We start from the raw sequence: 105,794 nt of genomic DNA on the forward strand, positions 1-105,794 counted from the left end.
CTAATTGCATATTCGAAAATCGTGATTCGTCCCTACTAAATACAGACAGCACATTACATGTCCCACCAGAGACAGTAATATACAGGACCACTATTACACCACTATAAAGGATGCATATCACTCTGTCCCATTGGCAGCTTTGGGGCTCTCTGATAGCTGTTTGGTTTATCTTATACCGACCTACAGGCAGAAACTGAAATCAGCTAAACCATAAGGACTGTTAAAAGATGGACTATTGAAGCAGAGCAGGATTTACAAGCCTGCTTCGAGTGCACTGACTGGACTGTTTTTGAGGCTGTAACATCATATATCAATTAGGGTTGGGCGATGTCTACCAAATTGCCATCACATGATGTCTACAGTAAGCTCAACTTCCATTGGAATTAATTAAAAAAGCTTGCTCTGCTCCACTGTTTTGACGCACTGCTCACTTCAACTAGAAACAGTAAAATGGTGCTACCATTCTGTCTCGCGGTCCGGACGGACACATGCTGCCGTCAGACGGAAACATGCCAGGGTCCGGATGCGGACTGTAGTCTGCCATTTGAATATCAGTAGTTTAGTTCGTGTAAAACATCTAGTGGCCTATAATTCGTTTTGGTGTTTGGACGATGGGCGATGGCATCGTCTATCGGCCCAACCCTAATATCAGTTTCTGTGAGAATGTGCATTCCTACCAGAACTTATTTAACAAACAAAAATGACAAATTGTGTTCACTGCAAAACTCAGACAACTTCGTCAAGCCAAAGAAAATGACTACAGGAATACACACTGACAAAGGAGATAGGAGTGGCTAAACGAAACTATTCTGGAAAGCTCAGGAACTATCTTGCAGCCAATGAGTGTGGAAAGGCCTGAAAGTCATCACAAACTACAAGACCCCATCCCCCAGCACTGTGCTGAATCACACAACTGGCCTCTGAGTTGAATGAGTTTTACTGCAGGTTTGAAAAACCCTGTCTCACACCCATTCTGACACTCTCTCCATACACCCATCAACATCTGGGCTCTACACTGCGACCATTTCGGTCGCATTTGCAACTGAAAATAACTGCTCGACTGTGAAAATATTTAGGTGCACCGGTGCGAATGACCCGATCGATTCTCATGAATAGATCTATAATACAATCAGAATAAAAAGTACAACTCCCAAAATGCATCTACTGTACACTGAGCAATGGTTTGTTTCACACTGCGATCGGCTGCTTTTCATGCCTTCATTCAAAGACTTTGCTTCAGTCAGCAGAGCAAGTGCAAAAGACGTGTGCGACGGACTACACTTCAAAGATTGTTTACAAGGTGAAATGGGTATGAAGCAGCCATGCGCACTTAAGCTACCAGACCATCTCATGCTGCTGATGTTTCTTTGCAGCCAAATTAATTGGAAATACTACATTTGGATTATCATAAGCAAGGTCGGAAATTAAAGGGGGCTTGGGGCAAAAAAAGGCACCAAAAAAAACATGCACCATTATGAATGCACGTGCGGCCGTGCGCATTTTACTTTCGCTTTAAAAGTAGCGGCAATTTGAAGGCGGCAATTGCTTGATTGGAGGGTTCATTATAATTCTTAATGAAAAACACAACAACAAAACAGTACAATAACAAACTCGCCTAAATAGGTGCTTTTACATTTCGCTTTGAAACCAAATCTTCATCCATATTCTTGTCAGTCAAGAGTGAGGCGAAGTGAGGTGAAATCTGACTCCTGCTGCGACTCTCGTTCGGCTCATGCTGAATTGAGCAGACGCGTTCAGTCTTTAATTGTAGTGTCTGTTCTCTAACTGAACTAATTGATTTTTATTACTATAAAAAAAATCTAAATGATGGTGGGAGTGGTGCCACGCTGGGCAAGTGATGTAACCGGTGTTGCAGCAAGCCTAATATATAGTAGGCTAGTCGAAGTTAAGCAATACCACACGAGTAGACTCCTGTTTCTCTGATATTGGCATGATTGCAAATGTGATATTAAGTGACTACTTAACATTTTAGCCACAATACTGTCTTTGCTCTATTTCATGAAAATAGTTTCAGACAAAGCCACACCAGAACTGTTGTGCATCTCCAAGCAAAAATGAATCTGCGTTTTGAACGATTGAATGAATGACTCGCACATTAAGACTTGCCGCCCGGCACCGACTGGCGGATTAATTTTCATATTTTGGGCCCGAGTACCGATGGTGTGAGGACCCTATTGTAATTGCTCGGTCAATTATTCTTCTCTGAAATTAATCGCATTTTTGAGGGCCTAAACATATTCGAAAACTCATGAAACTTTGCACACGCGTCAGAAGTGGTGAAAATTTACGTCTGATATGGGTTTCAGAATTAGGTGTGGCAAAATGGCTCGATAGCGCCACCTACAAAATTTCAATTAAGCGCCCTTCACGCTAGGTTTCACGTATGAAACCTAGAAGTATGAAATTCGGTACACACGTGTAACAGCCCAATACCTACAAAAAGTCCCTGGGTGCAACATCTGAAAACCCAACAGGAAGTGAGATATTTTTAATTTTCTCTGCAAAAATTTTGCAGTTTTTGTCATTTCCGGACATTGTACTTTAACGAACTCCTCCTAGAACCTTAATCAGATCAACATCATATTTGGTCAGACTAATCTAAAGGCCTTTGCGATGTTAAATTGCGAAGATCTTGAGTTTTCACTGAAGGGCGTGTCTTTGGCGGCCTGACAAATTTCGATGTTTCGCCATGAAACAGGAAGTTGTTATAAGTCAGGCATACAATGTCAGATCTGCCCCAAACTTCACGTTTTATTAGAGTCCTGGCCTGAAGACTTCTACATGCAAATATTCAGTTAGTCATAGTGCCACCTGTTGGCAACAGGAAATGGCATTCTTTACACTGTAATTCACCCCCTGAAACACATTTCAATATGCCATTGAAGTACCAAACATGCCAGAAACACGTTAAATCATGCAACACTTGGCTAAGTGCTAATATATATAACGAAACAGGAAGTTGTTGTAACTCAGGCATACAATATCGAATCCAGTCTGCCCCAAACTTCACATGTTTGAGAAGAATCCTGCCCTGAACACATCTACATGACAATATTCAGTTATAGTAATAGCACCACCCATTGGCAAAAGGAAGTGATGTGTTTAACACTGTGATGCACTACTAGCAACATACTAATATGCAATTGAGTGCTAAACATGCTACAAACATTCTAAAACATGCCAGCAACTGAGTGCTAAAGCATGCTATTATCGTCATGAAACAGGAAGTTGTAACTCAAGCATAAGTACCCTGGCCTGAAGACATACATGCCAAAATTTAGTTTAATAATAATAAACTCCTTACATTTATAGTCATATCGCCATCAGCTGGTACCAGGAAGTGTGGCAAATACAAATGACTGGTGGTGTTCTCCTATATTTATATACTTAAATGAATATTGCCCACGTGCTCTGTCTTCCACGTGTGCGAGGACCCTTTTATCGCTGCTTGCAGCTTTAATTACATTTATTTTCATATTTACACTTAACATAGACTGTTTCTATTTAAAATATCAAACTTTAAAGTTAAATTTTTACATATTTCTAAATTCAAAAAATTATATTTAAAACATTCATACTGTGCCACTTTTTTTTTTTTATGCTTTCATTTGATTGGTAGTAGTCTGATTGGGTCTTATTGTTCTAACTGAATTTACTGTCACCAGTCTGTCTAAAAACCTGTGCTGTCCAACTGGCCACTATCTTCACACAGATAGAGGTATGGCCTTCTCTTGGGCATGGTCCAGTAGAATCTCTATCGCAGATATCTCGCCGTCCACTTTCATCAGATCCCTGCCCTTCAAGCATGAGTGTTGTCAGTCTAAATGCTTGTGTACTGTGTAGTCAGGCCCCGACCTCAGTCTGGGCCTCTCCTTGTGCAGCTGATCGTGGGGCCCTCAAACGACCGCCCCCAAGCTGTCGGCTAGCAGAGCGACTTCCGTTCTGTGCTTGTAGCACGGCGCTTTGGGATTAAGTTCCCCATAGCGTCAGATAAAACTCACGCAATGCGAGTGACCCGTATCAAAAAGGAATGTTTATGGTTACTCACTTAACATTGGTTCCATGAGAAAACGGGAACGAGCATTGTGTAGCTGGCCGTGCTACTACACTGCACACTACACATTAATATGAGTAATTCTAAACTAAATGAATCAATATTTCAAAGCAACAGGTTGAAAACATTGAGATATAATGTGTATAGCAACAACAGCTATAACTATAGCCCTCACATTCTCACAATAAGAAAAAAACACATGGTTATAGGAAAGATTGATTTGTTCAGTATTTCAGCACCATGTAGAAAGGATGGTGTAGGGTGTTATTGCTAGCTAAACATGTCATGGCTCCACGGAGGTTAAAAAAAGACTTACAGTTTAAAACTGAGGAGAAGTGTATGTTAAAGCACAGCAGGAGACATCAGGGCTGCTTGGAAAATATGAATACACATGCAAGTGTGGAAATGTTTCTAGCAGAAAGTAAACTTCCATTGCTCTCTGCTGGGGTCATAAAGAGGCCATCACACAATAAACACACACAGCAGCACTTACACACACTTTGTAACATCTATTCCTAGAATCATACAGAGACAGATCCGCTATAACATACTAACCAAATATAGACACAATCACAACTGAATATTATGAATACAAACAAACTCGGCTGCTTTTACATACGTACATAAAACACACACTCGCATACACACTTAGATACTGAAGTCTACACACACACACTGTTCACACTGTAGCTGGTCTGTCAAATCATTTAGCTCTTTTATGAGAAGAGGCAGAGTTTTGGCTAAGCACAGCATCTTTCTGGGTCATTCCCAAGATCTCAGCATACATATCATAATGTTCCAACTCAAACCTTAGTCTAGCCTTGCCTTTCAGCTTGTGCCTTTTTATAATACTAAATAACATGATCATAAAAGTGTCAATGTCTTATTATGGAGAAAAAAACTAATGCCAGTTAAACTTTTCTCAGTTTACATTATGTCATTTTATGACTTTGTGTGACATTTAAGATTTAATTTCAGCTTCAATATAATATAATATAATATAATATAATATAATATAATATAATGTGGTTTGCTGAAGGCATGTTTTAAGATTGGAATAACTCAAACTAATTAAAATAGCTTGATAATGGCACACACTTTGATAGTGTTACATTGAAACATGTTCCATCAAGCTGGCAATGAACACTGCTGCCTATAAAACACATTTAAATAGATGCACTAAACATCCACACATACATTTACACACCAGCTCAAGAGTAACCATCCCTTAACAGTCAACAGTAACATGACTACAACTCAGTTTACATTGATGTGGCATGCTGAAGCAGGCAGTGGGCAGCTCCAATCTGACGTGTATCAGTGTTAATTATCAGCGTACATATATAGGTCGCAGCTGCACAGAAACTTTCTCCGATTACACACCGGCTTCCCCAGAGTGATTCAGCGCTTTGAATAAGGGGAGAGGCAGCTGACGGAATAAGAGAGGGATTCACTGTACCTTTCTAAGGATAAGTTCACTGCCACATATAGGTTTTGTCTTTGGTCTCTCTCTCCCCCACCTATTTTGTTGCCTTATACGTCTCTTATAGTGCTAAAGGCTTAGAGAAGAAGGAATATAGTGGGAACCGAGGCTAGAGACGAGTAATTTTGCCCTACATGGTATGGAATGTCAGGATACCTCACACACTCTTCAGGGGTACATTAAGAGCAAACAGAAAGATGGCTTCTTTAAGCTCAACTGTGCTTGATAGATCAAAAAAAAAAAAAAATTCATCCAGCTAAAAAAATGTAAAGGGGAATATTGTGCAAATTTAATTATAAAAGATTACTTCATAACAAAATATTTCTACTAGGCCAAACATTTCATACTATTTAGACTACATAGAACTATGCAGCAGCACCATCTTGTGGTGCGAAAGCACAATAACCATGTAATACCCGAACTACACAGTAAAATCCCCAGAGTTAAATCAACTCTGCTTAGAGTACATATGGTCCCTCTCTATATATATGTTAAAGCCTTAGATGAAATCAACTGAAAAGACATTAAATCGCTCAAGATCTGATTAAACAACTCCACAAACAGCATTACCAGCTTCACTTATTACAAACCAGATTGACTTTATTTCTGTCATACGTCTACAGAAGTTCTTACTGAGAATTAACAGAGGTTTAGATGTTGATGTTTTATTGGCCAAAAAATGATGCCACCATCATGGTGGTCAGTGTTTGTTTAAGTTGGGCTCTTGACCCTTTTGTGTTTGTAAAATAATTTGCTTTTAAGCATCTGCAATAATGTTTCACCGAAAACACTTACACATTGCTGAATCAAAAGATTAAAGGAGCAGACCAGCTTGAAAAGCCATTTTAAATAAACATCACAAAGAGGTCTCTCAATCTCTTTTTCTTTGGTTTCTTGACTGAGATTTGGCTACTACAGAATTGCAAAACAAAACAAAAAAAACACTTCCATTAAACAAATGCCACCGTAATGATTCAATGCTGAAATGAACAACTGAACGCTTAGGCTTAGACATGAACACTTATCATACAATCCTCAACAGTGGTGACAATAATTATTTATACTTTCAGTTGATTTCATCTAAGGCTGTGGCTGAAGTCAGTTTTTGTCATTGTTTCTCTTTTTTCAGTGATTCTGCTTGTTAACAGCAGGTGTTCATCACTAATGCTTAATCATCATTTAATGAATCACTTAATTATCTCATTAACTTTAACTCTGCTTCACTGTTACTTTAACACTATTTAGAGAGGGACCATATGTACTCTGAGCAGAGTTGATTTAACTCTGGGGATTTTGCTGTGCAGTTAAACTTTAAGTCCATCAGCAGGTGATTTTATAGTTTTTGTTTTTGCTCCAAACACACGATCGGCAACCGGATGGATTTTTGGTCCGGAAGCCTGTTCCATAAGCGTCACCTACTGTACAAGAGTGATTTTGCAGTTTCATTCAGTCTGTCTGCTGGTCTGTGCAGGTATGTTTTATGTAGCATAATTTCACAAAGCTAAAGTCAGACCATTCTGTTTTTGCTTCAAATCTTGAAATTATGCAATCTAATTTAAATAATTATAATTCAAAAACAAATGCTCATGTAACATCTTTGTTTGAATCGTGATTAAAATGTAGTTGTTGCCTCTAATTTCAAATGGCTACTGATATTTTTTGTTGTTGTTTAAGGCCAGTTTGGGCTGCAATAGAGCAAATAAAAAAACAATAAATTTGCCAAATCAAAGAGGGAAAAAAAATCGATAATCGGAATCGGCTATGAAAAATCATGCATCCCAAGAAAAATGTACTTTGAATGAAAACTGTATTATACAAAATGTAGAATTTTTGCCTTTAAAATTGTCGCAGTAAAAAACAAATTAGTAATTGAGTAATTGACATCAACATCCTTGTGTTTCTCACATGAGCAATGTATAAACAGATATATAGTTATATAAATACATGTTTGAACAACAGCAATGAGTAATACTAGAGAAACACACACACAATAATGGTACCTCAGTGAGTAGGCTGGTCAGGTCAGCACTGAGATCACGGTCTTCAGTCAGCTGCTGTGTCAGAGATGCATCATAGGAACCATAAAGGATGTTGTCATTTTCATCTGTCCATTCAGACTCTGTACTCAGAGAAAACAGCAAAAAACAGAGAAAACACCATATATTAGTATGATGATGATGCATATAAAGTATTACACACTTTCCCAGATAAGGTGTAATAGTACCTATCGAGGTGCTGTGACTCTTTAGACTGGGAGTGAAACCACATGCTCCCTTAACTGATGAGACGCAAAAGGAAGGCCTGTCAGGTTTGGTTCCTGGTCTTCTTTTCCAGTTTCCTTGCTTGGAGAATTAATCAATCAATAAATGAATCGATAAAATACTACCACAACAAATGAATGAATCCAAACACAGCCACAGCAGTATCATTACACGTAGAGTCTGGTTCTTGAATAAATCACCCTTGTGAAAAATAAGTACACTTTAACATACTTTAAAAAAAAAATACAGAAATAATATACATTAACAGAATATACTTACATTTATACTAAATGCAATTAGTTGAACTTAAGTAGGACTTAAGTACATCATTATTCGTAATTTCATAACTTCTATTGTCTTTGAAATATGGTACTATAAATATGGTAATATAAGTGTATTGCTGAATGTACTGACAACTTATTTATGGTAAACTAAAATATACTTTAATATAATTTCTTTTGTAAATCATGTATTTAAATATATTTGTAATTGTAAATAATGAAGATGCCATTTAGTGCATTTAAATATAATAATCTTTAAATGTAATATTGAACAACACACTACATTTAAAATTAAAATTATAGTCTGACTCTCTAACCATCAGGCCACAACTGCCATAATGCATGTTATAATCAAGTAGCCTATGTTTTAATATGTTAACTACACTTCCCTTTCAGTCGGTCACGTTCGACGTACGTCAGTAGTGACCGACGAATTGGGATATCGCTAGAGAGCCCTATCAGCTTCGAGTGAACTACAACAGGCCAATGAAGTTGGCGTGCGATATTTGCATAATGCGCACCGCCCCCGCCAGGTGGTATAAATAGGGGAGCAGATGCAATCGCACTCTGTCTTTCGCTTCGGAGCCAACCTGTGTGTTCCTGCTGTTAGTCTGAGAGTGACTTCGCAAGCCTTTGAAGAGCTTTTGTTCTACAGTGCTGGCTTTATGGCACCTTACAGCGAGGCCGCGAGCTTCCCAGAGTGAGCTTCTCGAGCTGTTATACAGCTCTCAACTGCTGTTTTCACAGCATTATTTGCCCCGTTGGTTTGCGATTTGGGCCGGTTCCTCTGTGTGTGTGACTCAGGGAGTGAAAAGTGTACCTGCAGTCACATCGCGGCTGTTCCCTGTGTGCTTCGGCACAAAGAACAAGAGCTTCTAAAAGAGCTTCACAGACAGACACTGCGTCTTTTTCAAGACGTCATTCTGTCTGTGCGTTTCTGGAGGCGGTCGTTTCCTATCCTCACTGACGGCCACAATCACTTTCTCTCATGTCTGCTTAGCGTGCTGAGACTGTGTTTGTGGGTGGTTCATATTCTCTTGTAAAAAAAGAGAGCATGCCCACGTCGGCGCGTTGTTCGTCTTGCCTTTCTCGTAAGGGCTTGAGCGCTCAGCGCGCCGTGTGCCGTCGAGCTGCCGGCTGACAGCGCGCGTTGCCATGGCAACCCAGCGCGTTGTTCGGCGCTCTAGATGCGTGGTCGAGACTCGAGTGCCTCAAACGAGGTGGAGTCCCCTCACCTATTCCCCGATCTAGTTTCTCTTTCTGAATCAGAAAAGTACTACTTTTGGTGAATAAGCCAGGGTGACCAGAGGATCACAGTGGGGCATTACCTGCCGAGCCAATCTCCGTGGGCCCCCCACTCCTCTAGCGCATCGCAAACATGCTGTGACTGTGTTCGTGGGTGGTTTATGTTTGGTAAAAACATGGCCACGTCGGCGCTCAGCGCCGTGTGTCGTTCAGTTAGACGACCACGTTCACTCTCTCACATGGCTGGTAGCTTCTGGGTGGATTGCTGGTCCTTCTCATGGGGGACCTAGCATCTTAGTCAGGGCTCCAGCAGAGGATCAGATGTCGACTGCTACATTGGAGAGAGGGTTGTTGGGCTCTGGACATGAAGATGAGGCTGAGCGTCCCACGGTTGTGATGTGCTCATGCTGAATCAGATTCAGAGTTAACGACCATGCTTTCCCGGGCCCCTGGGGGCGTGGTGTGACGCGTACTCGCCTTGCCCCGCCCCCTGTCTTAGCCTGGACGTGCATGAAAAACTTGGCAGTTTAGAAGCCTTTCTTGGTGCCAAATATGGAACACCAAAAGGGTCATATCTGCATTAAGTTTTTTCTCTCTCACTACCCTCTGTGGTGGGGTGGCAGTGCTACGGGCACACCACCTCTGCCCTGCATGGGTCTTGGCCCCCGGCAAGTCTGTGGAAGGCCAAAGCACTCATTGCATATGGGTAGTTCTGAGTCGGGGTTGAGCTACGCATGATGCAAGTCATAGCGCAGGCCCCTGGCCAGACAATGTCTACCATGGTGGTCCGGAAACACCCCTGGCTAGCCTTGCAGAGGTGTGTCATCGTCTAAGTACGCTTTCTCGATGCTCTCATCTCACAAGCTGGCCTAAAATCCAGCCCGCTCAGCCCGCAGCCAAGCCACTTGGCTAGCGAGAAGCGGTCCTGGAGAAACTGGTGACCTGGAGCTGAGGTAAACAGTTCTTCGGGAGACGATGCCCGCATCGCTCCCTCCCCGGAGGAGGGCCGGGTGGAGAATTTTGGTTTGTTCCGCCGCTGGCTCTCCGGAGACCAGCGGTGCCCACGGAGTAGAACTGTTTTCTGACCCTCCAGGTCCCAAGAGGGCGCGGCTGGCAGTGCGCGAGGCCCCACCTCGCCACTCTCAGCCCCCTCTCACTTCGCCAGCAGGTCCCAGTGTGTTGGTTGAGGCCGCCTCCCATGTGCCGTCTCCCATTCACACTGCCACCTTGCAGAGTCTGACCACACTACGGGCCGCTATGCCGTCCGAGTCGGGTCCAGCACTCTACCTCGCTGCCCCACGCCCGGTACGTCTGTGGTCCATTTGGTCCCGCTGGTTCGGTGTCTGGAAGCCTGGCTAGCGCTTTCCAGCCCGTCCCGCTGGCTCATTTGTACCATCAGACTCGGCTATGCGATTCAGTTCGCCCGGCGTCCCCCGGTGTTCAGGGGTGTCCATTACACTCGTGTGTCCCTGGACAATGCACCTGTTCTCTGGGCGGAGATTGCTGTCCTCCTGGCGAAGGATGCAGTCGAGCCGGTCCCTCCAGCCGATTTGAAGTCAGGGTTCTCCAGCCCCTACTTCATTGTACCCAAGAAGGGCGGTGGGCTACGGCCAATCCTGGATCTGCGTGTCCTGAATCGGTCCCTTCTCAGGCTGCCGTTCAAGATGCTTATGCAGAAGTGCATTTTCAAATGCATCCGTCCCCAGGATTGGTTTGCAGCGATCGACCTGAAGGACGCGTACTTTCATGTCTCGATTCTGCCTCGTCACAGACTCCTACGGTTTGCGTTCGAGGGTCGGGCATATCAGTACAAAGTCCTACCCTTCGGGCTGGCCCTGTCGCCCCGCGTCTTTACGAAGGTTGCGGAGGCGGCCATTGTTCCGCTCAAGGAACAGGGCGTTCGCATCTCAACTACCTCGACGACTGGCTCATCCTGGCCAGCTCGTGGGAGCAGTTGTGCGAACACGGGGACATGGTGTTAGCTCACCTCAGTCGGTTGGGTCTTCGGGTCAACTGGGACAAGAGCAAACTCTCCCCCGGGCAGAGGATCTCTTATCTCAGTAGGGAACTGGATTCGGTCGCCTGGACCGCGCGCCTCTCCGAGGAGCGCGTCCAGTCAGTGTTGACCTGCCTGAGTACGCTCAAGCGCAGGACGGCGGCCCCACTGAAACTCTTTCAGAGGCTCCTGGGGCATATGGCATCCGCAGCCGCAGTCATGCCGCTCGGATTGCTTCATATGAGGCCGCTTCAACACTGGCTCCGCGGCCGGGTCCCGAGATGGGCGTGGCAGCGCGGTACGTTCCGTGTCCCCGTGACACCGAACTGCTGTCGCACCCTCACCAAGTGGTCAGACTCTTCGTTCCTGCGGGCTGGAGTTCCCCTCGAACAAGTGTCCAGGCATGCTGTGGTCCACACAGATGCCTCTGCCACGGTGTGGGGGGCCACGTACAACGGGCATGCAGCATCGGGTCTGTGGACGGGGCCCCAACTGCATTGGCATATCAATTGCCTCGAGTTGCTAGCAGTACGTCTTGCACTGGGCCGCTTCCAGGAGCTGTTGACAGACAAGCACGTACTGGTCCGCTCGGACAACACTGCGGCCGTTGCGTACATCAACCATCAGGGTGGTCTACGCTCCCGCCGTATGTCGCAACTCGCCCGCCATCTCTTGCTATGGAGTCAGAAGCATCTGAGGTCGCTTCGTGCCATTCACGCCCCAGGCGTGCTCAACCGTGCAGCCGACGAGCTCTCACGGCAGCCTCCGCTTCCGGGCGAATGGCGACTCCGTCCCCAGGTGGTCCAGCTGATCTGGCAGCGCTTTGGCGAGGCACAGATAGATCTGTTCGCCTCCCGGAGACTGCCCACTGCCAGTTCTATTCCCTGACCGGCGGCACGCTCGGCATGGATGCCCTGGCAATCAGCTGGCCCCGGGGCCTACGCAAATATGCGTTTCCCCCAGTGAGCCTTCTCGCACAGCTCCTGTGCAAAGTCAGGGAGGACGAGGAGCAGGTCTTGTTAGTGGCTCCATACTGGCCCACTCGGACCTGGTTCTCGGACCTTACGCTCCTCGCGACAGCACCTCCCTGGCCCATTCCTCTGAGGAAGGACCTCCTGACTCAGAGACGGGGCACCCTCTGGCACCCGCGTCCCCACCTGTGGAAACTCCATGTGTGGTCCCTGGACGGGACGCGGAGGTTCTGAGTGATCTCCCGCAAGCGGTCGCAGACACCATCACTTCCGCTAGAGCTCCTTCTACGAGGAACCTCTATGCGCTGAAGTGGAACCTATTCGTCGAATGGTGTTCCTCTCAACCAGAGCGAGAGGACCCCCGATCATGTTCGGTCAGAACCGTGCTTTCCTTTCTGCAAGAGGGCCTGGAGCGAAGGCTGTCTCCCTCCACCCTCAAGGTGTATGTTGCCGCTGTCGCCGCACATCACTATGCAGTTGATGGTAAATCGCTAGGGAAGCACGATCTGATCGTCAGGTTCTTGAGGGGGGCGAGGAGACTAATCCTCCCTGGCCCCCCTCTGTACCCTCTTGGGATCTGACCCTGGTTCTTACATCTCTCCGGGGTCGTCCCTTCGAGCCTTTGCAATCAGTCGAGTTAAAAGTACTGTCCTAAAGACCGTCCTCCTGGTTGCATTGGCCTCGCTCAAGAGGGTAGGGGACCTGCACGCATTTTCGGTTGACGAATCGTGCCTGGAATTCGGGCCCGGTGACTCTCACGTTATCCTGAGACCCCGGCCTGGATATGTGCCCAAGGTTCCTACCACTCCCTTTCGAGATCAGGTAGTGAACCTGCAAGCGCTGCCTTCGGAGGAGGCAGACCCAGCCCTAGCTTTGCTCTCTCCCGTCCACGCTCTGCGCCTGTACGTGGACAGAACGCGAAGCTTTAGGACCTCAGATCAGCTCTTTGTCTGTTACGGAGGCCAGCAGAAGGGAAAGGCTGTCTCCAAGCAGAGGATGGCCCACTGGATAGTGGACGCCATCGCCCTGGCGTATGAGTCCCAGGGCGTGCCTTGCCCGCTCAGGTTGAGAGCCCACTACACCAGAGGAGTGGCCTCTTCCTGGGCACTGGCGCACGGCTCCTCGCTGACAGATATCTGTAGAGCTGCGGGCTGGGCGACACCTAACACGTTCGCTAGATTCTATAGCCTTCGTGTAGAACCGGTATCTTCCCGTGTACTCGCTTCCACCAGCCGGTAGACGCGAAGAGCCCGTTCTAGTGTCGGCTTGCAATGCCACTCCCGCCCCCTGGGCCGGATACGTGCATCCTTTTTACTCCAGTCGAGTTCCCCGCTTGGCGAACCCTGTCGAGTTCCTCCGCCTCCCCCTTCGGCTCGGACATTGCGGAGTGTCTGATGCCAGGCCAAACCTCCGTCACCGACGTTGACGTTTGGCTGGGTTCCACATGTCGTGACCCCTCCACGTGAGCGGTCCCATGTGTGTATTTGTCCACGGTCAACTCCCTACGGCGAGCCCGTGTCTTTCCCTAGCAGAGCCAGCTCTGCTGTCACCTGTCAGATGAGTCTCCCCCCTACCCAGGTGGAGCCATCCCAGGGACTCCATATGCGTACTGCCCACGGCCAGTCCATATGTGTACTCTCCACGTAAATTCCTCCCCTACAGGTGGGTAGTGGTCTCCGCAGCGTCCCCTACGGGTTCGCTTCCCCAGTGTAGTCTAGTTTACTTAGTGGGTATATCGGAACAGCAGTAGACTCTCTCGGCGTAAGCTCGCCCCCTTCCCCGTCCCACTGGTGCGCCGGGTGGCTAGAGCTTGCGCTGGGCACTGGAAGGGGTTCATACTGTGGCGCTTTATTTGGGATCCCAATTCGTCGGTCACTACTGACGTACGTCGAACGTGACCGACTGAAAGGGAACGTCTCGGTTACGGATGTAACCCTCGTTCCCTGAAGGAGGGAACGGAGACGTACGTCCCGTCGCCACAGTTGCTGTACCCTCGCTGTAGTGCAGACTAGGTTGTCTCCTCAGCGAAAAACAGAGTGCGATTGCATCTGCTCCCCTATTTATACCACCTGGCGGGGGCGGTGCGCATTATGCAAATATCGCACGCCAACTTCATTGGCCTGTTGTAGTTCACTCGAAGCTGATAGGGCTCTCTAGCGATATCCCAATTCGTCGGTCACTACTGACGTACGTCTCCGTTCCCTCCTTCAGGGAACGAGGGTTACATCCGTAACCGAGACGTTATTTTGGATGTGTTGATTAAGTGTTAAGAAACATAGTTATGAAAGTGAACTCTATGTAAGTAAACTTACTGTAAGTGGTATTTTATTTCATTTATAATAGCCTATATAATCTGCAAATACATATTTTCTGCACAGGGCAGGCAATGAATAATTCAGTGATGCCTCCTACCTGTTTTGAACAATCAAAGACAAGCTGATTGATACAAAAATTGAAAAGTATTATATTATTTCTTAATTCTCAAGTGCCTTGGCCTTTTTTTTTTTTTTTTATATATACAAGAAAAACTGAAAAGCAATTTGCATCTAATACACTGACATTCATACATTGACTTGTGTGTCCAAACACTTGTGGTCATTAAATATGATTTTAGTCTTTTTAGTATTGATTTGATAAATTTCATTATTTATCTGCCGTTGTTTTTCGGGAGGAAATTGCATGTGGTTCTGCTTATGTTCACCTTATCCAGGTGTTCACAATAGTGCTCCTCAGACTGCAGTTCCTGCCTCAGGGACGGGCTGGTTTCTGTCGTGTCTTCAGGAAGTCTTTTCTGGACACTCATTCCCTTTGTGGATCTGCACACCTCACCTGTTTGTATGTCCAGTTTTGACGGGCTGAAGGTTCTTTTTGCCTCCATCAACTCTGAGAGGGTAACTCCCTAAAATAAGACCATTAAAACTGAGAAAATTGACTATGATTCACGACTATGATTCTGACTGATCAAACACCGCAACACTGAACAGTCAAAATTGTATTGTTGTTGTCAACATCCCGCTGCAGCGCTACTTTTCCGAATTCCATCGTGTTCATATATAAAAGTTCAACTAGCAAATTGGCGCCATCTTGCGATTCGAAATAGTTACTGACTGTGGTAAAAATGGCGGTTAAAAGCACAGGACTCTCATCGAAGAGAAGACGAGAACAGCAAATCGGTAAGAAATACAAGAACTGGATGAGTAAGAACATGTTACATTTTATATATATATATATATATATATATATATATATATATATATATATATATATATTGCCAGGTCAGCCCATATAAAAAATAACTTGAATTGCAAATTAATCATATTTATATTAAAATTTTAACATTGTTGCAGTGTTCATCTTGCTGCTAGGCAATTGTTTTCTGTTTGTTTGTTTTTTACATTGTAATGGATAGAGAAAGCTTTAATTTAAGCTTTGCATTGGGGTCCTGTGTACATTAACCCCTTACATGACATATTTTTAGAGAATATGCAGTCCAGTGTAATGAAAGCATACAGAAGTGTCATATTCTAACAGTGTATATACATCATAGTATGATAACATACCTGTGTAGCTCTTCGAGTCTGTCTGGCCTGCCGTGATTTGGCCTTCCTCTGAGACTCCGCTTCCTCATCCTTCACTGGGATCATGTGTGTCCTGAGACAGGATACATGAAGGACAAAAACAATTCCAAGATAAGAATATATGTATATTTCTCTAAGATACACTGATTTTTGGCCTTAAGAATTAATTGATTATTTGTTTTAAAATTAACTGCATTTATAATTTCTATCCTTTACACTTTGTAATTGCAAACATTAATATCAGTTTGATCAAATATTAGATAAGAGGTCAGCAGACCTCTTGTCAAAATCCAGACCTCTTACTGTCAAATCAAACATGGGATCAGTAATTTTTTTTTTTTTTTTAAAGAAATTATTTTTTTCAGCAAAATCACATTAAATTGATCAAAAATGACAGTAAAGACAATTATAATATTACAAAAGATTTATATTTCAAATAAACGATGTCCGTTTGAACTTCCTGTTCACCAAAGAATGCTGAAAAAATGTTTCCACAAAAATATGAAGCAGCACAACTGTTTTCAACATTGATGATAATCAGAAATGTTTCTTAAGCATCATGAGACACTGAAGACTGGAGTAATGATGCTGAAAATTCAGATTTGATCAGGAATAAATTACATTTTAAAATATATTACATAAACTATATTTTAAATTATATTACATAAACTATATTTTAAATTATAGTATTTCTGTTTTTACTGTATTTTTGATAAAATAAATGCAGCATTGGTGAGCAGAAGACAGACTTCTTTCAAAAACATTAAAAAACTCTTACCAACCCCAAACTTTTGAAAGGTAGTGCATGTACTGTTCCACACAAACACACATGCATAGTGTTTTAGGATGAATCTCACAAAAACATGAGGTCATAAATAAGAAACTATTCTTTGCATAAGCCTACGTAAGCCTTTCAGAGAGACTTTTTTGCATTGTGCCATTATTTCATGACTTAAACATATTTTATCTTCTAATAACACATTTCATTTTCTTTAAGGAAATATAATTTCTTATATCTTTCTTGTGATTTTGGGGTGAAATATGACCCAGACATGTTCTTGACAGGATTTGTGAGATGCACCCAGTGATGTCTGTGCTCTGAACAGGTTGTTTCATGCTGAACAAGAAGATCAATATCTATAAGTATAGAATTTCCCCACTGAAAGCACTAGTGGCCAGATGACATACTGTCCCAAAGAGATGAGTAAGCACTAATGGCAAAATCAGACCACTTAGCACTCTGCATGTTCCCCACCCTTCCCATCCAGTGTTATTGATCGACATGTGGCCATGAGTCTCAACCAGAGAACCAAATCAGAGCATCGTTTTGATTTCATTAAAACAATGTACCTGCCATCTGCTCATTCTCCAAATGCAAGTGTTGGTGATTATAACATGCATCCAATTATAAATTACATAAAAAATTACAAATGCATTTCTGAAAACACACTTCAATTTTAATACATATTTCTGAGTACACTAAAATTTGTTTTTCAAACTGCAATTATTTTTTATGTTATGGCCTGATATTTTATATAATAATTTAAATAATTAATAAATATTAAAATAAATAATATATAATAAATAATAATACGTATTATAATAATAATAATAAATATTGCCCAGTATCATTGATGATATTATATATTGTCACCAATATATTGTGCATCTTATAATGACATTCACACCCTTAAAATAATTATAAATTATTAATTTCATGCAAAATTGACTGTTCAAACTGGTCACATGCAAAGAGAACATGAGATAATGGAGTAATGCATATTTTTAATATTATGAATAACAAGTCCCTCAGAATACCACAAGTCTTCATAAGTTACAAGAGGCTTCATATGTCTTACGACTTAAACTCAGATCAGATAAGTAAAAACATGCTGCTAAACGAAGTGTCCTAACTCCTGGTACAAAAGACAATAGTGATTCCTCAAGGCCACTGATCACACAGTGAACAGCAGCGAGCCGGTCCGGCAGAACATCACAGCAGCAGCAGCACGGATGCTTCAGATCCTGTGATGAAGGAGGGGAATGCAGCTGTTTGAGGGAGATAAGGCAGATGAGAGATTAGCTTGAATACTGTACCTGAGCAGACAGTCTTCCATCGTCCTCTCTGATATTACGAGACTTGTGCTGATGTTGGCGGAGGAAAGACTGCAGCGGTTATGAGAAGAAGGGATAGAGGATGGATGGACAGAGAGGGAGGGAGAGACAGGACACAGGATAGAGTGACTTTCAAGGGAGGAGATTAAATAGCAGTAGGACAGAACTGTAGACTGACACAGGAAGATACAAGTACTCAGACTAGTGACATGATGCTCATTTTGTCTGGTTCTACAAATACATTAACTGTGTGTGTGTGTGTGTGTGTGTGTGTGTGTGTGTGTGTGTGTGTTTGTGTGTGTATTGAGAAAAAAAAAGAAAAGGTTTCACTTTTTGGTCGTAAGCAGTTTAAATCTTTTGCATTTGAAAAGATTTATTGCATTTCAAGGATTATACCAAGTGTAAGGAATATATGGTATTACTTTTTATTTGATGGTTACATATTTTTAGTCTATTAAAAAAAAAAAAAGCCATTTATACAGTCTTATTTTCTTATTTATTTATTTATTTTTACTTTTATTAAAATTCTGTAGATACAGAGTAGATACATGTTGTATCTTGATTAAAGCACAGGAACATGCAGTGAGGTATGTTGACCAGTAGAGGACAGCATTGTCCTCTCCACACACAAAATTGTTGGTAACGTGGCCTTGTGGAAAGATTTGGCTGGTTATTTTAGTCCTCACTACCCATTTAACCAAAATATGTTCTAAGAAAGTTTTGCTAATGTTCCTATTAAGTTTAGAAAACATTATTTTTGAATGTTCTCTGAACGTTCAAATATCCAGTTTATTAAATGTTTTAGAAACAGTTTATCTTGGTTATACAAACATTAAGGGAATTGAATAATTTTATCATTTTGGAAACATTGTGGAATTGTTACTTTTCTAATTATTCTGAAACAAGTAGTAACATTACAAATGAACACCAAAGGTAAAATGTTTCAGGAAAAAAGTTCCCTGAATGATGTAAAAAAATTTGTTCTAATATTTTGAGGACATAATTAAAAACCAGACATTAGATAGATGAAACTCTTTACCGTTTTACTTTTTATTGAGGAAACAGGTTTCAATATATTGAAATATACTACGTTATCATTTTGTGATCAGTTACTGTATTTTTATTCAGCAAGGAAGCATGAAATTGATCAAAAGTGACAGTAAAGATGTTTACATTGTTACAAAAGATTTCTATTTATGATTTTCTAAGTAAATTATGCTCCTTTGAACTTTGTATCAAAGAATCCTGAAAAAAATGCATCAAATTAAAAAAATATTACCAACGCAAAATCTATGAATTGTAATGTATATATGCAACCCCTCCTGTTCTACTCACACCATTTTGAGCGGGATTCGAACCAGCGTTTCCAGCATGGTAGGCGGGTGCGCTAACATGGCCGCTAAAGGCCAAAGCTTTAGCGCACCTCTTGAGGCCAGGGGAGTGAGGTTTACCCACACAGCTCTTTACTAGCTGGCCTTCGTTTACACTCACCTAAACCTCACTCCCATCCAGGTCACGGCACCAATGTAATCCCTCCGGTTCTACTCACCCTGCTCCGAGCGGAATTTGAACCAGCGCTTCTGGCATGAAAGGCAGGCGCACTAACAAGGACCCTAAAGACCATAGCCTCTAGTGACTGTCACTAGTGCGTGGAGTGAGGTTTACCTGCACAGATCTCACTAGCTGGCCTCCATTACATTATGTTCAATATTTTAACCATAGAATGCATGCTGTGGCATTTGAAATATTTTATCAATCAATGAAAACATTTATTTATTCAACCCTCTACAATGCGAATAAATCACACGCATATGCGACCAAATTTCAAGAAAGACAACAAAAAAATGGCTAATGGCTAATAATTTGCACGATTTCACTCGCCTGTAATTCAGTTAGAGGCAAAAAAATAAGTGTAGCGCAGATATAATTTCATTGCCTGCTGAGCTTTATGCTCTGTCACTTGGCTGAGAAAGCCCTCTATCGCTTTCTCTCACACGCGCACTCAACGTGAGAGGCCTACACATGAACTGACCCTGAATTGACGCCTTAGATGTAAATGTAGAGCTCGACAATAAGGACTGCCCAATGGCCAAAAGTTGACAGAACTGTCAGTCAGCCAGTGCTGCATCGTTTATCATTTGCAAGCCTTGCCTTGTTTTTAAGCCTTGCCAATGTACACATTGGTGCAAGATGATGCGAAAGAGAGCTCAATTTGGTACTCATGCGCTGTGTGAGACGTTTTGTGTGTGCACAGATTTCTCGTTCACTTCTTGCACTTGAACAAACAATTTCACACAAAATTATGTCAGCATGCCTGTCTTGGCGAGTATCCTAGTAAACATAGTCGGTTATGTCTTTAATGATCGTAAACAGGCGGAGAGACAAAGCATGTGTACAATATAAGTATATTGGATCCGTGCATTGTGTCTTAAAGTGACAACAGCCTAATATTCCAGCTGCTGACTGTTTTTTTGTTTTTTTAATGTTAATTTTATTTTAGTTAAGGAGTTTTTGTTAAGGATTTATCTATATTTAATTTATTTAGGCTAGTGAAGACTATGCAGTGTTATTTTACATTTGATTACTTTATTCAATTTCTGTACTCTACCTAATCTGTATCTAACTACTGTTAATCTACCTGAAAAGCACTGTTTATTTCATTTCTATTTTTTTGTGTGTGTTTACAGTATTTGTGCTATTGCTTGTAGTTTATTTGTTCTTATTTTATTACAGACTGTTTACTTGTCTTTAATGTTTGAAATTTATATTTTAATATTTATATTTAATGTATGTAGATTTTTTTTTTCATGTTCAATGTCCTTGCATTCCATGTAAAAAGTTTGACGAGTAAAATAAAACATTTACTAGCCAATATCAGCTCAAGCTTCAGTGTCTCCATACAGGGTTATTTGATATTCCATGAATTCTTCTTCAAAAAAAAAAAAAAAAAAAAAAACTTGTTTCTGACCCTTGTCAATTTCATTTTCATATTTTTTCAATCATAAGAAAATTAATTTTTGTATCACTACCCCAAGAAAGCATAAAGGGGGTCAAACTGACCCATATTCATTTCCTATGGAATTTTGACTCAACATAGTATTTTTTGGATATATTTTTGTCAATAATATTTATTTTCTTGAAACGTTATGGATTACTTAAAAATCTGTTTTGATTTTTTTTTTTTTTTTTTTTTGCTCTGAGCCAAGAATTTGCCTCATACACCAACCCCGTGTCTGAATATGCATATCGCCCTACTTTATATAGGTGAAAAGCAGTATGTGAAATGTGTAGTAGCCTATGTCTGAATTCACAGTATTCATAGTTGGCAAAAAAGTACCTGGATGATGTACTTCTGCCAAGTCTCTAAAGTTCACATTAATAGACAAGTTACTATCCATAGGCCATGGGAAAGGAGTCATGAGTGGCAGGAAAAACAACACTACGAAAAACAACACTATTTAGCTCACATGACAATGCTAACATGGTGACAGATGTAGTACATTCAGATTCCATTCATACTACACACATTCATGCTTGATATCACTTTATTCATTTCATACATGCATACTTCAAGTCATAAAGTTCTCAAATGTAGAACCTACTCAGAGAGTATGCAGTTTCAGATATGGTATATGAGTAGAGAAAGGCCACAGGAAAGGACAGCTGAAGGCTCAAAAAAAGTTATGCATAGAAATGTGCAAATCTTATGTGAAATGTTCTGTCTCTGTCTGAAAAGATTTTCACATGTTCTGTGAGAAATGTGGGGAGTAAAGGTTCAGACGAGAATATACTTTACAGTAGATCGTCTCAGGTTACAGATGTAACCCTGGTTCCCTGAGTAGGGAACGAGACGCTGCGTATAACGCATTGGGAACCTTCTGCGTGTTTGCGTCATTGAAGCACTCATGTATCTAACCAATCGCGTAGCGAGACGTCAGAGGCGGGTGACGTCACGGACCAGGAAACTATAAAGCATACCCGGATGCAGAGATCGCTAGCTTCTGGGATAAGTCTGAAGCAAGCACTCGCAAGTATGCTGGGGGTACGGCAGGAGACGCAGCGTCTCGTTCCCTACTCAGGGAACCAGGGTTACATCTGTAACCTGAGACGTTCCCTTTCGTAGGAACTGTCGACGCTGCGTATAACGCATTGGGAACGCAATCCCAGCTGTGCCGTAACTTCACGTACTTGCCAATGTTAGCTTGACAATATAGAAGACCCCGGAGTGGAGCCGACATCCAGGTTGTAAAACCTAATAAATGTGTGCTGGCATGACCATCCAGCTGCATCACATATGTCATCAATGGAAATTCCAGACATCAAGGCTTTTGATGCCGCCATACCCCTAGTAGAATGGGCACGGACATTCAGTGGGGAAGGCTGTCCGGCCGCTTCGTATGCAAGTGAGATGGCCTCGACCACCCACTTGCTCATCCTCTGCTTCGATGCTGGGCCCCCTTTCTTAGGGGACCCATAACAGACAAACAGTTGATCTGATTTTCGCCACAGGGCAGCTCTGTGGACGTACGCATCTAGAGCCCTCACTGGGCAGAGCAGATTCAGCTTTTCCTGATCTGAATTCCCAAAGGGAGGAGGGTAAAAGGCCTGGAGCACAATAGGGCCTGGGACATTGGTGGGGACCTTCGGCACATAGCCAGGTCTAGCATGAAGAAATGCCTTCACCATTCCTGGGGCAAATTCCAGGTAAGATGGAGCAACTGAAAGTGCTTGTAAATCTCCTATCCTTTTCAGGGAAGTGATAGCGAGTAGGAAAATAGTTTTTAGAGTGAGGAATTTTTCTGGAACCTCCTCTAATGGTTCGAAGGGAGCCTCGGCTAACCCTTGCAGTACCACGGCCAAGTCCCAGGCCGGAACCCTTGTGCGCACTGGAGGCCTCAACCTCAGTGTACCACGGAGGAAGCGTGTGACGAGGGGGTCTCGTCCAACCGAGGAATCCCCCTCAAGAGGAGCATGATAGGCTGAGATAGCCGCAACATAGACTTTTAAGGTAGAAGGGGATAAGCCTTCTGAGAATTTTTCTTGAAGGAATCTTAGCACAAAGCTTATGGAAGAGTGGACAGGGTCCGTATCATTTTGTCTACACCAAGTAGAAAATAAATTCCATTTATAGGAATATAGCTTCCTCGTGGAGGGAGCTCTGGAGTTAAGGATGGTCTCCACAACCTCAGTTGGGAGACCAGCATCTATGAACCTGGCCCCCTCAGAGGCCAGGCCCATAGCTTCCACAGTTCTGGGCGAGGATGCGTTATCGTGCCGCCCGCTTGCGACAGGAGATCCTGTCTGAGGGGAAGCTCCATTGGGGAGCCGTCTAGTAGGGACACTAAGTCCGAAAACCATATCCTGGTTGGCCAGAACGGGGCTACCAGTATCAGGCTGGCCCCCTCCTGGCGTACTTTCTCCAGAACCCCCGGGAGCAGAGCGAACGGGGGAAATGCGTACAGACGTAGCCTCGGCCACGTCTGTACCATGGCATCCAGACCCAAAGGTGCTGGATGTGTTAGGGAGTACCAGAGTGGACACTGGGTTGACTCTCCCGATGCAAATAGGTCGACTTCTGCTTGACCGAAATTTCTCCATATGAGGTCCACCACTTCCGGGTGGAGCTTCCACTCCCCGGGCCTCGGCCCCTGTCTCGACAGGGCGTCTGCTCCCACATTTTGATACCCCGGGATGTAAGCTGCCTTTAGCGAGAGCAGCTTCCCTAGGGACCACAGGAGGATCCGACGGGCCAAGTAATATAGTTGGCGAGACCGCAGACCCCCCTGATGGTTTATGTATGAGACCACCGACATGTTGTCCGTGCGGATCAACACATGGTGGTCTCTCAGGTCTGGGAGGAAGTGTTTCAGTGCTAGAAATACCGCCATCATCTCCAGCCGATTTATGTGCCAGGAGAGCTGATGGTCCTCCCATAGACCCTGAGCTGAGCGACCACTCATGATCGCCCCCCAGCCCGTGAGGGAAGCATCTGTCGTAAGCATTACACGACGACCAGAAGTCCCCAGCACAGGTCCCTGGGACAGGAACCAGGGATTTTTCCACATGGCCAGAGCACGAAGGCATCGCCGCGTGACTTTGATCATGCGAAAAGGATTTCCCCTCGGAGAAAACCCCCTGGTCTTGAGCCACCACTGTAAGGGTCTCATGTGCAGAAGGCCAAAAGGTATCACGTTGGACGCAGCTGCCATCAGACCCAACAATTTCTGAAACTGTTTTACAGTGAGTGACTGGCCTAATTTCACCCCTTTCACGGCTGCGAGAATGGAACTCACACGAGCGGGGGACAGATGCGCCCGCATCGTGGTGGAGTCCCAGACTACACCCAGATAATTGGCAGTCTGAGCCGGAACTAGCACACTCTTTTTGGCATTGAGCCTCAGCCCAAGCCTTTTCATGTGGGACAGGACAGCATCTCGATGCTGAGCTGCCAGTTGCTCTGATTGAGCTAGAATCAACCAATCGTCGATATAGTTTAGTACACGGATGCCCTGGAGTCTCAATGGAGCCAGGGCTGCATCCACGCACTTTGTGAATGTGCGGGGTGATAATGACAGGCCGAACGGAAGAACCCTGTACTGGTAGGCTTCGCCCCCGAAAGCAAACCTGAGGAACTTCCTGTGAGAAGGATGGATGGACACATGAAAGTACGCATCTTTCAGGTCTATCGCCACAAACCAGTCCTCGGACCTGATCTGTGGGATAATCTGTTTGAGTGTAAGCATCTTGAATTTTAGCTTTTGTATAGAGCGATTTAGCACACGTAAATCTATGATAGGACGTAGTCCCCCATCCTTCTTTGGAACAATGAAGTAGCGGCTGTAAAAACCTGACAGCTTGCTGGGAGGAGGAACCCTTTCTATAGCTCCTTTTTGCAAAAGTGTCACAACCTCTTGTTCCATCACCAGAGACTGCTCGGGGGTCACCACTGTGGGAAGGACCCCATTGAACCTGGGCGGGCGAGACCCGAACTGAATTCTGTAACCCCTCTCTATAATGAGCAGCACCCATTTCGATATATTCGGTAGAAGTTTCCATTCTGCCATAAAATCTACTAAGGGAACCAGTCTCTCGAGACTGGCCTCTGGTGTTTTTTGAGCACTTGGCTCGGCTCTCTGAAGCGGCGCACCGGCAACAGATAGCCGAATCAAGTGACGGCCGGCCCTCCTCGGAGGGTCGGCGGGGACCGCTGCGCCCTGACGCACACTGGATGGCAGGGTTAGCATAACGGTCCCCTGAGGGCGCCGAAGGGAAGCGGGTGCCAGATATTTTAACACCGGGCTCCCTCCGGAGGGGACCGCCCTCACTGGGTCCTGACCCACAGATGTCAGGACCGCTTCGAAGCCTTCTTGGCAATAATAACGGCCCGCAGGTCCGCTTTACCCCCAGAAGGCTTCTGCTGTGTGGACCGCCCCGACCCCCAGGTTTTCTGCGGAGGGGTACGAGTGGCCACACTAAACTTCTGTTGCGCTCTGTGGTGCGCAGAGGAGCTCGTAGACGGCCGAGGCTGCTCCCGCTCAGCAGCCCCGGGGGGAATTTTTGAGCGGCGGTGGAGGAACCTCTGGAACGCCGCAGATTGTTTTTTAGTCTCCTGGAACCTGTCGACGACTGACGTTACAGCGTCGCCAAACAGGCCCGCAGGAGACAGCGGCGCGTCCATAAGGGCAGTTTTGTCTCTGTCCCTTATGTCCGAGAGGTTCAGCCACAAGTGCCTCTCCGTGGCCACCAAGGCTGCCATAGAGCGACCCACTGACTTGGCCGTCTCTTTGGTGGCACGGAGAGCCAGGTCTGTTGCTTTCCTGAGCTCCTGGATGCACTCAAACGTGGCCTCCCCGCTCTCATCGATTTCCCCCAGCAGGTCAGCTTGATATGCTTGCAGCAGCGACATCGTATGTAAGCACGCTGCTGCCTGGCCTGCTGCCGCATAAGCCTTGCCCACCAAGCCTGATGTTGTCTTTAGGGGCTTAGTGGGCAGCGTCGGGGTTTTTAGGGACGATGCAGATTCGGGCGAGAGATAGCCCGCGAGCGTCTCTTCAACCCGAGGCATCGCCCCATAGCCATGCTGTTTCAGCCCCACTATATTACTATAGATCGATGTTTGGGGGCTGAACACTCTGTATTGAACTGGCCTTCTCCACGATCTCGACACCTCGGTGTGGAGATCGGGGAAGAAAGGCAAACCCCGACGCTGGGGTAGTGACCGGGCAGGGAGAAACCGTTCATCAAGCTTACTTTTCGGTTTCGTCTCAGCTCTCTCTGCTGGCCAGTCGATTTTTAGCTTATCGACAGCCCTAGTCACTACCTCCAAGAGCTCCTCATACGCTGGGGAAGAGGATGGCGGTTCCTCCTCCCCAGCCTCGGCGCTCGCCGCATCAACCTCCTCGGAGGAAGAGAGGTGAAGCGCCGGTGTCTCTCTCCGGGGGGAAGAAACCGCAGCGCGTGCTTCCACCACCAGAGAAGAGACACTGGACCTGGCAGGTGAGGGACGAGATAAGGCTGGGCCCGTCTCCATCCCCTCTGCCAGCTCCATTTTTTCCCGTGTCTTTTTATATATATATATATATATATATGGTGCTTGTGAAAACTCTTGTCCTCAGACAAAGAGATTTTAAACAGGCTACTTTCGTTGGTAGACAAACAACACCAAATAAGACACACAAGATAACATAGAGTGCTTGCTGAAGACAACAGAAGCTAGCGATCTCTGCATCCGGGTATGCTTTATAGTTTCCTGGTCCGTGACGTCACCCGCCTCTGACGTCTCGCTACGCGATTGGTTAGATACATGAGTGCTTCAATGACGCAAACACGCAGAAGGTTCCCAATGCGTTATACGCAGCGTCGACAGTTCCCACGAAAGGGAACTATATTATTTTAGAGTTTGTTAAGAAAAAGTACAAATGCGCTAACAGACCACACAGAACATGTTAGCCATAGTGTAGCAGCACCCCAGAACACCCTAGCACCCTCAAAATATTGAACTTTTATAATCTCATTGGCAGGTGAAAGTCCAGACTTAAAGTTCTCTCCAATTGTAAATTGACTAGAGATTAATAATTGATTGTTAAAATGTTGTTGTTTTAGCCAGGCATGTCCATGTGTGTGTGCGCGCGTCTTTCTTTGGACTTGTAGAGGTCAAGGATCAGTGCTTGAGGTGGAAATAAATACTCACCATTTTTCATTCTCCTCATCAGGGTTGTGAGCGAGCAGGAGACCCATAGGTTTGCAGAAGAGGAGGTCATAAAACAACATGACACCAAGAGGAAGTCCACGTTAGCCGTGCTGAAAGATGACAGTGTTTGCGAGACTGCAATGTTAATGGTTTCTGGGAGTTGACGAGGGGTGCGGGGACAACGTAGAGATTTCCCCTCTTAGTCCCACATTACCACCCCATTAACCTCTGACCCCATCTTGACAAGAGCAGAGGAGGGCTACGGCGGAGAGGTTCAGCGGAGGGCAGAGCGAGCTAGATGAGAGGAAAGAAGAGGCCAAGCTTGTGCCCCTGGCCTCAGAGAAAGAGAAAGTGGGGAGTGTGCCCCGTGACCTCGCGCACACACACATGGTCTGCATTTGGATGTCTGCGGGTGGCACAGAGCTAGCGCTAATCTGAAACAGCCTCTGCTATAAACAGGATGTTGGAGAGTGGACGAGAGGGAGAGAGAGAAAGCAGAAAGAAGGTGAGCGAGAGGAAGAGGCTGTCCTGATTAAGGTGTCGGTTTGGTCTTACAGTTCTCCTGTAACAGCCTCAGTCTGTCCATCTGTCTCTGTTTATTAGTGTTTTCACTCTCTTTCTGTGAAATATAACTATGGAAGCCTGTTTCTGCCTCAGAGTAAAAAACAATAAAAAGGTAACTGTAACTTTAAATCTCACAACTGTGTCTTTTTCATAACTGCGACTTTTCTCGAAATGTGACTTTATTTCTTACAAATGCAGCTTTATTTGTCGCTAATTGCAATAATCATAATTGCAGTATTTTTTTCTTGCAATTGCGACTATATCTCACAATTTCAACTTTGTTTTATTCTTGTGACTTTCTCACAATTGTGAACTTTGTTTCTTGCGATTGCAGTTATCATAATTGTGGTATTTTTACAATTGCGACTTTATATCTCACATTTTTTATTTTTATTTATTTATTTATTTATTTTTTTGCGACTTTCCCACAGTATGACTTTATATCTCATAATTGTGATGTTTGCATCTCACAATGTGACTTTATTTCTCACAATTGAGGTATGTTTTCTTACAATTGTAACTTTATATCTCACAATATTAAATTTATTTTTTATTTTTTGTGACTTTCTCACCGTTACTTTATATAACATATTTTTTAAAATTGCAATTTATTTATTTTTATTATTGAGACTCTCACAATGTGACTTTATAGTTGCGACTGTTTCTCACAATTGCAACTTTGTTTTTTTGTTTTGCTTTGTTTTTTGTAATTGCAATTATAAAAATGTGTAGCGTTATTTCTCATAATTGTGACTTTATATCTCCCAGTGTGGATATATCTCACAGTAATCACTTTTTTCTCACAATTGCGGCTAATTGTAATTGTGGGATATAAAATCACAATTTTATTTTTCATTGTTGTGGCTGTTTCTCACAATGGACTTTATATCTCACATTATGACTTTATATGTGACTATTTTTTTATTATATACAACCTTTTTAACATTTTTAATGAGGCAAAAAGAGGTTTCTTTCCATACATAACTCCTCTCTCACACACATACATAACTTCCTCTCTCACACACACATAAGCAAAAGTGATATTTTTATTATTATAAAATAATATTAAAAATATTTTGTTCTGAATGTATAACATACCTTTTCACCATATATAAACCAATCAACATGTTTTACTGAAAAGTTTGACTTTTTTCAGTTAACATTACAAACTTTTTTCCCCTCACATACTTAGGAATAGTTATTTTTCACAGACAGCACGTGTGCACAATCTGCTGTCGGCACAACTGCTAAAGCAACACCAAAGCACTGCTGGAGCAAGGTTATGGTGACAATATTATGGTAATGCTTCACAAACAGGCATTTGTGATTAGCACAGAAAACATCCTGCATGCAAATGCCACACTTCAGTTCTCACTTTCCCCCATATTTAATTAAATTGTGTTCAAAATGTGTTTACAGACTAAGCATTATTTTTAGGCCGGATTTATGCACAGGCATTCTAGGACCCAGTTACAATTTATTACAAAAAATAATAATAATAAAATATATTATTATAAGACTCTATAAGACAATTAATTTATAAATTAATAAAGTTTAAAATTTTAATATTTTCGCTGTCAGGCAGAAACCTTGTATCTCCATATTTTGTCATTTAAAAAAAAAATCATGAATCATTACTATTAGTCACCCTTTAAGTGTGTGTGTGTCTTTACATCTGTCTGTTTTGCAAATATTTAACCAATGAAAAGTATTAAAAAGAGCTTGTGGCTAAACCTCGTAACTCCATCGGCTCCTCAAACTGTCAGTCAAACCTCATAACTCAACCTGCCTCAAACTTGAAGTGCTGCACTGGTTGTTTAAATAAGTTCAGTGTTTTCTTTACTCAAAAACACACACACTATATATATATATATATATATATACACACCAAGTTCTGTCATTAAACTCTAGATGCCACAGACTGATGGATCCTTAACGCAACCTGCTGACAATCACATTGTTAACTACAAGGCACAAGCTGATTGGTTCCTGTTGCATCTGTAGCCAATGAGCTTGCTGATCAACATTTAAATAGTTGGTCAATGTTTGTGTAGCAGTTTGCAACGTGCTTTCAGAGTTCCTCAGAAACCCTCCACCTTCCCCAGCTCCACCTGTATAGATCTGCTACGGGTAATTTCATACATGCTATTTGTGCAGCAGCATGTCTTACATGCTCACAGCAGCATGTCTATGTATTATATAAAGGCTAATATTTTATGTATTTGAGGAGGGGAGACGTGTGTCTTAGTCTAGCATTTGCCGTCCAGTCGTAGCCAGTACTGTGTTAAACAGCCTTTGCCAAAGCACTTCATCTTTTTATAATATGAGATTTTGGCCAAATGACAGAAGGAAAAAAAAACAAAAAAAACTGAGCACTCACATAAGTACAGTTACAATAAAGGTTATAACCTGTAAGTTGATCTTTATAGTCACAATATGAGGTAAACCCGGCCCTGTTGGTGATATGTTTGTTAGTGTTTCACTTTAGCATTTGTACACCACCTGTTGACCAACTAGAGAGTGAGAAGAAAATGGCAGTAAAAAAGCTCATCCTCATCCTGACTACATTTCCTCATTTCAGTTTATCCAACAGGATTTTATTTGATTCTAAGATTTTTTTAAAAGGATTCTTGTTGATCCTATAAGGGTCAGTGCAAATTATATATGAACAGAAATGCCATTAGCATTCTTTTGGGATTTTTTTGTCAAAGGAAAAAGAGAGCAGAGTAAACTGAGAGATTTTCTGTGTGCGTGTCCTCACGCATGTGGAGGCCGCAGGTCTTGGGGTCACTGCTGGGGTATGAGGTGCTCGCTGTACTGAGAGGACAGCCTGTGTTTATTCAAACTTATTTATTGGGCTGAGCCTGCAGTAAAACACTATCAAAGTCTGGAATGATATCCTCACCTCACATGCTCCTTATAAATGCCCATCTGTGGGGGGAAAAAAGAAGGAGGGAATGTACTGTGCCTTCAACAAAAGGCAAAATAAAATGTCAGGAACCAGGAGAGACATGGAAAGCAGTGGAGGAGTCAACCAAGTAATTATGGCCAGTACATTTTCTTAATTCACTTGTAGCTGGCTTGGCAAAAATGTTAAAACTGTGTATCATTCAAATATTTGTCCTTGTGAAAAAGAAGTACACTTTAGCATACTTAAAAAAAAAAAAAGATTTATTAAGGAAATAATATACTTAAAGGTGCAATATGTAATATTTCTGTCCGCTAGAAGTCGCTAGAGGCCTATTCAAAACAAAGGCATAGCTTGATGACGGCAAGTTTGAGCGCGGAATCTTGGGACATGTGGTCTTCACATCACAGCCGGTGGAAACAATCGGGATAGGACTCAGGAAGAAATCATGTTCATGGATGCGATTATTAACGTTACTGTAGTATGAAGCAGAGCAGGACCGAGTGTTGTGGGAGCTGAACGAGGCCGCTGGAGCGATTGCGCAACACACGCCTCACGAGAAGCGGAACTTTTATTATGCCACAGTCGCTGGCGCCGCTTCCGCTTTTCCGGTCATGAGTATGAGGTAACACAGCTCTGTTTATCATATTCGATACATTTGAGAGTGTTGAAAATGTTATAACATTACTCTGTGCGTTCGCTCGGCGGCTGCTGTGAGACACTGCTGCACACTGCAGTGAGCTAGATCAATTTTAGAATATCATATTAAATGCTAGATGGCTTGTGTTGATAAATGGCATGCAATTCATTTTAAAACGTATTGTATGATGGAGAAAATTCTGTATTATTGTTACTAAAAATAAAGCTGCATCTGATTATGCTATGTTAGCTACTTCACAAAATAGTGTTTTTCTCTGAGGCATGGTAAAGCATGGTACTCGCAAAAAAATCAAGAAAATTAGATTTAAACAATAAGACTAAATGTGTTGAGCTATATAACAACATTTAGTTTTCTGTCTATAAACATAACCAAACAGTTGTTCCCTTGTCTGTTAAAACATGCAATATATTAAAGCGTATTTGGTGTTTCCATGGTTTTTACAAAATAAAACCGGAAACAGAGGGTAACGCGGGTATGACGCAATTGACAGGCGACTCCTTACACATCCCGGAGCCTTGGTTAAAATTGCAATTTTCTCACGATTTACAAATAGTTGGAAACATTTGGGATATTGTAAGTACTCAAGTGAACAAAATATATAACATTGGCCTAGTGGTTTTTGGATATTTTACTGCAAAAATCTTACATATTGCACCTTTAAGTGTGAACTGAATGTGATGTATTCAGACAATTAATTGCATGTTATTTGCAATTAAATGAAAATGTATTATTGTTTAAATTTATATGTTTATTAAATGTAATTAGTTGATCTTAAGAGTGCTTTTTTTGGCCCACTTGAGTAGGATTTAAGAACATTCATAATTATTTCAATTGTCTGTTGAAATATGGTTAAAGTGTACTGCTGAAAGTACTGACAAGCATTTTTATAAACTCAAATATACTTAAATGTCATTTCTAACTTGTATGTCATATATTTAAATATATTTGTAATTAAGTTGCAATTTAATACATTTAAAATACATTAACTGTAGTATCTAATAACACACTACAGTTACAATTTTAATTAAGTACCTTGCATGTGCTTTTGTTAGTCAACAAAAAAGTGTACTTGAAGTACACTACAAGTGCACATTTAATACAATTAATCACACTTCTTTTTCACAAGGGTGAAGAAACTACACTAGCATAGTTTGGCAAATCCATTAATTAATGGTCCATTAATTAATAAAAAAGTCCTTTAAAATATGAAAATTAATGCTAATTGTTGCATACATTACACTGAACTTTATATGGCAGCTGCTAATCCCATTTGTTGGAATTTAATGACATGGAATTATTCAACATTTGTAAAAAGTGTTATGGTCCAAAACAATTTGGGTGAAATGTCTTTTTTAAAACAGTGTGGAGGACACATTAAAAACAGACCAGAAGACAAGGATGTTTAGACTCCATGTTGGAAGACCAGGAAAATAAATACACTTTTGTTTCTTTTGTTGAAAAACTATTTACACAGTAGAAAGCACAAGTATCATATAAAAGTGTGTACATGTGAGCATGTATATGTGTGCATACAAATGTTGGTGTTTGTGTCTTTCCTTTCCTTTTTTTGCCATATTTAAAACATTGTTGTACATATAAGACAATTTTGCACATTGTCCATGGTAAAAGAAATCCTGGAATTGGCCTGAGATCTTCGTATGGTTTTTAGGACGTTGACCTTGAGCACTCTTTTTTTTAATAAGCAAATGAAGAGCAGTCAGATGTGTGACTGTGTGTGTATTGTCTATACTGTATGTGTGTATGTGTGTGTGATAGGACTCTAGTGGCAGCCACACGCTCTGACCACCATGTTGCGGTATTTCTTCAGGATGACATTGGAGCTATCATCAAAATACAGGACGGAGATGGCATGGAGCTGTGTAGGGGCGCAACAGGGTTTTGGAACCGTTTCGGGGTTGATGAAGTGAACCTGGAAAAAAAATACAAAGGTCAAAACAAAAGTACTAGCACATATAGAAGATTACGCATCTTACTAGGTTTTGGAACAGAGTTATTGTATTGTTAGACACAAGGTTCAAAATTTACACTTTGGTTTCATTGAGTCGTTAATTGCCAGTTGGATGGTAGTTTTAGGAGCAGCAACTTTTTATAGTTTTAGGGGATGTTTACAAGACATCGTTTTTTAACTAAAAACAAAACTTTTTATGCGTTTGGCTGTTAATTTACACAACAACAGTGTTTTGGGGGCCGTCATCATCTCTGTGTAAACTACAAAAACGCAAATTTGTGAAAATGGCGACATTATGCGTATTACGTGTTTAGTCTATAAGAGCGTAGTGTTTCTTTACAAAATGACATTGCCATCTACTGGCCTGGCATGAATAATACAGCGTTTTTATTCCTTTTCGTGGATCTGTGTGAACAGGGATTGTTTTGACAGTGTTGTCGTCTGTACGTGAAAAAATGTTTCATGACAGTCTGACTCTCAGTGATGTAAGTGATGTGCATGATTCAAATCAAACTAAAAATCTGTCACAACTATTTTCTTGTTTGTCACTCATATACAAGAAAAAAAAAACAGCTAAATAATCCAAATGTCATAGAGACAAACATACACTACTGTTCAATCGTTTGAGCTCAGTATACGACTTTGTAAAGCTTTTGAAAGAAGTCTGCAAGGCTGCATTTATTTGATCAAAAATACAATATACAGTAGAGCTGCACGATTAATCGTAAAAAGATCGCGATCTCGATTCAAGCACCCACACGATCCTACTTTATTAATGACAACGATTCTCCCGGAACGTTCAAATCTGTGTTCGTGCCGCCAGAGTGAGCCGTTTTGAAATCACACATTAGTTATTTCTGTGTTACAAATATTCACATTATCACAGAAGTACTGAGATATAAGTTTCAAGTCAGTATTTAAACACCGATGTCTACGAGCAATCAAAATAGAGCAAACTACCTTTTGAAACGAACTTGGCACGTCAAATAACGGTTGTATCAATTACATCTAATTCCACTAGGTGGCGACAACTGACTGTTAAAGAATGTATTTGTCATTGAATCGTTCATTCAAAAGATTCGTTCATAAACACTGATTCATCCAGCAATGAAACAAGTATTTATTAATGAGTCATGAATACATTTAAAACCATTTTTTAAATAATTCATTCAAACATTTTCCAGCAATTAGAGTCATCTATTTAAATTTTGTCAAAACCTTTTGTAAATTACATGTTAGTTTGTTTGGTTGTATATTCAGAATCGTGGGAGAATCGTGATCTCTATTTGAAACAAAAGAATCGTGATTCTCATTTTATCCAGAATCGTGCAGCTCTAATATAGAGTAATATTTTCAAATATTATCAAAATTTAAAATGACTGTTCTTTATTTGAATATATTTTAGAATGTTTTTTTTTTTTCTGAGAACAAGGCTGAATCATTACAGTCTTCAGTGTCACATGATCCTTCATAAATTATTCTAATAGCCTATGATTTGATGCTCAAGAAACATTTCTTATTATTATCAATGTTGAAAACAGTTGTGCTGCTTCATATTTTTGTGGAAGCCATGACATTTTGTTTTTTTCTCTGATTATTTGATTAACATAAAAGTTCAAAAGAACAGCATTTATTTGAAACAAAAACCTTTTGTAAAATTATAAATGTCTTTACCTTCACTTTTGATCAATTTAATGCATCCTTGCTGAAAAGTATTAATTTCTTTAATAAGAGATGCAGCATTATAAATATTTATTTCTGGTATTCATCATTGGCAGCTGTGGCAAAAAGTACATTTTGGACCCAGGTTAGATGTATAGATGGTGACAGGCTTACCAATGTCTGTACGATGGCGTGGTTTGTGGCGTTCATGTAGGAATTGAGAGGAAAGGCACATTCTCCCATACAGTAATAAGCAGCGTAACCCTCCGGAGCTATAATCCAATCCTGAGAGATGGACAGAGAACAGATCTGTTAACACAACACCTTCAGTCATAAATCCTGAGCTAGATCTTTCCCAACCAGATGCTCTTCATTTTCATGATGCACGTCAGATCGCTCCGATTGTGATCACAATAAATTGTAATTGTGCCGAAGTATGTGTAAAATGTTATGGTTCAAAAGGGAATTTGGGGGGGTATATAAACCCACATGGTACAGTCGGGGTCTCAGAGTCCTCGGCAGCTGTTCTGAGTGAGTGTTTATGTGCTGTGATCCAGTAGGAGAGACAGATATGCTACAGGTGGCAAGACTATCGGTGTGTAAACAGAAACGAGGCTCTCCTATCTCTGCTTGACTGCTGTGGCTCGTACTCTTGAGCCTAATGGAACGAACGACCTGAGCTACACAGACTCATAAAATGGTTTGAGCCATAAACACAGTATGAGATAAAGTGAAATGTCGAGTGAGAAGGAGAAGGAACAGAGCTGTGAGAGGAAACCTGCTGGAAAAAAAAATCAGGTTAAACACGATTAAGCTGGTTTTTGGAAAATTTTAGCTGGTTTGTTGCTGGTTGCATAGTGGTGGACTATCAGCCGTAACCAGGGGTGCGTTTTCCGAAAGCATCGTTACCCAACTGTGGTCGCAAGTTCCGTCGTTACTAACATAGTTCAATGAGTCGTGTTTCCCGAAACCAAAGTTCCAACAATCATTTGCAAACAGTATCGCAAAGTTGTGTGGTTGGAAGGACAGCTCTCCAACTGTGGTTAGAAGCATAGTTTCTTGTTTGCATGACATGTGGACTTAATAAATCGTTGAGCCAGTTGCATAAAGCACTTAGACTAGTCTTACAAGTTAGTCATGCAATTTTTTTCTTTAAGACAGTTACATAAAAACGCAGATTGGTCTAATTTGATACCGAAAAGTAAGACTGATTGCCCCTAACTAACTGCTAATTGGTCTTAGTTCTTAAGACACAGTCTTAACATAAGCTGCTTTCTCCAGGAACTAGGGACTTTGGAACTCCAGGAACTAAGGTTTAAATGAAGTTCCGGGTAAAAATGTCCCCCTCAGAAAGTCCCTGCTCGCGAGGTAGTACTTTTTCAAAGTTCAGGAACTTTCGGGGGTGGGACTTGGGCACTGAACATGCTGATTGGTTGAGTTTGTGCAGCATTTTTATTGGTTGACTCCACGCAGCATTTTATTTCAATCATAATTTTTTAAAAGTGTGTTGTGGTGTGTGCAGTACGAGTTATTCGAATCAATGATGGAGTTTAAAAATTACGACTGATGGACTGACGATTAGGTTCAGGCTTTATTAATATAAGCTTCTGAAATCCAGCGGGAACTGGAAAGTCGCACGGACTAATCTTCACAGTACTTTAGACCGCGATGGAAACACAGACAGCAACAGATCTGGGGGAAAAAGGTTCCGGGGACAGATTGTTCCAGGTAATTTTGGTGGAAACGAGGCTATAATGGCTATGTTTATGCAACTGGCCGCTTATCTTGAGCAAAATAAGCAAGCTGACATTCAGTACAATCTATATCTTATCTGTATCTGTATACATTTCTTTATATCAAAGAAATGTGGCTGGAACGACAAATTTGCGACAGTATGGTTTTCTGGAAACAGTCATGACTAGCTAGTTGATTTCTTCAGTGATGCATCGTAATATGGTAGTGCAGCAGTGAGTTATGTTGTTGTACAGGAAAAGCACCCCAGATTGAGCAAGATGGTTGACCACATGGTTTACCACAAAAAAAAAAAAAAAATACATATATTGTGGCCACAAATTAAGAATTCGTTCTCTCATTTTAGTAAATCATGGTCACGATCTGCTAATTTGTTTACTCGTTTTAGTTCAATCATGGCCACAAATTAAGGAATTCGTTCCTACGACTTAATCATTCTTTCCCTCGTTTTAATAAATCGTGGCCACAATGAACTAATTTGTTCCCTCGTTTTGATTTAACTAATACAAGGGAACAATCAGAAATGTTTCTTGAGCATTAAATCATCATATCAGAATGATTTCTGAAGGATAATGTGACACTGAAGACTGGAGTAATGATGCTGAAAATTCAGCTTTGTTCACAGAAATAAATTACATTTTACAAAATGTATTACAATAGAAACTATTCTTTCACAATATTATTGTTTTGTTGATTAAATAAATGCAGCCTTGGTGAGAATAAAAGACTTCTTTCAAAAACTTTACAAATCTTACAGACCCCAAACTTTTGAATGGGAGTCAATGTCTATCAGGTCAAAATCAGGTTAACCAACTAGTAGTCCAGCTAATTAACCATACTAGGCCAGCTAGACAATGTGTAATATTGTACAACCTGACTGTATAGTTATATATATATATATATATATATATATATATATATTAAGGATATAAAGAGGGGAAAGATAGAGAAAGCAGAAAATAATAAGAGATGTGGTAAGAAAAAAAAAAAATCACACCTGCCATCCAAGGTCTCGAAAACTAACGTACAGCTCATGTTTCTTACAGGCCTGCTTCTGATCAGCACTGCTGTTCTCTGAAAAGAAAGAGAGACAGGATTGCTGTAGAAACCTTTTACAGAAATGACAATCACTTATGATAATGGTTTGTGTGTTTAAGTCCATGTCTGTTATTTTTAGTCAACGATGCTAAAGCAGTGGTTTTACCAACAATTATTTTACTCCAAAAAACTGACATTTAGCAGATATACGCATTTAAATGTGAACGTTCCCTCCTTCTGTCACAAACTTGCAAGTTGCAGATCATGACTCATGCTGTGACATAAACTAAAGGTTATTTGATATTTTAAAAATATGTGATGTACAGCCCACATGCTGGTGACATGCTGTCGTTGCTGTTAGAAGAATGTTTTACACAAATATTTCTGCTCAAACAGCTGAAAAAAATTCAAATATGGACACTGTCTGATTTCAAATGTGTGATGGGGTGTTGAAACTAAGGCTAAACTGTGAGAGACATGGAGAAATATGAAGGATAGGTCACTGAAGTTTGCCTGAATCACTATAACCCTCATACCTATGCAGTACACTGACCCAGATTCATTTAATATCATTTAATAATACTATAATGCTATTACTGTGCAAAATAACCTGCAGAGAATTACACAGTAATAGGAACCATATGAACACTGACACACACTCTCGCACAAATTTTATCTCTGGTTCTCCTTTGCCTTAAAGGGATAGTTCACCTGAAAATGAAAATTCAGTCATCATTTACTCATTGTCATGTTGTTCCAAACCTGCAAGTTTCTCACACAAAACTTTCATATGGCTCCAGAAGACTTGAAATAAAACACAAGGTGAATATTTTTGGCAGCGGCTATTTACACTAAGTGCAAATAGCAATAGATGCTATTTACAGTAAGTGAAAGTAGCATATTTTCTTAGCGATAGATGCTATTTTACACTAAGTGCAAATAGCTGTAGATGCTATTTAGACTAAATGAAAACAGCAATATATTCTATTTACACTTACAAGTGACAATAGCAGCATTTTCTTAGAGATATGCTGTTTACACTAGGTGAAAATAGCGATAGATCAGTATATACACCATGTAATCAGTTCTTTGCAATAAGAGTAAATAGTAATTAGATGCTGTCTATACTTTATATTGGCAGATACTATTTGCACCTCAGTATTTTTGTACATTAACAGGATGCAATAATATCATTTATTATATTTATTAAAATTATTAAATGGATGCTGCCTTATTGGAAGAATAAAAACCCTCCCTACACCTTCCCCTAACCCTACCCAATAAGCACTTTTAATATTATTAAACACTCGTTCACAGTTTATTTCTACTTTTAGAACATTATTTTTTTATTATTATTAAAAATAAATGCGAGCTTAGCAAAAGGCTGATTCGAACTTTCATTCGAACATTTTCGAATGAAAATGTATTATAGTTTAAGTATATATTAAATGCTATTAGCTTAACTTAAAAGTGCTTTTTGAACCACTTAAGTAGGAATAAAGTACTTCTTTATATGTAATTTCATATTGTATTTATATGGTTAAAGTGTACTGTATTTTAATATACTTGCCATTACACATTTGCAATCTAGTCCATTTAAAATATATTAAATTTAAATGAAATATCGAATAAAATTATAATCAAATACATGTGCTTTAGTATGTTAGTCAACACATCAAAATAAGTGTTTTAAAATGTTCTTTAAAGTAAAACTTTTAATTAGACATTATTACGAAGTGCACTTGTTAAAAGTGTTTGTGTGTTAAAAAACAATCATGAAAGTGTACTCTCTTTAAGTACACTTAAGTGACCTTTAATCTCATTAGCATTATATTATCTGCAAGTATAGTTTTTTTAAAATAAGATTTAAAGCACACACAAGTGCACATTCAATATAATTAAGTGCACTTCATTACCACAAGGGAGTCCTAGGCACTATTTGAGGCACTATTTGAGGGGACAGCCATCTATATGGTGTCCGAAACCATAGCAGACATTATCCAGTGCACCACAATAACGAGTGTACAACTGATGTTTGCTCAACGGCTAGAGAATACCCATAAAGCACTGTAAGGGTCGTACCGAATGAATTCCGGCATCTGACCAGAAGATGCCGCCTACAGCTGATTCATCCATCCATCCATTTTCCAAACGCTGGTCCAGTGTGGCTACAGCGTAATATCATACAGGTATAAATTCCATTTTAATTGATTATTAAATAGTTTAATAAGGTTTATTATACATGCTAGTTTGCATGACAGAGTTCAGGATAAATCTTATCATTATTACAAATGATTATTAAACAGCAAGCACAAACTATGCAAAAGCGGCAGCCCTTCCGGCGCACTCAGTGTCTGAATTCACTCAATGGTCTTCATTTACTCCATCAAGTGATCTATATTAGTGGAGTAATGTAGGGAATAGTGAATGAGGGTATATAGGGGGTGATTTCGGACACAACCGTAGTTTCATCACTAAGTAAAAATGACCATGTTATTTCCATTTCCATTTGGACATGGAACCATAGAAAGTTTACCATGGAAGTACCATATTCTTTTAGATTTCTTTCGGTTTTGTTATTGCTAACTTTACATTTGTCTTTCTTCACTTGCTTTCACACTTCTGTATTCAATATTGAAAACACACACACACACACACACACACACACACACACACACACCTGCAATATTGGCTACACGCAGTGCCTCCTGGCCCTTGGTGGTTTTCGAGCGGTTGGGATTGCGCTGCTTGTTGCCGCCCTGTGCAGAGCGGATGCTCCGGATGTGGACCTCCGTAGCTTTGAAGAAGGCCACCATGAAGGGCTGTTTGCTCTGAGGGCCGCTGCGGCCCACCAGCCCAGCCACCCATGGATTCACACTCTGGCCTGCAGGGGGAGACACAGAGATTTCACCATATACACCATTCATTTACAACCAGCAGAAATCAATTACTAATTTCTTTTCTCTCTAAGATCTGAGAATACATCTTGAAATTGTTAGTAAAAATGTATTACAGGTACAAATCCCAGAAGAGAAGCAGTCACAGCACTGTAAGGTGATACAGGCCCCTTGAAAGATGTTTTTTACCTGCGTAGCAGGAGACAGACTTTTTCTGTGTGTGTTTCTGTGAATCAGTTCTTAAGAGAGACTGTTTAAACACCCCACATATCACTCAATAGGACATTTTAGCAATCCTTTATTTTGTCAGAGCCCTGTGATCTAATAAATCATGTAATATGCATTATATAATAATCAGTTCGACGGTCACAGTCTTATAAATCAAGAGACTTGTGTAAGAAAGTGTGTGTGTTCTCCAAGAATATGCAATTTCTGATGTTTATTTTGTGTAATCTCTCCTGCTCTCAAGAGCGCTTTTAGTTCCCTGTTTACTCAGAGAATTCCTGCACTTACATCTGTTTCTGTCTCTGTGCCATCCTGGACTCCTTTTACCTACACACCGGCTGCTTTAATGTGTGTGTGTGTGTGTGTGTTCCTTACAAAGAGGAAGGAATGCTCTCTCTGTCTGTGCGCTGAGGTAAAGCTGGGTTGCCGGTTGCCTACGGCGACAGGGCAGGCGTCCCGCAAGCATGTCTCGACAAGCTCACTGATCTACACAAGCCCCATAATACACTGCACCTGTTTTCATGCTAACACTTAAAAACAGTAACATCCTGTACACACACACACCTTCCTATCACACAGCTATGGTACAGAACACACTCCCACTGTGGCTGGCTATAAAGAATGTGAGTGAAAATTTAGTGGGTTCAATTCTGCATTACTTAGAACTTATTTAGAACATCCAAACCAAGCAATGGTCTTAGACTAAACTTCACCATTAATAGTGATTTCTGCTGAAGCTCTAGACTGAGCATTAGTGATCAACACAGCTACTTAGAGAGAGTACACTTTCATGACACACTTAAGTACACCTTTAAAATGTTTTAATGTCAAATTACACGTTTTACTTTAAAGTACATGTGTGTGTTTTTGTGTGTGTGTATAAATACAACAGTTCTTTCTGGTTCTCCAATCTGATTGGCTGAGAGCCGTGCGATATTCCCCCAGTAACAGCACTGGAACCGTTTCACCGTTTGTATCACTCCGCTTGCAGCGACTGTTATGGCGGTCGAGCAAATCCACTATATTTTTTAAAAATACTACTGTTGTTATGTCACGGAATGTAGTTTTAAGAGTTTTTTTTAGGCGAAAATGTAGTTATTTACACCTCAAATATGTGACTCATATGTAAACATAGCACCTATTTTACAATTTGTATAGACACTTTCGCAGATGCGAGCTCCAGGCCGTCAGCAGCCATTCAGCGCTCATGTACCCACAGAGAACAGCGTCATCTCGGCCAGTCCTTCGCGAATTTGCTCTTATGTAGAGAGTGGTTAAACATGAGATATAATTAATTTAGGGTATATCAAATGGGCTATCTTTGGTCTTATTAATCTATTACTTGTTCCAGAGTAAAACAATTTGGGTTAAGGGGGAAATGTTTCATTACTTTATATTTAGGCTATATTTAACTTAAATCCAGTACTAGAGAGCTGCCTTTGTACATTTGACTGAACTGTTTGCTTGTGTGTTTTTTTTTTTTATTGTCTTTTAAAATGGCTATTTTGAGAAAGTGTCCGTTAGTGATTTATGATATGGACTTCAGTGAAAGTTACATTAGTACAAGATACTAAGATACTAAGATGGTGGCAAAGACTTTCTTTATGAGTGAGTCAGAACAAGGAAGTTGTTTTAGCACTGTGGGAAATTCCCTTAACTTTTAAAAGGACAAAGACAAAGACATCACTTTCCTCAGCAGACATTCAAACAGATTTTTTATAATGGATATAATATTATGGACATTGACCTGAAGAATGAATGCTATATCAGATGCAGGTAATACACTCGTTTAGTCGATCAATCTCTCATAATACCATAATAATCTACTCTACATAATACAATAAGTTTCAATGAAGCGACTCAACGTTACTTCATTACTAGTTCTAAAGTGACATTTTAGAATTAGTAACGGAGGCTTGGGCTCAAATGTTAAACTGTCAACTTGAGATTTGAATCCATGGCGGAAGGAAGTAGTTCCTCACAAAAGAGGGTTTTCAAAGACACTCCGTTGTTGTTTCTTGTTTATTTACACACTCGTGCCGTCGAACTGTTGTATAAACACAATATCACACTCGTAGCCATGCGATATGGTTGTATATCAGCACGCTGTGATTTTACCGACGGCCGAATCACAGCCGTGCTGACAGCCATATAGCACGGCAACTCGTGTGATATTGCTCATATATATATATATATATATATATATATATATATATATATATACACACTAATATATATTCACAAATATTTATGTTAGATGTGATTAATCACAATTAATTGATTTGACAGAACTACAGTAATTTAAATACATGACATATAAGTTACAATAATTATATTAAAGTATATTTTAGTTTACCATAAATGCTTGTCAGTACATTGAGCAGTACACTTTAACCATATTTCAAAGACAATAGAAATAATTATGAAATTACATGTCCTACTTCTCCTTCTCTAAAAACTGGAATTGCATTTAATATAAATTTAAACTATAATACATTTTCATTTAATTGCAAATAATATGCAATTAAGTGTCCAAACACATTACATTTAGTTCATACTTTTTCACTCGTGGTCTCAAACATTTGGACCCCCACTGTAGATGTTTTTCTTTGAATGGGTTTTAAATGCAATGTAATAAATTGCCCTTCAGAGAGACTGTAAACATTTGCTGAACTGAACTGCACTGAACCTAAATGCCGCACAAAAGCAAAGGCAAAACAAATCGAGTGCTGTGCACTCGTGCTGTGGTCTCAGAAATGGTCCCATTTTTGCAGTCTGTGATGCAACAGAATGTACATGTTTCATATTTTGAATGTGTGACCTGTGGTGTCTGTGCATCCGCTTACCATCCAAACTTTCCAGAGCCAGCTGCAGGCCCAGATTCCGGCCCGGGTTCAGCACCCAGTGGTTACTGGTGGCTGTGATGTCGAACACCAACCAGCCCTCTTCTGCTGCCCAGATCACCCGTGAGTCCAGCAGGAACAAATCTGAATCCCTAATGGAGAGAGCGCATATGACACTTCTAATAAGAACAGTGTATCACACCAAACATATCATGCACTGAGTGATTAAAGCAAGTAAAGTGGGGAAAGATGTGCCAGCCCCTTAATACTCTGTGTAATTTGTCACATGCCCATATTTTATTGATTTATTTATTTTTAGAAAAGGCCCAATAATATACAACTGTGTAAAGTACCATGTATGTTTTAAGTCATTTATATCATATAGGCTGTTGATTTAACACATTAATTTAATTAATTCATCATGGAAAAAAATAGCATCCGCCCCAGACCTACATTGGTCATCTTACATTTCATATAGTTGATTGGTAAAGAACATGAAGCAGGGCAACAACTCACTGTGTGATGGAGCCTACAGTTAAAAAGCCCCTAAAATTAAAGATATCAGTGCAAAAATGCCCCTGTATGAGGTTTTGTCTCATATCATAAGAAATATCACACAAGCAACAACTGCTATATCACAGAAGTGCTATTTTTGTCCCGAATAGCACGAGTGCAAATGTGATATTGATTTTATACAATATTTCAATAAAAAATAAGTTAATATTGTCTTACGTTTTCGACACAATATATTGTCTAGTTTTGCTCAAAGAAAATATTACATATAAATCCACAGCAGAACTGTTGTGCATCTCTGAGTAACACACAGCAGTGTTTCATTTCTGAATGATTCTGCGTTTTGAACGAATCGGGTGAACCAATGATTCAATGGCCCATTCGTAAAGAGAGCCATTTACTTAATTCCTTAATGAATCAGCTGTTTGAACTAATCGGATGAATGAAACTCAATGACTTGCTCATTATGACATTTACCACCACCTACTGGCAGTTTTAGTTTCTTATTTAGAGAATCATTTTATTAAAAAAAAAAAATCCATATTAACAAAAAAAGCCATACTTTTAGTATTTTAGTTCACCCAAAAATGAAAATTCGGTCATCATTTACTCACCCTCATGTAGTTTCAAAACTGTATGATTTTCTTCTTTTATGTTCACCAGAAGAAATAAAATCATGAGGAAGAGTAAATGATGACAGGATTTTTATTTTTGGGTGAACTATCCCTTTAATAATCTGTAATATATCTAAATACAAATTCTGATGCAGTTTATGAAAAAAAAAAAAATCATGGACATTGGTGCCAAAAAATTGTGTACTAAAAAGAGTCAAATAAAATATTTATTTCTAAAGCTACTTTTTGTAATGTCTATTTGATGCTTTCTTATTTAACACAATAATGACTTTATCTTTTGGGGGTGATTTTCCCAGCCAAATTCGATGTACAATTAATTCGATTAATTAATCGGCACATCATGTAATTAATTAAATTAAAATCGCCTATTCTTTTTACTTTCCCCAATTTTTTTTAATTGAAGAACATGCGATTCCAGAATACAGAACATACACTATAATACATGTAATATATTAAATTTATATTATTTAAATGAATTACATCAATCTATTACATACACATTTAATACATTAAATTATTTAGCTACATTAATTAATTCAACATATCAATAAAAACTTTAAAAACAAGAAGCTTTTTCATAATTACAGCAGGAAATATCTGGAAATAATGTAGGCAATATGGAGGATGTGTTTTGAATATTGTGTCAAAAATCAGAGGCAATTAAATGATGTTACTTTGCTTGTTCAACTGTATCCAGCTCATCCCCCAAGGACTTGAACCCCCAAACTTTGTATCTGCCGAACAAACATTCTAACAAATGCCTCTGGGACAATCTGTGGCCAGCTAACTGCTCCACTATGTGTGTGAGATAACACAACCACAGTTGGGGCTGAGAGCGAGAATGATATTTGTATCCAATCAAAGATGTGAAGTTCATGAAAACCTCAGCAAGAGGTCCAGAGATGGAGGGCAACTGGAGTGAACCAAAAGACAAATACATTCAGTGGCATCCTGATTCGAAGAATGGTACATAAATCACCACAGACAAGTGACTACAGAAGAGCAGACATGTACACAGGCAGGCAAAACTGACAACCACATGGCAGCAACTCAATGCATTTAGGCATGTAGACATGGTCAAGACAGTCTGCTGAAGTTCAAACTAAGCATCAGAATGAGGAAGAAAGTTGATTTAAGTGACTATGAACGTGCCATGGTTGTTGGTGCGAGACGGGCTGGTCTGAGTATTTCAGAAACTGCTGATCCACTGGGATTTTCACACACAATCATCTCTAGGGTTTATAGAGAATGGTCTGAAAAAGAGAAAATATCCAGTGAGCAGCAGTTCTGTGGTTGAAAATGCCTTGTTGATGCCAGAGATCAGAGGAGAATGACCAGACTGGTTCAGCTGATAGAAAGACAACAGTAACTCAAATAAGCATTGTTACAACTGAGGTCTACAGAAGAGCAAATCACACGAACTCACCAAAACTGGACAATAGAAGATGTTGAGTCTGGATTTCTGCTGTGACATTCAGACGGAGGGTCAGAATTTGGCTTAAACCACATGAAAGCAGATCCATCCTGTCTTGTATCAGCGGTTCAGGCTGCTGCTGGTGTAATGTTGTGGAGGATATTTTCTTGGCACACTTTGAGCCCCTTAGTACCAATTGAGCATCGTTTAAACACCAGAATCTACCTGAGTATTGTTGCTGACCATGTCCATCCCTTTATGACCACAGTGTATCATCTTCTGATCTACTTCCAGCAGGATAACGCACCATGCCATAAAGCTCAAATCATCTCAAACTGGTTTCTTGAACATGACAGTGAGTTCACTATACTCAAATCTCCACAGTCACCAGATCTCAATCCAATAGAGCAGCTTTAGGGTGTGCTGGAACGGGAGATTCGCATAATGGCAATATGGACCAAAATCTCTGAGGAATGTTTCCAGCACCTTGTTGAATCTATGCAATGAACAACTGAGGCAGTTCTGAAGACAAAAGGGGGTCCAACTTGGTACTGGCAAGGTGTACCTAAGTGGCCGGGGAGCTTTTAGTGGATACGAGTATTAAATTATAATTAACATAATATTTTATATAAACATTGTATCCGCAGGTTCTGCGTCAATGATTTTCAATTGCATGAATTAAAACCTTAAAACTAATCCTTATTATTTAATATTATAATCCATAACCTAACAGCTCTGTTGATTTTTTACAGTAAACCATTGTAAATTGAAAACGGAATTATTTTTCAAAATGGAAAGACCTGATTTGAATGACCCTTACAGTGAAAGACGCAGAAGGTGTCGGATAATGTGAAACAGAGGGGAAAAGTGAAATAAGGGGAGAAATGGGAGAGTGATGAACAGAGCGCTCACTCCAGATGGTAAAGCCCTAGGGAGCACTTCATTTCCTTAATTGACAATAATGGCTTTATAAACGGCTGTTGATCTCACAGTGTGGCTGCCCTGCACTAAATCAAACAGAGGAATTTAGAGCAAGACAAGAAGACAGCGTAAGGGACTGAAAAGCAGTACACAACAAAAGACAAGGGAAAACGCTACAGGGAGAGAAAGACTGGGACTACATGAACACACTTCACAGGTTTCAAAGCCCCAGAGTAGATAGGTGCTCAGTGTGTGTGATCCAAACACCTGTTCTGCTCAACATCTGCTGCCTCAGTCCAATTCAGTCTCAGTTATCACTCCATTTTTGTCTCTTTTCTCTCCCTGATGGGAGCACAATGAGGTGTGTTGTTCCCCACAGACCTGTTAAGGCAACTGAGGCCTTTAGGAGGGGTTGAGCAGCACGTAAGAGGAGCTAGGCGCTCTTGAACCCAATTTACAGTGCAGGTCATGCCAATATTCTAGAAGGTCCTGAACGTGTGGTGAAGGGAAGCCCTGTGGTGCACAACTGATTCTTTGAGAGAGAAGCTGCTGAGTTGGAATAGGAAACATGGTGTGGTGCAACAGTAAAGTTTGCATTGGGATGGTTAAATAAACTGAGCACTGTGTGTGCGGCAAAAAGAAATAGAAGGAAAGGAAACACAAATCAAATGTGTCCAGCGTTTATGCTTCAGAGGGGCTGAGAGCGTTACAGCCCTCAAGAGGAAAGGATTTTCCTTGGAAACCAATTCACAGGCAAGAAACATCCACCATAAAAATTATGCAGGCCCACATGGAATTTGCAGATTTTTTATATTTCTGATGCTGTTTGCTGATGCTTTTTTTTTTTTTTTCAAAAAACGCAAAATGCCAGAAAAGTTTTCTTGTGGAAATGAATACGAATATGATCAACTGATTAAGGGGGCACTGTAGGATTCAGAGTAAAGTAAGTACATTATAGCTTTTCACAAAATTAGTTAACACATACTCGTTTTCACATGATCCGTTTTTGTAACGGTGTCACGTACTGCTGCAGGCAAACAGGCAAGGAAGACGAAGATTCTCAAATACGTAGTTTAATAAATGAACAGACAGGCGAACAGGTAGCAACACACCAACACGTTGACGATACCGGACAAAGAACTGAACACAGGCAGGAACTTAAATACACAAAGGTAAATGATGAACAGCTGTGAAGATGATTAGTGTCCATGGTGACTGATGAGAGGCGGGAACTTAAAACAGAGAAGCACATGTGACGAATGACAACCAAAACAAACAGAACATGATGGTGACTGTGACAGTTCATCCCCCTCCAGCGGGTTCTGGAGGTGGACGGAGTGATGGTGATGGAGGAGTGGTGAAGGGAGGACGACGATCCCCTGGCGGCGTTGGTGGTGGATGGCCGATGGCGCAGACCCAGAGCTCCCCAGAACCGACAGCCCACGGCAGAGACGAGGAGGGGAGGAGTCTAGATGGTGAAGGGTAGGCTGACGGCATCTGGGGGACAACCGACGGAGACTGGGGCGCAGACGGAGAGCCGATGAACTCCTGCGACGTCGCTGGCTCGGGAGACCTCGGTGACATCACGGCGACGAACAGCGTAGGTGGAGCCAGAGTACCCGAGAGCTGAGGCGGAACTGGTGTGATGGAGGACAGAGGTGACTCTGAGGGGAAGGAGGAACCCGCTGCAGCCATAGGGGTGGAGGGACAGAGTGCAACGGATGGCCCGCAAGTCCGTTGCAGAAGTGGTGTGACGACTGAATAAGGGGGAACCGGCAGGACGAGGGAGCCCAGAGTAGCCTTCAGTCCGAGGGTCTCCGGTGAAGCCGTAGATGGGAAGAGCACCGACAGAGCCGGCAGGTCGACAGGCCGAGATGGAGTGAAGAGGTCAAAGGCGGGAGGCGGAGCCACAGGCCCCTCTTGCACAGGCGCTGCAGGTGGATGCACGACCTGCGGCTCAATATCAGAGTGGAGCTCCCACCGAGACATCCGGCAACGATGGGGCTGGAGGACTGGCTGAGGTTTGGGGTGACACCAACTATGGAGTTTCACCACCGGGGCGAGGGTCACCTCTGTCCTTGTAGTCTCGGGCTCTGGCTGACGCGTCGCGGCCGGTAGAAACTCTCCGTCTGCGGGGGGCTCGCACAAGTACTCTGCGGTCCGTGGAGAAGATTCAGGCTCTGGGTCTGGCTGTGTTCTGGACCGGGACGCAACGCTCTCCAGACACCGGATGATTGCTTCTCCCCAGCTTAGTCCGGTGGTGTCTGGGAGGTCAACAGGATGGTGCAATTTAGCCCCGATCCAGAACAACGACTTCAGGGTCTCGTCGTCGTAGGGGCAGGTGAGTGCAAGACGAACAAACTCCTGGGTAAATAACAAAAAATCGTGGATCTCCTGAGCCACGAGCGCAAACTTCTTCGCGTAATCCATTTTATTGGTCTGGTATTCTGTCACGTACTGCAGGCAAACAAGCGAGGAAGACGAAGATTTTCAAATACGTAGTTTAATAAATGAACAGACAGGTGAACAGGTAGAAACACATACACATTGACGATACCAGACAAAGAACTGAACTCAGACAGGAACTTAAATACACAAAGGTAAATGACGAACAGCTGTGAAGATGATTAGTGTCCATGGTGACTGATGAGTGAGGGGAACTTAGAACAGAGAAGCACATGTGACGAATGACAACCTAAGCAAACAGAACATGACGGTGACTGTGACAAACGGTAAGCCATTCAGATTTGGCATTATTAGTCACTGAAAATTTGATTGGCTGCTGGCAGCCATGTTTTTTTGTTTGTTTTTTTTGTATGTGCAGTGAGTCATATTAGAGGATCTGTTGGTACGTCCACCAAAGAATATGCACACCAATTTTAAACTTCATAAGGTTTTCAGTTGTAGCAGTTGTATAAATTTGACATGACTTGGAGTGCGTTCTCAATGTCCTGTTGTTTATGTGTATAAAGTTTCAATAAGCTGTGTAAAGTTTGCAACGCTTCTTCGAATTAAAATGATTTTTGCCAGCACTGTCCCTTGCTGCTGTGTGCAAAATTTGATGAAGATCAGATGAATGGCCTACGAGGTGTTTGAAAAAGTGCCCAGAACATTATTTTTAGATTTTGACCCAAAGATTCAGAATAATTCAAATAATAATAATTATAGCCTACACTGTTCTAATGTTAGCAGAATGTGTGAAAGAGATTATTATAGTACCATCTAGTGTCTGACAGATGTGTGTTCGCTTGCCTGAGTGCTTCGTGCTTGGACCCCTTAAAGAGATAGTTCACCCAAAAATTACAATTCTGTCATTAATTACTCACCCTCATGTCGTTTCAAACCTGCAAGACTTTCGTTCATCTTCGGAACACAAATGAAGACATTTTTAATAAAATTGGAGCGATTTCTGTACCTCCATTGACAGCTATGCAACTACCACTTTGACTTGAAAAAGTGAGATCTCTCGGCTTGATTTTCTCACAAATGTGTGCAGGCAGGTTTTCTCACAAATGCAGTTGAGCAACTTCCTCTTCCAAAACAGCAGATGGCGCTTTGCTATGGGTCAATTTATGCTAGTCTCCCAAGAGAAGCCCCGAAACATGCGTTTATAATAATAAAAATAGACTTTATTTTATAGCGCCTTTAAAAGTTGCAGCTCAAAGCGCTTTAAAAGAGCATACAAATAAAATAGAATAGGGGAAATAAAAGACAGAAACATGTATCAAAACACATTTCAAGACATATATATATATATATATATATATATATATATATATATGGGCTAGCCTGAAAAGTTTTTTAAAAAAAAGTTTTCAGCTGATGAAAATGAGTGGTGAACAGGTGAGTATGATGATTTCTGAAGGATCATGTAACACTGAAGACTAGAGTAATGATGCTGAAAGTTCAGCTTTGATCACAGGAATAAATTACATTTTGAAATATACAACAAAAATATTTCACAGTATTACTGTTTTTACTGTATTTTTGCCTTGTATCTTGTATCTAGCCTTGGTGAGATCTTGGTGTTCAAAGTTTACATGCCATTTGTAGGATGGTTTGTATTTATTTGTGAAATATGATGTATGCTCATTTATTTATATTTGTAAAACACAATACATATATTTGTTACTCAACTGCGTTTTCGCTCAAACTGACCTTTGTGTTTGCACACCACTTTCTGTTTGTTTGAGTCGAGTTTTCCTTTGCAAAGGAGATCGTGTTTGTTTGTAAAATGCTGGAGTTGTTTGTTTAATTATGGCACAATTTTAACTCCATAGAACCTCATTGGTTCTTGCAGAAGCTCAAACGTTCTGCGTAACACGAGAATGAACCTTATTCGTTCTTGTACGTCAAGCAAACATGCTTGAGCTTCCATTTACCACAACTGATGTGTGAGTTGATGAATGTTTATATGTAAAATAAAAGCCTAAATTAAATCTGTCTCTTCTGAAAATTTGGACTAAACTACTCAATTCATATGGATTAGTTTTATGATCTCTTTATGAACTTTTTTCAAGCGTCAAAGTGTCAGTTGTGTAGCTGTCATTCAAGGGACAGAAATCACTCAGATTTTATTAAAAATATCTTAATTTGTGTTCCGAAGACGAACAAAAGTGTTTGGAACGACATGAGGATGAGTAAATGATGACAGAATTTTCATTTTTGGGTGAACTGAGTATATAAAAGAACTTATATGAACTTTAATATAAAAGATACTGAATGTAGAATGTAGATGTACCTGTCTGAGTGTTCTTCCAGCACCTGGTAGACGCTGATGCGGAAGGTCTCATTGTCAAAGCGTTCTGGAACAAAGTCCTTGTAGATCCGGAACTCTGCAGCAGTCACCGCCTCACCCTCAGGAATCTTGGACAGGTCAAATCGGAATTCTCTGTGATGGCGCCTCACGGGCAAAAACTCCTTATCATGTTCAACTGTACAAGATAAACAGTGAAAGAGATGCATCCGTTTTATATCAGCGCTTCGAAACGGTGTCAAAACATTTCCACCACAATGAAAGTTAGCTTGGCATTTACACTGTACTCATTTACATTAGAACTCATTTACATTTAAACTCAAATGTCACCTTCATTTTCACTATTGCTGCCTGCAGGCAAGTCAAGCCACCCCTGTCTGGTTTTTCATGCATAAACAAAGAGCACATTTCTAGACAGATGTTTGAACTCTCCAGAGCCACTGATTGAGACATAGTCCTGCAGACAGCTTTATGTGTCTCTTTTTCTCAAGCCCTTTCTCTCTTTTTCTTTTTCACTATTTCTTCCATCATCTGGACTCTGTGAGGCAGAAGGCATCGCTCACATTTTGTGAGCTTGGGACTTGATTCAAACTGGCTGATCAAATTGTGTTTACATTTTATCATTGTGAAAACTGTCTGAATGTTTTTCGTAAAGAGGGCAGATTCTGACACTGAGCCTGGAGTGTTTTGGTAGCCAAGGAACTTGAATTAAAAAGATTGTTCAACCCAAAATGAAAGTTCTGTCATCATTTACTCATGTGTACCTCACGTGTTTAAAAAAACTGTATGATCGTCCTTCTTTGGTTGAAGACAAAAGAAGATGTTTTAAAGGAATGTTCCCACTGCTGTTTTCCATATAAGCTTACAGTAAACAGAAGGCCTGTCAAACCTCATAAAAAATAGTCTATATGTAACCCCTCTACCCAGGTCCTACTCGCCCCGCTCTGCGCGGGCCTCGAACCTGCGTGGGAGTCGGACGCTCTAACAAGGAGGCTAAAGGCTGCAACCTCTAGCATAAGTCGCTAGAGCATCTCTTGAGATCAGAGGAGTGAGGTTTACTTGCACAGCGACTACAAGCTGGCCTCCGTTACACTCACACCCCTAAACCTCACTCCCATCCGGGGTTGCTGCGGCACCAATGTAACCCCTCTACCCAGGTCCTACTCGCCCCGCTCTGCGCGGGCCTCGAACCTGGGTCTCTGGCGTGGGAGTCGGATGCTCTAACATGGAAGCTAAAGGCTGCAACCCTTAGCGTCAGTCGCTAGAGCATCTCTTGAGAGGTTTACTCGCACAGCGACTACTAGCTGGTCTCCGTTACATATACAACTTCTAGTTAATGACTAGATGTAATTAGTCATTAACTGAACAGTTTCACCTTCATAAATCTCATTTGCAGTTCAACATGCTCCTCATCATACAATGTTTAAACGACATGATAACTGAAGACAGAAGTAACACTGGAGTTCAGATACTTCAGGATCACGATTGATTTACATCATCTTTACTTTGAAAACAAGAAATTAGAAAGGAGAGTGGAATTGGCTACGGAAGCCAGGTACCAACACTGTATATAAATATGATCATTTTTCTTCGTATTGTCATTTATTGTGGGAAGAGCGGAATCAAAGTCCCTTTCAGTTCACTCAGCGGCCATCTGGGGAAAGCAATCAAAGCAAATTTTTTCAGTCTTGCAAGTACAGATCCTATCTAATTGAATGTGGAAATATGGATATATTTCAAATCAGAAATAAAATCTGACATGAGTATCATAAACATTGTTTTTTCAAATAGCTAAAACAACTGTAAATTTTAGGTTGCTCCAGCTCCATGTGCAGTGTAGAGCAAAGGCTGAACGCAAGTTTCACGTAAAGACAGCAAAGTGACTTTGCTGATTGGCTCTTTCATTTGGAAGGAGAGTCTTTTTTTACCAAAGCTGCCATATTGGGCGTTCCAATTTCTCCCATTCATTGTAAAACCAGTGGACCATCTCAGCTACTGTATATACAGTTCCTGGCAGAACACAGATATGCCAGTATAAAAGCAAGCGCTTTGGGTCAAAAGGTTAAAGTCAGGTCAAGTCACCTTTATTTATACAGTGCTTTTTACAATGCAGATTGTGTCAAAGCTTTACAATGATAACTGGTATATAATTTTGGCTGCACAGCAGCTCTTAAAGAAAATGGTGTCATTGTTCAGCTTAAGTAAATTCAGTATTGATTCATTCCGTTGTAAGAATCAATAGTTATTAATTTAGTTAATTTATCTATATCAGCACTGGAGTAAACAGTGATGTCATCATCCAGCTCAGTTCAAATCGCATACAATGGTGTTGATGCAGGCAGATCAAAACATTGTTGAATATCAAATGTCAAGTGTCCACAACTAAGCAAGCCAAAAACAGATACATGTACCACTAAAGGTACAATTTTTGCACATCTTTTTGGACAGTGTACAATCATTGTGACATCTTTGCCAATTATTGCCTTTCAAGTTGGGAAACCTTGGTGGTATTTGAAAGGCTGCATCAGGTGTAACTAAATAAGAATATAAAGAAAAATGTTTTTAGTTGACCTGTCTTTTCTTTCCAAACATTACAAAAATGGATAACTTCAAACTGACCTGACAGAATACAGAAGCTCAAGGTTATAGTGATTTAGCAAGAAATGCATATAAATATCAGTTGTCACTCTATATCTCCCAATAATATATATAAGTAAGATAGTATTTAAATGCTTAGTTTTATGATCAAAGCTCTGTAGTTTTTATTGTGGGGGCAAAACTTATATTGTAATGCAAAAAAAAAACTTATATTGATAGCAATATGAACAAATAAACGTTCCTCAAAAGCCTAATGGATCATATTTGATATTTACATTTTAATATTTTTCTAAAAAAAGTATTTGTTTAATCAAATACATACATACCATTCTTATGTTTACTTTATAAAATATAGTAATGATTCCACAGCTCAAACACACGTGTCACGACCTGAAGGGGGATGTTTTTAGGTTATGTTAAAAGGCCTTTTACTTAGTATAAAATTCAGACAACAAAAGGCATGTAGTAGATTGTGTACAACAGCTTTTTGAGATTTTGTTTTGATATTTTGACCATTTAGAGGCCTTAAATAAATTTGTGTAATGACAATCAAGCAATTGTAAAAAAAAAAAAAAAAATGCATGTCAAATTTATTTGTCTATTTTTTATTCTGCAAGTTGCACATAATGATCTTTAATGCTTGATATGCTGTACAGTATGAGCTGGTATTTGGTGTGCAATGTGCTTATTGTACATGCACAGTAATATTTTAGATAAATCATAAATCATAAGAAGACATGAAGAACATATCTAATGTGTCAAACTTTTCAGTGAATGATAAGCCCTGTCAAGGACTGAAGATAGCTCTCTGTTTCTCTTTAAATCCTCTTCTGTCTCTTATCACTGTGTGAGAGTACTGCACACACATACAGACAATAGCAGCCTTGTTGACTCTTCAGTCAATGCATCAGAGCCAGTGAGAGCAGCTGTCATCCTCATAGCTCTACTGAGAGCTGTGAATCATGGTCTGAAGAGACTGAACTGTGTGAAAATTAAGCTGTATGTCTCTCTTTACAGATTCCCAGAGTCTGTGATCTATTCTGGTTCTCAACTGGTTTTACATCGGACAACAAGTGGCAACCCAACACAGTGCCAAAATTATTTGGGTCAATGATATTTATTATGAAGACTGTTCATAATAATAATAATAATAACAAAAATAATTCTAGTTCTTAGAAATGTCCATTTTGTAACCTATGGTTTTTAAAAACGTATACAATTTTGAATAAAGTTTAAATTTAATGACTCCAAAAAAATGTCATGTGGTATAACCAAATAAAAAGTAATAACAAGTACTTACATTTTGAATATATGCAAATAAATAAATAAATAAATATATCTTTAAGAGAAAACATTTTTTTACAAATATTTTTAATATATTATAGTATTAATATATTATAGTATTAGTATATTTATTAATTCTTTTGTATTATTTTAAAGTTTTTGTGGAGTCATACCACATGACATTCTACATTCCTGGAGTAACATCCAATCCTCATCCAATAAAGGAAAAATTCATATTTAAAAAGATTTAATAAATAATAATAATAATAATAATAATAATAAAATTTTAAATAAAATAAAAGAAAAAAGATTTCAAGGAATTAAAGTTCCCTTTTGAGGAAACTCGACGCTGCATCATGGTGCTGATGCTAGGGGAACGCGTCCGGGTGTGACCGGTGTCTGAAGCATGTGTAAAACACACCAATCTTGACTGGCCGATGGCAATACTATGACGGCATGTGGAGTACCCATGCATATAAAAGGGCACCTGCATTAGATGTCATCAGCTGTTTTGTCTTTAGGAACCACTGTGTTTGTATGTGCGTTTAAGATGAGAATCTGTTGAGTGCATTCAAGGGAGCTGTTATGAGCCACAGTGAGTGACTTCTTTTCTTGAAAAAAAAAAAAAAAAAAAAAAATTAAAGGGATGAAAGTCAAGCGTCTGCTGAAACAGTGCGGCAGCTTCAATCATGGGGTTGCAGGTGGGTAGAGCCGAGGTAGGCGAGTCTGCCTCCTCTGCTTTACCACTTTACGGCTCATGGCAATTCAACCTTAATTTTATGAAGTGACAAGTATACTTTTTGTGCACAAAAACAAAACAAAGGTTCTACGTCAGAACGGTGACTTATTATTGGCCAACTCCTGCATCAGCATCACACCCATGTGTTGTGCTGCTCACGTCATCAGTGTCGACCAATACTGAGCCGGCGTTCTGACGTAGAACCTGGAAGCGCTAAATGTAAACAGTGTAGGAAATGATGAAGATGAACGAAGGTCTTACAGGTTTGGAATGACATGAGGGTGAGTAATTAATGACAGAATTTTCATTTTTGAGTGAACTAACCCTTTAACACTGCTGCTACCAGCCTCGCTCCATTCCCAAGGCTCTCAGCCCGCCCTGCTTGCCACAAATAGCAGCCATTTCCGGAATGCCCACTCTCTCTCTGTCACCTGTATAGTGCATTTGTAAACAGTGCTTGGACAGACTGAAATATATATTTTTTTTTTTGTGTCAGCACAAACAAGCATGGCACGGGCCGTATCGCATTGCTAACCATCCTCTTATATGCTTCCCAGTACAGCAGTTTAAGCTAGACACGCTGAGATGTGCCTCAAGTGCCCCTTTTTTGTGAAGCCGCTCCCTAAGGTAAAAGTAAGGTGTAAAGCTGGACGAATGAGTTATCTGGGCAGGCACTCTAGTTCCCATTCTCTCATTTCGTCTCCCTCCCCAATTATTTATTGGGGTTTTTATTAGGGTCGTATGCTCCCCTGTGTGAGGGTCGCTTTCTGAGGCAAGTTGGCATGAGAGGGCTGGACTCTGGATTTCAACTGTTGCTTAGTCTATGGACTAAGCATACTACCAGAACATAGTGGTGACTATGTTTATGGAATACAGCTCTGATCCTGAGCTCTAGGCAGATGCCTGTCCCGCTTTCGGAAGTTGGGTTACCTGTGATGGAGTTCCTCTGCCAAAATAGAGATAAAGTAAGTATTGGAGCATGGAGCTCTGGGGTTTTTCCCTAGCACCTGTTGTCACTGGCTTTTAGGGAATGAGGCTGTTGTATAAGTCGCATAGGTTGTGCCCAGTGAAGTGTTGATGCTCAGCTCCCGGCTCGGCCGTAGAATTGTTTTGCCTAGCTCACTATGATTGTGCATAGTTCACAGCTTATCTGCAGCAGCTATTCCCTCAGCATAGTTGGTATTAACATTCCCATAGCGTCAACACCATGACACAGCGTTGAGTTCCCTCGAAAGGGAATGTCTTAGGGTTATGTACCTAACCCTAGTTCCCTGAGAAGGGAATGAGATGCTGAGCGTTGCCATTCCTTGGGTACGCCTGCACATCTCCTTCAGACAATGAAGCTAATTACTTCTAATGCAGGCACCCTTTTATATGCACGGGCGGTCCATGTGACGTCATAGTATTGCCGTCGGCCAATGAAGATTGATGTGTTTTATGTGCTTTAGGGCCTGTTTACAGCTGGTCACTTCATGCGTTTTCTCTGAACGGATAGCTATCTGATTTATAAAAATGATTGCATTTACACTTGGCCACATAAATGTGTCTCCGCAAAACGGATATAAATCCAATCTTCAATTCCCGCGTTATATGCAAATTTCATGGAGTTCACGTCACTGAAAGCAACAAATATGAGCTGCATTTTATTGATCATCAGCTAATTTAAAAATCAAAGACCGCAATAGGAGAGAGTGTGGCCACAGCACTGGTAAGATCATTTAGTCTCATTACTTTTAATGAAGGTGATTGTGTTTTGAGCGCCTGCGACTTACTTTCATTTTGATTTGCGGCAGTTTGCGCGTTGTCTTGCTGAACAGATACTCAGCTACTCTAATGCGGTGATGCGTGTTGCAGTAGCGCTGTCATATCTGGCTATAACATGTTATTTAGCCTATAACACACTCTCACACGTTTATTTTTTAGTATTTTTTGGGAGGAGTTAAATTTACATATGTGGTTTCAACAACCAGATGCATTTAGAACTGTTCAGTTTTGACTGAAATGCATCCCAGACCACCTCCTGAAGTGGTTTGAGCGATCGGATTTAAATCCGTCTCGAATGCGTTTCGGAGGGCATTTAGACCTGGTCTTTTCACGATCGGATAGCTATCCGATCAGAAAAAACGCATGAGGTGACCAGGTGTAAACAGGCCCTTCGACAGTGGTCACGCCTGGATGCGTTTCCATAGCGTCTACTCCATGATGCAGCGTCTTGTTCCCTTCTTAGGGAACCAGGTTACATTTCTTCTTATTTTCAGAAGCTAATAAGTCTGTTTTGCTGTCCTACTTATGCGTCATTTATGATTGCATGTTATTATTTGCATTTAGCATTACCTTTCCCTGATGATTGTAACAGAACAGACCCCCATTTTCAGGTCGTCACCCAGCAGTTGTGAAGCACTGGTTTATTACCTGCTCACCTCATTTATCCTCAGTTAATCTCTGTCCCTTCATCCCTTTCTCCCCTCATCTTCTCTCATCTCCTCCTCCAGACCCTTTTATCATCTTTTCTACCCATCCTTTGCTTTCTCCATCCACTACCTTTCCTCATCCTCCTTTCATACTGCCTTTAGAATGGCAGCAAACAGCACAAAGGCTCTACTGTGCAGTAAGGTGAAAGCAAGAGAGGGAGAGTGCGCATGGATCAAGTTACCCAGCAGTGACGATTAGTAGGGGGCATTCCGTGTCTCATTGTCCCGCTCTTCTCAGAGGACTGGAATTGTTTACACACCGTTCTAATTCAGAGCTGCCCTTCCATTGAACCCCCAGGGTGCCCCCTCACAGGGCAGACGTAACACCAGAGCCACCTGTGCCCGCTTGGCACAGAGCGACAGCTCTAACAGAGACACCTAGACCTCTACAGCAGTAAAGCCTCCATGACAAAGATGGTTCTTTCTTATTATGTAATACTTTTATGGTTTCAAAGCCAGAAGAAAACAAACACTGAATAGAGTTCTTGCACATCTGACAGCTGCACTAACCTGTATCATTCAACACATGCTTATTTCAACACATTCTAAAGGCCCGTTCACACCAAGAATGATAAATATAACTATATTGATAACTATTTTAGCATCCACACCAGCGGACAATATCTTTTTGTTTATTCTAAGCACGTGCTGCAGTTTTGTCGACTGTTGCTTTAAATGCTTGAGCTCTTTAAAGTTTGGTGGATTTTGATTGGCTGTCAATGTTTTTATCATTCATCAGCTGGGAAAAAAATCATTCTGAGAGTGATTCCAGCGATATTGTTTTTCTGTGCTGTTATCGTTATAGTTATAGTATTTTGGTAACACTTTACAATAAGGTTCATTAGTTAACATTAGTTAACTATATTAGTTAACATGAACTAATAATGAACTGCACTTCTACATTTATTTATAAATAATTGTTCATGTTAAGGGGAGACACTACAGGCAAAAACACTGTTTTTTCAGGTACCTGTCAATTTTGAGATTTTGCACTTTTTGGCTTTTCATAAAGTGTTTTTTTCAGACTGGTGGAAAGAAAACATCCAAAATACATTTTTAACTGTATATCTTATAGCACTTTATCTATTTGCGTCTATAGATTTCAATTACAGTAAATATCTTTAAAGGCCGTTTTCTCAAAATGAGTTTTCTCTCCTGTTCTGAGTCAGAAATCTCCACTTCAGCAGAACTTATATACACCAAACTTTACAGTTTTATTCCTATCTATATTCTGAAGGCTTTTACAGAGGGATTTGTTGATATATCATTCCTATCCTGAGTTATAGGTCCTTTTACTCAAAAAAACATGGCGAAAATAGATTTTTTAAGGCTATTGTCAGTATTCTCTAATTTACTAAAGCACAAAATAAGATATCCAGAATCCTCTCTGTAAAAGCCCTTTCATCTAATATGTCAACAAATAGAACCAAGAATTTTAAACCTGGACCTTTCCAATTTCCAGATTTTGTTTTTGGAAATGTATGCAAATGAGCATATATTTAAGTATATAAGGCCTCATTAGCATATTAAAACATAAATTTACACAAAACTTGTAATACATTATTTTCTTATGTTTATGCCAGTAATAAACTGGAGAAGTTTCACAGTGATATCTTCTAATTTAAAAAAAATCCCTATTCACCTGTAGTGTCTCGCCTTAATTTCAACATTTACTAATACATTATTAAAGTCTTGTTAACATTAGTTAATGCACTGTGAACTAATATGAACAAACAATGAACAACTGCATTTTCATTAGCTGACGTTAACAAAGATTAGTAAATACAGTAACAAATGTATTGGTTAGTTCATGTTAGGTAATACATTAATGTTTAACTAATGAACCTTATTGTAAAGTGTTACCAGTATTTTTTAAACTATATCTTTATCTATATAGTTATCGTTCTTGGTGTGAGCAGGCCTTAATGGATTTACAATTTTTTTTGTATTTTTTACACTAAGAATGAAACCCTTTATCATAAAGTTTTATAAATCATTCTAACTCATTCTAGAGAATAGCAGAGTTCACATGACAATTGTTACAGAAAACAATGGAATCACTTTCAAAGCAATATATTCCAGCTGATGAATGTTAAGAACAATGACAGCCAATCAGAATCCACTATACTTAACACATACTCAAGCTTCAAGGTCCACATTCTGGCAGAGTTTTACACTGTACAAAATGACTGTGATTTTAACGGTAAAAGACTGTAAAAATTATACCATGAAAAACAGTTAATTACAGAAAGTTTCCGTACTAGATATGGTGAATAACTGTAATAGCTCTAATGGTACATTTAATGTAATTTTACTGTAAAATACTGTTAAATTTACGTTTTTTGGAAGTGAAAAATAACAAGTCATTGTATAATTTACAGTGAAAAAACGTAAGTTGACATTCCCACAATTCCCTGAGTATCACTTCACATTTTATGTATTTTCGTTGAAATAACTCGGTTTCTTCTTAGTTTTTCTTAGTTTTTTCTAATCAGTTATGTACATTAGGGTTTTATGTTACATCTAATGTTGTTAAATTAATGTTTATTGCATTTTTAAAATTTCACGTGTGTTACCATGATGGTGTTTAGTGTTTGTGTGAATGACACTGTGTGCACCTTCTATATACTTTATTAGTATTGTTCTTCTGAGCTTGTGGATAAGCTGCTTGTGATGAACTTTAATTCATCATGTGACTCTCATCACCACTGTGTTTGGTGGTTGTCAGTGTATTACAAAGGTACAAAACAGATATTAGTACTTCAATAGGTTGGTAAATTAACATTATATCAGTTAATGAAAAACATGTTTTTACCATAAATTTAACAGAATTTTTTTTACAGTGAAACAAACAGTTATGAACCATAATTATTACAATATAAACCTTTAAATTATAAGGTTTTTAACTGTAAAATAGACAGTAAACCAAGTGCTGTCCCGTAAAACCTAAAACGGTGCTACCGTATTTTATTCGGTAAAGTTGTGGCAACCACAGCTGCCAGTTTTTACCGTAAATTTTACAGGGATTTTTTTACAGTGTTCATATTATACTAGTGAGGAAATGATGGTGAGAAGAGAAAGAAATAACAACAGGAAAGGTTGCTAGCTAGATTCAAACTCACGTTGTCTGCATGAGCACCATGGCCTAATATGGCCTAGATCCAACAGATGAAATTGGAATCAGGAAATGCTGCAAGCTTAATGTTCACTTCACTCAAATGAGCACCATGAGTGCATTGACAAGGCTACAGATTTGATAGGTGCATGCAGATTTTTTTGGCTTCTTTTTTCCTTTCTGAAGTCTTCACTTGCTGTAACTTGGGACTTTTTTTAATTGTGTATCAAAGCAGCACTTTTTACAGTTCTATCTCTGTCTCACTCTCTCTCTCACACACACACCACTCTTCCTGTTTCCCTCTCTCTGTCTCTCCCTGAGTCTTTCTCTACTTCTGTCAGGGAAGATCAAACAGTTTGGTCTAAGTGATTTTCCATTTCTCTGTAGATTTTAATGGATGACGTGCGCCAAGCTGTCATTACTTCACCCTTACACCATTAAAACATACCTACAGGAATGAGCTTGACAAACAAACACACACACTCCTGATAATGTAGACCAGAGCACCCATAGAGGCATGCTGCACACATGTAAAGTACACTTTAACATACTTTCAAAAGAATACTGTATTTTGACACAAAAATAATATACATTAAAATAACATATTTAAGTGTGAACTGAATGTAATGTTTTCAGACTCTTAATTGCATATTATTTACAATTAAATTAAAATATACTATATTTTAAATGTATATTAAATACAATTAGCTGAACTGTAGTGCTTTTTGATCCACTTAAGTATGTAATTTCATACTTGTATTGTCTTTGAAATATGGTTAAAGTGTACTACAGCAATAGCTCTTTCAGAACTCGGGCATCAAAATTATCTCAGAGTTTCCCAGTCGTAAATATAACTTGAGAGGCTTTCCATGTCCATTTTCTGACTGGGAAAATCATATTTATGATAATTTAGATAGCACATAATACACAATAGGCAGCATAACTTCTACGACACCTGTGTGAACTTGAGGATAACTGACTGAATACATCCACTAAAAATCCCCTTTACAAAAGCTGTAAAATGTGATAATATGGTTCTGAGAATCATTTGTTTGTAGATGCTACTTGCACTGAAATTTTCTCATCTAATGACATCTATTAATTTTTTTGTGTTGCAACACTGTCCAAATACTTTTTTGGATCCACTGTGTTAGAAAAGAAAAATAGAAAAGATCCTATGAGAACAGAAATCTAGGTGACGGGCAATTTGGCTGCATCTTCAAAATTACACAGTGTTCTGAATGCTTTCGACCAAACCAGAAACAAATGATTCCAATGGCCACCTGTTCATCAATGGCATCAGCAGAGCGAGAGCAGAGGAGTGTCATAGTTGAACTATTTAATAAGAGTCTCTTCACATTTTTCCCCTAGTTCATTTGGCGTCATTGTCTGAGCACATGTGCGGCCTCACAGTAAATGAGATCACACACACACACACACTGGTTTCTATGTTTTATGGGTACTTCCCATAGACGTAATGATGTTTATACTGTACAAACTGTATATTCTCTCCCCCTACACTAACCCTACCCCTAAACCTACCCATCACAGAAAACATTCTGCATTTTTAGATTTTCAAAACACTTAATTTAGTATGATTTATAAGCTTTTTTCCTCATGGGAACCGAAAAAAAATGTTCCCATAAGATCTACTATCCTTGTGTACTAAGTCTACTAATGTATTACTATCCTTGTGGGGACATTTGGTCCCCATAATGTAGGGAATACCAGGTACATACACACACACACACACATTTAAAACAACACATGGCTACAAACACAATGCACGTGGCTACAGATACATCATGGCGAAACTACTCTAAGAAACATCTGCAAACGTGGACACACACACAGAGTGAATGATTGCAGCAGTTGTTCTGTTCCACCCTGTAACCAATAAATAAGATCTCCAGGCTCAGAGCAGCCAGAAGTGATGACACAAGTAAGCGTGCGTCGCCCATCCATAAAGCCCTCAAAAGCCCAAATCCAGGCAGTACCCCAAACCCTTGGCCCACTGCAGGTGCGCTTCCACTGTGGACAGACACACCCTATCTGAGCTTGGGCCACGGCAGGCCCTTAATCTCTCTGTCAAGGCTTCCACATTAAAGAGAACTTTATTGACTGTGTCTAGCAGATGTGAAGCAGCCTTCTCTCCAGCCTCCTTACAGTCTTCTGTTCTTTCACAAAAGACCTGTGATGCTCTTTTGTATTGTATTATTTTTGAATACCCCATAAAATAGTTCAATGAACACTATTTTCTATTGGGGCATGTTGAATATGCAGTAACATAAAAAAAAAATAAAAAATAAGACTATAAATCAGAATGAAGACAAATGCTTCTCTATCAACTGAAAAAGTCTCATTTGAAAATGATTACAGCTGATACCATACTGTAAGAACTGTTACTAATGTTTCTATAAAACATTCAAAATGTATTTAATGTATTTAAGGCAGGGCTTAGTGACAAGTCATTTGGTTGTTTTGATCAAGAAGGTAGTCCTACCCCAAACTGAACTCAGAATGGCAGACAGGTCAACCTGTCAATATTTTTGCAGTTCTGTGTTGTGCCACTAGGGGCACATTTATTATACACAGCAAATAGAGTACCTCAGGGATGAAGTGTTTTTGTAGGCAAAACCCGGAAACGAGTTAGCATTTTAGGACTTCCGGTTCCAACGCCCTAAAGTCAATGGGTTTTTTGAATGGGTTTTTGCTACAGTAAATCGCCTGAAATAAGGTCTGTGGTTAACAAAGCCTCTAAATATTTTCACGTTTTGATCTATGACATAAAACACACCAGTTATAACCCGCTTGTGATTTTTTAAACCTTTATTGTGTCTTAAAAATGGAGGTTGCTAACAAATTGCTAAAAGGGATTACTTCCTTTGGCTGGGACTTTAGATGTCATCATGACAAACAGGACATTTGGACAGCATTTCTCATGAAAAAATGGGATAAGTATTCATACACAGCACAGATCATAATCAGCGAGCATGTTTTTAAATAAAGTTGTTTTTTAAATAAAGTTTGAGGAAGCTTGCTGGTGGTGACGTTGATCCGCGACCATGGTGTGCTGTAGTCCGTTTATAGCCTACTGTTAGCTTTTTATATCTGACGACTTTATTTAGGCTTCAAAATGTATAAATGTTGTGTAAACTTGTAAAGATTGTCTTGATAGACAAAACGTGTAAGTGTCATAACCCTTTGTTAAACACAGAGCTTATTTTTTGCGATTTTCTATGATTTGTCTATGGGAAAAATGCATAGGCTTTCGATTGAGGGAACCCGTGCGCCACTAACTTCTGGGTTGGCCTACAAAAACATGTCATCCCTGAGGTACTCTATATTGTATAACATGTTTAAAGGCACAGTATGTAGGTTTTGCCACTAGAGGTCGCTTATTCAAAACAATAACAAAGGCGTAGCTTGATGAAGCCGTGAATGAGCGTGGAATCATGTAAGTTGTTGTCTTCCCCTTCTCAGCCAATGGAAAGCAATCCAACAGGACTCAGGCAGAAATTGTGTTCATGGATGAGCTAATTTATTAAAGTTTTATTAACGATACTGTCAAGACCAGATTTACCTCATATTGTGACAAAATTGTGGCAAAATACATTTTTAAACATTAAACAATAAAACATTTTACGTTAACGTTTTTTTTTAATGCTTATATGCCGTATTGTTGTTTATGTTTATTTTATGATTAAACTTGCGTTTAAATGTCCGCCTCCTTCTTCCCTGAACTTGAACTTTGTTTCAGTTACATTTGATCACTTAAATACACATTATTTTATTTCATTTTAACGAAACAGCTGCAAGTGCTGAATTACTACTCATGCAGGTCACTCTGACAAATTAAAATTGTGGGGTAGCGCAGTGCTGTTTTACTTGGTCAAAACAATCACACTAAATAGATTTGAGTGTGTTTGAAGTTATGTTAACTTTACTCTGTGCATTCGCTTGGTGGCTGATATGAGACACTTGTTGCACATTGCAGTAATGTAGATCGATATTAGAATATCATATTAATAAAAGCTGGATGACTTGTGTTGCTAAATGGCATGCAATTCATTTTAAAATACATAGATCAGACATAACATTATGACCACCTTCCTAATATTGTGTTGATCCCCCTTTTGCTGCCAAAACAGCCCTGACCTGTCGAGGCATGGACTCCACTAGACCCCTGAAGGTGTGCTGTGGTATCTGGCACCAAGATGTTAGCAGCAGATCCTTTAAGTCCTGTAAGTTGCGAGGTGGGGCCTCCATGGATCGGACTTGTTTGTTCAGCACATCCCACAGATGGGGATCTGGGGAATTTGGAGGCCAAGTCAACACCTCAAACTCGTTGTTGTGCTCCTCAAACCATTCCTGAATTATTTTTGCTTTGTGGCAGGGCGCATTATCCTGCTGAAAGAGGCCACAGCCACCAGGGAATACCGTTTTCATGAAAGGGTGTACATGGTCTGCAACAATGCTTAGGTAGGTGGTACATGTCAAAGTAACATCCACATGGATGGCAGGACTCAAGGTTTCCCAGCAGAACATTCAAGCATCACACTGCCTCCGCCGGCTTGCCTTCTTCCCATAGTGCATCCTGGTGCCATGTGTTCCCCAGGTAAGCGACGCACACGCACCTGGCCATCCACGTGATGTAAAAGAAAATGTGATTCATCAGACCAGACCACCTTCTTCCATTGCTCCGTGCTCTTTCGGCTCTGACTAGTCTGCGGCTATGCAGCCCCATACGCAACAAACTGCGATACACTGTGTATTCTGACACCTTTCTATCAGAACCAGTATTAACTTCTTGAGCAATTTGAGCTACAGTAGCTCGTCTGTTGAATCGGACCACACGGGCCAGCCTTCCTAAATGCATGTTAGATCTTGTTGTGAATGATTCATGCATGCATGTTTCAATTTTTTTTTTTTTTACTTTGTAATGTTTAAAAAATATATTATCGCTCAATCTTCTGATGAAAACGACAAATTCTCTCTGGTGACATATACAGGACTTCTCCAGTCATTTAGTCCACTTAAAACTCGCCCCTGCAAGCTTACGTTCATCGGCTTCCTCTTTTGAGCGCAATGACCACATCTAAAAATCGATCGATCAACAACTGATGCCCAGAACCAAGTCCCTGCCCTATATTTTTCTTTTTCAATAATCCATAATCCGTTACACTACATCACAATTCAGAAGAAAAGATCTGCTGCTACTTTAGCTTCAGCGCGACTATGAGTGTTTTCTAATCTATCTAGCATGTTTCTTCTGCTTAAGCAAAACTGAAGCTTTTTTTGTGGGTTGAAACTCCTCACATTCCTCTAGACAGGGTAAGAAGTCTGGATAAAAACTGGTCTGAAACATCATGTTGTTTCTGGATGGTGACCAGAACAAATCCATCGGAATAATCTCCTCAGCATTCCGTGATGCCTGCAGCTTCTAAAACATCACCTCTTCACTTATCATCCCTTCATTTCCATCTCTTTCTCTATCTCTCTTCCTCTACACATGAATGCCAGTCATTAGCAGCAGGGCTGGGTGCAGTTAAACCCAAGCGGGCACATTTATGACTTCCTCTGGGAGGAAACAAGTGGCTAACGGCATGGTCGCCCTACCTGTGTAAAATAAACATTACTGAGAGAGAGAAAGAGAGAGGGAGACAGCATTTATATGAGCAGCTAGAGAAACTCAATCCACAGACATCTGAACAGCTGCCTGTTTCCACTGCTTTTTTTCTTTTCATCCCAATACATGCAAACACAAACAATCCCATTAGTACTTATGCCCTGCATCGCTCCTGCTTCTGCAGTCTCACACACGTGCACAACATACGCTTGGTTTGTATGAGAGGTAATGATCGAGACCCCAGAGGCCTGCTGAACCTGTTGCCCACCTGGAGCTCTGCAGATTGAGTACATGTGCTCCATACTTATAACATTTATACCTTTCATACATAAAGAGCACAGTAAAAGTCCTGTGTCATTCTGTGAAAGTAATGGTTGCGGATACGGTTTTATTATTCTGTCATTGTAAATGTCAGCGATAGTCACAATAAAATGAAAAATGTATTGATATGCCTATACTATGGAAGCTTGTTTCTGCCATGGAATAAAACAATTTAAAACTTTTTTTCCTCACAATTGAGAGATATAAACTCGCAATTGCAAGAAATAAAGTCAGAATTGGGAGATATAAACTCGCATATTACTCGCAATTGCGAGTTATAAAGTCCAAATCTGAGGGGGAAAAAAAGATTTGCAGATTTGCAAATTTATATCTAGCAATTCTGAGAAAAAAGTCAGAATTATTCTGACCATAAAACGCAATTTCAACTTTATATCACACAATTCTGACTTTATAACTCGCAATTACTTTATAACTCGTAATTACTTTATATCACACGATTCTGAGAAAAAAAGTCAGAATTGTGACATAAAACTTCGCAATTACCTTTTTTATTTTTATTCAGGAGCGGAAACAAGCTTCCATACCTTACTGTTTAGACCAGGGGTTTTCAAAATGTGGGGTGCGAGAGCATGTCAGGGGAGGCATGGAGTAGGGCTGGGCAATATGACGATGTCAATCAATAGAGATTTTTCAATATATTTTATCTATGAAGAAAGAAAGAGCAGGACATGTTTGATGATGAGTTATTAAAAGCACAATAAATCGCAACAGAGAACTGAATTCAGTACTGACAGGTGGCTTTCTGTGGCGCACATCCCGCACGAGTGCTGAATTCAGTTCACTTTCACGACTTGAACGGTCAAATACATACAATTATTTGTCAAAATGTCCGTTTTGGTGAGTATTCATGTAAACACAGTAAGTTATGTCTAAAGTGAAAGTAAAGAGTAATTATAATGATAATTAATTAGATAATTTTTGCTCCACCAATGAAAATAGACCCAAATGAGTTCAAAGAAGAATCAAATATTCCACCTCTGAGTAAACAGTAGTGGTGTTTCATTCCTGAATGAATCAATAGGTGTGTTCGACTTGAAGTGGCACTGCGCAGACTGATCAGTGTATGACATCAAAGTACCGTGAGAGTGATTCAAAAGCATATGGAGCCGTTTGTATGTACTTTGATGTCATACACTGATTGATCTATGCTGCGCCACTTCAAGTTGAACACACCTAATGTGTTGTGAATCTTTTGAGTGAATGATTCAATGACTCATTCATAATACAGTCACTTGTTGCCACCTGCCATATCAATGTATACCTGCAGAAAGAGTCACTGAAAATCCCCAGCACTAATGAACAGCACATCTGGAAAGGGCTCAGTTGTAAAGTAATTACATATTACAACAAAAGTACCTACTCGAAATGCAATTTTGTGCGCAGCTATATAGTTGAACAATGTTTAATAATATATTTTCTAACAAACTTCTTTTTGTTAAATGTTTTGCTTGAAAAGCAACACAAAAAAAAAGGAAAAAAAACCTTTGCTTGTTGTGCTTGTGTTATCTTTCTTTAAGTGGTAGCACTTTACAATAAGGTTTCATTCGTTAACACCAGTTAACTACACAAGTTAACATATGAACATGAACAAGAAAAATGCTTCTGAAGTATTTATTAAAGCTGCAGTCCCTAACTTTTTTGGCTAAAAATTATCCAAAATAAATTTTTGAGCAAGTACTTAACCAGCCAATGGTCAAAACTATCTCCTTACCTTAGCCCGATTCACAACGGTAAGCTTGTAATAATGTTTTATAATAAAATCGGTACTGGTGGGGTTTCCGCGGAAAATTCGAGCATGCAGCTGTTCGTCTTTGTGTCAATACGTCACGTCCAGACTGTCCTCCAAAAAAAAAAACACCCTATAGGTCGTTTTTCAAGCACCTTATTATGACCTATATTTACGTTTTAAAGTCATGTGCCCTCTAGCTGACGTAAAAATAATGTCAGTGTCGTGTTACGTCTATCGTCATGAAATGACTTATGACTGTTGTTACCAATCAAAATGCGTTTTCATTTAAATGCAATGTAACCCATTTAAATGCAACTACCCAACCCCTAAACCTACCCTTAGTGATTTATAGTGCATATACAATTTATGAGCACATGTGTTCCCTGGGATCAAACCCACGATCGTACGATCACATGATTGCATATTGTTATACGGTGGGTGCGGAAAGCATTCAGACCCCCTTAAATTTTTCACTCTTTGTTATATTGCAGCCATTTGCTAAAATCATTTAAGTTCATTTTTTTTCCTCATTAATGTACACACAGCACCCCATATTGACAGAAAAACACAGAATTTTTGCAGATTTATTAAAAAAGAAAAACTGAAATATCACATGGTCCTAAGTATTCAGACCCTTTGCTGTGACACTCATATATTTAACTCAGGTGCTGTCCATTTCTTCTGATCATCCTTGAGATGGTTCTACACCTTCATTTGAGTCCAGCTGTGTTTGATTATACTGATTGGACTTGATTAGGAAAGCCACACACCTGTCTATATAAGACCTTACAGCTCACAGTGCATGTCAGAGCAAATGAGAATCATGAGGTCAAAGGAACTGCCTGAAGAGCTCAGAGACAGAATTGTGGCAAGGCACAGATCTGGCCAAGGTTACAAAAAAAATTCTGCTGCGCTTAAGGTTCCTAAGAGCACAGTGGCCTCCATAATCCTTAAATGGAAGACGTTTGGGACGACCAGAACCCTTCCTAGAGCTGGCCGTCCGGCCAAACTGAGCTATCGGGGAAGAAGAGCCTTGGTGAGAGAGGTAAAGAAGAACCCAAAGATCACTGTGGCTGAGCTCCAGAGATGCAGTCGGGAGATGGGAGAAAGTTGTAGAAAGTCAAGCATCACTGCAGCCCTCCACCAGTCAGGGCTTTATGGCAGAGTGGCCCGACGGAAGCCTCTCCTCAGTGCAAGACACATGAAAGCCCGCATGGAGGACTCCAAGATCACAACAACTCCGTGACTGTTCTTGAATGGCCCAGCCAGAGCCCTGACTTAAACCCATCTCTGGAGAGACCTAAAAATGGCTGTCCACCAACGTTTACCATCCAACCTGACAGAACTGGAGAGGATCTGCAAGGAGGAATGGCAGAGGATCCCCAAATCCAGGTGTGAAAAAACTTGTTGCATCTTTCCCAAAAAGACTCATTTCTGTATTAGATCAAAAGGGTGCTTCTACTAAATACTGAGCAAAGGGTCTGAATACTTAGGACCATGTGATATTTCAGTTTTTCTTTTTTAATAAATCTGCAAAAATGTCAACAATTCTGTGTTTTTCTGTCAATATGGGGTGCTGTGTGTACATTAATGATGAAAAAAAATGAACTTAAATGATTTTAGCAAATGGCTGCAATATAACAAAGAGTGAAAAATTTAAGGGGGTCTGAATACTTTCCGTACCCACTGTATATTGCAATGCTCTGCCAGTTGAGCTACGCGAAACCCGAAATATGACACAGATAAAAGGGAACAATGCATTAAAATGAAAGTGTCCTGTTGTCGATACAGGCGCAACTTTAGCAAACACTCCTATGGGTCGTATTTCATGAATTAAAATTAAAGTGTCCTGTTGTCGATAGGGCGCAACTTTAGTAAACGCTCCTATGGGTCGTATTTCAGGGAAGTGACAAACGACCTATACTGCCGTACTGGTTGGAAAACATGTTGGTTACATCTGTTTACATAAAGAACAAGTCCCAGCTAGTAAGCTATATGGCATGTGAGGATGCTGCAGGTGGCGGATCATTTATAGCCTTTTCTTACAGCAGCTGCAATAATTAAACTTATCATTTTGATGGCGGATTGTAATCCAGAAAGGTCCAAATGACAATCATCAGTGACAACTGGAGATTCACCCGTAGTCAAAAGCAAAAGACTTCGGACTGCAGAGTGGCTACAGAAATTGAAATCTACAGGTAACGCTAATACACACTAAATACACATAGTCATGCAATGCTGATGTTGTTAGCATTAACAATTTGAGAACAAAGTATAACAGTAATAATAATTTGCATGGTTTGACGTGATCCGAGCTAATCGATCGTTAGATTTAATCACCATCAGTAGCGCGATTGTAATGCTTTTTTTTTCTCAGTTGGTCAGAACAAAAGTGGCAGACGTTATTTACTTGTACAGATGATATTTTCCGGTGAAAATTCTTATTTTGGTCATACTTCCAAGACTACAATCTGTGATTCTGAAGTACAGTATCCACACCAATGTGGTGACTGACACCAAACATTAGATTCATCCGCGCTGAGGAGCTGTGCCGATGCACAACCCACGTAAAGATGATAATTCTGCAAATTACTTTCAAACAGAGATGGCGACAAAGAGGTAAAACTTACAGACTACAGCTTTAATCTTAGTTAAATTTCAACATTTACTAATGCATTATTAAAATCAATGTTGTATCTGTTAATATTATTTAATGGACTTGGGCTAACATAAATTAACAGTTTATTTTGCAGTATTTTTATTATCTAACATTAACAAAGCTTAATAAATACTGCAAAAAAAAAAAAAAAAAAAGTATTGCTCATTGTTAATGTTAACATTAACTAATGGGACAAATGGGAAATGTAAAGTGTTACCAAGATATTTGTTACTTGTGCACTAAAGAGAATATCAGTATATAAAAAATGTTTACAAATTAAATTTTTCTGTGATGTGCGGCACTTTAAATACTATAAAAAAATCAAACTCACCTTCCTCCACTGAAACACATCAACACAGCTAGACAAAAACATCACACACTGTGAGTGTGTGTGTGTGTGTGCGCCATTATGAGATGAATGTGACCTCTAATTGGAAACACACCGTCATACATAGACAAATGAAAACACACATTATTTATCCCTCGTGTCTTTCCAATTCTCTTTGTCTTTTGCTCATACATACACTTACATTCCCCTCAATGTTATTATTAAATTACTGTCGCTACATTGTTTTTGCTCTATAAAGTATGAGGTACATTTCCTGTCTGCGTTTTTTTTTCCTGCCGTAATAAGCTGTTCTAAAGGGCACATGCTCAAACCGTTCAATTTGGCAGCCGGTCTCAGTCTCTCACATGTGTTGGCCACAGGAAAGAAGCACTGGAGCTGTTGAGCATCTCACCAAGCACTTCCTCCACACACACACGGACACCCTGTTTAGTTGTGGGATTACGAGCAGACCTCTCGCATTTAAACGGAGCACAGCTGTTCTTGTTACACACACACACAGAAGAACTGCAGAGATGATGTCACTCTTCATCACTTACAACCTACACGAAATGGCTCACCAACATCCTCCTGACCGCCCGACAACACCCAGTGTTTCAAATCCAGCTCGCAGCAAGCATTCTGGGGCATTCAGATCTGTGCTCTGTCCATATTCACTATACAACATTTATTGTATTACTGATCAAATAAATGCAGCCTTGGTGAGAATAAGAGACTTCTTCCAAAACATTTAAAAAATCAGGTAACACTTTAGTTTAGGGTCTAATTCTCACTATTAAAGTTGCTTATTAGCATGCATATTACTAGGATACTGTTTATTAATACTTATAAAGCACATAATAATGCCTTATTCTGCATGACCATATTCTACATCCCTTAAAGGGTTAGTTCACCCAAAAATGAAAATTCTGTCATTAATTACTCACCCTCATGTCGTTCCAAACTCATAAGACTTTCATTCATCTTTGGAACACAAATGAAGATATTTTTGATGAAATCTGAGAGCTTTTTGTCCCTTCATAGACAGCTTCCTCAAGAACCAATGAGGATTGTTCTCGCGCATCAAGCAGGTTTGGTTGAGCTTCTTTTTATGTTCGCTGATCAATGTTTATATGTGAAGTGTCAAGTGTTGCGTAGCTGTCAATGGAGTGACAGAAATCTCTCAGATTTCATCAAAAAGATCTTCATTTGTGTTCCGAAGATGAACGAAAATCTTATAGGTTTGAAACGACATAAGTAAATGATGACAGAATTTTCATTTTTGGGTGAAAAATCCCTTTAATCCTACCCAATACCTAAACTTAACAACTACCTTACTAACTATTAAAGGGTTAGTTCACCCTAAAATGAAAATAATGTCATTTATTACTCACCCTCATGCCGTTCCATACCCGTAAGACCTTCGTTCATCTTCAGAACACAAATTAAGATATTTTTGTTGAAATCTGATGGCTCAGTGAGGCCTGCATAGCCAGCAATGACATTTCCTCTCTCAAGATCCATTAATGTACTAAAAACATATTTAAATCAGTTCATGTGAGTACAGTGGTTCAATATTAATATTATAAAGCGACGAGAATATTTTTGGTGCACCAAAAAAACAAAATAATGACATAGTGATAATGATAATAGTGATAATGATGTGATAATGATATAGTGATGGCCGATTTCAAAACACTGCTTCATGAAGCTTCGGAGCGTTATGAATCTTTTGTGTCGAATCATGATTCGGATCGCGTGTCAAACCACCAAACTGCTGAAATCACGTGACTTTGGCGCTCCGAACTGCTGATTCATAATATAATATTAATATTGAACCACTGTACTCACATGAACTGATTTAAATATGTTTTTAGTACATTAATGGAACTTGAGAGAGGAAATGTCATTGCTGGCTATGTAGGCCTCACTGAGCCATTGGATTTCAACAAAAATATCTTAATTTGCGTTCCGAAGATTAACGAAGGTCTTACGGGTGTGAAACAGCATGAGTAATAAATGACATTATTTTCATTTTTGGGTGAACTAACCCTTTAATAAGCAGTAATTAGGAGTTTATTGAGGCAAAAGTCATAGTTATAGTTAGTTAATAGTGAGAAAACTAAAGTGTGACGGAAAAATCTTACCGACCCCAAACTTCTGAACGGTAGTGTAATTATTGAAAATAGCAAAGCTATTATACAGATTGGTAATGAGTAATTAATTTCAAACATTTAATCTATTTAAAGTCAAGAGTTTTAACTTTTCTTAACTTACAAGTAAACTATGTGACATTCTATGGCTGCGTCCATTTTTTATGGCCCTTCCCTTGCTAACTTCCCTCCATTGCTTATGTTGCATGAGCGCCCACTACTGGTGGAACCCTTGCAATGTGTTTAAATGCAATGTGTTTAAATTTTTCTTTATGAATTTGTTTTACATACCATTTTTTAGGCCTGTATGTATCCTTGGGCGGTTGGAGAAAATTGCACAAATGAAAATTATAACAATACAATAAACTTTAACTGTGTAAAAAACAGTCAGCTTAAGGTAGATACAAATATTATGCTGTTAAATATCAAAATAACTCCAATATCATACACTCGAGTTGTGTGGGGTGGGGGTAAATTAAGTGCGATCTGTTGTGACATCACAGTCGTGTTGCATTGTGGTCTAGGGATCTGCTTGAAGTGTATATATTCAGTAGACTCGCTCCCTCTGTCAAAATCGAGGGGTCAAGGGTCTGTCCAAATAAACTTTCCTCGCCCACTTGACAAAGTTGAATGCATTTCAAAATGGCGGTGGGGATTCCCCAGAGAGGACGTATTTAGGGAAGTTTGCAAGTGTATGTCTAAAAGTGGAGTTAAACACAGCCCTTGTGGTTAATTTGTAGCAAAGCATTGTGGGATCACGGGGAGCAGGTGGGGCAAAAAAGGGCCTTGTCAAAGTGTGACACGTTTCAGTAGGTTGACACCTCTGAGGCAGGATGAGAGGAGAGGCCGCAGTGACACAACAGATTAGTGCACATGCACATCAGCCGCCTTCACACCCGTAGCCCCAACCTGTGTTCTTCCTCTTCTCAGCAGGACACCTGAAAACTTCTCCATCCCTCACTCTTTCTTTCTCAGCTTCTCTCCATCCTGTCCTTCAAGGTCTCCATGTTACATTCTTCTCTTGTTTGTCCCTCTTGCAGAGCTGTATGTTAGACTCTGCCGTTGAATTGAACTGAAAGAAGTACACTAGGCATGTTGACTAGCTCATGTAAAGTACTTGTGGTAACACTTTATTGTACAGTGTTAGTTGTGTATAGGTTTATACTGTCTGTATTTATGTAGCACCGTGGTCCTGTGAGGCACGACATTTTGTTCCACTGTATGTCACCACATGTAGCGGAATGGCAATAAAGCTCAACTTGACTTGACTTAGACGTTACATGTACTTACAGTAGTAATAACAGTATAATTATGCATAATTACATGCAACTAACCCTAAACCAAACCCTGATACTAACCCTAACAGTAAGAAGGACACATTGTTTATCATTTTAACTGTAAATGTGTTATTCAATATTACATTTAAAGTTAATATATTTTAAATGTACTAAATTGCAACTTCATCATTACTTATGTTGTAAAAAAGGCTATCGTTTCCTGTCACTCTAACCTGTCTCTATTAAGGCCCCACGAAGATTCGACACGCTGATTCATAACGCTCCAGAGCTTCCTGAAGCAGTGTTTTGAAATCAGCCATCACTATATAAGTCGTTATTTTGTTTTTTTGGCGCACCAAAAATATTCTCGTCGCTTTATAATATTAATATTGAACCACTGTACTCACATGAACTGATTTAAATATGTTTTTAGTACATTAATGGATCTTGAGAGAGGAAATGTCATTGCTGGCTATGGAGGCCTCACTGAGCCATCAGATTTCAACAAAAATATCTTAATTTGTGTTCCGGAGATTAACGAAGGTCTTACGGGTGTGGAACGGCATGAGGGTGAGTAATAAATGACATTATTTTCATTTTTGGGTGAACTAACCCTTTAACTCTATAGCGGCTTTGAAACTAATTTGCTCTTGTAAACGAGTTATTAATCCCGTGATGTAAAGTGATGTGCATATGTATGTGTGTATTCATAAGCGTGCTTGTAACCCTCTAGTTCGTATGTTTGTATACATATCTTTATTATTCAGTGCCAGAGATACACTTGTTGATATTATTACATTTTATGTTCCTGTTTGAAGCAAAGTTCGCTGTATTTCTATTCATTTAATGGGAGAATTGTTGTAAACACGCATGCGCGTTCATAGCCCAATTAGAGTGGTGCCATACAAGCTCCGCAGCGCTAACAAGGTGTCAGGTTATAGCTGTGCACTTGCACATAATATCAAACATAATATCAAAGCTGCACATAATATTATATTTGTTTTAAATCTTTTGTGATTTAATGTTCATGTTTAATCTTATTGTGCTGTGTTATTGCCGATATGTTTAATTGTTGTAATTCATCATTATTATTATCATGCATATTCATGTTTATGTTACTGTTTTTAATTTATAGAAAAACACAACCACAACCAAAACACAAACCAGTCTGTTGAGTGGTGACAATAAATTGGTTATTCCCAGAAATGAAGTGCATCTTCGTTTCGTTTCTATCGGACAGTCTTTGGTGGGTCAGCACCCTAAGCCGGCAACTTGTAAATGGTGAAGAGCTACAAAGAGCCAACCATTTTTTCAAATGTGTAATTACAAATATATTAAGACACATGATATACTAGGCCCAAAACATTTGAGATTCATGTTATAGACAATATAGATAATCAAAGAAAGATCATCTGTGATCCCATTTGCTTTGTGACAGGTGTTAAAGGGTTAGTTCACCAAAAAATGAAAATTATCCCATGATTTACTCACCCTCAAGCCATTCTAGATGTATATGACTTTCTTCTTTCAGCCGAACACAATCAGAGTTATATTAAAAAAATATCCTGGCTTTTCCAAGCTTTATAATGGTAGTGAATGGTACCCTAGATTTTGAAGCCCAAAAAAGCGCATTCAGTTCTCATAATAGTAATCCATACGGCTCCAGGGGGTTAATAAAGACCTTCCAAAGCGAAGCTAAGCATTTTTGTAAGAAAAATATCGGCCGTCCTCATGTTCACTAAAAAGATGAGTTCCGGCGGAAGAGTGACTTCTGACCCCACGTATAACGTAGGTCGTATGACGAAGGCGTAGCGTAAGCTCAGGTGAGAATTTACGAATGGAGAAGCAAAACAAAACGGCGGTCTCAAATTAGAAGTCTAAAATGAGAAGTTTTAAAGAAAAATGTCAGAGGATTTTGATATAAGAGAAAAGGAACTATGTCATACGTCGTGAACGCACGGACGAAAAGCTAGTGATTACAGTTTATAAATTGTAAGTATGGATATTTTTCTTACAAAAATGCATCGCTTCACTTCAGAAGGCCTTTATTAACCCCCAGGAGGCGTATGGATTACTTTTATGATGGATGGATGTGCTTTTTTTTGGGCTTCAAAATCTAGGGTAACATTCATTCCCATTATAAAACTTGGAAGCTTGAAATGATGGGATAATTTTCATTTTTGGGTGAACTAACCCTTTAAGTGGCAGAGATATAGAGATGCTCAGTATGCTGAACAGCGAGTTAATATCAGCAGAGAAGATAAGACGTCCTGGCCACAGCCACTGAAATCACTTCAGTCAAACACCTTGCAGATCTTTCAAGCTCTGAATGAATGAATAATTACAAGCTATAAACCAGCAGGTGTTTTTCTGAGACCAAAACATCGCCCAGAGACCACCAATATACACCTTTCTCATCTTGTCTTTTTTTAATATGCATACAATTGTACAATCAATAATGTTTGCTAACACAGAAACGGAAAATAAAGAACAATCTGCATTAGCAGAGGCCCCATCACACACATCACAGTGTGTTTTGATTGTACTGTTGCACTGTTGTTTATTTAGTTTAATTAGATCCAGAAACTCTTAGTGAATTAATGAAAGAATCCTGTTTAGCTCCAAGCTGCCTGCGGTTTAAGCATTTCCTTAATAAACTGATGTAATATTTGCCGTATTCATTTTTCAGACTAATTTGACACACATTTCAGGTTCTCATAAATGATGCCTCGCAGTTATTGCTCGGCTGTACAGTAATGGGATTTTATTTGGCTCATAGCATGTGCTAACATCCTGTGATGCATTATGGCGTTCTGTGTACAAGACGATCCTGTTTATACACACACATGCAGGAATACATGCAAATATATGGACACTCTGTCACAACATGTCACACGGGAACGTTGGTTAGGGTTTTTTAGGGGATTATTTTTAACAAATTATCTTTTTTCTAGTATATTCTCATGTTTCTTGAGGTGATAGTATAACAAATTTTTTCTTTGTAGAAGCTTTTCATTTTAAAAAGTTATATTCTTCCAAATGAAGTGTGGATCTCAGGGTTTGGTTTGGCATCAGTTCAAGGAGGACAAAACAGTGCTACTAATACATCCTTTATCTCTGGCTCTCTGCCTCTCAGCTGTGAAGAGTGTTTGTGTGTGTGTGTGTGTGTGTGTGTGTGTGTGTGTGTGTGTGCGTGCGTGCGTGCGTGCGTGCGTGCGTGTGTTTTAATTGTGTGTTAAAAAGTTAATTGTTAACTGTTTGTTTTATTTCCATTTCATTGAACATAAGACTGTGTTCTAGTATTCTGTTATATTTTATCATTTTAACTTTGCAACTGTCACAGTTTCCCGTTCTTTGAACTTCGTGTTTGTTTTGCACTGTCTAATCTGTTGTCATGGACACTAATATGATTCATTATTCAGTTCAGGTGTGTGTCTTTAATTATGTTCATTTACTTGTGTATTTAAGTTCCCTTGTTTCAGTTCAGTGTTGTAAGGTCTTGTCAATGTTATGGTTGTGTTTGCTTGCCTGCCTCTGTTAGGATTGACCTGTGGATACTATTAAAGACTGTCTTGGATCTTCATCTTCTTCATTGTGTGTGTTACTACAGCCAGTGTGTGACAGCAACGGCATGAGGGTAAGTAAATAATGACAATTATTTTTCATTTTGGGGTGAACTATTCCTTTAAAGAGACTGTTAAGCTTTTAAAGTAACTGGAAATTGACATCAATGCACTGACATTCCTTGAATTTGCTCTTCAGATTCTTCTTATAGTTTTATATTGTGTTGAATGGACTAAAGAAAACAGCTGAGGAATCTTTTGTTGCACTTTGTCTGATATTTCCCAGCACAGCAAGATCTGTGGCCTGCTTCTCTGTAACAATGTTACACAATGTTGATGCTCTGGAGCTGTGTGCAGATGGGACAGGCGGGGAACTGCACTCGCACCAAGAACAATGGGCAGGTTAAGCTTTATCCCATCAAAAAGAGAAAAGGACAAAGAAAAACCAAAAAAAAAAGTGATAAAACAAATGCAAAAAAAGAAATTAAAGGTACACTATGTAATGTCTGGCCCTCTAACAGTTACAAAACTTTGCATGCATTTTGTGGAAGAACATTGTTTTGGTTGTGCTTCGGCTCTGTGTGACTCTAACTCTGTTAGAGAGCTACATATGGCAATTTATCTGTACCTTAAATAAATTAAAGTCAAAAATACAAAAAAATGTGTGCACATTCCCCAAACAGGGCTCAGGTGCAGGACAAAGGAGACAAACTGAAGCAAAAAACAAACGTAATGTCTGCACACTGATATAACTGCTTCATAAAAGTATTTATTGCAACGTTTCAACCATCAGGTCTTCGTCAGGCACTGATGGTCGAAACATTGCAATAAATACTTTTATGGAGCAGTTATATCAATGTGCAGACATTACGTTTGTTTTTCTGCTTCAATAAAATACCTTACTCACCTGTTGAGTAATAAAAACACCATCATCTCCATGTCACTTTTACAACATTAAAAATCCCTCAGTTCTCGCCATCTCCGAAATGCCAAGCCAATGTTGATTCTTGTTTTATTACAAGCTCTGTCACGGCCTCTTGTTTGCCAGCACACTCTCCTCTGTTCAGTGTTTTTTTTTTTTTTTTTTTTTTTTTTTTTTAAACAGGTGATTCCCTAAAGGTTGGAGATTTAGCTGCTCCATGTCAACCTTTCTCACTCATTGTGACAACTAACCTCTGCCACACCCACACCAGACATGCGTCAAAGTACACAATTTCACGAAAACCATCCAGATGGGTCTAAAATATAAACACTTTAATGGGCTTACCATAGTGAATCAGGGTAAGACAAAAACACTTTTTGGAAGACAGATTGATGGTGTATTGACTCATTATTTCAATTTTGTTCATTTTGACCAAAAAAAGTTACAGGGTGCAGCTTTGAATATAGAAAGCAGCAATCGTGATCTCTAAGTGGCAGAAAAGTAACACTTCAGTTACACAAGACAACATGTCAAGGCAAGAGTACTAATCAAACTCAACAAGAGGAAACAAATTCTGTCAAAAACTTCCCTTTTATTTGTTGCCAAGGCAGGCCGATGGGAAAATTTTCTCTTAATAAGAGGTAATCTTCCTCTCACTCACTCTCTATCGTTTGAAATAACTTCCAAGACTTGTCCATCTGCACCAGTCAAATCAACAACCAGCAAACACAATCCTTCACAGAAGGAACTGACATGTCTAGACCTACAGTTTGTATGCTTGGAAAAGAGTGTTGGAAAAGAAGTGCAGCAAGTGAGGGTGGGTGTGTGTGTGTGTGTGTGTGTGTGTGTGTGTGTGTGCGCGCATGCATTTATTTGACATATCAGGACACAAATTTGTATAATGACATGGGTATGACATAGGTATTACAAGGAGAGAGTGACTTATGAGGACATTACCCCATGTCAGTATAAAAACCATTACACCTATGGAATGTCCCCACAATTCACAAAAACAAACCTCCGTGTGTGTGTGTGTGTGTGTGTGTGTGTGTGTGTGTGTGTGTGTGTGTGTGGATACAGGGACAGAAGGAGGTGGGGGGTAAGTATGTGTGTGTGTGTGTGTTTGGACTTTGAGCAGATAAAGTTCCCGTACAGCTGCTTTGGCCAGCAGATGCACAGAAACATCTGTATTAACCTCTGGCAGTGTCCCAAGGGCAGCCCGCTGAGAGCAGGAATGCTAGGAAGGCCCTTCCACAGAGCCAGAGACAGAGAAAGAACAGAAAGACATGGAAAAGGGGCACAAAGAAGAAAGGAATAAGACCGCCACTAAAAGGAAGGCACTCTGCTTAATGTTTTAGCAACAACAGCTATACTCTAACTGACCATCTCACGGTTGCACTGAACATTTATTAGTACACATTGAGCCAGGTGACTGGGGAAGACTGAAATGGCTGCTTTTGACTGACATGATATCAAAGTGACACATTTTACAGTTTTGTCTGGTAGGGTTGTATTAAAACATTTCTGATCTTATAGAATGGAAAATCACAAATAAATGGTCACACATGATTCTGTGCTGAAAGTGTCCTACATTTTAGTGTCAGTGGTTTGTCCTGCTATAGAACTTTAGAGACACATAAGTAGATACTGAACTAAATATGTCTGTTTTGTTTCAGCTGTAAGCAGTGGAGCAATTACCACAGACTGGGCCATCTGACCAATCAGAGCAGAGTAGACTGGGGGCACGTTCAAGCTCAAACCGGTGCGCAACGTTTTGCTATGGTTTCCGGATTGAACGACATGTTTAAACGGTGTGCAACGAGGTTTAAGATACGTTTTCTCTTGTTTGGTGGGTGTGTCAAAAATGTCAGCCTAATCAGCAGCAACATGTATATAAACCACGCAGTATTAAAGAGACAGCTCGCACAATGGGTCCAAGTAAAGTCGTTTACAAATGTGTCCGCTGCAGCTTGGTATACGCAACAATTGAAGATATTAGAAGACATGTTTGTCGTAACAGTTTTATATAGCATATCAACATGATGATGTAGTTGTTGAAACGTTTTGCAACATTTTGTCGGGGCTGAACACAGCCTGGGCCATCTGACCAATCAGAGCAGAGTAGGCCAATCACAACAGACTGGGCAATCTGACCAATCAGAGCAGAGTAGACCAACCACAACAGGGCTGCGTTCAGCCCCGACAAAACGTTGCAAAACGTTTTTTAAACAGAAACGGTGGTGCGTTGAACACCCTGTTCTGATGACGCATGAGTTGCAACTATGGCAGCTGAGAAGGCCATTCTTTGTGTTCTTTTTGAAGAATTTTCAGAGCCTGATGAAATCGGTATAAATACGTGTTTAATACTGCAAAATACGCTCGATGTTACAGTCACTGCCCTTGCCGTCCAGAATAAAAGAGAACATCCCAATCGAGTGAAGGGATTTGTGGAAACTGTGGTTCCTAATTATTGTGATCCAACATTTGCCTTGCATTTCATGATGAAAAGACAAACATTTCAGGTGAAGGATAATCCACTTCTCCGACACTGTGTTATGAGATATGACCTTATTATTTTTATTTTGAGTATTAGGCTTATCATTATTGCTGATCACTGTTGTTGTGCTATGATATTGTAATATTTACCATTATATAATCAGAGGAGTATAGAAAAGTTTATGAAAGTGTCACTTTACAATACAATAGCAAAATGTATAAATATGTATAGTATTTTTATGTTACATTAATCACCCATTGTGCGAGCTGTCTCTTTAATAGCGCATGGTTTATATACATGTTGCTGCTGATTGGACTAACATTTTTGACACACCCACCAAACAAGAGAAAACGTAACTTAAACCTCGTTGCACACCGTTTCCAGGAAACATGTCGTTCAACCCGGAAACCGTAGCAAAACGTTGCGCACCGGATTGAGCTTGAACGTGCCCCAGACTGGGCAATCTGACCAATCAGAGCAGAGTAAACCAATCACAATAGACTGGGCCATCTGACCAATCAGATCAGAGTAGACCAATCACAACAGACCGTTAACACAACCTCTAAAATAGCACTTTAAAATGTACTATTATATATATATATATTTAAGATACTATAAGTGCACTTCCTTTTTCACAAGGGTTTGGTTACAAGCCCAGACCTTTAAAGGGGTAGTTCAAAATGAAAATTAAACTTCTGTCATCATTTGCTCACCCTCATGATGTTCCAAACATGCCTGACTTTCTTTTATTTGTGGGACACAAAAAGAAACCTTTAGCAGAATGACCCAAAAAGCTCAAAAAAGGACAAAAAAGCACCGTAAATGTATCACAAAAAAAAGTCCAAGCAAATCATTCAATGGAGGGGAAGATTTTACATAAATCAGTTCAGCCCTCTCCTCAGAAATCTGTCATAATATTGCTTAAGAAGTCTTGAACCTTTTGAAGCTCAACAGTGTGTGGAAAAGAACAGCTTTTCTGCAACACATCTCCTTTTGTGGCCCACGCAAGAAAGTCAAATGGGTTTAAAACAGCTTGAGGATGAGTAAATGACGACAGCTGCAAACAACTACAACATGCAAAAAACAGATGCCGTAATTTGTTTATTAAAAAACAACTGTCATTCAAGTTGAGATTCAAACTTGTGACATCTTGCATACCACATCAGCTCATGTTCAAGAACTAAGGCTCCCTTTGTGCTGAAATCCTAGAGTCCCCCCTGAATATTTTCCATGACAGAAATTGTTAATAGTCCAGGGAAAATGATAAATACAAGTTTATTCTTCCAAGACGCAAGCATGCCATGTAAAACATAGCAAAACAATGGTATGATGAGTCTACTTGTGAATATGCATTGAGTCAGATGCCTTTTAATGACACATTGCTAATCCTAACAAATTTACCTATTACATCATGCTTCCCAACAAGGCTTCTGATTACCTAGTCCCTATAAAACATTACAAACTGACTGCCAGCCATGAGCCCATGAGTGTCCCCAGAGATCTGTGTGCATGTGTGTGTGTGTGTGTGTGAAGCAGAAAGTAACTTCCATGAGTATTAACCACTGTTATAGTGAGACTCCAGAGAGTTTGTGCACTAACGAGAGGCTCACTGATACACACACACACACACACAAATACACAGACACGCGTCTGCATTCACAAAACCTCAGGAGATTCACAACAAAAGGTTAAAGGGACAGTTCACTCAAAAAAGGAAAACTGTCATGTAGCAGAGTGAAAAGGCTGCTAATTTATCTAAAAATGCATGTAATTCATTCATACAATGACTTGAATACACATCTTTTATGATGATCATGTGATTTCTGAGTAATAAAGTTGAAAATGTCAGAGTAATACAACTGTCCTGATATAATGAGGGGGAAAAAAAAGCTCATTAAAATGCTCACCAACAGGAAGTCAGATATTTTGAATTTTCTTTGCAAAATTTGTGCAGTTTTTGCCATTTCCAGACGTTGTACTTTAACGAACTCCTCCTAGAGCTTTAATCAGATCAAAATCACATTTGGTCAGTCTAATCTAAAGGCCTTTGTGACGTTAAATTGCGAAGATCTAGAGTTTTCGTTGAAGGGTGTGTCCGTGGCGGCCTGACAAATTTTGATGTTTCGCCATGAAACAGGAAGTTGTTGTAACTCGGGCATATAATGTCTGATCTGACTCAAACTTCACATGTTTGATAAGAGTCCTGGCCTGAAGACATCTACATGCCAATATTCAGTTACAGTCATAGCGCCACCTGTTGGCAGAAGGAAGTTTGGCACCTTAAAATGACTTTGCCATAATTCTCCTGAAATTACTCACTTACATGCATGTCACCCACTGTTCGCTGTTTTACTAATGCCAACAGATGGCGGTGAGCCCGGGTGTGAGGGCCCTTTCATCGCTGCTTTTAGCTTTAATTTATATTGTTATGATTAATATTTTGGCTCACCGATTCTTAATATTTCTAAAGTCATGCAGAACCATGAGGAAAAAAAACTCAAATCGTAGGTTGTAAAAAGTCATGTGGTGCGACTCCACCAAAACTTAAACCTTTTAAAAATATTTATTATGATTTGTATTATTATTAAGATTTTATCACTCAAATGTATAGGTGTAAGGAAAATATGTTATTACTCTTTATATGATGGTTACACCACATGACGTAAAGAGTCGTTTTCTTTGAAAATGATATTTAAAAAACATAGTAACCTGTACATGTTTCGTGACATGAGAGTGAGTCAGTGAATCAGCAGATGACGGTTTTAATTTTTTTGTGTGAACTATCCTTTTGATTGCTTTATGTACTTTTTGTGCATTTCTTCATCACCTTTGTCTGTTTCTTCTAAACATCTGCTAAGTATTAATGGTAAAACACAAGTTCACCTTTATTCAGCATGTTTCGAAGTGTGGCTCATGATGCCAGGAGCTCTGTTTTATTTTACGAATCTTCCAAAGACTGTGATGTAAATGTGACCTATTAAAAGAAGAGGAATCTATTAGAGGCCTAATAGCTAACAATCCTCCACACAAGTATGGTATATTAAGCCTTTCTTCCTCCCTCTCTCCCTCCCTCTCATCTATCTATCTATCTATCTATCTATCTATCTATCTATCTATCTATCTGTCTATCTGAGATTCCACTTGCATGAGAGCGAGCTATGACTAATACTCTAAATAGCACATTAGTGAGGCTGAGAGACGGAAAACAGACCCATAAAAAAAATGATGGGGTAATGACGTCTCTTTCCCATGGCAGGTAGCAGACAGGCCATTTCCTCCCCCGACGGGACTCTCAGCACGGGGTCAGCCGATGTGTGGAAAGTGTTGGGGTGTGTTTGAGCTAACGGCAGGGGTCAGGTCAGGTCAAACTCATTTCACCCCTCTCCATCTTACTCTCAGACTGGTGGAAGTCTGAGCATCACAGAGAGATGCAGTCTAATTCATAATGGATGAGATTTTCATTAAATCATCAGGACTAACTCCTGCTGGAAGTCTTGATTTTGACTAAACTGTTAAAATGCACCTGTCTTTTGAGACACTGTAGGTCAAAGGAAAATTCTTGTTCCATTCCTAAACATAGATGCACACCCGAATTGAAAAAAGTTTCAAAATGTAGGCAACATCACTGTGATTGCCTTATAAGATAGTCTACATTATTTTGGCTAAGATCTAATTTTCATCATTAATTATAATTAATTGTGTTTTGACCAAATATAGCCTACTTATAATTTATTTGAAACAGAAAAGGTACTGTTAAAAGTAGTTTAATATAATTAAAAATTGACTATTTTAGGCAATATTTGTTCATTCAAGCATGTTTCAAGAAATGAAGGTGAGCAGACATTTTTAATTTTTTGGTTAACTGTACCTTGTAGCACCTGTAAATACAATTTACAGTAGGTACAATTTCCTTTAACTTCTTAACGTGATTAGTCGAGTAATCTAGCGTACTGTTTTCAGAAGAAATCTCAGCATTTGACACACTGAAAAACATGTTGTAGTTCCCTGAAGTGTTTTATTTGAATTTTGTTTGTTTGTTTTTTGTTTAGAGCAGTGGATCTTTTGACTTGAAGGCCAACATAATATTCTGAGAGGTATTTCTATGACAAATTTGGGTTATCTTGATTTTGTGTATTTTAGCATTTTAATTGAAATTAGAGTTACATTATTTTAATATATATATAATTAATTTAAATACTTTCATCATCTACATAGTGTGTACTGTACATCTGCTGATTGATCAGATGCACACTCTAACAGCTAACAGGGAACGTTCTTATTTAAGTTGAGTAAACTTTCTTCTAGTAACGTTAATAAAACATTCATTCAAAGTCATGGTCTTTAATAATGTTCTCAAAACGTTAGCACAAAAACATTATTTATACATCATTCGTGGAATGTTTTTTTTCTTTTCTGAAAGGGTTTATTTGGATGTTCGTCTAACATTTTTTTTTTAAATGTTACAACTTGTTACAGATTGTTCAGAGAACATTCAAAAGTAACATTCTCATGATGTTTGCAAAAAGATAAAATGGAATGTTCCCTTAATGTTCATGTAACCAAGAAAAAAACATTTTTAAAACACGTTCTGAATGTCCTGAGAACATTCAGGCCCAGCCATTGTTTCACAGTCCAAAAAGAAACGGATAAGACAACAAGAACAACTACTGGAGACAAAACAACAAAAGATGCCCGCAGTAATGAGCACTTGTGCGAGATGGTTAAAAGATACCCACAACTCTAGTTAGAGTACAAAGACATTTCTATCACTCATGACTCCTGCAGAGAAATAGTGCAGACACTGGACAAGAATGAAATTTTCTAGTGTGCATGTGCAAACGCCACTTGTAGGATAGCCTGCAAGGCTTGCAAAAAAAGTGTAATGCCTCCTAACATTGCGACACATAGGGAAGAAGACCAGAGGCTTTTTTTTTTTTTTTTGAATGGGTGTCAATGGAGGAGAGGCACTCTGCTGAATAAACTGCTTTTGTGGGAAAACGGCCGATCATTTATTGAATCAACAGCCCATCGGCTCTTAAACATTAGTTTTGGATTGATCTATTTTTAGAGTTTACAAAAAAAAAAAAAAAAAAAACTGTTTTATAAGAGAAGTCACGGACAATTGTGCGACAGGTATGATTCAGATAACAGCACTTCTCATTCATATGGTATCCGCAGACAGTGATTGACTGTCGCATAACTCTTCGACGATTCAATGACGTCAAGGCTGTAATGTGATTGGTTATCAAGGCACACGTGATCCAAGTTAGCCGTTACGCTTTCTCTAATGGTAGAGCCACGGACCCTCATATCTCCCATTAATAAGACCATTTTTGGCATTTGTCCACCAGTTATTGCATACACTATCAAATGGTGTATACTTTGAAAGGCTATGAGTTTGGCTGTATGTATACGCTAAGCGTTCACATCAAAACTGAAGTACAATTGCACTGTTAGCTTAGCAACATGCTAACATTAAACTATTGGAATCAATTGTGAGTCGAGTCTCCCACAGGTGAGGGGTGCTATTTGGGATCTACTGCAGATGCAGATTGTTCCAAATCAATGACTGATGTGGATCCAATGCAGTTAGGATTCTGCCTTAGATGTAAGCAGTAGAATGTAAGGCAGCTCACTAAGATTCGAAACAGACCTTCATATTCTATATATTTGTCCTAAAAAGTGCTGTGTTCCAGTGACCCTATATAAAAACAAAGTGTTGTCTGCGCTTGTTTATAGCCACAAAGATGTAGACCAGAATATGGGCTGTCACAACAAAGGAAGCAACAAAACATAAAGAGAAATGACTACACAACAGGTCCTTCTTCCACTCCGTCCTACTCAGAAGCCCTCACCTCCTTTAGCTCTCTCTCTCATTTGTCATTTCCTGCACATCTTTGCCTCCAGTGCCTCATTCTCATGTTTTTTTGCTGCTTGGCTTCCACATTAGGTGAAAAGAGACAATGAATCCTCAGAGAATATTGGAGTGGCCAGAATTATAGTTCTGCCTTTGGACACGTCTGTATGTGTCCTGACACGCTAGGATAGGGACACCTCATCTAAAAATGTAACTCTGACTTTAAAGGAATGAACTACAAAGTGGTCTGACTCAATTAAAGACAACATTGATATCTGCTCTGCTCATGAATATGTGAACCTTTGTTAAAAAAAAAAAAGTGCACTTAATTGTATGAAATGTACACTTACTTCAAATCTTTAAATATATATATATTTTTAAAAAGCTGTACTTGCAGACAATATTCTGTAATATTAATGAAATAAAAGGCTCCTTAGGTGTACTTAAAAAGAGTACACTTTCATGATTGTTTCACAACACAATTAAGTACACTTTTAAAAAGTGCACTTTGTAATAATTTCTAAAATTCAAAATTTTAAAGTACATTTTAAATAATTCTTTTAATAATCTTTTAAAGAAGTATACTTATTTTGATGTGTTGATTAACATAGTAAAGCAAATATTTGATACTGGACATTTAATATTTTTAATATATTTTTAATGTACTAAATTTCAACATCATTACAAATGTGTAATTAAAAATATATTTAAAATACATGACAAGTAATAAAATAAAATAATATCAATAAAAATGACATTAAATTATATTTTAGTTTACTATAAATGCTTGTCGGTACATTTAGCAGTACACTTTAACCATATTTCAACAGACTAATAATTATGTAATTACATATAAAGATGTACTTAAGTGGGTCAAAAAGCACTCTTAAGTTCAACTAATTGCATATAAATTTGAACTATAATACATTTTCATTTAATTGCTATTAACATGAAGTGTCTGAAAACATTACATTCAGTTGATACTTAAGTACATTCTTTAAGTATATTTTAAAAGTTTCTTTTTCACAAGGGACACTAAAGACACTATAGCTTATAATCTTTACTATTTTTTTTTTTTTTTTTTTTACCAGTAGATCGTTATTGATCACACAAAATTCAAAAGACGTAAAGAATGCATCATCCAAGATGTTTAGACCATTTTTTAAAAAAATGTTTTGTCCTTTGAGGTACTTGGAAAACATTCGGAAAACAGCAGCCTAAACAGTCATCAAGTTGAGATATCCCTCCTTTATGTGCTTTTATCTGAGTAGTAACCTATATTTCACACACTGAAAAGCATGTTCTAGATCCCTGGAGTGTTCACACGCCATCTGCAGTGTTGACTCGTGTTGCGTGCGGCGTGTTGCATTTACATTTTACATACATGCCGTAAGCCATTTACACAGCTGGGATTTTTACTAAGGTGACTCAGAGACAAAAGGTCCTGTGCCCCGGGGTCCAAACAAATCAGTGACCAACCCACTTACTCTACACATCGCACATAGTAACATCTATGTTATCACTAAACCTAACAAGACGCAGGCCCTTTAATGGGCACTCAAATGACACAACATATCTGACTGACACAACTAGAGCTGGGAGACATACTTAATATTATAATGAATATTAAAATACTCTGATTAAAACTTCAGTAGGAAGATTTGCATACTTAAAGGGATAGTTACCCCAAAATTAAAATTCTGTCAACATTTATTAATGTTGTTCCAAATTTGTATGACTTCCTTTCTTCTGCACAAAGAACACAAAGAAGATATTTTGAAGAATGGTTCAACTCTTTGTCCAAAAAAAAAAAAGAAGAAAAAAAAAAAAAACATTGGACCCCATTTACATTCAATGTATGTATAAAACATTAAACAAAATAAAATAATATTAAACAAAACAATGATACATTTCTTAAAATATCTTCTTTTGTGTTCTGCAGAAAAAAAGCAAGTCATAATCAGGGTTGCCAGGTCTGCAAAAAAAACCTGCCCAATTGCTAATCAAATTAGCCCAATCACGGCCAAAACGGGCCCATTACTGGAGGACTTGCGTTCCGCGCTCAAATTTTCCAAATAAACCTATGCCAACACAGGAGAATACATCAATATGTGTCTAAATATGCAAACTGTTTATCGCGATTTCAAAATAAAAGTTTAAACCCTCACTCTGAGTTTGCATGTTTTGATGTCCACATGTTAAGAAATTACAGTGCTGTAGCATTTCTATCGTAAAGAAGTGGCCACATATTAAAGATAAATGGAGATTTGAAGCAAATGTTGTTTGGCCAGTATTAAATAAGGATTTAATCATGCTGTAAAGTGTAACAACAACAATCACCAGGCCGTTGGCGCCCTCTACAGACATTTATTATAATTTGTAATGTACATAAGTTTACATTATGTATTTTAACTGTGTTGTTCAATAAAACCATATGATTACTTGCTTTTGATACTTTATTTGAACCAATTATTATTGCCTCATTGTTATTTTATATGTATTTTAAGTCATTTTAAAGGCTATTGTTCACTTAGGTCTATTTTTATTACCACAAACAATATTATCAATTACTCGATTGTCAAAATAATCGACTGATTACTCGATTACCAAAATAATTGTTAGTGACAGCCCTAGATTAGTTAAACCATTTCAAAAAGCACCTGATATATTTCATTATTGAAGATTTCTTAAAAATAGGGTTAAAATATCATCTCATCTCATAAACCCAAATATCATGTATCGTCTTGTCTCGTGAGCTATGTGTATCATCACACCCCTAGTTATAGTGTACTGCTGAATTTACTGACAAGCATTTAAGGCAAATTAAAATATACTTTTATATCAGAAGTTCACTTTTAAAAAGTATACTTAAGTGTGTTAAGAAATATAGTCATATAAGTGAACTCGCTTTAAGTACACTTAAGTGGCATTTTATTTCATTAATATAACATTATCTACAATTAGTTTTTTTTTTTTTCTTTAAATATATATATATATACTTTTAAGAATTGAAGTACACTACAAGTGCACATTCAATACAATTAAGCACATTTCTTTTTCACAAGGGTAGACAAATTGAATATCATCAAAAGGCAACAAATCTTAAATATTATTCAAGTCACATACATAACTCAGAAACAGCTGGCCCTATAAAACTCTGAATGTCAAGTACAAATCCTTTGCCTCCAGTGCTACTACAGTACAAACAGTTTTAGTGAGTCACACCTGCACTGGATTGAAACACACTTCATTTGACAGACGAAAAAAGATTCATTCTCTTGGAGCAATGAGATACCCACATGTCTGTCGTAAATTGTGCCCCAGACTTATGAAACATTTCAGGTATAAAGAGGGTCTGGCCATTTCAAACAAAGCTTCTTTAGAGCCTGTCGTTCAGCGGACCTCCACTGTGCTTCAGAGGAGTATCTGTGAAATCAGATCCACAACTGTTGTCATAATATTTTAGAAGGGGCGAATGCCACCCAGCTTCTTTCAGAAGGAAAGTGTACGAATAATCAAGATGGAGGGCGCAAGAAGTATACTTTCTTTCAGTCATATATGAGAAACACTTAGGTTGCTTCATCTGAAAATGCTGTCTGAAAAGTTGTAAAACTTAAAATGTTTTAAAAATGTCAGTTATGCAAACATTAAGGGAACATTCCACTGTATCATTTTTCAACCAACATGATAACGTTACTTTTGAATGTAACATTTAAAAAAAAAAAAAAAAATAGATGAACGTCCAACTAAAACCTTCAGAAAAAAATCCTTCAGTGAATGATGTATAAAATAACATTTTTGTGGTAATGGGAAAATAATTTTTAATTATTATGATAAATTAGACACTTTTAAAGACAGCCCTACTGTGAGCTACAAGGTTGTTAATTGATAGTATTTGCTTCTGTTAAAGCCATTAACCAGCATTATTTAAACTAAAATAATATAATATAAATATAATATATATATATATATATATATATACACACATATATATATATATATATATATATATATATATATATATATATATATATATATATATATATATATGTAACCCCTCTACCCAGGTCGTACTCGCCCCACTCTGCGCAGGCCTCAAACCTGGGTCTCCGCCGTGGGAGTCGGACACTCTAACGAGGAGGCTAAAGGCTGCAACCTCTAGCGTCAGTCGCAAGAGCATCTCTTGAGATCAGAGGACTGAGGTTTACTCGCACAGCGACTACTAGCTGGCCTCCGTTACACTCACCCCCCTAAACCTCACTCCCATCCGGGTCACGGCACCAATGTAACCCCTCACCCAGGTCCTACTCGCCCCACTCTGCGCGGGCCTCGAAACTGGGTCTCCGGCGTGGGAGTCGAATGCTCTAATGAGGCTAAAGGCTGCAACCTCTAGCGTCAGTCGCTAGAGCATCTCTTGAGATCAGAGGAGTGAGGTTTATATATATATAAGTAGTTTTATATTTCTCCATTGTTTTTAATTTGATTATGCTGTTCGCAATGCATCATGGTATTGTAGTTCTTTCTCTCACTACAGCCGTTAAGTACACAGTCTAGTATCTTTGTATTTTTGTCTGATTTTTAAATACTTTTTTTGTTTGTAATGTTGTGATTCACCAGCTGGCTTGGTTCATGGCTTATAAAGCTTTAACAAAGACTATCCCTATGGGAGAAATAAATGGATCCAACGCCGCTGAAAAAGTGAACAGGTACTAACAATGCACTCTATAAATGTTACTAGAAGAATGTTTGCTCATAACTTCGAGAGGACCTTGCCAGAACATTAGACAAAGTTCTGAGAAAGTTTCCTGCTGAGATGAATCCATTTCTTCAGAGGAAAAAAAGAAGGAATTGTAAACAGTAAATATGTGTTCAGTTAAATGTAAAGAGTTAGAATTCATTCTAGACCATTAGACACGATGGCATTTATACAAAAACGCTGCCTCACTGACTGGCTTGGTACTAAGGAAGCAAAGATACAGATACTGGCATTTCTGTTGCTTCTGAAACAAGGCATTTGTATATAATTGCAAATCGCTCGCCTTTTCTCAAAATGGCTCTGAAAAGATTCAATAAGTCTGATCAAATCATGAGGTTCAGGCACAGAGCTCACAAAGCAGCTTTTCTCTCACAGTGAACATGCTGCAACTGCATCATGAAGACATGCATTTGTTTTAGCAAAGCCATGGCACAGATAATCAGACAAGCTACTGTATAAGGGCACATGAGCAAGATGCATCCAATTAACATGTGCTCTGTTTATTTATTTATTCTTTCTTTCTTTTTCTTTTAGGAAAATGACTGAAGAAGGTTTTTGATTGAAGAATAAAACTTTGCAAGCTACAACAGAGTCCAGGATGTTTTCTTAACTGAAAGGATAAATTAAAAAATTGGGAATTTCATAATTTTATCGGATTTGTGGAAAATCCAATTCCAGGAAACATTAAAAAATTCTTTAGATGTTACTGGATCACATATGGTTTCTCTGTGAACTTTTTTTTTCCCTTGTTCATTTTGCTTACGTAAAACATCTTTGTTATGATTGACTGTCAGGTTTATGGATCGCAGATTCAGTGAAAGAAGCAAAACACTTGTATCGTATGGCATCCATGCATGTTCTCTGGACCTAATGCAATACAGCAACTATGTAACCCATTGTGAAAATTAAGTAAATATATACATATCTGCACATTCTTTCTGCAAAAGGCACAAGGGGAAAGTCTCTGTTGACATTGTAGCTTATTCAATATAAAAGGTGTGCTGTGGCAATTTGGCTTGGTTGAACAGAGCGGCTACAGCAGGTTGTTTCATTTAAAGCTGATGTCTCTCCTCGGGAAGAGAGAAAGCTGAGCAGAAATAAAGAGAGGCCCTTGATACTGCAAGCCTCTGTGGTCAAATCCATCTGTGTCAGTGCTTGTCCAAAATAGGCACAATACAGCAGTCCTCTGGATAATTACACATTTCAGAATAAGAAACACTGTCACCTCCCTCCCTGTATTCATACACTCACATTCACACACATGTTAGTCATTTTCAGATTAATCATTCTTTTAATTATACTAAAAAAAAGTATTTTTAATTCTTGATCAGCATTTAAAGGGATACTTCATCCAAATTTTAGAATTCTGTCCTCATTTACATATCCTCATTTCATTCGAAACCTGCATGAATTTTTTTTTTTTTTTTTTTTTTAATCTCTCTTTTTTTAATATTGTATATACAAAATATATGTTGCGTTCTACGAATAAAGAAAGGCATGGAGGGCAACATGGCTTTATAGTGTAAAATTGGCATGAAACAGAAGTTGCAATAGTCTTTTCTTGCCTATTGTGACGCATATCCGAGTGAAACGCTTCTCGAACAAGAAAAAATGTAGGGCGGGACTTGATTTTGTCTATGGGGAATTGATTGGATGGTTGTGGTTTGCTATTGGTGGATCTCATGTGAGTGACAGGTTGCCCTGCCCTCACATCAGTAAACACACCATCAGAGAAGAGATTTCACTGCAAGAGGAAGGGGAAGTTATTTTGATAAAATATTACGAGGCCACATGAAAAAAAAAAAATATATATATATATATATATATATATATATGATGTGCACGGATAAATAATTTGTAATAAATACTGTGGTATTCCATAAAAAAAAAAAAAAAAAGAAGAATTGTCCAATTTGATTTCATAGTGACTTTAAGAGGAATTCAGATCATCACTAAACTATTACATCCAACCCATTTTGCCAATAAACTGTGATACAAATCACACCCTTAACAACATAATTGCTTTTATCAGACAATAAATCACACTTTGCATGGCAGTGTTGTGCTTGCGTACAGATGATGACGCTTTAATGAGGAAACTATAACAGGCTCGCTGATAAGACAAGCCAGGTTCCCATGAAACGCTCAGTTAGGCGGTGTCAAAGATTACACTTTAGGTGGAGGTGTAAAGGTGGATGACTAAAAGCTACTTGAATGGTGACCATGGGAGCGTTCACACAAGATGTGTTGCCAAAATACCAGAGTTATTATTACAGTTACTGTTTTTATAATAAAAGAGTGGAACCATAGCTACCATGGTAAAAAAAAAAAAAAAGACATTAATCAAAGTAACAGAAATATTCTGAACACTATGTATATATTACGTATCATAGTTTTACAGTAGCAACAATAAATGTTATTGGCAGAAACTATGGTTACTATGGTCATTTTTGTTCACTGTCACTTTTGAATGCAAGAATATGTGTGAGCGGCCCCATAGGCTTCCTCACTGCAGTTGAGCAAACGAGTCATGAGACGTACTTTGCACTTAGCAAAACACTTGTGCTTCTGTCAGCTGATATCATTACTGCAGAGAAAAAAAAACTGAAGATAAAGAGACCATTAAGCTCCCAGACAGCCAACCCTGAACACCTGAATATTAGCAGAGGACACAGCTGGCGCTGAGACAGCAGACGCTTGGGAATGTGACAGCGCTTTATTATCACTGCCCAAAACACACAATGCAAATATAGGTTTGAGTTCACCAGCATTAGGGGCTTGGAAATCGCGCCAAGGTTAAGACTTTCCGCAGATAAGTGGCCTAATAAAATCAAACAAACAATGGAGGAGAGAACTATGCATGCTATTTGGCCCAGGAACAAATAAAATATCTAAGACTCTCTGGGGGGGAGGGGGGGAATCCCCACTCTTTGGTCTGTTATTATTCACTCAGCCCTGTTATTATCTGATTTCTGTGGCAGGTCTTTCCTGTCAATGCCAAAAACATGAAGAGACAGAGGATCAATCTGAGTAAATGTTTTAATATGTTTTGACTTAAAAAGTGCTATTATTTGAACGGGCTATCAGATAGAATAGAATTCTATTGCCCATCATGATGTTTCACATTTAAGCTCTGCAATTTCATAGTCGTTTTTTTTGTCTTCCAAAATAAGTACCGCATCAGTTGTGCTATTGGAATCAGACTTTATGACAAGCTCTTTGTCAAGAACATCTAAACAAACATTTTCAGAGTTATGCAGCTTTATATTGTTTCTTGTAAAAGTATCAAGTTTCACTCCAAAATATGTGGTTTATCTAAGATTTACCTCACATGCTGTTCTCAATAATAGGGTGCAATGGGACTGAAGGCCCCTGGATGTGATTTTCTCCTAAAACACTTTCATTATTATTTCCATCATAGTAAGTAACCTTAGCATGGTCATACGGTCTTACTTATTCTATCAAACGATTACTAGATATAAATATTGTGGCCAGGCTGTTTTAGTAAACAAATTCATGAAGGGGCCTCCATCCGCTAGAAGATATAGTCCCTGACATAATAGAATGCTGTGACTGGTGAACAGGTGTTTCGCCTCATAGCTGTCCACTATAATGTGAATATAACACAGCTGCATGGCCTGATCTAGAACTATCCGTTTTATAAACAAAAATATTTGAATGATCAGTTCACCAGTCAGAATCAAGTAGCTATTCCAGAGAGCCTTGCAATAAAGTTCATTAAATAGACACTTTTTGTCAAAGTTGTGTTCTTTAGTGCTTCTTTTTACTCAAATGATGAAACTCCATCAATGTTCAATTATTATCATTATCATTACGCATTGTAGCCAAATAAGACCGGTTATGTAGCCTACACCATTTGCACTGTAAACATGGATTTTTAATGGTTTCAGTATAAGAATCACAGGTGGGTGCGGTAACCTAGGATAATCTAAAGAGGGTTCAAATGTGTCATTTGACATCCCAGAACTGTCAGTGCGCGCGTGACGATCTTACCTAGATTAACAAAACTCATGACCATGTCCGCGTCGTTCAGAAAGTTGTTGTCCTGAAGAGTCGCGATTGGCGGTCCCTGAGTGGTGAAAACGGGCTTGTACGGGTACGAGAAGCCCTCATCGTCTCCCTCAGTGGACATGGCATTGTACAGATCCAGCATGAACATCGGCGCGGCGTTGTGCTTGCCGTGGAGGTGCGGCCGCGGCCGGTGCGGTAACCCGAGGATTGACAGGATCTCCCGCTGCATCTCTCGGCGCTCCTGGCTCTTCAAGCGCCGGTGGATGAAACTAGAGTGGACCTCGTTGTCCAGAGTAAAGTTTGTAAAGACCGTGTCTGCCAGGACGCAGTATCCCCACACGAGCAACAGAACAAGAGCGCTTAAATCCAGCAATGAAACCATGATGAACTTTCGCGCAGAGTTTCACGCAAATAAATGAGCCAATCCAAATAGGTGATGACTGAAACGTTATCGCTGGTATAATTAGTTATTTTGTTCCCACATTTCGCCCACTAAAGAACACTCTCAGATTCATTAACGCACTTATAACCTGTTGCGTTTCTTCAACCTGCAGACGCGATGAGGATTCCGAATACAGATGGCAAACTGGAGGAGGAGGAGGAGCGAAGCGGAGACGCATAAACTCCGCTAACAAAACGGAGAGTGGGAGGTATGAGAACGCAGGCGACTGATAACGGCAGGGTTATCTCCAGAGATGCTTGTCTGTGATGATGTGTGGTGGTTGCTTACGCGCTTCATGGATGCCCATTTTCAGAAATGCACCTGTGGCGACAACACGTTGCCCTGACGCGCGTTTCGCCGTGTAGCTACAGATATATTTTTTTGCAACATGTCAAGGAGAGTGAATTATAATGCTGCTATTAGCTGTAGTGCTGGAGATCTTATCTTAGCGCACATATTACAATCAGAACATCTCAAAAGCAAGGAGAGAACATTAGTAAAAGTTTCGAACGTTTAGATGATAAACTAAAGGTGAAGTGTTCGCTTGAGTGTTGTTTAGTGCATCGACAAAACTGTCCAAGAACATTACAGAAATAGTCATTTTATTGTTAATCACTTTCTTGTAGATTTATACAGCTCAAATATTACAAAAACCCTTTTAAAACGTTTTTAAGATAAACTTCAACAGACTGAAAGTCCTTGTTACTGAATAATTTGCACGCTCATTACACAGCTGCAAGTATACACATGCCTTTGACAGTTTGATCTGAGATGGGAACACCTTATTTCATAAGGCACTGGACTAAGTGGAGATTAAGATTTTAATTTGAATGGTTCCTTGAAGACGTCAACTCTTAAGATTGTTGTAGCAAAACTTCAAATATTGCCTCTTTGTGACTTTAAAATTTGCATGAAATGGAAATTACCATGTCTATTTTCTAAATGCACTTTAGATCTTATTGTGAATAATTTATCCGTGCATAATTTTTAATCACTTTTTTTGACCTATATGTTTAATCTGGACCTTGCGGTGAAAATGGCAGACTTCTCTCTGGTGGCGTGTGTACAGGACTTTTCCAACCATTTAGTCTGCTTAAACATGTCCCTGCAAGGTCGTGTTCATGCAAAGCTCACATCTCAAAATCAAATCAACAACCAATGCACAGAATCTACATTTTTTTTCTTTATCGATAATTCATTACACTTGGATATACGTATGTAAAATACAAAATATTTTGCCACGGTACTTGTCGAACATCCAAAACAATGCTGTACATTGGGAAAAGTGCACTCGCTGTATGTGTGTACAGATGATGGTATGTGATGGAGCTGACAACTCGTGAAGAGGTTATAAAATGTGTAAAGGAGTCAAAACAGAAGCAGGAATCCCTCTGTCACACACATGTGCAACATCTTGACTATGACGAGATGCATATGCTTGAGCATTTTGTCCTTTTAAGGGTTGCATCTTGTGACATCATGTCCTGTTTTTGTTTCGTTTACATGTCTTTGGTTCGTGTTGCATTCATATTCCATTTGAACTGCACCAGAGTTCGTTTGAAAGTAGACCATTACCCGTCTTTTCAGGTGTCTCAATCCAGTTGCACTGTAAAACTCAATAAGTTCAGAATACTCAAAACATTTGAGGAAACTTATTACCTCAAAACATTTAAGTAAACTAACTCATTTTTTTAAATTAGTAAAACTTAAAATTTTTGTGACAAGTGAGGCGGGGCCGAGAGTACAGGAAATGGAGCAAGGCCAGTGTGGTGCACAGGTGTGTCTCATTAAGAATCATGTCACCGGCATCCCTTCGCTCATACAGTTCTCAGCCTCGCCCCACTCATCATAATGTTAATTACATACAGCTCATGTACATAAACATCACATTCAGATCTTGGTTAAATGTTAGATAGCAAATAACGCATGGTTTAATATCTATCAAAGAGACTGTCATTATATACTTGCATATCAAACAACATACAGTATATGTGGTCTTAAAAGTATTACAGCCCATCCTCAACCTAACCACAGGCTCTACTCTTTACCACAATGGTAACCCTACAAAACTAACATAACAGAACCCCCGGTAAATCCCAACATTAAACACTAACTTGTGTCTCCCTTTGTTAATCTTGTGCACAAAATAGCACAATTTCAACATTTATTTATACGATCTGACACAAAGCATACTGCAAATTAAAAATCTGCTGCAACTCAACTCAATCATATTAAGCTTACTACAATGAAATGTTGAGTTTACGCAACTTATTTCTATTAAGTACAATGAACTTTCATTATTATTTGAGTGAAACCTACTCATTTCATTTAATTAATTTCACTGTTCGGTTTTACAGTGTGTTTGGTGCACACCAGGGTTATTCAAATGAACCGCACTAACAGAGCAATTGCACCAGAGTTTGTTCAAATCGAGCCAAACCTGCCAAGTGTGAACATACCCTAAAACCCAAGAGGAAATACATTGTACATTGGGGTCTTTTTCTCAAGAGGAAAAATATGAGATGCAGAAGGCTAAGCAAAAGTTTACATTTAATCTCATTGCTGTTAAAGAGAAACGATGAAGGTGCTACAGAGAACTCCTTCTGTGATTTACAGTATATAAATGCTCATAATGACTGAGCCAGATGTATGGACTCAGATGGTGGACAGCTGTTCTGTGAGGCCAATCCCACCTGCCCCTTATGGCTCAGCACCTCTTAAACACTCATTTTAATGTGACGCTTCTGAAGCTCACCTGAGCTGTTTATTCTGTCACCCTGCCACATTAACCTCCAGACATCCTGTACAGCTAAGAGCCATGTGTACATGTGTACAGTTGAAGAGATAGGCCTATTGTTTTCATAATCAGCTTTGCCTTGAGCACAGGTGTCAGGTACACTCATTAAACTGGATTCAGCACCAGGGGAACAGGGCAGTCCCAGATGTGAAACAACAGCTGCTTTGATTTAGGTTTTGGGAAGATGGATGGAGAGGAAGTCGTTCTTTGCTTTACGCCCCTTATTGTGTTCATTTCTTATTTAGGAATACTTTCAGTCCTTTGATTTGCAATGAAAATAAATGTGGTGAATCCATCTGCATTGTGTTTTCTTGTGCTCAATATCCGTTTATACCTCAATCCATGTTAAATGCCTATTAGAAGTAGTCTGAACCATGTCAACAGTGCTTTCTCATTCCATTAGATAGAATCAGTGAATGGCTGCAGGTGTTTACATTGAGGCAGCGTCTGATTGGGGACTTAAAAGGAAAGGACATGGTTTCAGTTTAAACTGTCCTCCATCACTGTATGTGGAAGCCAGGGCCCCCCGGTCCCCCTTTCGGCCCAACAGAGAGCTGTCATTCTGGGGAAGGACAATAAGAACAGACCCCCCTTTGTTCCAGCTCCGGTGGCCCTTGTGACCGGCACAGTAAACAGCGGGCACAGGCTGATTTGCCGGCCTGGATAGCCACACTGAGGAGCCTTTGACCGGGGGAAGTTAAGCAGAACAGCACCCTGATATCTCCCAATGACTCTCTCTTTCAAGCACAGTCTCTCTCTCAGCCTCACTCACGCTCTTGAAAACAGACTTTTATTAGCAGGGAATGTACACAAAAGCCAGGCATTTATGCAAAAGAGATGAGGAATAAAGAAAACAATGCATGACTGTTTATGCTTATGTTAAAATTGATACTGTCACTCATGTTCTGAACAATGCTTAAAGGGTTAGTTCACCCCAAAATAAAAATTCGGTCATCATTTACTCACCCTAATGTTGCACCAAATCGGTAAGACTTTCGTTGATCTTCGGAACACAAATGAAGATCTTTTGATGTCAGATTTCCTTCCATGGACTGCCTTCGCAACTGAAACTTTGACACTTCAAAAAGTTCATAAAGAGTTCGGAAAACTAACACATATGAATCGAGCGGTTTAGTCTAAATTACGCAGCACGTTTGAGCTTCTGCTTATGTTCGCCGATCAATGTTTACATGCGAATAAAAGCCTAAATTCAATCTGTTTATCATAAAAAGTGATCAAGTCTCTTCAGAAAACTTGGACTAAACCGCTTTATTCATATGGATTAGTTTTCCGATCTCTTTATGAACTTTTTGAAGCATCAAAGTTTCAGTTGCGAAGGCTGTCTATGGAAGGAAATCTGACAGTATTCTGAAAAGATCTTCATTTGTGTTCCGAAGATAAACGAAGGTCTTACGGGTGTGGAACGACATGAGGGTTTGTAATTAATGACAGAATTTTCATTTTTGGGTGAAGTAATCCTTTAAAGGGATACTTATGGGCAGCGTTAGGGAGGGGCTAGCAGGTGCTTCAGCATCCCCAAGAAAGACCAAAGCACCCCCATAGCACCCCCACACATTTTTCAGCAATTATATAGGCTATAGGTTGTGTGTTATATTTAATAAATAAGTTGAAAATAAAAGCAACAAATGAAATAAAATGAAAACATTTGACTCATTAGGCATGGATGACGTGATTTGCAGCTACTGTCGCACTTTTAGTAGTCCTAGCATTTTATTTTAAAGTGGAGTGGTTCCTTGTTCCAAGAGTTGCCCCTGACTAAAGATTTTTCCAGTAGTCCATTTAGGCCATTAATCGCTTAGTCGCACGTTTATAATTAATTAATATAATAATAGCTAAGTTCGCGCATAAATCTTGCTGCAAAGCACTGGCAAAAGTAATGATTATGAATGTGTTGGGGGAACAGAACACATTTTTAACTATTTAAAACATATTTAAACTATAGTGTCCTACCTAAGTGTGCTAATACTTTAGATTCATCCACGCTTCTCCGCATTAACACTAATTTACTTTTTGGACCATATAAAGATGCCTTTATTAACTTGTACAAGCTCTTCTCCATATTTGAGATATCTTTTTCCTGTCTCTGACATTTGAAGACATATAAGCAACTGTGGGGATGTCCAAAACAGCAGCTTGGCACATTTGGCCATCGTTCACAGAGAGCGAAGGCTGGTTTTAGACTTTAAATAGCAAGTAAATATATCCCAGTGCTTTTTGTTGTCATATTGCCATTGACAGAAATTACGAAATGCTTGTTCAGTGAACATCTGCCTATTAAAACAAAATCTTTGGAAACTGACTGATCTATGTGCTTGTTTAATTTCAAAAAATTGTATTTAAATTGTAGTCAAATAATCATGTAATAAAATGTTAAAAATCGAGTGGGTGCGTTTTACTCATATTTATTTTATTATTCATATAAAAAATAAAATGTTGTTGTACAAATTTACAAGTAATTGCCTAGCTCCCCCTGTCAATGATCTAGCGCCCCCTCAGCACCTGTGTTCAAAATTCTCTGGCGCCGCCCCTGGGGATACTCCACCCAAAATTGAAAATTCTCTCATCATTTACTCACCCTTATGCCGACGTGTATGACTTTCTTTTTTCAGATGAACACAAAGTTAACACTTCAAAAACCACACAAAGCAATCACAACAGTAATCCATACAAGCCAAGTTGATGAATCAATGTCTTTTAAAGCAAAAGTATGTGTGTGTGAGAAAAATACTAATATTTTAAACTTTTTAAACTATAAAGGTCCCGATATGCTTCAAGAGAAATCGAAGAACAAACTGTTGTGATGTCTTTTTGAACAAAATCAGGCCAAAACTTTAATTTGGAGTTCAAAATAGCTTACCAAAGTGAACTCTCTGGAAAGTATGCTTCAGCTGGTAAAAACCTTTCAACTACCACTGGTCCATGGTGAGAGTGTAATAAGTAGGTATGACTCTGTGGCTCTGCCTTCTTTGACATGGAAATCTTATTTCTATTGTTCAGTCCATCATGATCAGATGCAAAAAGGTATTGGTTCTTGGTTAAAAAGGTATTGGTTCTTGCATGTCACTTGACCAAATACAACATGACAAGTTTGAAAAACATGGCCACAAATGAGATATAAGAGCTACAGCAGAGGGCATGATTATAATTGAATGATAGCTTAAATTAGCTTAAATTTCAGTTTGTACATCATAAAAAGCTTTCGTATGGCTTCAGGATTATAAGTTGTTACCATCCACTTTCCTTGTATTGAAAACAGATGCTTAGACAGCTGGAAATACATGGGGGTGAATAAATGATGACAAAATTTTCATATATTAGACATTCTGTCTAATATAGCTGGGCACTGGAATATAAGTGTGATTACTTGCCATGTTGTTACAAAGTATTTTCCTGACAATACAGGGTAACTTAGTCAATACCCTGATCACATGAAGCAAAAAAATGAAGCTTTCCTGATTGTTTACACATGATGGAGGACTCACATTGCATCATGTCTTCAAAGCAAGATAAAAAAGGTCACAGTTCTTCTCAGACTAAACAAGCTCAAACTGTTGAGTGATGAAAATTTGAGTAATCAAGTAAAGAAAGAAGGACAGTTTTGTTCCACAGTCATCCTAAAACACTGTCACAGAGCCACAGCAAAAGAAATTAAATGCAGTCAAATCTACTGTTCAAAAGTTTGAGGTCAGTAAGATTTTGTAATGTTTTTGAAATAAGCCTCTTATGCTCACCAAGGACACAATTATTTGATAAAAAATACATTAAAACAGTATTACAATTTAAAATAACTTTTTTCCTGTTTTTTAAAATGTAATATGTAGTCTTTACTGTCACATGATGATTCAAAAATCATTTTAATATGCTGATTTGCTGCTTAAGAAACTTTTCTTGTTATTAGGTTTTGCTGCTAAACACATATACAATCATACATTACATATACAATCCTTTTTTTTTTTTTTTTTTAAAGGGGATCTATTATGCAAAATTCACTTTTACATGGTGTTTAAACATAAATGTGTGTCGGCAGTGTGTGTACACAACAACCTTATAATGGTAAAAAATGCTTTTTTTAATCCCTATAAATCATAAGCAGTGCCTCAGAATAAGCCGTTTGCAGTTTTTATGCAATGTGATGTTACGTTGCACAGGCCCCGCCCATGACTACTGACTGAATCTGCCCTATTAGCATAGACCCCGCCCTGAGTGAGCTGTACACTGTCTGCCATGTTTATCTCCTCGCCAGAGCATTTAATAGCAGCATTCAAGTAAGAAATGTGTTCTTATTAAAGCTACTAATGTTATTTAATCAAGAGCAGTGAGTGATTTTCTGTTGTTCTTTTGTTGTTTGGTTCATATTAACAGCATATATAGCAGTAGGAACTGTATATTACGCTGCTTTCACTTTAATACACAGATCAAATATATGCATGTGATTTCTTTACTTGCTGTTTACATTCAAAGACATAACCGACTGTGTTAATGTGAACTGTGTTTTTGACATAACCTTGTGTGTATGTGACAGTTTAAGCGCAATAAGACATGAAAGAGAACTTAGATTAATACTCACAGGACACGCTGTCTGCTTCTGTGTGCCTGCTTTGGGTGTGTACACTCAGAAAACCATATATCAGAA

The 105,794-nt window shown here is 39.3% G+C and overlaps 1 protein-coding gene and 2 long non-coding RNA genes across 4 annotated transcripts in view; 1 reads left to right on the plus strand and 2 right to left on the minus strand.

Annotated features, from left to right (window-relative positions):
* The window catches only part of LOC127504865 (uncharacterized), a 38,811-nt gene extending 10,666 nt beyond the window's left edge, over positions 1–28,145 (plus strand). For both annotated transcript variants that reach the window (XR_007927483.1, XR_007927482.1), the window contains exon 4: positions 27,218–28,145. This is a non-coding gene — a long non-coding RNA (uncharacterized LOC127504865). The remainder of the gene's footprint in view (positions 1–27,217) is intronic.
* On the minus strand, positions 7,481–15,476 carry LOC127504869 (uncharacterized). Its single transcript, XR_007927488.1, has 3 exons — positions 15,014–15,476; positions 7,783–7,900; positions 7,481–7,677 (listed from the first exon to the last, which is right to left on the minus strand). It is a non-coding gene; the product is annotated as an uncharacterized LOC127504869 (long non-coding RNA).
* A 4,580-nt stretch (positions 28,146–32,725) lies between the features above and the next one.
* bmp7b (bone morphogenetic protein 7b) lies at positions 32,726–98,527 on the minus strand. Its single transcript, XM_051879949.1, has 7 exons — positions 97,884–98,527; positions 51,939–52,131; positions 43,718–43,866; positions 40,430–40,633; positions 37,709–37,785; positions 35,134–35,244; positions 32,726–33,258 (listed from the first exon to the last, which is right to left on the minus strand). Exons 1-7 carry the CDS (start codon positions 98,281–98,283, stop codon positions 33,109–33,111), a joined length of 1,284 nt encoding a protein of 427 aa, XP_051735909.1. The 5' UTR covers positions 98,284–98,527; the 3' UTR covers positions 32,726–33,108.
* Positions 98,528–105,794: the final 7,267 nt, after the last annotated feature.

Source organism: Ctenopharyngodon idella, chromosome 22 (genome assembly GCF_019924925.1).
Source record: "Ctenopharyngodon idella isolate HZGC_01 chromosome 22, HZGC01, whole genome shotgun sequence".
NCBI classification, from domain to species: Eukaryota; Metazoa; Chordata; class Actinopteri; order Cypriniformes; family Xenocyprididae; genus Ctenopharyngodon; species Ctenopharyngodon idella.

What these genes read in the sequence shown, in the direction of transcription:
- bmp7b (XM_051879949.1), bottom strand. Translation starts at nt 98,283, where the DNA reads ATGGTTTCATTGCTGGATTTAAGCGCTCTTGTTCTGTTGCTCGTGTGG. An exon ending in CTGGAAGAACACTCAGACAG is followed by an intron (nt 43,867 to 51,938) that starts GTACATCTACAT and finishes TCTCTCCATTAG; the next exon opens with GGATTCAGATTTGTTCCTGC. An exon ending in ACGCCATCGTACAGACATTG is followed by an intron (nt 33,259 to 35,133) that starts GTAAGCCTGTCA and finishes TTTTTTTTCCAG; the next exon opens with GTTCACTTCATCAACCCCGA.